Below are 138291 nucleotides of genomic sequence, written 5' to 3' on the forward strand. Positions count from 1 at the left end.
TGGTCTGTGGAAGGCGCTGGAAACTGCTGCCCATTTCTCTCCTCATTCTGGGCCTCAGTTTCCTCTTCTATAAAATGAAACTAAAGGTTTCTCCACCTCTCAGCTTCTCCCCAGGATCAAACACTTGAGTGGGGCAAGGAATCCTCAGCGGACAGCGTGTGCCCAGAAGGCAAACCCGGCTGTGGGGAGTTTCTGTTCTTCTGCTCCTTGGATCTTTTTTTTTTTTTTTTTAAGATGATTTTTTTTTTTTTAAAGATTTTTTATTTATTTATTTGACAGAGAGAGATCACAAGTAGATAGAGAGGCAGGCAGAGAGAGAGAGGGAAGCAGGCTCCCTGCTGAGCAGAGAGCTGATGCGGGACTCGATTCCAGGACCCTAAGATCATGACCTGAGCCGAAGGCAGCGGCTTAACCCACTGAGCCACCCAGGCGCCCCTGCTCCTTGGATCTTAAAGAATGATTAGGACAAAGGTCTTTTTTTTTTCCCCAAAGCAACTAGGAAACCAGTTAAACCACCATGATGATCCTTGATTCAGGCAAGGAGCTTTGGCAGATGAGAAAACCAAGGTGGGAGATGAGGACCTTTGCGCTGAAGTTACCGGATTGTCGGCGGACCCTGCAGCGCACACCAGGCGACCAGTCTGTCCCCTGCCCTCTGGCCCCAAGGAGACTAAGAGATCTGCCGAGTAAACGCCACCCTGAACCTGGGATTAGAGCCTGAGCCAGAAAAAATAATAGCTGGAAAGGACATTATAGGGGCAGCTGGGGCATTTGGACTGTGGACTGGGGGTGAGGTCACAGTGTCGTGTCCGTGTTCAGTTTCCTGAATTGGATCATGTCCCTGTGGTCTGTAAAAGAATGGCGTTGTTCTCAGGAGAAATGCGGTCAAGTGTTCAGAGGTGGAAGGTCACCTATCGGCGACTAACTTTCCAAGGTGCGGCAAAAGAAAACAGCTGGGAAAGAAGGAGGGGGAGAGAGAGGGAGAGGGAGGTCCAGGGATCACAGTTGGTGAATCTGCTAGTTCATCGCACTGTTCTTTTCTTGGTAAAGATTTTTTTTTTTAAGATTTTATTTATTTATTTGATAGATCACAAGTAGGCAGAGAGGCAGGCAGAGAAGGGGGGAAGCAGGCTCCCCACCGAGCAAAAAGCCCGATGCGGGGCTCGATTCCAGGACCCTGAGATCATGACCTGAGCTGAAGGCAGAGGCTTAACCCGCTGAGCCACCCAGGCGCCCCTTTGGTAAAGATTTTATTTATTTGTGTGTGTGAGCATGAGCAGGGCGTGGGACAGAGGGAGAAGGAGAGAGAGAAAACGGCAGCTTTTCCCTGAAGAGCAGAGAGCCTGACTCAGGGCTCGATCTCATGACCCCCACATCAGGACCTGAGCCGAAATCAAGAGCAAGCCACCCAGGCGTTCCCTCGTGGTCCTATTCTTGCAATTTCTCTGAACACTGGGTATTTTTCCAAGTCTGAGGGCCCCCAGAAATAAAATATCAGAAGTAGAAGTGGTTTTGAAGGCACCATGCCCTCCCCAACACCCGCAGCCCAAGGTTTCTCAGAGGAGGACCCTGAAAGGGGAAGGCCTGAGCCTGTTGCACGGTGAATGGCAGTTAAACCTACCCTCTCGGTTTGAATCTCAAGGGCAGGAGGGGGCCACCTAGTCAATGTCAACCCAGCTCTTTTCTGGGTACCCCACATTCTCCCCAACACTATGGTCCCCCTTTAGACCTGCAGAGGTGAGCAGCTCCCACGGAGTCTATCCCTCTCTCTCCAAAGGAACAGAGCCACAGCGCCCTCAACCTGCATTGCCCACCACCCCTGAACACTTCCCAATAAGTGTTGGGAATAAGTATTGGGAACACATTCCCAATAAGAGCCACTTCAATAAGACTGAAATCCCACTTCCCAAGATGCACGCAGGATCAGACAGGAGGGAGACGAGGGGAGCCCAGAGAAAAGGGGACAAGAGTCGTAATGGTGGTCCCCTGGAAAGCAACAGGCACTCGGCCATTGTAAGTAGATCCAAAGGAAGGAACTCTTGGGAGTCGAGGCCCAGATTAATAAGTGGGCAAGACAGATGCACCCGGACCAGTTCTTTTTCAGGGCTGGGGGCAGCTGGAGGATGGGATTGCTGGGCCTGGGGCCCAAGCCAGCTGGACGGTGTGGCTGCAAGGGGTCTTTGGGGATGTCGGAGTCGGCACCATCTAGGGCTCAAGCAAGTGTCTGGACCACATGGGTGTCCCAATAGACAAGATATGCCCCTAGTTTTGACTTCAGCTTCAATTTTTGTCCACTCGTGTACCAGGTCTGGCTTCCCCAAACTCATGTGTAGCCACGGACTGTGGTCTCACCGGCAAGCCGGATCCAACACCCGTGTGAGGCCAGGCCTGGCAGGTGGGTCACTTTCTAGGGACGCTTACAGATGTAACTAGGAGTGAAATCTCTTTTTTGTGCTTTACATACTGACGTGTGTCATTGAGTTGAGGTGTAAACACAGACAGGATTTATTACAGTGAGAGCAAAACGCTTCAACAATTTATGTTGGTTATGAACACTGTTAATTTTATATACAGAAAAAATGAAGAGGTTCCGAGAGATAAATAAAGAGAAGTGGATAGTTAATAAAATCCCACGAGAGGCAGTAATAATGTGACGACTTCAGGAGGAAAGCTATTTCCTTCTTGAGTCTACAAAGGCATCTAATAATTTAAATAATACTATAAGACAGAAAAATGGATTCCGTCTTAATTCTGATTTTGTGGGACTGTTTGCTGGACTAGCATTTATAGCCTTAGTCTAAATGGTACTTAATTTTGTTTGTGTATTGAATGCCATTTAAGGGATGGATCTTTTGAGGAAAAGCCCTGTGTGGGAATTCTTCCTAGCGTGTGAGGATGGACCACCGAAAGGAGAAAGTCAAGGCAGTCAGCTCCAGATTTCACAAGGAGAGCGAACTCCAACATCTCATGTTCACATTCATGATAATCATCGTCATTAAGGAATATGAAGAAAACCAGAAGTGACTGGGGAAAACGAGGAGGTCAGCAGTGATCTGCTCCCGGGCCTCAGTGGACGGTGTCTGTGGACAAGGGAGCTTATCCTAAGAAGGACCTACCAGTGGGAAGTTACTGGCTGCACACGCTGAAGGCAAGCTTTCTGATTTGATTACTTCCTTCGTAATATTAAAATTGTGTTCAGTATGGGGGCACCGGCCTGGCTCAGTCGGGGGAGTATGCAACTTTCGATCTCAGGGTTCTGAGTTTGAGCCCCATGCCGGGCATAGATTACTAAAAAAAAAAAAAGAAGAAGAAGAAGAAGAAAATTGAGATCAATAAGACTGAAATTATACCTAACTGATCTGCTGTGACGTTCACCCTTATATCCTATGGCAGTAGATCGCTTTCTCTGGCCCTCTCTGTCCCTCCATGCTGTCCGGTTGCCTTTCAAAACCAGCCCTTCCCTCCCCTACCTGCCTAAATCCTCCCCACATTTCCCCACATCGCAGTGCCCTCCACCCAGGTTCCCATACTGTTTCATCCCGGCTTTACACAATCTCATTGTGCCCCCAGGTTCAGCTCTGGGCACAGTGAGCCTCTGGTTTTTGCGACCCTGTGTCTGTCCACCTTGCTTCTACCTCCGGGTTCTGTCCAGCTCCTTCTGCCTGCAAGGCTCGGTTCTTCTCTGCCTGGACAGCATCGCACTGCAGGGACACCAGGCCGGCAGCCTGAGCAGTCAGACTACCGGAAGCTCACACCCGACAGAAGCTCCCATCTGAGTCCAAGACCGTTCCAAGAGGCCAAGGCCAGAGAGCCTCCCTGGAGCCAGCAGGGGCTTGCACAGAGGCAGCGCTGTCTGTTCAGCTCACTCTTCCAACAAATATTTACTGAGCAACCACGATAGCCCTGGGGACTCAATTTTGGCTCAGGTCGCGATGGCAGGGTCCTGGGATTGAGCCCCATCAGGCCGTGCGCTCAGCGTGGGGCGGGGCAGGCCAGAGGATTCGGCTTGAGAATTCTCTCCCTCTCCCTTTCTAATAAATAAATCTTAAAAAAAAAAAAAAAAAAGTCTTGCTCTCAGGGAGCCCACAGTCCCCTGGGATGCAGTGGGCCTGGGGACAGGCCACCCCGGAGGGAACACAGGGGGATGACTTCGGCGGCAGGAAGAGCTATTTGGCCTGCAGCCAAACAGTGAGCCGGGGCGGCCCTGAGGCAGCTGGGGACAGTGTCCCGTTGAGAGGGAACAGCGGGTTCAAAGGCCTGGCGGGGGACGCAGCTAAGCAGTGTCAGGACCGGGAAGCCCCGTGAGGCCCAGCGCCACGCTAGGCGCCCCCGTCTGAGTTTAGGCCAGGCGGGACCCGGCCGCTTCCGGATTTTCTGTTCCGGATCCAGTCGAGGAGGGGCGCCACCTTCCCCCTTTCTGGTGATAAAAGGGACCCAGGGAAAGCCGGCGTGCGACCCCAGTCCGCCCCGCGGGCCGGAGCCCTGCCGCGCGCTCGCGTGGAGACCCCAACGCCGCCGCCAGCCGCGGGCCACCTGCGGCGCGCGGGACGCCCCCCGTCGCCCCTTCCCTGCGGCGGCGTGCGGGGCGGGGCCGCCTGGGCCCGCTCGGCCCCGCCCCTCCGCCGAGGTGACGCGACCGGGGGGCGGGGCCTGGGCGCGGCGGCCCGACTGTCTCGGCGGCGGCGGAGGAGCACCGTGCGGCGCCACGATGGGGGCCCAGCTGAGCACGGTAGGCGGGGAAGGGCGCGGGGGCCTGCGGGGACCGGGGCGCGGGGGGCCGCGGGGACCCCACCCGGCCCACCCCGCCCTGCGCGTGTCCCGCGGGAGCCGCGACTCACGCCCCGGCCCTCCGTCCCCGGGATCCAGCTCTCCTGACCGGGGGGCGTGCGGGCGGCGGGCGGCGGGCGGCGGGCGGCGGGCTCCGGGGGCCGGGCACCCGGCTGACGGACACTGGGCGCCCCGCCCGCTCGCCCGCACCCCACCCCCCGCTCCATCCCTCCCGGTCCCGCCCGGTTCCGCCCAGTGGAGGGAGGAGCGGGCTGCGCGTGAGCCCTGCGAGCGCGGGTGGGAGAGGGTGTGGCAGGGAAAGTTGGAGTGTGACCTAGTGTGCTGGTGAGCGAGTGTGAGTGTGAATGGGCATGAGTTTGAGAGCGCACGTGTGTGGCTGAGTGTGAATAAATGACACGACGGGGTGACGTGTGGTTGTGCACGAGAGTGTGTGGGAGTGTGAATGCACACGAGTTTGTGCGTGCAAATATGCGGCTGGTTGAATATAGGAAGTGACTGGGTGTGAAGTGAGTGTGCACGAGAGGGAGCGTGAATGGGCATGCGTTCCAGAGTGCAGATGTGTGGCTGAGCGTGAATCTACGGGCCGGGCGTGGTGGGCAGTGTGCGTGTGGAGGTGTGCGGCCGAGCAGCCTGTGTGGCTGGGTGAGCAGGTGGGAGTGAATGTGTGTGAGAGTGTCTGAGAGCACGTGGGTGTGGGAGTGCAGTACGTGTGCACTCTGGCCTGGTGGCAGGGTCTCTGGCTGGAAGGGGCCCTGTGGGGCTGCCCGGCAGGGCTCGCCTCGGGCTCTCCTGTGAAGGCTAGAAGCTGAGGGACTTGTGAGCATTTCACAGATGAAGAAATGCAGCTCACACTTGGTCACCTGCCTGTGCCTGGCAGGGCCTGGATCTGTGGGCTCCAAAGTCCACCATCCTGCTGTCCCTTTTGGGTTGGCCATGGGTCTCCCCACCCCCCCACGCCTCTGCCCTTGGATTTCTCAAAGCCCCCATGGTGGGGCTGGGGCCGTGTGCTCCTTGAGAGAAGGCTGTAGCCAGAGGGCAGCTGCCCAGATCCCTACACACACTGTGGCCCCGGGTGCTGGCTGGACACGGGAAGCAGGCCACAGGGCTGGCACTAAGGACCAGGCCCAGAGCCGCTTGCTCCACCGCTGTCCCCACCCCAGGCGCCCGGGGCTTGGAGGGCGCCTGCCTCCCCCCTCTGGCTCTGTGAGGCTCCTCTTCACGAGGCCAAAAGGCCTCTTGGCCTGGGTACTTGCTCATGAAGTTGTGGCCCAGCCCAGGACTCTGGGGGACATTCAGACCGAGCAGCAGCCTTGCCCAGGGCGAACCTATGGGCATTACTCAGCTCCAGAGGAACGTCCTCCTCGACCCCTGACCCCCACCCCCGCTGTCCCCCCCCCCCCCCCCTGCACTGCTTCTCACCTTCTGGCTGCTGGTGGTAGGATTTGTCACTGCGTCCCCGGTGTGTGGCTGCTCCATCCATTTTTGCCAAAGAGCCAAGGCTCCCTGGCAACCGCCTTGTGAGGGGCAGAGGCTTGCCTGGGGATCAGGAGACTCACCGAAGGAGCCCACTGAGCACTCACAGCTGTGCTGGGGACAGGAGAGCTACCATCCTGGATGGCAGGCCAGTCCCCCTATGTGCCCCCCCCCCCCCCAGGTGGCTGGGCAGGAATTGCCCCTTCCTTGTGTGCCCTGCTGGGATTCCCGCTTAGCCTGAAATACCCACAGCAGACCCTAGCTAGGCCTCCTGGGCTCAGGCTCTACAGGGTCTGCAGGGGGTTGGCTCCGGCTCTACGCACCAGACTGCTCTGGTGCGCCTTATCTGGGACACGCAGGCTCCGCAGGAGGCCTCCTCCCCCCCCCCCCGCCCCCCCCCCCCCAGCAGCTGAGGGGTTGGCTCCGGAGTCTATCAGCCACCTGGGGGGAACACTGGGGGACCGGCCCGCCATCTGGGACTGTGGCTCCCCTGTCCCCAGCTCAGCTGCGAGTGCTCAAGGGGCCCTGCCAGGCTGCCATCACAGGTAGAGTCCAGGCTTTCACGCCCCCCCCCTCAGCCCTCCCCCAGCTCTCTCTGCCTCGTCTGTGGCCTTCATCCCTGGCCGCAGGAGAGCAGGGCTGTGTCTCCTCTGCCGAGAGCCCCATTGCTGTCCCCCTGCTCCTCCTCCTGAGTTCCCTTCCCCGACAGTTCGGAGCCAGGAGCCCCCCCTGCAGAACTTCCTCCACTCCCTCCCACTTCCTTCCACTTCCTGAGAAGGGGACCAGGAGGGAGGTGGACACTCAGATCCCAGCAGGACAGCTGGTGGGACAAGGCAGGTAAGCCTCAGCAGAGGGAGCTGGCGCCTGGGGAGGGCTCACCCTGCTCCCTCAGACCTAACCTGGGTAGAGCGGATGGCACGCCTGGTCTGGTCCTGGTAGGGCATTCAGGGGCTGAGCAGCAGGGGGGACTGCCCAGCCTCTTAGCAGTGGTGGGTGTGCTGGGCGCTCCCTGGAGACATCCTTGGACTTCGGCTGCTCCTTCCCCTCTCCCTGTCCTGTGTCAGCAGAGGTGAGGAGAGGCAGGTGGAGGGTTCCCTGAGGGGCAGAGCATGGCCTGGAGGGGCATCAGGTCAAGGCCTGGGAGGCAGGCACCTGTCTCCCAGACCACCACCCCCTTCTCCAGTGGCTGCGGTGACCTGGTTGTACTTGTGTGTACATGGGTGTGTCTGTGCACGAGCGGGTCTGCTGAGCAGGAGCCGGGGGTGGGGCCTTGGGCTCAGCCATCTGGCCTCCTGTTTCCTCTGGCCAGTGCGTGCAGGGGTGGGAGTGGTGCCCTGGGCTTGGTGGAGGGGTGCGGTGCAGAGTTCATTCCACTCCCAATTTGCGGGAACAGAGCATCCCTACCCCTCGTGAATCTGGTAGAGCCTTCCATTTTGGGGAGCTGAAGCCTTTACCTTTCCACTCTACCCTTTCCCCTGACTGTGTCTGTCTGCCCACTGGCTTGAGCTCCTCAGGGGCAGGGTCCCCTGGCTTGTGTCCCCCGAATCCGGCACGACCCTGGTGCGAGGTGTGCTTCCTGGGGTTCATGGCCTGAAGGACTGACAGCCCGCAGCGGCCTCCCCGGATAGGAAGGTGTAGGCTTGCGGAAGTCCATCTCTGCTCTCTCAGGGGCCACACGGCGCCCGCGGGCACAGAGAGACTGTTGTACAGTGACTCAGGGCGTGGACTTGAGCCAGACGCCCGGTTCAAATGCTGGCCCTTGGGCCAGGTCTGTCGCCCAGGCCGCTGCTTCCTTGCCTGGGTTGGGAGTGGTAATATCTCCCGTCTCTGGGCTTACAGGGTTATGAGAGATAATTACGTGCTCTGTGTAGCCCAGTCACTGGGAGTGGGGACTAGAAGGAAGGCGGATGACATTTGTCAACTGCCCATGGGAGCAGCTCCTTCCCGGGGCCAGGATACTGATCCTTCCGGACCTCTGGAAGGCGTCTGTGCCCAGCAGGGTGGGAGCGAGGGTCCTAGCCACCTTGGCCTGTGCTCTGTGAAGGGCTGTGGGTTTTTCAAAGGGACAGGGTAAGCGGGTGTCCCGAGCTTGCCTGGGAGGGACCTGGCCTCTTGCCCTGGTTCCTGAAACTTCAGACTATTAAATAAAGGGAGTCAGAGAACGGCCTGGGGCGGGGGTGGGGCCCGGATTTTTTTTCACAAATATTTACCAAGTGTCTCTGGGGGGGTGTGCCTTGGTGAGGAGACACCCTGATGTCTACTTCCTGGGGTTCCTGCTCTGGGGTCTGCTGTGGCACGTCAGCTGTGACCACACACGGGCCGTTTGAGCACAGGCTGGTGTCTGCGGTCCCCGAGGCTGGTACCTGGCCTCTGGAAGGGCTCTGCGACGGCTGCAGCCCGTGTTCAGGACTTGCCTTTGGAGCTGTTGACCTGGGAATCTTTGTCACAGCCAGTGTTTGTGGGCTTGGGGCAGGTGAGGGATAAGTGACAGAAAACTGGGGACCCAAGCCCAGACTCCACCTTGGGCCTCGATGCCTCAGTTTCCTCATTCGTCGAATGAATGCAGTGGGCCTGACTCTCACTGCTGTGGGTCAGTGAGGAAGTGCAAGGGAAGGCCTTTTGCCAGTTGCCCAGCGAGACCCCAGGGGGTCTTATGTTATCAAACTTGGCCAAGGTCTGGGGAAAATAAAACTCCAGGGAGCACCAGACACAACTCCAGCTGGCCCTTACCGTCAGTTCAGTTCATCTGTAGGGCTCCTTCTGATGGTGATTTCCTGCAAATGTAAGTTCACTCCACTCTCTCCCTAAACAGTGCTCCCAACGCACAGGGCTTCTCCGATTGACTGGGAGGGGAGGGGCCTGCGGATTCTCCTCACCCCCCTCGAGTTTGCAGAGGGTAGCAGGGGCTGTGGAGGTCCACTGAGGGCCAGATTAGCTAGGGAAGGGCCAGTCAAGGAAGATTTGATCTTTGAACTGGGCTCTGTAGGATGAATAGGAGTTTCCTGTCTGGATGAGGGAAGAAGAAGGGCGATTGGGGCAGAAAGAAGACTGTGCAAAGGCCTGAGGCAAGAAGGGCTTTTGGCCAGGGCTATAGCCATACAGTAGGAGTGTAGGCAGTGGGGAGCCATCGTGGGTGTTTGAGGAGGGAGTGGGGGACCCATTGGCTTGGCAGTTGGGGCCTCACTGTGGGAGGCAGGATATGGGACGTTGGTGGGTGGGATTCGGGCCTCTGGCCCTGTAGCGGGGGCACAGAGAGGGCGCCTGTCCAGGGAGGTGGCCTGGGAAGAACTGACGGGCCTGGCGCTGGGTCCTGGCTTCTCCCCTGACTTGCTGTAGGACCACAGGCAAGTCACCTGCGGAACAGGGACAGTAATATCCCGTGTGAGTGTGGTTCTGAGAATTGGCTTTGGTGCAGCTGGGGCAAGATACGGCCCTTCTCTGGGTCTGTTTCCTTATCTGTGACCTGGTGATGAACATGGTGCCTGCGGCCTGAGGTCGAAAGGAGGATTACCCCAGGTTGCTCGTGTATCATTCACTGGGCGGTCCCAGCTTGGGATCCTTTGCCCTGCCCGCAGCCATCTCCCGCACCGCCTCCCGCCCCAAACTCTAGATGGGACGTCCTCTTGCACTTGAGGAGGGCGGGGCCTAGAGAGGCTGAGGTTCTCCCCTGAGGTCCTGAGCTGGGGTTTCAGACCTGGGCCTCCTGAGCCCCGAGTCCAGGGCTGCCAGCCAGGCCCCTTAATGAGACCCAGGATGGGTGAAACGCTGTGTGCTGTCTGGGATACGGTGGGAGCTGGGTGAATGGGCAGTGGTCAGAGACCCCTGCCCGGTGGCCCCAGCCCCTGCTGTGACGGGCCGGGTGGGAGAAGGGAGCCCTGGCTGGCTCTAGAGAGCCTTTCCTTCAGACCCATTAGTCACAGACCAGAGGCTCTGTGGGGTGGGGCCTAGGCTGTACCCAGCCTGGAGGCCCTGCCTGGGAGAGAGGGCCCATTGTTCTAAGCCCAACAAAGGGCCTGAAACCATAGCAGCCACAAGGTAACTTGAAGCTGCTGGGCCGGTTCAGGGAGCAGGGGCCATGGGATCTTGGTGCCTCTGCCCTTCCTTCACCTGGGTATTCCATCTCCCCGCTGGCAGAGGCCCACTGAGGGCGGCAGGGAAAAGTTCCTGGGTGTGCACCCACATTCCTCTATGCCCTGGGCACCCCGATCTCAGCTCATATCCCGGCTCCCCCAGAAGGTGGGCAGAGCAGTCAGTCTTACCTTCCTTCTACAGATGAGAACACTGAGGCTCTGAGAGGCCTCAGGTACTCAGCCAGAGCATTCTCCCTGGGTTGATAGAAAGTGGAGAATCCTGGCAAGGCTATAGGAAGCCAGGGAGCAGTAGGGTGGGCCTCGAGAGGCGAGGGTCCTCTCACCCAGCCACTTCCAGGTCTACGCTCTGCAGAATATGCTACGTCAAGAAGCTGTGCAATCGAAGAACTTGGCTCTGAGCTTCCTGGCAGTCAAGGCAAAAAGGGGAACTTGCACAGTGACGATAAGGAGAACACATGGTCATTTGCTGAGAGAACTAAAGTCAGGGAGGTGTGCCTGTGATGGCTAGAGGACAAAGTGCCAGCCGGCTTTCTGGAGAAGCAGTGTGGACTTTTGGATCTCAGCCTCACTGTTCAACCACCAGGGTGGGCTCCTCCCCACCCCACACCCACTTTTTATTTTGAAATAACTTCAGACTTACAGTAAAGTTGCAATAATGTGTGAAGAAACTCCTGTATACTTTTTGCCCAGACGGACCTTGTCACTAATGTTATAGTTAACGTCTACTGTATCTGCGCTATTGTGAGTGTATGTACATTTTATTATTATTTAACTATTTAAGAGCAAGGTACAGGTACGAAGCCCCTTTGCCCCTAAATACTTGAGTGTGTATCTCCCAAGGACAAGGCCATTCTCTTGCCTGATTACAGGACAGTGATCGATTCAGGAAAGTAACATCGATGCTGTGCTCTTTTATCTTTTGTTTTGTTTAAAGATTTTTATTTATTTATTTGACGGAAGAGAGAGAGAGAGCACAAGCCCAAGCAGGGGGAGCGGCAGGCAGAGGGAGAGGGAGAAGCAGGCTCCCCACCTAGCAGAGACCCCATCATGGGGCTGGATCCCTTGACCTGAGCTAAATGCAGACACTTAACCGACTGAACCACGTAGACAATGCCCTTATCTAATCCATGGGCCTTAATTCAGATTTTACCAGTTGTCTCAGTATTGCCCTTTGTAGGGGCGCCTGGGTGATTCAGTGGTCGAGCATCCCGACTCTTGATTTCAGCTCAGGTCATGGTCACGGAATGGGCCATATTGGGCCCTGTGCTCTACAGGGAGCCTGCTTGAGATTCTCTCCCTCCCTCTTGGCCTCTCCCCTGCTTGTGCGCGCTTGCTCTCTCTCTGTCTCTCTTCGCCTCAAGTAATAAATAAATCTTAAAAAAAAATATTGCCCTTTATAGCTATTTTATTTCTGGCCCAAGATTATAATCCAAAGCCATGCATCACATTCCAGTACTCTGTCTCTTTGGCTTCTGTCTTGGCTTCCTAGAACTGTAAGAGTCACTGAAAACTAGCACAAGACGGCAGATGTTATTCTCACACTTCCGGAGGCGAGAAGTCTGAAATCAGTGTGCTGGCAGGGCCCCTCTCTGGAAGTCTAGGGGAAGGTCCTTCTTGTCTCTTCCTACTTCCGGTGGCTGTCAACAACGTTTAGCTTCCTTGGCTGTTGGCCACCTCCCTCCAGTCTTCATCTCTGTCTTCACGTTCGCTCTGAGTCTTCTTTCTCTTACATGGACACTTGTCATGGGGTTGGGGACCCACCAGGATAATCCCAGATACTTACCCCCAAGATCCTTAGCTGGGCTACAGCAACAAAGGTCCCTTATTGGAGTCAGGTCACTTTCCCAGGGTCTGGGTGGGTATGTCTTTGGGGGCCTCTGTTCAACCCACGAGAGCTTCCTTTAATGAGGACCAGTTCTCTGACCTTCCTTTTTTTGTGTGTGCCATTTTTGAGTTATCCTAGGGAATGGCCTTCCCTGGGTCCCTCATGGTTAGAGGCAGATGAAATGACCCCATTTTGCAGATGGAGAAACAGCTCTGAGAGGCCGAGTGATTTGCCCCAGGACAAAAACAGCTAGAAAGGATGGGTGACCGACCAGTTGTCTGGCTTCTGCAAGGCTCTTCTCCCCAAGTAAACCGAAGTGCAGTGAGCTATCTGGCCAGGGAGTTTGGTTTTTGTGTTTTTTAAAAATCTAAACACCGGCGCCGGGTGGCACAGTCAGTTGAGTGTCCGACTCTTGGTTTTTGGCTTGGGTTGTGATCTCGGGGTTGTGGGATCGAGCCCCGTGTCAGGCTCTGTGCTCAGCACAGAGTCTGCTTGGGCCTTTCTCTCCCTCTCCCTCTGCTGCTCCACCCCGTGCTCGAGCGCTCTCCCCACCACAAATAAATAAATCTTAAAAGTAAGTCTATTTAAAAGATAGATAAAAATCTAAGCCATCTCTTAGGCTGTTTGTGAGGTTGAGTTGTGGGGGGCGGGGGGCTGGCAAGGGGGAGCCTCTCAAGGTCACGTAGGAGAGGGAGCATGGACCAGATGTTTAAGAGTGTGATGGACTCCGGTTCACATTGCAGCTCTCCACCCGCCCGCTGTGTGACTCTGGGCAAGTTGGTTCACCCCTCTGAGCTGCTTGATAATCTGTAAAGTGCTGAACGACCATGTGGGGCTCATCACGGGTCTGGGCAGTAGACTCTCCCGAGTTTCAGGGGTCCTTGCAAATCATCTGGTCCAATTCATTTCAGAGAGGGCAAGGGAATTAGCCAGGATCACACAGCCAACAAGGAGCGGAGCTCTCCATGCCCAGTTCAGTGCCTCAGCTGGCCCTCAAACCTGAAGGCAGAACTTCTGGGCTCAGGATGAGGGAGCAGGGAAGTTGACTAAAGGAAGGGAAGGAGGGAGGGAGCACAGTTACTCAGTGCCCAAGATTAAGCATAATTACTTGAGAACTTTACTCTGAGCTTCCTGGCAGCCAAAGTGAAAAGGGACACATGCTCTGTTATGTAGCTTTCTTTGTCCTGGTTCCTCTGGGAAATGGAGCTTTGCCAGTGACTTAGGAAGACAGCGATAGGTTTCATGTGCCTGGGTTTTGTAACTTCTCCCAGCCGGCACCGAAGTGGATGCCGGGGTTCCCTGGATGAGGATGGTGGGGAGAGGGTGCTCCTGGCAGAGGATGAACAGAGGCCTGGAGGTGTGAACCAACTGGTGTGTTTGCGGGAAGGGCAGGTGGCAGGCCTGCTGACCTCATGGCTCTGTCCCTTTCATTTCAGTTGGGCCACGTGGTCCTGTCCCCAGTCTGGTTCCTCTACAACCTGCTCATGAAGCTGTTCCAGCGCTCGGCCCCGGCCATCACCCTCGAGAGCCCAGACATCAAGTACCCGCTGCGGCTCATCGACAAGGAGGTGAGGGCCCGACACCCCGGGCTTGCAGCGTCCAGGCCCACGGAGGCTCCTCACCCTCCCTGCCGGCACCGCAGAGCTTCTCGGTGCCTGCTGTGTGCTCAGGGCACAGGTGCCCCTCCCCCTGAAATAGATCCTGTTGTCTGCCCATCTTTCAGATGGAGATATTGAAGTGATGTCCCCTTCTAGGGCTACCGGTAAGCAGGCGGAGGGGTTCGAACCCGGGTCTCTGACCACAGAGTCTGCTCTGAAGACCACACTATATCCCACAGAAGGCCAGAGCAAGGGGATCCCTCAGGACTTTGGGGTCTAAGCGCCCATTTAACAGATGGGAAAACAGAGGACAAGAGAGCAGCGGGGGGCATTGGAGGTCACACTGTGAGTTAGGGGTAGAATGAGGACTCAGACCTGCCCCTACCTTGGTCCCAGGTGCTTCCCATCCCAGTGCCCCTTTCCTTACAGCAAACGACTCCCCCCCTGCCCCCAGGGTCGCCTTCCTCAGGCCTGGTGGTGTTTGTGGGACCCTGGTACCTTCTGCCTCTGTGCAGATTCGTGATCTTGTGGTCATCCGCCCCTCTGGAAGGCTCACTCTTGCCCTCCTCTTTGACCCTTTCCTTTTTCAAAGGTCTGATCATGATTTAAAACCATCCTCTCCTGCCTTTGCCCTGCCTCCCTGTAACAGCTGCTTTTCTCCCTACTCTCCCTCATCAGAGCCCCTCCCTGGTGCTATTTCTGGCCACCGCAGCTGCCTCGGAAGGGTGTGACAGGGAGAACTGAGTCATGGAGCAGAGAAAGTCACCTGCCAGGCCCTAGGCCTGGCCTGGTCTCCACCCTGAGCTCCACACCAGACTGAGGTCCCTTGAGGCACAGAACCGGGAGGTCACAGACAAGTCAAAAGCCAAAGATAGGAAAAAGGAAAAAAAAAAATCACCACTTCCCAGAAGCTTTTATCAGGCTTTATCTTTTCAATATGTTTTATATATATTTTACCCATTTTAATTCCAGAAGGAACGTGTGGCTCATATGAGCCCACTATAAACATTCTTTGTTAAGTATTAACATCCCCCCCATGCCGCCTCCGTGCAGAGGGTCCCCTCTGCGGGCCGTGCGAGCCTTTCCTGGGCGTCCTGTTCATACACGTGTGATGTGTGCAGTTTTAGGCGTGTGTAGACTTACTGTCACTTTTTTAAGAATCTGATTTTTTTTCACCCGGCCATACAACACGGACACCTTACCACGTCTCACCCAAAGCTGGTTCATTATTTTTGACAACTGTCTAGCATTTCCCCGGAGGGCGGTCACACAGTGGACCCGCCCGTCACTTTGGTTGAGCTGGAGGCCGTCTGAGCAGTTAAATCTGCTCCCTCCCCGACTATAGCCTAGTGGTGGCTTTTGGGGGTCAGCGGCTGGGTCCGCTTTTTGATACGTTCACTAGCTCCCGCAGGGGTGCAGGGAGACCCCCTTTCCCCCACTGCTTGCCCTTCCTGGACCTGCTGACCCTCAAGGTCTCCCTGGAGCTCCTGGGGGGGGGTTGACGGGTTGCTCACCCTGGCCAGCAGCCCCATGCTGAGCCCTGCACAGACGTTAGCCTCTTGACTTCGCTGGGCCCCGCCTCTGTCATCCAGCCCAAGAATTATCAGTGTCTTTTCCCTCGTTTCTCCTTTTCCCAAAGTTGCCTGGCGTGTGGGCTTCTGACCTTGAGCCCAGGACCGGTTGATAATCCTGGACTCTGCTCCCAGGAGGCGTGGGGGCTCAGTTTGCATGGAGCGCAAGGTTCACAGGGGAGGCCGCCTCGGGCTTGGGCTGGGGGGTGGAGAGAGCGCTGGGGGTGTCCTAGGTGGTGGCTGGGCTCTGGCTTTCTGCGACCCAGGCCTCCTGCCTCTGCTCGTCCGCTCCGAGGCCTTTCACATGGTGCTCTGCTCCTTTGGAGGAGTTTGCTGTCCTCCTCCAAGTCATGCCACTGTCCATCCAAGTCATGCCACTGTCCATCGGTGGACCTTGCCACGTCGCCAGCCTCGTGTGTGCGCAAACCCGGGCTGGATAGTGGCCAGGTATTGTGACCCCGCAGTGGCCTCAGGGAGCTGGGACGCTGGGCTTATTCCCAGCTCTGACCACAGCTTACTGTGGGAGACTTGCCTCCCCGGCCTTGGTTTAAGTCTGCTTAACAGGGAATGGGGGGCTTTGGTTCTGGCTCCTTCCTCGGCCCAGCCTGGCCCTTAACCAGCCTCTGCCCCCCTCTAGGGGGGAAATGACCATGGCTTACCCACCCTGTGCAGGGTGGAGGCCTGGCGTAGGGCCCTTAGCTGTGGCCGTGACCTCGTGGGCAGTGGGGCTGGTGCACTTCTGCCCTGTGCAGCCCACTGCCGTCATGGTCATCCCACTTCTCAGGGGGCTTTTAGCGTCATCTGGAGCCCCTCTCTTGTGTCCCTGGCCCTGGCACATGGGTCTTGTCTCAGCCCTGCCCTTAGTTTGCCAGCCCAGGGCCCGAGGTCTTCCTGCCACCCCAGGACACTGCCCAAGCTGATGGCAGGGTTGGATTCTCCCTCTCGCCCTCAGAATTTTCTGGGCCATCTGGCAGCCTCTCGTTGGGATCCTGAGTTCATTCCCTACCCTAATCCCCTTACTGGGGGTTCTTGGGTGGGTCCCTGCCCTCCTCGGGGCCAGTGAGAGCAGAGGCACACGTGGTGTGTGTTTGACTCCGTGCCTGAGCACACATGCGTGCACACGTGTGTCCACATGGGGCACCAGCGTCCCTTCTGGATGGCGTGGGACGCAAGGAATGAGGGCTGGGGGCCCCTCTGCCCCAGGTGCTAACAGCTCGGGCCTCTTCGCAGGTGATCAGCCACGACACCCGGCGGTTCCGCTTCGCCCTGCCGTCACCCCAGCACGTCCTGGGCCTCCCCGTCGGTGAGTGGAGCTGGGGGGTAGGTCCGAGAAGTGGGAGCTTTGCCCTTGAACTAGGGAGAGTGGGGAAGTCTTCAAGGACCAAGTGACAGCCGCACGGGCCCTTCAGCAATGAGTGTCCGAATGAGAGGGGACACCGTGGTGTCCCTGACAGTGTCTCCGGCAGGAGCAGAGGTGTGACAGCAGGAAGCTGGGACATGATGGGAAGCCCTGTGGGGGCCGGAAGGGGGCCCTGGAGCCGAGGCCAGGCCAGCCTCTTGAGGACAGGGCGGGGCACAGGGCGATGGCCCACTAGACCAGCGTGCCGTGCAGAGGTAGTCGGCGGACCCTCCGGGACCGGAGTCCCCCATCCCGTCCTACAGGCCAGCACATCTACCTCTCGGCTCGGATCGACGGAAACCTGGTCATTCGGCCCTACACGCCCGTCTCCAGCGATGATGACAAGGGCTTTGTGGACCTGGTCATCAAGGTGAGGTCTTGGGGCCGTGGGGGGCCGGGGGGACCACATCCCCTATAACCCGGTCTCTGAGGGACCGGTGCTCCCTCACGTCGGGTTCTAAATGAGAGCGGACTGGAGTTTCCCAGCACAGGCCCCATGTGGGGGTGGGGCAGCGGGCAGGGCCTGGGGTCCGGGAGGAGCAGCTTCAGCGAGGGTCACCTGCAGAAGAGAAACCAGGAAGGTGGACCAGCTCGTTCAGAGCTCACTCGCCTGCCCTTAGACCGGCAAGGCCTAGGGCACCGGGTGTCTGGTTGTGGCCGCAGGGGGCCCGCTCCGACACGTTCAGTCACATGGTGTCGGTGACCAGCCGGTCCTTTCCCGAGCACGTTTTCCTAAGAGACAGCCCAAAGCCCCCCCCCCCCCCCCAGGAGTGGTGTGAGGAGCTCGGGTCGTTGTCTGGGGAGCTTGGCTCCCTCACGGGCTGGGGTGGGTGCACGCTGGAGGGGAGAGGTTGGTCAAGCATCCGACTCTGGATTTCAGCTCAGGTCGTGATCTCAGGATTGTGCGATCGAGCCCCGAGTCGGGCCCCACGCGGAACATGGAGTCTGCTTAGGATTCTCCCTCCCGCCGCCCCTTCCCCCCACTTGCACGTATGTGCTCTGTCTCGCACGTGCTCTCTCTAAAAAAAAAAAGAAAATCACATTTGAGTGGAAAGAAAAATGCCAGTCGTAGCGCAGTATACTTTTGTGAAAATTAGAAGCAGAAGCTTTGCGGAGTGATCCAAGTTCTCAGAAGGCACGTCCCACGCATGCGAACCAGCCCAGGCCCGTGGGGGTGGGGCGTTGGAGACCCTCCCCGGAGAGACCCAAGCCCCCCACGGCCACCCTGGCCCCACACTCCCGGGGGCCGGGCTTACTGTCCTAACTGCACTGTGCCGGTCCCCTCGCTGGGCCTGTCGTGGGTGGAAGGACAGAGGCAGAGAGACCCCTCCTGCTGGGCCACCGCTGAGGCCCTGGGTCTGTGAAGGCAGGAGGGTTGCGGGCCTGGGTCCCTCCTTAGCTTGGTGTCATTTAGATTATATTGGGGGCCCAGGCCTGGGCTCGGGAGCCTGTCTTTGCCTGGAGAGTGGACGCCCTTGCTCCTCTCACACATGAGACCGGCCACCGGGAATGGCAGAGCGGGTCAGATGGGTGATGGGAGCGGCTCCCCTGGGCTGAGACGTGGAGGCCAAGGACAGAGAGGAGGGAGAAGGGCCTTCCTGGTCCGAAGGCCCTGAGGTCGGAAGGAGATGAAGATGCTTCATAGGATAAGATGAAGGGCTTCATAGGACAAGAGGAGGGATGGCAGGGCGGTGGGGGGAGGGCAGTAAGGTTTGGGGTTTGTCCAGAAGGAAGGGAAACTGTTGAGGTTCAAGCATCTGTTCTTGTTGGAATCATTCTAGCCGGATGTGGAGAAGGGATTAGGGAGTGGGGGGTGGGATCCAGGTAGAGGATGGGAAACTCCGGAAGACCGGGCCCCCTCTGGCTCAGAGACCTTGCTCCCTGCTCCCCATTGGCCCTGGACAAAAGCCAGAGGCTGGCCCACATGTGGCTCTGCCTGTCCCTCCCTGTCCCTGTGCTTCCCCCATGCTGACACCCCCTCCACCCCGTGCTGTGGCCTTGACCAGCTCTTCTTTCTCCCCCGGGGCCCAGGCCTGTTGGGCTGCCTGTCCCTCCCCAGCCGCCCCCTCCCTGCCCATCACTCCTGCTGGCCCCTCGAGGCCCGGCACCCCAGCCCTGGGCGGGGCAAGCTGTGCACCGTCCCCCCATCTCTTTCTTGTAGAACTTCCTTTCTTTCAAAGGGGAAGTCCCACAGGGCACAGGGAGGGAAGTTGTCCCAGAAACACTGTTTTTAGGACAGCACAGAATGGAACGAACCCAACCCGCAAGGGAGGGGTGTGGCTAAGCCCACATCCCGGAGCCTTGTCTGTGCTGAATTCCCAGCGTGGGACTCTCCCATCGGGACGGGGCACGGAGACCGTTCTTGGCAGGACGTTAATACATCGAGCCCTCGGGTTGGGGGCCTTGTTCCCCAGGCGGACGCTTGGTGTTCCGGGGGGGGGGGGGTTGTTAGGGAAAGGCAGACTCCTGGGAGACGGGCCTACAGATGGCTGAGTTGATATTGGTGGACGGGGCCTTACGTGAGAGAGCCACACACAGGCCACAGAGATCCTCAGAAGCCTCCCTCCCCATGCGGCCCAGAGCACAGCCCGGTGACCCTGAGAACGGGCCGAGGACTGTGGGTGTGTCTTGTAGGTTTACTTCAAAGACACCCATCCCAAGTTCCCTGCTGGAGGGAAGATGTCCCAGTACCTGGAAAACATGAAGATTGGCGACACCATTGAGTTCCGGGGCCCGAACGGGCTGCTGGTCTACCAGGGCAAAGGTGATTTGGGTTGGAGTGCCCAGAGCCCCGGCGGGCATGCCGAATGCCGGGTCTGCTGCTGTCTGGGTGGGGGACCCCTGTTGGGGGACCAGTTTCCTCGGCTGTCTCGGAGGGGAATTGGTCACCCCGGGGGTAGCAGACTGGCAGCCCACAGATCGGCTTTGTTTGCTTGAAACCCAATAAGCGGAACATCCAGCCAGAGCACTTCGGGGTCCCCAGGCTCGCTCCCTACCCCTGCACTGTCTGCGGTAGGAACGAAAGGCTCATCCTCCTGCTCCTCTCAGCTGGCTTTGCCCCCATCCTGTCCGGCCCCAGGCATGGCATGTTTGAGAGCTGGGGTCTCCCCTTCTCCTCCCTTCTCTCCGCAGGGAAGTTTGCCATCCGTCCAGACAAGAAGTCCAACCCCGTCATCAAGACAGTGAAGTCGGTCGGCATGATCGCTGGCGGGACGGGTCTGTGGTCCCAGAGCCCCCTGCTGAGCCCCTGGCAGGCGGTCATGGGTGGGGGTCAGGGTCAGGGTCAGCCCACGGGACGGGGCACAGATTGCTTACAATCTGCGGTTGTGAGCTCCCTGAGGGCAGGCCCCCAGGCCCGGTTGTCCTGGCGCTTCCCCTCCATGCCGCCCCCCTGCCTGTCCAGCGCTGGGCCTGGGGCTACGCATACAGCAGACGCTCACTCAGTGGGGGGTGCTGCTGCTTTGTAGGCATCACCCCGATGCTGCAGGTGATCCGTGCCATCATGAAAGACCCAAGTGACCCCACCGTGTGCCACCTCTTGTTTGCCAACCAGGTCAGTGGGTGACCCCGAGATGCACGAGCCGGGCCCCCGCGGGGAGGGGGCGCCGCTCAGGGGGTCTGGGCGGCTCCGTGGCTGGACTGTGAGGGTGCTCCGAGCACCCGGTGCATGGGCAGCCTTCCTGTGGCCGGTGGGGGCCCGGCTTCTCAGTCTGGGGCCCGGTGTCTGACCCGGGTGGGGCTGCTTCGGGGGCCAAGGGCCCTCCCCACCCTGGGATTTGCTCCCTGGCTGCTCCCTCCGAACCTCAGCACTCGCCCCACAGGCCGAGTTAGGGGCCGGCAGTAGAGTGGAAGAACGCTGGCCGGGATGGGGGCTGGCCTGGAGCCCGAGGGCCCGAGAACACAGCCACAGGCAGGGCCCTGGGCTGGGGGTGTTGGGGCCGGGTTTGGACCTGGTCTCTCTGACTCCCGAGTGCATGTCCTTCCCATGCCTGCCACCTGTCTGCCCTGGCCTGTTGTATGGCCTTGGACAGACCACCTGCCCTCTCTGAGCTCTGCTCCCTCACTGTGGAATTAGCTGATGAAGCAGGGTCACCCCAGGAGTCTTTGTGGATTCAGTGTTTTATGACTGAATATGTGGGTTTTGCAAAGCGGTCCCGGTTGGGGGAATGCCAGGGTGAGACACCTGTCCCCCAGCAGTGTGGGGGCCACACCCAGGCCCGCCGTGCCTCTCAGATATGGTTCAGGTCAGCTTATCCCAGGACCCCTCGGGCCCAGGCTCTGTCCCGTCCATCTGTAAGGTCCTTGGACTCCCACAGCTGCAGTAAACCGCCCTGAGGCCAACCGAGGTGGCTTTGACCGAGGCAGGGGATGCGTGGGAAGAGCCATTAATTCCAAGCTGGTGGGTGTGGGAGGACGGTGGTTCCACTGAGTGCTGCTGGGCTAGTCTCCGGGGACCGTCAGCCCTGTGTTGCCCATACAGGGTACCCTGGGGCACATTGGCCCAGTAGCCAGGGTCGTGGAATTGCTCACTTTTTAGCTCAGATACCCAGAGAGGGACTTGATCGACGCGTCTCCCAGGAGGTAGCGGGACCAAGACTTGAGCCAGAGCATATTGTATGAAAAATCACTATATTTTAGAACATTCTGTCCTGTTTTACATGTTTGCAAACCTTTCTAACGTTTGGCATACTAGAAACCGCAGGACTCCATACCTGTGTTTGCATTGGGTTGGGGCAATATCAGAAGTCACATAGCCTTTGGAAGTTGCAGTGTGTGCCCATGATGGCAGGAGAATGACAAAAAGCAAAGAAGGCATTAGTATTGTGTGAGGACAAAGTGACTGTGCACAGCCGAGAAAATTTTGAGAAGAAAGAAGGAAGAATCCGGCTCACTGGATGGGGCTTAGTAAAGCATCAATACCGAGAACCGTGGTTCCTGACCCCCATGTGACAGCCAGGCTTACTGGACCTAAAGCATTTCTGGTAACATATGGAGAGTCTGGACTGTGCTGGAACATGCTAGAACATGTAGCTATTTACATTTAAGTTAATGAGGATTAACTAAAATTTACAACTCGCTTTCCTGATCTTCATAGCCACGTTTCATGGGTTCTGTGGCTTCTGGTTACTGTGTGGGATAACAGATCTAGAACATTCCCATCCCCGTCACTGCAGGAAATTCCACTGAACAACTGGCCTAGAAACAGGCCTAAGTACATACAAGACTTCACAGGTGGCGCGGGTGGCATTTCAAACCTGAGGGGAGAGATGAAAGGAGTTTGGGGTTAGTTGCTATGAATTTGGGAAATGCGGAGTAGATCCCTGCTTTAACCTTCCAGTGAAATGAGGTTTAGGTTAAAGAATGTACATGTAGAAAAGTGAAGCTTTAGGGGTGCTGGGTGAGCATTTTTATGAGTATTTTTTTTAAAGATTTTACTTATTTATTTGACAGACAGAGATCACAAGTAGGCAGAGAGGCAGGCAGAGAGAGAGGAGGAAGCAGACTCCCTGCGGAGCAGAGAGCCCGATGCGATGCGGGGCTCGATCCCAGGACCCTGGGATCATGACCTGAGCTGAAGGCAGAAGCTTTAACCCACTGAGCCACCCAGGCGCCCCCATTTTTATGAGTATTGAGTGAATGAATGGGGACAGGCCGTCTAAGCGAGACGCGAAGGGAGAGCCCATCTGCTTGCAAGTGAGAAAAAGCCCATTATGAGTAAGACCGGTAAACAGCCTGGGAAAGTCCACACTGCGTCACCAACATGGAGAGAGGCTTTTCAGACTAATAAGATACAACTGAGCCAGTGACAATCGCATCTTTTTATTTTATTTATTTATTTATTTATTTATTTATTTATTTATTTATTTTTAAATTTATTTATTTGACAGAACGAGATCACAAATAGACAGAGAGGCAGGCAGAGAGAGAGGAGGAAGCAGGCTCCCGCCGAGCAAAGAGCCCGACGCGGGACTCGATCCCAGGACCCCGAGATCACGACCCGAGCCGAAGGCAGAGTCTTAACGACTGAGTCACCCAGGCGCCCCTTATCTTTTTTTTAAATAATAGAAAATACAGGGGCGCCTGGGTGGCTCAGTGGATTAAGCCGCTGCCTTTGGCTCAGGTCATGATCTCAGGGTCCTGGGATTGAGCCCCGCATCGGGCTCTCTGCTCCGCAGGGAGCCTGCTTCCTCCTCTCTCTGCCTGCCTCTCTGCCTACTTGTGATCTCTCTGCTTCCTCCTCTCTCTGCCTGCCTCTCTGCCTACTTGTGATCTCTCTCTCTGTCAAATAAATAAAATCTTTAAAAAAAAAAAATAATAGAAAATACAGGTGCCTGGCTGGCTCCTTTGGAGAGCACGGGACTCTTGATGTCGGGGTCATGGGTTCGAGCTCCACATTGGGCGTGCAGATTACTTAAAAATATGAGTGAATGAATAAACTTTAAAATAAATGTGTAGATAAATAAAACGTAAGGGTTACTTCGCATCCATCTGGCTGGCCAGTATTAAGTGGTTATCACCCGGAGCCGGTGAAGGCGTGGGAAGAGGGTCAGGCTTGGGCGCGTTGCTGGTGTGTGCTTTGCTGAAACCTGCGTGTTCGAATGCTTTACCCACGTGGAGTTTTCTGCCCCGAACTCCACTTTCTGAGATGTACCTAAGGAATTGGTAGGGCAGGGAGGATGGGCGAGAGACGTTGTTTATGAAGGAGGGTGTTCCAGACGATTAAATGCCCTTCAGTGGGGAACCGGCAGTCCCTTTGTCCAGCGGGGGCTGGGTCGCCGGGAAGGGAGGCGCGGGCGCTTGGAGGCCAATGCCACGTGGAGGGTCCACAGGGCGTTCTGACCTTAGAAGAGCAGGCGGCAAGGCGGCAAGGTGCTCTGATCCCATTTTTGTTCAAAAGAAAGTATAGGTACTTATTAGAAAGCGAAGTCTAAAAGATGCACCGAAGATCCTACGACTCGTTATCTCTGAAGGCCGTCCTGGGAGTTTTCTTTACTTCCATATATTGGCATGTTTTACGCAGAGCGTGTCCAGCCTGAGCCCTGGCCCTGTCCTCACTCGATCAGGGCAGGAGGGGCCCACTGTCCCCCTGAGAAATGGGAGGAACGAGGGGCGCCTGGGTGGTTCAGTCGATGAAGAGTCTGACTCTTGATTTCAGCTCAGGTCTTGATCTCGGGGTTGTGAGTTCAAGCCCCGCATTGGGCTTCACAGTGGGTATGGAAAAATTAAAATTAAATTAAGTTAAATTAAATATAAATAAATAAAAAGGAAAAAAGAAGAAGAGAAAAGAAATGGAACAAACAGTCAATATCCTCCTCCCTGGGACCCGCAGAGGCTCCTGCGTTCTGCCTACAGCCCATTTTCTGGAGGGGAACGCTGAGAGACCAGCGATTTCCTGGAGGGGAACACTGAGAGACCAGGGTACTCAAGGTACAGGTGTACCTTGAGCTGGATTGGTCCCACCTGTCAGCAAGACCCCCTCCACACAGGCTCAGGCTCAGGAAATACTCATTGCTGTGGCTTCAAATGATCTGTCCTTTCCTGCCCGGTCCCCGCTGTGACTGGCGCCCCCAATAGTCCCTTTCACTGAGCAAGTCGCGGTGCTGTGGTTGTGTGGGGTGGAGAAAATGCTTCCGTGGATCTCCCGTGGTCTGCCTCCCTGGGGAGGGCCCTTCTGCTCCAGCCCAGGGCCTCAGGAGCGATTTGTGAGTGGACAGAGCCCTTTGGCCCCCAGTGTATAACAGTCCCGTGAGGTCAGTCAGGCCGCCCCCTGGCCCCAAGGAGCCCCGTCTACCTGGGAGTGACCTGGAGATGCATGAGGCAGAGAGGCCTGTGGTCAGAGGGGCTGTGTGAGGAGTAGGTTGCTGATGCCCCAGGGGAGTCCAGGAAGGCTTCCTAGAGGAGGTGACACCAGGCTGAAGGACAGGGCCACGTGGCGCCACCTGGACAAAGCCGGTGGGAGCGGAGAGTGGGGTGCTGGAGGCCACGGTGTGGGCGAGGCGTGGAAGGAGCAGGTGTGATTTGGGGAATAGTTGTCTGCATTTCCTGATTTAAGGCTGTGCAACTCGAGACACCAGAATGTAAGGAGACTTATCCGAGGGATGAGGGACCTGTCACCGCTATTTGAAGTGGGACAGTCGCGGTGTAGGTTTTGGCCTGTATCCTCCCGGGCCTTCCCTGTTCTGTACTTGATTGCGCCTGTGTTCAGCTGTTTGCTTCCTCCGCTCCCTGTTATATTGGGGCACATGTCCCCACAGCGGTAGGAAACATCTGGAATAAACCTCATCTGCAACGTCGAGGCAGTCGGGCGAGATGGGGAGAACGGGGCGTGCGTCTCAGGGAGTCTGGGTCGGCTCTGCCGGGCTGCCGTCCTGCAAGCTTTGCCAAGCGTGTGGCCCACGGTGGGCGGGATGGTGAGCCATCCGGGTGATGAGTGTCTCAAAGGCAGTCCCCCCTGACCTCCGGGCCCTGTTCCCCCCATCCCAGACTGAGAAGGACATCCTGCTGCGGCCCGAGCTAGAGGAACTGAGGAACGAACATTCTGCTCGCTTCAAGCTCTGGTACACTGTGGACAAAGCCCCTGAAGGTGAGAGACGGAAGCCCTGGTGGGGCTGGGCTGGGTGGGGGGTGCCGGGCCTTCGATTCGCTTGGTCTCCGGTGGCGCTCAGGGTGGTTTGGTGAGAGGGCGGTGGTGTGACCCTATCTCACAGATGAGGGACAGATCAGAGAGGGCAAGTAAGTGTCCCACGGCGCCCAGCTAGAAAACACCGGCAGTGGGGCTTGAACTCACATCCTCCTCCAGAGCCTGAGGCCTTCTGCCCTTGGTGGGGGGCTTCCTCTGGGGCAGGTCAGCAGGGTCACTGCGGGGCATAGGGGCAACTGCTCCTGCTGTGCTGTTTGTACCCTGTAAAGCATGTCACCATTTTCTCCCCAGGCCCTGGGCGGGGTGGGTGGGGGGGGTGGGTGGGCTGGGCTGGGCTGGTGAAGGTGACCCTCCTTCTGCCCATCTTGTGTGCCAGAGTTGCGTAGGAGGCAGCCAAGGAGGACTGCGTACAAAACCCGAAACAAGGCTGCCCCCTGGGAGTTAAGTTCTGCTTTATTCTCCGGCCGTGGGTAGAGATGTGAGCACGGGAAGTACCTCGATTTCAATTTCGTTGCTGGGAGCAGAGCAGTAGCTCAGGCTACTCGGTCCGTGACGCTGGTGGTGTTTGGCTCCAGGGTTGGGACACTGTGGGGGGTACTGTGACTGCAGCCCTGTAGGTCAGGCCCTTGTACTGTTCAAGAGAAGCAAGGACCTGCATCTTCCCTGGAAAGTTCTAGATGTTGGAAACCGGACATTTTTGTAGCCTCCTCATGGGCCCCAGTGTGTGATCGGCCACTCTGCCCTTGCTTTGCCTCCCCCTTCCCCTGGGGCCCACGGTTCCCCGGGCTCGACCGTGGTGTGGGGAACACCTGACCTCCGCTTCCCCCAGAACCAAGCAGAGGGGCTCTAGGGGCAGGTGGCTGTTGTCTGGGTCCATCTCGGAGAGAGGAGCCTCCTGGGGTGATCAAGCCGGGTCCTGGGCCTCCTGGCCAAGAGCTAGGTGTAGGCGTGGCTGGATTGAGGACCCGGCAGCAGTGGCCCAAGATCGGTTGCTGGCCGGCCAGCCTGGACCTGCCCATCGGAACCAGGGTCCTTGTCTGCTCTGTTCCTGAAGCCCGCTTGGCCCGTGAGCTAATGTTCTAGCGGGGGAGGGGGAGGCGGCCAGGAAACAGATTTATTAGCAAACTTACAGAGCCAAGTAGCAGCTGGTTAGTGAGACCGATAAAGTACAGGTGACCTTGGGCAACACCTGGATTCGGGGCACCGACCCCCGTGTACAGTTGAAACTCTGGTACACGTGGTGTACACGGTACACTGGGCCAGAGAGGAGCAAACGTTAACCAGAAAATCATAAGGAAAATCTACCGATGGTCCTGCACTAATGGGCAAAAGTGCACGTGTGAGTGGACCCGTGCAGGTGTCTGTGTGTGTGTGTCCCCACCCCTGCTGTGCACAGGTCAGATCTAGGGTCAGGCAGGGACGTCTGGCAGGGGCACCCGGTCCTGGAGTTGCTTCTTTTCCTACAGTAAAGAAAGGAACATTTCTCTCGTATCCGTGTCTCTATCAAGGGTGGGAAACCCTTGGTGGAGAGATTTCCTCCCTGCTCATCCTGGGGTAGGCTAGGCTCAGCACCCCTGGCCACAGAGGAGGGGGCCGGTGCTGACCCCTGGTGGTGACACATGGCAGTTCCACCTGTGCGCCCCCACCTCTCCACCAGGGAGTGCTGCCGGCTGGGGACCATTGGAACAGTAACCCATTAGCAGGCGGGCAGTCAGGTATCTCACACTTAGCGTTTATTATTACCTGACTCACTGCTCAAGAGGAGTTGAGGTATCACTACCGCGTTAGGTATCACCCAGTTCTGCGTGCTGAGAGAGGGCACGGTGGCTGGCGGGCTGGGCTGGCGTGGAAGTGAAGGAACAGGGAGTGGGGTGAGCTCACATGGCAAATACAGCTGACCTGTTTCTCCACGAAGCCACCTTCAATATGCGTATAAAGAAAAAATATACTATTTTAAAAAATCGTGGTAAAATTGAGCTAGCTTCTATACCTGCACATTTTATACACTGGCAAATAGAGCTTCATCCCATGCAAGTTCTTAAAGCTAGACTTAAACCTCCTCTCCCTATTTCTTTCTCCCCCTACCCCTGCCTCCGGCAACCAGCAAAATCTGTTCTCTGTATCTGTGAGCTGGGGGTTTCTTGCTTTTGGTATTTCTTCTCTTTGTCTTTGTTTTTATTTTTTTAGATTTTATTTATTTATTTGACAAAGGGAGACACACCAAGAGAGGGAACACAAACAGGGGGAGTGGGAGAGGGGGAAGCAGGCTCCCCGCTGAGCAGGGAGCCCGATCCGGGGCTCGATCCCAGGACCCTGGGATCATGACCTGAGCTGAAGGCAGACACTTAAAGACTGAGTCACCTAGGCTCCCCTTTATTTTTGTTTTTATTATTTTATTTTGTTTTTGTTTTTAAAAGAGTCCTCCTAGAAGCGAGATCGTACAGTATTTTGTCTTTCTGTCGGACTCATTTCTCTTAGCACAATGCCCCCGAGATCATGCGTCACCACAAATGGCAAGTCGTTACTCTTCTCTGTGGCTGAGTAATATTCCATTGTGTGGATGGGGTTCAGGACAACCCCCCCGCCAGCCCCCGAATGTGCCACTTAGGCATGTGGATTATTTTGAGCTGAAGGCACCTGAGACCCTGCTGGGCTCAAGAGAAACTTTTATCCCTTCCCTAACTGTTCAGAAGAATCTAAATCGGGGGTCTTTCCCAGAATAAGGGCTGTTAACGGAGGTAGATTTTATCTGGGTGACCCGTGTGTCTGGTACCACAAACCTCTGATTACCAGACATCTGCTCTTCTTCTTACCCTGTGAAATGCATTCCTTCCCTCCAGAATCCCAGATCCTTACCCCCTTCTCCTTCAAGCTCGATGCGGGGCTCGATCCCAGGGTCCTGGGATCATGACCCAAGCCGAAGGCAGAGGCTTTAACCCATTGAGCCACCGAGGCGCCTCCCCCCCCCTCCCCGACAGTATTTATAACACACTTTCTTTAGCCCTGTCTCCACTGATGGACATTTCAGCCGCCTCCGTATCTTGGGTGTCGTAAACAGTGCTGCAGGGAAGTTGGGGTGCAGATGTCTTTCTGAGTTAGTTTTCATTTTCTTCAGATAAATAACCAGAAGTGGAACTGCTGGATCCTATGGTGATTCTAGTTTTAATTTTTTGAGGGACCCTCCGCACTGCTTTCCGCAGCGGCTGCACGGGTTTGCCTTCCCAAACCCACGGTGCGTGAGGGTTCCTTTTCCTCCACATCCTCGTCGACACTCGTTTCCTGTCTTCTTGCTGACGGCATCTGACTGCTGGGAGGTGTGCGCGTGAGCAGGATGTGTGTGTGCTTTTGGATGGAATGTTCTATAAGTGTCTTAGGTCCATGTGGTCTGACACGTTCTTTGAGGCCAGTGTTTCCTTATTGATTTTCTGTCTGGGTGACCTATACGTTAACAAAAGCAGGGTATTAAAATCCCTTGCTATTGGGGCTCCTGGGTGGCTCAGTCGGTTAAGCATCCGACTCTAGATTTCGGCTCAGGTCATGATCGTGCAGTCGTGGGATGAGCCCCACATCGCGCTCTGTGTTCAGGGCAGAGTCTGCTTCAGATTCTCCCTCCTGCTCACCCTCTCTCTGTCTCTCAAATAAATAAGTAAATAAATAATCTTTTTAAAAAATCCCTTACTAGGGGCGCCTGGGTGGCTCAGTGGATTAAGCCGCTGCCTTCGACTCAGGTCATGATCTCAGGGTCCTGGGATCGAGCCCCGCATCGGGCTCTCTGCTCCGCGGGGAGCCTGCCTCCTCCTCTCTCTCTGCCTGCCTCTCTGCCTACTTGTGATCTCTCTCTCTGTCAAATAAATAAATAAAATCTTTAAAAAAAAAAAATCCCTTACTATTGGGGTGCCTGGGTGGCTCAGTGGTTTAAGCCTCTTCTTTCGGCTCGGGTCATGATCTCGGGGTCCTGGGATCGAGTCCCGCATCGGGCTCTCTGCTTGGCGGGGAGCCTGCTTCCTCCTCTCTCTCTCTCTCTGCCTGCCTCTCTGCCTACTTGTGATCCCTCTCTGTCAAATAAATAAATAAAATATATTTTAAACAATCCCGTACTATTACTGTGTCGCTGTTTCTCCGTTTAGATCTGTTAGTGTTCGCTTCATGTAATCACGTACTTCCCTGTGTGCACAGATGCTGACCGGTGTCATACCCTCGTCGGCATGTGCCATCTTTGTCTCTTTACTCCAGCATTCTTCTCGTTTCCGTGTGCATGGAATGTGCTTTTTCGGCCCTTCACTCTCCACCTGTGTGCGTCCTTACACATACCTGAAGTGAGTGTCTTGTAAGCGTGTGTGGATAGGTCTTGTTTTCTTCTAATTCCAGTGTGGTTAACTTACCGTGTTACGTTTCAGGTGTGCAGGGAAGTGACTTAGCAATTCTGTACTTTACTTAGCTCTCATCCAGATGGTCCTCTTCTCGCTGTCACCTGCTGTTCACCCATCCCCCCACCCACTCCCTTCTGATAACCATCTCTTCATTCTCCACAGTCTGTTTTCTGGTTTGTCTGTTTTGTGTTTTTTTTTTTGTTTGTTTTGTTTCTTAAGTTCCATGTATGAGTGACATCATCTGGCATTTGTCTGTCTCTGACTGACTTCCCTTAGCAGATGCTCTAGATCTTTCCACGTTGCAAGATCTCATTCGTTTTATGGCTAATATTGCATTGTATGTACATATCACATCTTCTTTACTCGTTCAACGGATGGACACTTGGGCTGCTTCCAGAATTTGGCTTTGTAAATAATGTGGCTCTAAACACTGGGGTGCATGTCTCCCTTTGAATGAGTGTTTTTGTATTCTCTGGGTAAATACCCCGTTGCGTGATTCTTGGGTCATTTTTTAATTTTTTGAGGCACCTCCATACTGTTTTCCACAGTGGCCACCCCAGTGTGCCTTCCCACCCACAGTGCACAAGGGTTCCTTTTTCTCCGCATCCTCGCCCATCCTCGCCGATGCCTCATTTCCTGTTTTTGATTTTGGCCTTTGTGACAGGTGTGAGGTCATATCTCATTGTAGTTTTGATTCGCATGTCCCCAGTGATGAGTGATGTGGGACATCTTTTCACGTGTCTGTTGGCCATCTGGATGTCTCTGGAAAGATGTCTGTTCATGTCTCCTGCCCGTTTTTTAATTGGATTGTTTGTTTTTGGATGTTGAGTTGTATCAGTTCTTTTTTTTTTTTTTTTAAGATTTTATTTATTTATTTGACAGACAGAAATTACAAGTAGGCAGAGAGGCAGGCAGAGAGAGAGAGAAGGAAGCAGGCTCCCTGCTGAGCAGAGAGCCCAATGTGGGGCTCGATCCCAGAACTCTGGGATCATGACCTGAGCTGAAGGCAGAGGCTTTAACCCACTGAGCCACCCAGGCGCCCCGAGTTGTATCAGTTCTTTATATATTTTGGATACTAACCCTCTATCGGATAGGTCATCCGCAAATATCTTCTCCCATTCTGTAGGTTGTCTTCTCGTTTTGTTGGTTGTTTCCTTTGCTGTACAGGAGCCTTCCATTTTGATGTAGTCCCAATAGTTTATTTTTGCTTTAATTTCCTATGCCTCGGGTCCCCTATCTAGAAAAATGTTGCTGTGGTTGATGTCAGAGAAATTACTGCCTATGTTCTCTTTTAGGGTTTTTATGGCTTCAGGTCTCACATTTAAGTCCTTAACCCACTTTAAGGGTGTGTGTGTGTGTGTGTGTGTGTGTGTGTGTGTGTGTTGAACAGAAATGGTCTGGTTTTCCCAACACCGTTGGTTGAAGAGACTGTCCTTTTCTCCATTGGATATTCTTGCCTCCTTTGTTGAAGATTCATTGACCATATAACCTTGTGTCTATTTTTGGGCTTTCTGTTGTGTTCCATTGATTTATGTGTCTGTTTTTGTGTCTGTATAGACACAAAACTTCTTCTGCACTCAGCCACTTTTGATTGGAGAATTTAGCCCATTTACAGTTAAAGTAAATAGTGATGGACATGCACTTATTGCCATTTTGTTCATTGCTCACTGGCTGTTTTGTTCTGGGGGAGCCAGGCTGGGGTGGGGGGGCCCAGAACGAGCATTTGCTCTGGATCAGCCTCTTCATTCTTCAGGGTTTGTTGAAAGAAGGGAGAAATTCACAGCACACGAGAGTGACAGTCAGGGGGAGGGGGCTTGGGGCAGGTGGGCAGTCTTGGGTCTGTCACACGGCCACACTGGGATTCACCTGGTCTTCTGCCCGCAGCCTGGGACTACAGCCAGGGCTTCGTAAACGAAGAGATGATCCGGGACCACCTTCCGCCCCCGGAGGCAGAGCCGCTGATACTGATGTGTGGCCCCCCGCCCATGATCCAGTACGCCTGCCTGCCCAACCTGGACCGCGTGGGCCACCCCAAGGAGCGCTGCTTCGCCTTCTGAGGGCCAGGCCCTGGCTGCTTGCACGCCCGCCCTGCGTACTCACCATGCCCTGTTCACACTCACTCCTCCTGCCACTGTTCTGTAACATCACTTCCTTCCCCCACATCTCCCGCTGTGGCCCCGGGCTCAGCCTGGTGGCCCTGCGCTGGGTTGGGTATCCCGCTGAGCTGGCCCCCCAGGGACCCCCTTGGGAGCAGGGTTCTCCTACACGTGGGCTGCCGCTGGCCACCTTCTGGGGCAGGTTCCTGTCTGGCCCTCATCGGTTCTCACCAGGGATGCTGAGCCGGGCCCCGGCCCTCTCCTCCCTCCACTTCACTCTCCGACACACTACTAGGCCAAGGCCGCGAGCGCCATGCTCCGCCAACCCCTCCCAGGGCAGACCACAGTCTGGAGATAAACATGAACGTACAGGCAGCCCAGAGCGGCAGGTGCCAGGGATGCCCCAGCCACTGCCTCGGGACCCTCACCAGCCACCCCTCACTACCTGCTCAGGGCCATGGCCAGGCCTCAGCACCTGACACTACATGACAGGTAACACCCAAAAGTCCTCTGGGCACGGGCCGTGGGGTTGGGAGTCTGCACCTTCTACCCCAGGACCCAGGCAGGCCCCGGCCAGCAGGGAGCTGGTCGTCTCCCAGCCCCCCTAGGCCGGAGTGGGAGGCGGAGCCTGGCCGAGGGCTCCTCCGCATCTTCCCCAGACACACCGGAGCGGAGCGTTCAGGCGGCTCTGGGGTTTCCCAGCTGTCAGGCGGGCAGTCTGGTGGCCCGCCTCGGGCCCTGGGCGGCCAGCGCTGATGGCGGAGCTGAGACATTGTATTTATTCCTGGGTCCCAGACCCACGCCTCCTGCCGCCTGCACCCCCGCAGAGGGGAGGTTTCGTCTGAGCAGCATTCTCAGTGACCTCGATGTTGCCTCTAGACAAGGGTGGGTTCGCCTCTTGCATATGGGCTTTTTCAGAATCATTTATGAGCAGAAAAAAATGTTAAAATAAAACTTTGCTACTACTAACCCTTCTGCGGTTCCCTGAGGCTCTGTGATTTGTGTCATTGTTGGGGGGGGCAGTGGGAGAGGAGACAGGAAGGGGCCCGGCGCTTATTTCTAATGTGTGTTGGTGTTTGTCATGTAAGGTTTGGACTGTACAGAAAACTACACACAAGAAAATTCTAGACATCCAGAGGCAGACGCCGGTCGCTCTGATGAAACCACATGGCCCATCGCGGGCTGCTGCTTCCCCCTCATCAAAAAAAGCCCATCAGGGGCGCCTGGGTGGCTCAGTGGATTAAGCCGCTGCCTTCGGCTCAGGTCATGATCTCAGGGTCCTGGGATCGAGTCCCGCATCGGGCTCTCTGCTGGGCAGGGAGCCTGCTTCCCTCTCACTCTCTCTCTCTGCCTGCTTCTCTGCCTACTTGTGATCTCTCTCTGTCAAATAAATAAATAAAATCTTTAAAAAAAAAAAAAAAGCCCATCAGATGGGCTTTTCCCTGGGTTCACACATTCTCCATAAGCCCACGTGGATCATGATTTATTTTTAGCAAATCCCTTATCCTTGAACAGTTAGGCTGTTTCCAGTGTGTGGGCTTTGTAAATAACAGTAGCCCTCTGCACTCTCCTTTCAGACGATTTTTAAAATTTTTTGAAGATTTTATTTACGTATTTGACAGAGACACAGTGAGAGAGGGAACACACGCAGGGGGAGTGGGAGAGGGGGAAGCAGGCTTCCTGCCGAGCAGGGAGCCCGATGCGGGGCTCGATCTCAGGACCCCGGGATCATGACCCAAGCAGAAGACAGACAGTTAACATCGGAAAAACCCGGGTGCCCTGATTTAAAAAAAATTTTTTTTACAAGAGGCTGTACACCCGGTGTTGGGCTTGAACTCACAAACTTGAGATCGAGAGTAGCGTGCTCCGTCAACCGAGCCAGCCAGGTGCCCCTCAGATGACTTTTTTGAGGCGAGATTCCTGGAGACAGAAAGCCAGGTCAGGGCGTGTGGACACTGGGAGTCCAACCTTGAGCCCTCCCTTTGCGCCCAGCCCCTCAGGCCCAACCTCATTCACGTCATCTAGCAGTGTGAAAAGCTCTCTCCAGCCCCGGGTGGTACAACTCTGTATGTCCTCATTGTTCTCCCCTCTGGCCAGCCCTGAAAAGCAGGGAGAAACCACGAGCCTCCGTTTCTGCTGAAGAGAATTGGCCTTCAGGTTGGAGGTGGGTCCCGAGGTAAGGCAGGCGTCAGTCTCTCTGGGGGAGGCTGCAAGGGGGATGCTAGCTTCTTTGTTCCTTCATGCACTGTTCCAAAGGCCAGAGACTCGGCTGCAGCTGCCCCAGCACGCCCTCTCCTACTCCTGCGGTGCCTTGTGAGAAAGGTTTAAGACAGATGCTGGACGGTGTTGTGAGACGGTAAATGCCAAGACAGAAATCGGGCCACAGGGCAGCGTGGGAGTGAGGACTGCTCTCTCTCTCTTTTTTTTTTTTTAAAGATTTTATTTATTTATTTGACAGAGAGAGAGATCACAAGTAGGCAGAGAGGCAGGCAGAGAGAGAGGAGGAAGCAGGCTCCCCGCGGAGCAGAGAGCCCGATGTGGGGCTCGATCCCAGGACCCCGAGATCATGACCCGAGCCGAAGGCAGCGGCTTAATCCACTGAGCCACCCAGGCGCCCCGAGGGCTGCTCTCTTAAAGAGACAATGAAGCTGGCCCTGCTGGGGTAGGTGTTCAAGGTGGGGGGAACAGCAAGTGCAGACGCCTTGCGTTTGGAACAAGCTTGTGGAATTACCTTCCCCCGGGCATTTGCACTTGCTGGTCACTCCCCAGAAACAGATGGAAGAAAGCAGGTCGCTGAGGGGACAGTGGAAATGAGGCTGGAATTGAAGCACACGAGATGTGCTCTAGAGGGAAAGACCAGCAAGTGCAAAGGCCCTGTGGCAGAGACCTGCTGGACATCTCCAGGAACATCGTGAAGGCCAGTGTGGCTGGAGTGGGGAAGAGAAGAGGATGGGGAAGTGTGCAAGAAGCTGAGCCTCAGACCCTCAGGGAGTCCCTTTCTCCTCTCCTCTTACTTTCCATTCTGGCCCGGGCCCACATCCTGGAGCAGGGCTGGGACTCCTCAGTGGGCAGGAAAGGACTTGGCCTGGGAATCCCTTCACACCTACTGTGTCCTGGGGACTGCAGAGCACTCGGCTCACATTAGGTCTCCTCATCTGGGTCCCCTCCTAGAGGATGAGAAAACAGGCTTCTGTGTCCGGCTTTGAATGCACACCTCTCCGAACTCACAAGGGGCTGTCTCTGAGCTTAGAAGGGCAGGGATTGGACCTGGTCCCTACCCTCTCTCTTAGTCTCATGACTTTCCACCCTTTCAGACCTGACATCCTTTTAAAATAATATTTATAACCGCCTCTTTAGTATCCTGAAGTGGATTCACAGGTAACATCGCCAGCCTACACAGAGAATTTTTAAAAATCAGGGCGCCTGAGTGGCACAGTTGGTTAAGCCCCTGATTCTTGGTTTTGGTTCAGGTCTGATCTCAGGGTTGTGAGATCGAGCCCCGAGTCTGGCTCCATGCTCAGGGCAGTCTGCTTGGGTTCCTCTCCCTCGGCCCTTCCCCCTGCTGTCTCTCTCTCAAATAAATAAATCTTAAACAAAAAATCAACACAAAGCTCCAACTACATTATAAAAGAGCAAGAAAGGAAAGGAACTTATAAAATGATGCCCATTACAGGGTATAAATGCTGGCCCAAGTCCCCCAGAAGGGGGGTGGCTAGGGGTTTTCCCAGATGCCTAGTCCCTGGACCCTCACAGCCCCAAATGCCCACAGACACCCAATCTCTGCCAAGAGGCAGGTGGTTTTCCCAAGTGGGGCACGATTCTTGGTCTATTTCCAAAGAAAGCAGGACCAGATCCCTTCAGCTATGGCGCAGCTGTGTTCCTGGCCATTCCATGTATGTTCACACCTGGCAAAATGGCCCACGTGCCCAAACAAGAAACAAAGCCCCACCTGGGAGAACTGTAATGGGTCTTTTCCCTCCCGGATCTTCCCAGGCCTGGAATGTCCCAGGCACAGGCATTGGGAGGGCCCCTGCCTGGGGACTGCCCGACCACCAGCCTCCACCTGACCAGATTCCGGATCCCTGTCCTTCAGATAATCAGACACCACCCTGCAAAACTTTACATCCGCCAGAATGCCTCCAGGGCTGGCAGCTGATGTCAGTTAACGACCTTATTGAACCAGCTTTAAAAATAACCTTTAAGTCACTTTATTACAGTTCACGTAAAAGGTGACAGGGACTTAAATCCTGCGGTCCTCCGCCCACTCCCTTGTTCCTCTGCACCTGCGCTCCTCGGTCCAGCAGGGGGAGGGTTGCTGAGGACGAGCCCCGGCGCCCTCCCTTCCCGGTACCTTGTCCCAGTGTCCCTCCCCGCACTTCCTGGGAGGAAGGGAGGACGGAGGGAGGGGTTAGCGGTCCCCTTAGTTCAGCTGGGAAGAGGAGAGCCAGCCAGCACCGGATCGCGGGCGGCGCAGGTGGGACCTGGCTTTCCTTTCTCCATCTGATGCCCAACCCCGACCCACTGGCTTGACCAGCTCTTGCCCATAGAGCTCCCGATGCGAGTTTTATGTGTGTTCTGTCAACAGTACATGAACACCCTTGGCATCGGTGCACTTGGAAATTAAGAATAACAACTCGACAGTACAGTATATGCTCAGAATACAGTATATACAGTTGTTCTAAAGACGTTGCGTGTATTTTTTTTTTTAACCGATTGATGCAACAAACACGTATTGAACACCTACCTCGTGCCAAGCTTGGCGCTGGGGTCCTGGGGCTGCATCGTGGAAAAGGTTTCTGCGTATGGAAGGTTTTAACGATCGGCCCTTTAACCCTCGCAGCGACCTGTCATTTGCCCCACTGTGTAGATCGGAAAGATCCAAGCGCAAAGAGAACGGCCAACCTAAGGTTCATGGAACCCTGCGTGAAAATGGATTTTGTCTGAACAAAAAAGCGCCATAAATTTATAATATCAGAAAAACGCCCAGTGTGGAGCAAGGTACAAGCGGGCCCCACAAGGAAATGGTAAACGTCTTGCGCTGCTAAAAAAAAAAAAACAACCCACAAACCACCAGTTGTTTATAATTAACAAAGCTTTACAGAACTTGCCAGCAGCCTCCAAACTATCTGCTTTTTTAATATTAAAAGGGGGTCGGGCAGATCGCAGCACCCAGGCATCCCGCAAAGTAGGCGGGTCACCTTAGGGGCGACCTTTACCCGCTCAAAAATTCGTCTCACATTAGCAGTGAGGATTCGGGCGTCACCCCGAATCGTTATTTTCCTTACTCATAAGTTTAAGGCATAAAGTACCGCACGTGTTACTCGCTGGGTAAGGAGTTCCATTCTCATTAGCCCTACGGTGAGCCTCAGAGTGGACCGTTGAACGAAGAGCCCAGTTCCTTTCCAGTTTATCTTATTCATTTAGTTCATTGTTTATGTCCCTTTCCATTTTATTTGTTCTCCGGGGAGAACCAGCTGCGGTAGGTACTCCGACTACGGTATGCAGATAATCAGCTGGCGTCGCAAAGGCTCACGGAAGTTCCCCGCCCCTTCCGGGTTTTGCCCGGTGTGAGCTGTCGCGAGAGTTCCTCGGCCGCACGCCGGAAGCAGCTAGTTGCTCCGTAGCGGCCGAAGGGGCGGGCTCGAGGGCCGAGGGAGTCTAAGCAGCTCGCGGGTAGCTCGGCGGTGCAAGATGGCGGACATCTCCCTGGACGAGCTCATCCGGAAGCGCGGGGCTGCGACGAAGGGGCGGTGAGTGGCCTTTTCTCCCTCCGGTGCTCAGGGCCAGTAGCCTAGCGGGGCTCGGGGCGGGGAGGGAGCGGCCCGGGAGCGACGCGGAGCGCCGTCTGCGCCCGCCCCCTGCCGCAGCCGCGCTCCTCATTGGCCCTGCCCGGCCGCCGCCGCGGGCCCGGCCGCTCGGCAGTCCACACTGGTTGGAAGCGCCGTCGCTCGGGGGAGAACGGCGAGGCCGCTGGCGGCGGCGGCGGCGGCGGCGGCGGCGAGACCCGGGCTCCCCATTCGTGGGAGCGGCCCGGGCGGGGGGAGGGGCTGCCCCCTGGGGGGAGGGGTCCGGAAGGTCTCCCCAGCGCAGCCCTCTCCCCTGCGAAGACTGGGGCGCTCGGGTCCCGCAGCTCCCGGATCTCCGCCGGCCTTACAGTTAGGACGAGTGAAGTTTAGCGGGGAAGTGACTTGCTCAGACTCTGTTACCGCCGAAACTGAGACCCGGACCTTAACTTCAGCTCCTGCGTGCGCTTCCCCGCCCCGCCGCCGCCTCTCAGCCCTCGCCTCCGTTGCGCGGCGTTTCGAGTTCTCCAAGCGCTTTCACGTAGCTCCTGTTCCATCTGCTCTTTTCGTAACCGTACCGGCCAGATACTGGTATTTCCCCCATTTTGCAGACGGAGAGCTTGAGGCCGGGAGAAGCAGAATGAGTGACTTGCCCGAGGCCACCAAGTGCTGAGAGTCGGGGCTGAGTGCCCTTTAGGAGCTGGCTGAGTTGGCCTCCGGCTGGGGTAGAACCAAACCAAACCAAAACAAAACCGCGGGGAGTGGAGGTTAGAGGTTATTGATGGTTGTAGCTCCCAGTGGTCGCAGAAGACTCTTCCGGATCTGCGTGCGGAGATGATTTGCGGTGATGTGCCCCAGATTTCCTCTGGACCTTTAAATATTATTTGTCATTTGCAGCCTTTATGAGCTCTGGTTCACGTGTGTGCAGAAGTGGGCAGGCGGCCAGTAGTTCTCCAGCGCAGGTTGCACTAGTTCAGGTGTCTTTGTAAGCGGGCTGTTGAGATGTTAGTGTTTTCTCAGACCTCATTCACTTAGCAGATGTTGACTAATACCTCCCCAGTGCGGGGGGGGGGGGGGGCGGCTAGAAAATTGATACTTCCTGTAGCTAACCGAAATGTATCCCCCCCCAGCCCCCAACCCCACATATCCACTGCACTTGCCCGCTGCTGCGACTTCTCCAGCCCCCACTTCACCTGGTTTCTGGTTCCTAGCAGGCACACGGGAAGCATTAATTTGCTCAGCCAGTCTCCGTGAGTAGTTCTTTCCTAGGTCTTCCCTCTGAGAACTGGTGTGCAGTTGGGGCTGCGTCTTCTGGCCACTTCCGAGTCTGTCTGGGTTTCATAGGTTTGCTGCTCGGTGGCTGAATGAACAGCTTCCCAGGACGTGCTCTTTCTGTAGTCACTCCCCTCCGTTCCTAACTGCTGGCGGTCTGTACTGTCTGTTGGGTCTGTAGTTTCTTGGCTCCCGTGTGTCCAGAGTCTGATGCTGGGCATTGGGTGGGGATCGTGGGCTGAATGGGGACTCTGCAACCAGGCAGGTGTGGTGCCCTGATGGCAGTTGTTGGGTTCTGTGCCTCCCTGGCAATATGCCTTCTGAGCTGGGCCATTTCCTCATTTGTAGTAGTGGTTCTTGGCAGGTAGTTGAGATGAAGTATGAGAATATAAAAATGTGTAGTTTATTTATTTACTTATTTATTTTTAATCTTTTTAAAAGATTTTATTTATTTGACAGAGCACAGGTAGGCAGAGGGGCAGGGAGAGGGAGAAGCAGGCTCCCCACTGAGCAGGGACCTCCCCTCCCCCACCTCTCAATGCGACCTCTCAATGCGGGGCTCCATCCCAGGACCCTGGGGTCATGACTGAGCCAAAGGCAGCTGCTTAACCAACTGAGCCACCCAGGCGCCCCAAAAATATATATTTTAAAGTTTGTACCAGGTAGTAAGTGTTAAGGAAATTATGGCAGTTATGTGGATCTTTAAAGGGGTAGAAGCTGAAGCCCCTCCCCTGATGGGGACCAGTAGGTACGCATTGGAGCCCTAGAGTGAAACTATGAAGTTTTGATTCCCTTCTCTCGCTTTCCACATGATTTTTTTTTTTTTTTAAGATTTATTTGAGAGACAGTGAGATTTATTTGAGAGACACACAAGAGCGGGGAGGGTCAGAGGGCGACAGGCAGACGCCATGCTAAACTGGGAGCCCAATGCGCAGGGCTTGATCCCAGGACCCTGAGATCATGACCTGAGCGAAAGGCAAATGCTTAACCCACTGAGCCTCCCAGGCGCTCCTCCACATGATCTTATCCAAGTTATTTAACTATTCCCTAGCTCTCTCATTTATAAAATGTAGATAATGTTTATTTTGGTAGGTGATTGTTAGGACTAAGTGAGTTAATACATCTGAAGAATTTCAGAAGTATCTGATGGTTCTAAGTGTCCAATAGTTGTTAGCTCTCATCATCATCATTGCAGGATTGTAAGTAAGTGACGTTCGAATTGTCTGTGAGAATATTGCCTCGCTGTTACCTGGAGACCGGATTGGAGGAATGTGCAGAGACTCTGCGTGCTAGTTTGGCCTGCGCGCTGTGTTTGGATTAAACCTGGTGGAAACTTCGTTTTTATTTTACTTGCACAGCCAGTGAAAACTAGATCCAGGGCATCCCTGTCAAGAACTGAAAGGCTGGGGCGCCTGGGTGGCTCAGTTGTGAAGCGTCTGCCTCCGGCTCAGGTCATGATCCAGAGTCCTTGGGATCAAGACCAGCATTGGGCTCCCTGCTCAGCAGGAAGCCTGCTTCTCCTCCCCCCACTCCCGCCTGCTTGCATTCCTTCTCTTGCTGTCTCTGTCTCTCTTTGTCAAATGAATAACTTTTTTTTTTAAGATTTTATTTATTTGACAGAGAGAAATCTCAAGTAGGCAGAGAGGCAGGAAGAGAGAGAGAGAAAGGAGGAAGCAGGCTCCCCACTGAGCAGAGGGCCCGATGCACGGCTCGATTCCAGGACTCTGGGATCATGACCTGAGCAGAGGCAGAGGCTTTAACCCACTGAGCCACCCAGGCACCCCATAAATAAATAATCTTAAAAAACAAAACAAAACAAACAACTGAAAGGTCTAAGCTGATTTCAGTGAACAGCTTTCCTTTCCTACAGTAAGCCTGTTCCATCTTACATGCTTCCTGGAAGAACTTTGCCTTTCCTGGGAGCTGTGGAATGGCATTACGTGGAGGTCCCAGGAAGAACGTTGTGCTTGGTCATTTAAGTAGAACCAGTGATGATCTCCAGAAACTTTATTCCTGTTCGGGAAAATAGCAGAAGAACCTGTGGCAGTGTGAATAACGTGTTTCCCCGCCGGTCACGGAATTGCTTGTTCTCTAGGCAGCCATTCTGTGTTCATCACACCTTGTAAGTCAAGAAAGGGTCGTTGTCATTATGATTACCTGGGGCGCCAGTTAATCGTCGAAAGATTTCTGTGATTAATGTGAAGATAGAGCAGCGGAGAGTTTTGAGTGATACATCACTCAGCAGCTGAGGTGCTGTCCTTCCCAGGGCACAGGACGGCTCTGGTGACTTAGTTGCTGCCCAAGATCCATGGATGAGTCTCCCCAGGACAGCACAGGGTACCAGCTGCGGTGAGGGCCTGTTGTTTTGTTTTGTTTTAAGATTTTTATTTGTTCATTTATTTGAGAGAGAGAGAGAGAGCATGAGAAGGGAGAAGGTCAGAGGGAGAAGCAGACTCTCCATGGAGCTGGGAGCCCGATGTGGGACTCGGTCCTGGGACTCCAGGATCGTGACCTGAGCGGAAGGCAGTTGCTTAACCAACTGAGCCACCGAGGCGCCCTGCGGGCCTGTTCTTGTCGGATTTTTTTCCTGAAGCTGCAAGTGTATTGTTGGTCAGGTTTGCAGAGTCGCCCAGTCTGGTTTGATCTGTTGAGCTCTCAGGAGATTGCTGTCTGTCCGTCCACCGGCACCTCCTAGTTAGAGAGGCTCATCTGAGGCGGCAGGCAGCCTTGATGGGAAGGTTGGACGTTGACTGTGGTGGGGTTGAGCACCTCTGGCCCCGCCGCCCTGCCTGGGGAGTCCTCGGAGAGTCCACGGAGCCGTGTGGAAGGGGGTTGGTCCGCTTTTCAGTTCAGGCCAGAGCTCTGGTCCTGGTACTCATTGCTTGTTTCCTTGTTGAAATAAGATAAAGGAAATGTCGACCTAAAATAAAAAGAAGGAAAATTAGTTGTTATGTAACTTGGAGGGGAAGAAATAGAAATAGGATTTAAAACAAAACACCTGCACCAGGTCTCTCTTGGAGGCTAAGGGGGTGGTGTCTTGTTTCTCTGTGTCTGTGAAGCACCTAATCCAGGATCAACTCTCCGTAATAGAATTAAACTGTTTTCTCCTTGTAAAGGTGACCTCAGCACACGGAACTAACCCAGAGACCCCATGGATTAAAATCCACTTTATAATAATAATCCGGGGTCCCCCCCTCAAGGCCCTGAATCCTCTGGAGTAGACACCTGTCAAGAGCCAGCTCTGGGTGGAGTCTGGAGGAGACTAGATTCTGGCTAGGTTCTGGTGGGGGCCCTGGCCCTCTCACCCACAGCGCTCTTCCCAGAACCCCAGGAACCCCTAGTGGGGCTCCTGGAAGCCTGGCGGGGATGCATTGTGTCCGTGTGGCCAGGTGGGGCAGTGCAGAGCCTCGCTCCAAACCTCCCCCACCCCTCTCCCCGACATTGACTGAGGCCCCGAGGCAGAATGTGCTTCGGGAACATCAGATAGCCTGTGCATTGGGGGGTGAGGCTGCAGGCAGAAGCTGGGGCCAGACCAGAGGCTCCGCTGAGGGGCTGGGCTTTGTTAGGGAGCCCTCAGCAGTTCTTGGAGCAGGAGGGGACACCACGAACCCTGTGTTTTGGAGACCCACTCCTAGCGGGAGTGTTTATTTGAAACATTCCTGATGACTAATGCCTGCCTTGTACCCAGCGCTGCTGCCTGCTGGGAAGAATAGGCGTCTTTTCATGCAAGAGGAGGAGCAGTGATGATTAAAAGCCCGAACACTGGAGCCCCTGAAGCTGTTCATGAAAGGAGCTGAAAGGGTTGGTGGAACCCGTGAACTGAATGGCTCAGATTGCCGGGAAGTAGCTTCCTCACGCTCCTGCGGCCCCAGCCACGTCCCCTCCCTTACCCCAGATGGCCCTCTTGTGCCGCTCAGATAGAGAAAAAAGACCAGCACAAGGCATCTGGGCCACGTTCTGGGTCCTGAATGGGCATGCTGGGCCATCCTGGGTGTGTGTGCGCTCCCCCTCTGGTCCCTAGAGCTTGTCCCGTGGCCCAGGAGTCCCAAGCTGTTCTTAGCCTGGGGACAGCACACTCCTTCTTTAACTCTTTTAAGTTCTGGTCGTCACTTTTGCCCCGTACAGCATTTATTGGTGCTCTAACTGGATGCGGGCAAGTCCGGTTGGACCTTTCGTCTGTCGAATGTGTGTAACAGCCTCATTCTCACAGCTGCGAGGATGCAAGGGGGATGGCGGGGCAGGGACAGGGGGCTGTAGCATCCCTACACGAAGCAGGTGCTCAGGACCGGAAAGCTCTTTGAGCCTTTTTTTCATCTGCCTGGTGCGGGGTTGCCCCGGGCGAGGAGATGCAGGGTGTCCTCCCCCCCACCCCAGGCTCCTCGTCCTGCAGGAGATGTGGCCTCGGAGACACATCCTTGGATTCCGCACAGTAAGAGCCTCCGAGGCAGTTGTGTCCCCGGTTCAACCGCCCAGGGAGGTCATGGACTGTGGAAGTGCCAAGGGAGAAGGTGGGGAACGCTCTTGAGGGCAGGGGGTGCAGGGCGGGGCGCCCACCAGGGCTGTGAGAGCCTGGAGACCACACGCTGTGGCCTGGAGCGGGGCATCGTTGGCGCGATCTGTGGCGCGCTCGGCTCTTCCCATATGCCCTCTCACAGCCGGCCGCGTCTGGTTGCGTGCCGTGTTCCCGCAGACTTCGTCCTTCCTCTCCTGGAGCAGGTGTGCTCCCGCCATGCTCTTTTTGGGGACTTCATTTCCCAGCCCAAGGCCTCTGGCTTCAGAGTGGGAAGTGAACAGTTTTATCTGGAGTACTTTCCGCTAACCCTGATTTTGTCGGGATCTGGACAGTAAATGTTGATTAAAATCCTTTTCCCCATTTTATGAGTAGGCCTTCGGTGGTAGCTCCTGGTGTGAACTGAGAGCCTGTTGCATTTCTTCGATGGGCATCATCAACGGTTGTAGGGAGCTGAAAGCATTTAAAAAAACCTGTGGGTTTAATTTTTTATTTTATTTTATTAGGAAGTTCGTGTGCCCTCCACAAATTCCAGCGGCCCCTCAAGTAGCTGTAGGTTTCAGCGACGCTACGAAGCGTAGCCCCACGATTGTCAAGGCCTTGCAGACCATCAAACCGCGGCTGGGCCGCTCCAGGGGCGGGTGGGCCGCTCCAGGGGCGGGTGGGTGCTGTCTGCACACGCACCGATTTCCCTCCCTCTTTGTGCTTAGTGAGCGCCCTAAACGCCCCATTCCTTTTGGCCTTTCTTTTTAACCCACTCCTTTGCAGGAGAAAACAGGACAGGGACCAGCAAGTAGGGTGGCCCCCAGCCCCACCTTAAACCTAATCTGACCAATTCTGTAAATGACCCTTTCCCTTTCTCTTCCATCCAGTTCTTGTGTTGACCCCGGAAAGTATTTAAATCCTAAAGTAATGTTCCATTTCTCAAAGAGAAATGGAACGTGCACCACTGCCTTAGGCGATCTGGCGTACTGGAGGCAGCAGGTGTTTCCACTGGTCAAAGGATAACAAGGTGAAGGTCCATATTGCCTTTCCGGTACTTTGGGTGTGCTCCTGTGGTTGGCACAGGAGCTGGAGGACAGTGTCCCTCCAGTCGGGGGGGACAGTGAGGTGCTCAGAGCATCCTCTGAGCTGCCCGGTGTGCAGGAGGCCCGGGGGGTGGGGTGGACAGATGTGGGAAACTGTATAGGAACTTGTTTGTTCAGTCGAGTTTTGCCTTCTGACACCAGGTCAGAGATTCTGAGCACTTCTGTCATCCACGATCACCTGTGGAGTCAAAATGCACATGCCCACGCCTCAGCCCAGACTTGAGATCCAGCTGCAGGTGGGGTGTGGACAACCGTGTTTTTAAGCCGTTCCACGGGAGTTTCTAATGCCCAGCCAGCGCTCAGCACCACTTACAAAGCACTGTGCCCGTTCTCCCCCCTTCCCAGTCCAGTGGGGAGGAGAAAACAAGCAGATGTAGTTATAGGCACAAAGGAGACTTGTCCTCGAAGGATCAGGGAGAGTTTCCCTAAGAGGAGGTGTTGCCTTGGGAGCAGGAGTGCCCCAGGCCCGCCCGCGCCCCCCCCCCCCCCCCCCCCCCCCGCTGTGCGAGCTGGGGTGGGCAGGTGGGCAGGTGGGGGGAGGGAGCAGCCTGCGGACCCCAGGAAAGGGCTCTAAGGGTTTACCTGGAATGGTCTTTGCTTTCCTCGCAAGCCACTAAAGGACCAGCAGAGGAGCCCCACAGCAAATGGGGCCTATTTAATGGAGGTTTTTTTTTTTTTAAGACTTTATTTATTTGACAGAGATCGCAAGTAGGCAGAGAGGCAAGCAGAGAGAGAGGAGGAAGCAGGCTCCCTGCCGAGCAGAGAGCACGATGTGGGTCTTGATCCCAGGACTCTGAGATCATGGCCTGAGTCGAAGGCAGAGGCTTTAACCCACTGAGCCACCCAGGCACCCCTTTTTAATGGAGTTTAGTTCATTTCCAGTCTTAACAGTTTCTGAATTTGACATTCTTGTTGGTACTGTGCTAAATACAAAGGTGGTTTTAGCCCTGATTCCTGGCACGCTGTTCCGACAACTTGTGGGAGTTTCCCGAGTTCCTGCATAGTGGGAGCATCTTTTGTTCTAATGAGGTTACGCCTGATGGGCCCCGGGGCTAGCCTCAGGATGGGGACTGGTTGCCAGAAAGACCTTGGCATCATTAGTTGGAACTTGGAGCCCTACCCCACCCTCCAACCACCAGGGAGGGGAGAGGGGCTGGAAATTGAGTCAGTCATCAATGGCCAGTGATTCAGTCAACCTTGCCTACATGAAAACCCCGCACCATGGAACTGGGGGGAGCTTCTGGGTTGGTGAGCACAGCTATGTGCTGGGAGGGTAGTGCACCCAGAAAGGATGTGGAAACTCAACATCCTCCCCCCTCCCCCTGTACCTTACGCCTCTCTTCCTTTTGACTGTGAATTGTAGCCTTTATAATAAATTGATACTATATTATAATAAATTGATAATAGTAAATAAACTGGGCTGTGTTCTGTGAGCCATTCTAGCAAATTCTGGAACTTGAGGGGGTGTGTGTCTCCTTGATTTTAGCTAGCCTGTCAAAAGTGTGGAAAGCCCAGGACTTGGAACTGGCGTCTGAAGTGCGGGGAGCCCCATGGGATACCCTGTGGGCTGTGCGCGGACTCTGGGGAGGTAGTGTCAGAATTGAATGGTAGGACACCCGGTTGGTGTCCAGAGAGTTCGAGAACAGTTGATGTGGGGGAAACACCTATACGTTTGGTGTTTGGAAACGATTGAGACAGTGACTGGTTTTCCTTTTCTACCAAGTCCTTGTGTCTTCAGTCTGTCCGTGGGCTGGCTTCTGCTCCCAACCCCAGGGCCGGGGGCGTCTGCTGGCCCCGGAGGCCTGGGCTGCGGGGGGAGGCCGGGAACCCTTCATTAATCATTTTTTCTCCAAGCTTGTTCGTCCCACCTCACAGGGCGCTGACTGAGAGCACGGCTGGGGAATAGCTTTGGAAACTGACGTTGCTCTTCAGGGGTATGGGGTTAGGATATTTGGGGGATGTGCTTTTTTTTTCTTTTTCTTTTTTCTTTCTTTTTTTTTTTGACTAGCATGATTTGTAGGTTATTGTCCCTAATGGTGTCTCAGAACACTTGGTCTGGAGAGCAAAACCGTCTTACCTAAGTGATAGAAACCACCAGGCCTTTCTTCCTAGTTTCCTTTGCAAGGCAAAGTCAAAGGCCATAAGCCAGGAAAGAAGTTTCAGTGCAGGTTTAACTGTTTCCTGAGACAGCGAGCAGATGCCTGGGTTCTCCAGGAGCTGCCCCTGCTCCCGGGATGACGACAGCCCTGCTTCCAGGTCCGCTTCATACCCCTCTGTTGCTTGCAGTCTGCGTGCCAGGCCGGGAGTCGGAGGTGTCCGATCGCGTGTGGGGGTCCAGCAGAGCCTCCTCAGCCCGCCGGCCCGCGCCGCCACCTTCCAGCAGAGGTTTGACGCCCGGCAGAAGATTGGCCTCTCGGACGCCAGGCTCAAGCTGGGAGTCAAGGATGCCCGGGAAAAGCTTCTGCAGAAAGACGCTCGGTTCCGGATCAAAGGGAAAGTGCAGGATGCCAGAGAGATGCTAAACTCGCGCAAGCAGCAGAGCACGGCGCCCCCAAAGCCCCGCCAGGTGGCTGATGCCCGCGAGAAGATCAGCTTGAAGCGCAGTTCCCCGGCCACCTTCCTGAGCCCACCCATCGGGACGGTGACCCCCGCCCTGAAGCTCACCAAAACCATCCAGGTGGGTGTGGCTCTGGCCATACGTTCCTGGGGAGCGGGGAACAACTGTGGGTCCAGGCAGGGGGCGGGGGCCGAGTACTGGGGCCGAATGACAGTTCTCCTAGGTGTTTGTATAGTAACAAACATGTATGAGGGAGGCAAGGATTTAATCTCGTTTTATGGGGAAGAAAAGGGGCTCCCGATGAAGTCACTGACGTTATACACTGAGCTGGTGATGCAGGCAAGGCGGGGGAAAGGACGAGCCGCTCGTGGGGCGTGTGCTGTGTGGCAGGCGCTTCACACACAGGACCGAATTTCTCTCTCGCCACGACTCTGGGACCGTTCCACAGTTTCATAAACGGCTCTCCCTCTCGGGATGCGGGTCTTTGTGCCCAGAGTTGACACAGCCGTCGGGGGGGGGGGGGGGGCACCACGGAAGGAGCCTAGTCAGACCCAGCCCCTCGCCCCGCGCGCTGGCTGCTTGCACAGCTGCGGACGGAATGGAAACAGTATTTAACGTCCACAGTGACTTCGGGGACACGAACAGCAGCAGCTGCGAACATTCACTGAGCCAGGTTCCTGGAGCAAGCGGCTCGCTGGAGGTTCCCCCAGGCCACAGCTGAGTGGCACCGCATTCCAAGTGCGGTGATTCCTTTCTCATGGAGATCTTGTGTGGCCCTCCGGGGATGAATCACGGTCTCTGTGTGTTTCTAGGTTCCCCAGCAGAAGGCCACGGCACCGCTCCACGCCCATCCTGCTGGAATGAGGATCAATGTTGTCAATAACCACCCGGCCAAACAGGTGGGAGAGCGAGAGCGTGTGTGCGTGGCCGTGAGCGTGTGCCCGTAGTGCGTGCGTGGGTGCTTTCTGAGGAGCTCCGCTGGGTGGGTTCGCTGTGGCCTGGCCCGAGGTTCCCAGTGTGAAGAGCTGGAGGGATTACATTTGGCTTTTGGCAGTTTGAGTTTTACTTACTCTTATTTTTATTTTTTTCAAAGATTTATTTATTAGAGAGAATGTGTGCAAGGGACAGGGAGGGGCAGCAGGAGAGGGAGGGAGAGAACCCAAGCAGAGTCCCTGCCAGGCACGGAGCTGGTGATCCTGAGATCACAACCTGAGCCGAAACCGCAGCACCCAGGAGTCCCTACAGTTCATGAGTGGTTGTTGCAGTTGTTTTTAAACTTCTTATAGTGGCGGGGGGGGCATATAAGGGGCAGAGAGGCAAATTGAAAGGCTTCTTTTTTTCGTTGTTAAAGTAGCACGTGCAAAAACATTAGTATGTATTTAATGTAGAACATTTGCAAAGTAGAGGAAGATGACGCAGGAAGAAAGACTCTGGTGCTCCGCTCTCCGCAGCCAACAGCTGTTGAAATTCTGCCCTGGCTCCTTCCTGTTTCTTTGGTTTTTTATTTGTAGGTGTCATTGCTCTCCTCTTACTGCCTAGCTGTAGTTGTGTGTTTGCTGTTGCATTATTACCCAGTTTTGTGTCCTGTTTTCACTTTACAACGCAAGCACGTCTGTGATTCACATTAACTCTGAACATTTTTAATAATTGCATCATCCATTGAGTTGGTATTCCGGTTTACTTAAGCCGTCTTTGTCTCATTCTCACCGCTAGAAATCGTTCTGTGAGCATCTTTGTGGCTAAAGCTCTTTCGGGTTTGGCTTTCTAGCTGTCGGCCAGACTGCCAAGGATGGACTTTCTAAACTAAGATAATAAACACTGTTCCGGGTGGTTCTAGGTGTTGCCTGCTGTGGAAACGTAATTCTCACGTACCTGGAGGTTGCAGCACTGTGCTGGGCCCATGTGGGCGGGGAGCGGGCCTGGGAGGATTGGACGCCCGGGCCAGTCTTCTGTGTCTGCTTCTCCCTGCAGCCGGCTCCACGTCCATTCCTGTTCGTGCTCCAAATGTCCTTTCAGGACCTGCAGGCCCCATTAGCTTTTCTTTCTTTCTTCTCAGAATTTATATGATTTGGAGGAAGACGATGACTCCGTAGCTCCCATTCCTAGTAAACAGATGAAATTTGCAGCCTCCGGCAGCTTGCTCCACCACGTGGTAAGGCATCTACGTTTTTCCTGCACTCTCCGGGTGTATGATCAGCGGACGGGAGTGGTGGTGGAGAGTGTAGCCTTTCAATTCAGAAGTGTTTCTTCCTGCGGGTCTTACGGTTTTCAGAACTGCTGATACGGTCCCTGGTTTAGAGATGCAGAGAGCAGGGTGTCCAGCGCTGTTTTGGAGGCCCCACGGCTGGTGGGGTGCAGAGCTGCCGCTTCCGCTTGCTGTGTCCCTGCAGGGGAAATGGGAGACCCTGAGGACGGCATCGTGTTTTCCTTTGTGGCAAGACGTTCTGCGTGTTCCTCTTCCCTCTGTGGTCAGCACCTCTGGCCACGTTTTTTTTTTGTTTGTTTGTTCTACAATTTTATTTGTTTGACAGAGCCACAGAGCATAAGTGGAGGGAATGGCAGAGGGAGAAGCAGGCTCTGCACCGAGCAGGGAGCCGACACGGGGCTCTATCCCAGGACGCTGGGGTCATGGCCTGAGCTGAAGGCAGATGCTTAACCATCTGGGCCACCCAGGCGTCCCTTAGCTGAATTCTTTTTTTTTTTTTTAGGATTTTATTTATTTATTTGACAGAGAGAGATCACAAGTAGGCAGAGAGACAGACAGGGGTGGGGGAAGCAGGCTCCCTGCTGAGCAGAGAGTCCCATGCAGGACTCAATCCCAGGACCCTGAGATCATGACCCGAGCTGAAGGCAGAGGCTTACCACGAGCCACCCCGGCGCCTGTTCAGCCGCATTCTTGACAGCAGGGTCCCGCATTGGTGTGTTATAGCAGGAATAAGCTGTACTTGGCCTGTGCACTCCACCAGGTGCAGCCTGCACGCGGGCCCGCTTGCTAGACTAGGCTGCTGGGCGGATCCCACGTAGAGAAGGAACGAGAGCAGTATCTGGGACCATTAGGGTGGCCAGCCGTGGGTATAGCCCATGTCAGGGATGGCAGCCTGGGGGCACCTGAGCCAAGCTTGGCCTTTGGCCTTCAGAGACCCGAAAACTCCATTTTTTTTTTTTTTTAAGATTTTATTTATTTATTTGACCGAGATCACAAGTAGACAGAGAGGCAGGCAGAGAGAGAGAGAGGGAAGCAGGCCCCTGCTGAGCAGAGAGCCCGATGCAGGACTCAATCCCAGGACCCTGAGATCATGACCTGAGCTGAAGGCAGCAGCTTAACCCACTGAGCCACCCAGGCGCCCCTGGAAGACTCCATTTTTTTTTTTAAAGATTTTATTTTTTTATTTATGACAGAGAGAGATCACAAGTAGGCAGAGAGGCAGGCAGAGAGAGTGAGAGGGAAGCAGGCTCCCTGCCGAGCAGAGAGCCCGATGCGGGACTCGATCCCAGGACCCTGAGATCATGACCTGAGCCGAAGGCAGCGGCTTAAACCACTGAGCCACCCAGGCGCCCCTGGAAGACTCCATTTTTGCCGCTGCATTGAGTGTGTGGACCGGTTTCGTGGTTGCCGCTGAAGTTCTTAGAGTGCTGTGTGAAGCTGAATCGTAGGGCTGGGCCTTTGCACTGGTTGAACTGCTAAGGTCCACTGCCCAGAGAGTGGTCAGTTTCCTAGTTTATGTTTTCAAGGGACCACATCCCCAGTTAGGGGGAGCAGGGGAGGGAGGAAACGGTATCTGCTGGTCTGCACGACTGACTGCCAGCGTGTCCCTCACGGTCTGGGAGCCGATCGGGCCGGGGCTGCGCATGGTGCCTCTGCGTATAGAAACAGGGACCGAGCAGTTGGGAGTCTGGACCTTCTGGAGAGTGGGTTCCTCTGCCAGGCCAGCCCAGAGCTGAGAGTCGGCCAGTTTTGATAGGAACATATCTGGGAGCAAACTTGACTCTAAGCTTTTGGCCTTCTCATTAGCTCCAAATTGCAGAATTTCATAAAATCTCCATGGTCTGGGTAGGCCTGTGGCTGCAGGTCAGGCCTGCTGGAAGTGTCTCACCAGGGGCTTCTTGCACTGGAGTGAGGCTTCTGTAAGCACGTGGGCAGACTGTTTCTCCCTTCCCACCCCTTCCCTGGGGGAAGTCACTGGCAACCTTTCTTGGCTCCAGATCTCTGATGGGGTTGGGGCGCTGGGAGCCCCTGAGGGTGTGAGGGCTGTCAGCTCCGGATTGCTTCCCTCTTGTCTTCTTCTCTAGCTTCTCAGATTCCTGTCTGCCCGTTTGTTTAGGCCGGACTGAGCAGTTCCAAGTTCTCCGTGTCCAAGGCCCTCCCTCTCACCAAAGTGGTCCAGAATGACGCGTACACAGCTCCGGCCCTCCCCTCCTCTGTTCGAACAAAAGCCTTGACCAGCATGTCCCGGACACTCGTGAACAAGGAGGAGCCCCCGAAGGAGCTGCCGCCCACCGAGGTGAGGGGAAGGCGAGGAGAGGGAGCGAGCGCGCCCATCAGGAGGCGGCCTGTGCTGGGGGGGCGCGTGGCGTGCGGACCGTCGAGCCCTCACAGCACCTCCTGAGGTGGGCGTCGCCACCTCCATTTTACAAAAGAGCAAAGCAAACCTCAGTGAGCCCTGCCCTCCGCGTGCTTGCGGGCAGCTGGGGGAAACGGAGCTGCAGACGGGGCAGCCTTGGTGCTAGAACGGAGGCCTGCCCGGAGGAGAGCTGCTGGGAGCACTGGGGAGAGAGCATCAGACTGTGCTGGGCTGGTCAGAAAGGCTCTGAGGAGAAAGGGTCACCTGAGCTGGGCGGGTCATGACACATGACTAGCGCATCCTGAGTGTCATGGTGGGGGCGTGACAGGCTCTCTGGGGGGCTCTCCTCTGGGTCTTCCTGGTCACTTGCCCGGTGGATGTGCCGCTGCTGAGCGCACAGCCGTTGTCTGATTCTGGTCACTGTCTTGTCTGGCAGCCTGTCCTCAGCCCCTTGGAAGGCACCAAGATGACCGTCAACAATCTGCACCCTCGAGTCACCGAGGAAGACATTGTGGTGAGTACCGCGTCCCCCGGGGCTCTAGCTCTCCAACTGCGTCTGTGTCCAGGGCCCCCGAGACCACCGCCAGTTCGCTAATTCGCCGAGACTCACGGGACTCCTCAGAGAATGCTGTCAGGGCTAAGGTTTATTCCGGGATACAGAGCAAGTTCCACAAAGGGGAAGGCTCGCAGTTCAGAGGCCAGGGGAATCCGGGTGCAAATTTCTGGATTGCTCCCAAGTGGAGTCACACAGAACACACTTTATTCCCCCAGCAACGAACTGTGATGCGCGAAACCAGGGAACTCAGTACAGACTCAGTGCCCAGGGTCTTTACCCGGAGCTAGTCGTGTAGGCTCGCTCTGCCCCTGCGCGCCAGCATTCTGGACTCCCAGCACGAAAGCAGGTGTTCAGCGTAAACCACATTGTTTGCTTAGATTAGACTCGGTGAGTCACTCTTATCAGTTAGGGTGGTGGGAACCCTCCCCAGTTCCAGATCCAGCCTTGGAAGCAGGTCTTTCAAAAGCGAGCAGTCGGGCTGGCCGTGGGAATTCTGCGCTTCACAGCGTCAGCACCAGGGCCGGCACAGGGTGCTGGATGGGGCCTGAATGGGATCCTCTAATCCTGTAGTTCACAGCCTTCTGGTTATTTTCCTGTGAGTCTTTGGAACTTGTGCCTTCTCTAGGGGTTTTCATGATGATTCCAGAGTAAAAGGTATGAGATAGATTGGGGTTATGTGGTGGTTGGCCCCCCTGGTTGGTTGCCCTGGTCTGTCCTGTCCTGTCCCGTCCCGCCCTTAGTCATGGGTAGAACCTAAACCTGGCAAGGAGAGGGCCTGATGCAGCCAGGACTTCTCTTCCTTCTTATTTTCATTTAGGCACCCCAAAAACCCACTATTAATTCCAAAATCCAGTTGCCCTTTGAACTCTGAATTGTCAGATCCCAGGAGGAAGCACCTGGACTCCGGGCTGTCTGCGGCGGAGTTTCAAGGGCTGTAACAGCCTGTAATGGCCACCACGTTTGACGGGTTTTGAACATGAAACACGAGTGCCGTGCGATAGCTTTGAGAAGTAAGCGGGCTCACCAGCGAATGAAAAGTTAATAGAGAGTTGAAACAGATCTTCTTCCTGGTTATAAAAGTAGTGATAGCTGCTGTTCGTTGAGCATATATTACGTGGCAGGTACTTTGTGGGCAGGATCTGTGAAAATACGGAGTAGTGGGACCTGCCGGCCTGCGGTGGTCGCCACCCCCGCGTGAATGGCAGCAACAGCCGCGCTCTCTTCTTTGCTCACGCGGGTGATGTTTGGAGAACAACTTAGTATTCGGTTTCCCTCTCTTAGTTTTGGTATTTAACATTTTCCACTATATCGTGAAAAATCATTCCAGTGACCCCTTCAGAAAGCTTTTCTGTCCTCATGACAGCATTGAGAAGGGAGTCGCAGATGAAGCGGTGGCCTGGGTGCCGGCTGGCCTCAGCGGTCTGTCTCCACGTTGTTTTCCATCTCTGCCCCCCCCCCACACACCCCCTGTGAGAGGAGGCGGGGCGTCAGGGGACAGGACCGCGGTAGTGACACACACTTACAGAGCACTGCCTTAAAGGTGTCTGCATTTGAGCTTTCAGCAGCCCTCGGTAGAGGGCGAGCCCATTCCTTTTCTTTTTTTCAGAAGACTCATTGTCGGGCCGCCTGGGTGGCTCAGTGGGTTAAAGCCTCTGCCTTCGGCTCAGGTCATGATCCCAGGGTCCTGGGATCGAGCCCCACATCGGGCTCTCTGCTCAGTGGAGAGCCTGTTTCCCCCTCTCTCTCTGCCTGCCTCTCTGCCTACTTGTGATCTCTGTCAAATAAACAAATAAAATATTAAAAAAAAAAAAGAAGACTCATTGTCAGAGAAGTTAGATAACTTGCAGGTTCCATAGTGACCTGTTTACCACGGCCTCTGATAAGCCTACACATTCCTTTTCATGACGGGGCCCTCAGAGAAATTCTGTAACTCCTGTCCCTGTTGAGAATGTAGGTGCCACAGCAGGAAGAAATCGGGGTGCCTTCCTGAAGGACGCAGGGACCCTAGGGCTGATAAGCCTGGACCTGTTTCTGGCTGCCAGCTTGGCTCGTCCTCTCCTCTGGTCCCATGTCGGGAGGCCTGCAGCTGTCCCAGGGACACCACTTGAGAGGGTGCCTCCCGAAATCCTGGGCACTGGGCGGATTCAGGTGGAGTGCGGCCGCCAGTCTCCCCCAGAGCGCTGGAGTGTGTGACTGGCAGGCAGGAGGACGGCCCCGGATTCTCTGCAACCCTAACCCTCCTGTTGTTTGCAGGAGCTTTTCTGTGTATGTGGAGCCCTCAAAAGGGCTCGCCTGGTCCATCCTGGGGTAGCGGAGGTGGTCTTTGTGAAGAAGGATGATGCCATTACTGCATACAAGAAGTATAACAACAGGTGTTTGGACGGTAAGTCGGGGAGGAAGCAGCCCCTCACCTTCCTGCCGCGCACTGCTCCCTCTCGGGCAGCAGGCCTTCGGAGCGAGCCTTCCTCTGGGATGGCTGGGAGGACTCCGGGCACGCTCCGCCCTCTGGACAGAAGGTTTCCTGGGCACCAAGAACAGACAGGGCCCTGGGTTTTCACGCAACCCTAGGACTTCAGTCTAGTGAGCGTAGAAACACCATTTCTCCATGGATGGTTCTTTTACGAGGTCTTGCTGGGGAAGCCAAAAGTCCTAGCCTCCTCTTGCAGATGTTGGTCTGATGACTGCTAGTCAACGGTTAACTCCTGGGTGGGCGCTGCTCCTAGGGGCAAGCTGCCGGTTTTCCTGAGCCCACAGTCCCGTTGTTTATCTCAGGACGGCCTGTGGAGGGAAACTGCCTGCCATGGCCCTGTTGTCCGCTGACTAGTTCTTTCTGTGTTTACCAAGTACCCTTGTGGACCAGGGACAGGTGCTAGAGAGGCAGACGCTGGTGGGGCACGGCGGTTGTATTTCCCTGTTGGTGAATGACGTTGGGTGTCTCTGCTTGTGCGCAGTCGCCATTTGTATCTCTTGGAGAAATGTCTTTTCGGACTCTTTGAGTTTAGATGAATTCTTTAAAAAAAAAAAAAAAAAGGGCGCCTGGGTGGCTCAGTTGGTTGAGCAACTGCCTTCGGCTCAGGTCATGATCCCGGACTTCCAGGATCGAGTCCCGCATCGGGCTCCCAGCTCCTTAGGGAGTCTGCTTCTCCCTCTGACCTTCTCCTCTCTCATGCTCTCTCTCACTCATTCTCTCTCAAATAAATAAATAAAACCTTAAAAAAAAAATCCTTTCTATATGACTACTTCTACCAGATAACTGATTTGCCAGTATTTTCTCCCATCCCGTAGGTTATCTCTCCCTCTTCTCCTTGCTCTGTGCATTTACTGCTGTGTGCTGTCGTCTAAGCAGTGCCTTAGCTGCGTCCCATAAATTTCTGTGTACTGTGTCTCATTTTCATTCATCTCCAAGTATGGTCTGAATTCCCTGGTGATTCTTCTTTGACCCATTCGTTACTTAGAATTGTTTTAATTTCCATGTATTTGTGACTTTGCTGGATTTCTTTCTGTCCCATGAGTGTTGAAGGAGAATCTGCATGTATTTTGCTGCTGGTAGATGTCTGGTAGGTCTAGTCAGTTTGTCATGTTACTGGAATCTTCTCTCTCCTTGTTGGTCTTCTTCCTGGTTCTGGCCATTCCTGAAAGTGAAGGGTCACCAGCTGTGACCGTCTCCTTCTTCCAGTTCTGTCTTGCTTTGTGTACCTGAGGGTCTGATGTTAGCGTGTACATGTTTGTGTATGTTAGTTGTAGATACGTTTATCGTCGCTTTCGTTCCTGGTGCATTGACCCTTTGATCATTTCAAAATGACCTTTTTTGTCTCGGGGCACCGGGGTAGCTCAGTCAGTTAAGCCTCCAACTTTCGGTTTTGGCTCCGGTCATGATCTCAGGTCCTGGGATCAAGCTCGTTCATCTCCAGGCTGTGTGTGGAGTCTGCTTATGATTCTTACTCCCTCTCCCTCCTGCCCCTTTCTACTCACTTGTGTGAATCTTCCTAATGTGACCATTTAGGTCCTTTAAAGACTTTTTCACCATATATATGTATGTGTGTGTGTATATATATTAAGATTTTATGTACTTGAAAGAGAGAGAGAGTATGAGAGACAGAGCACGAGGCAGGGGAGGGTCAGAGGGAGACGCAGGCCCCCCACTGAGCAGGGAGCCTGATGAGGGGCTCGATCCCAGGACTCTGGCATCATGACCTGAGCCAGAAGCAGACACTTAACTGATTGAGCCACCCAGACGCCCCATTTTTCACTATACTTTTTAGTTGCTTCCTTAACGGTTGCTCAAGAGTTCACAGTATATGCTGTAGCTTACCAGAATCTATTTCAGATAAATACTAAATTAATTCCAGTGAGGGGTTAGAAACATTACCCTGTATGGCTCTGCTCCCTCTCCCCGCTTTGTGGCGCTGGGATGGCTGCGCTTCTCCCGTAGCGTGTAGAGTAGCCGCGCCGGCGGAGCCTGGAGCGGTCAGTCCTTACAGACCAAGTGGAAGCCTGCGTGTTCACTTTCCAGTTCTTTTTTCACTTCGTTTCATTGCATAAACCTTTTCCTTCACTATCTCACGAACGAGCTTAGACAGTCACACTGCGTTCAGGCTGTCCCGTCCCGCAGCTCTCCTCTGCTGCTCGAGGGGAGGAGGGAGGTCTCTTTCCACTTTGTTGTTTGGTGCCGTCCTTGCTGCGGTTTCGTGGACCTCACACCCGGGGTTCCCCGTCGCCCGTCGTGGAGCCAGAGCTTCCAGCCGCGGGGCCCCGGTGAGGGAGGTGGAGCCCTTGTCCTTTTGTCCAGAGCCGAAGTCTCACCGCAGAGCCGTTTCTTTTCTGGTTTTTCAGGGCAGCCCATGAAGTGCAACCTTCACATGAACGGGAACGTCATCACCTCAGACCAGCCCATCCTGCTGTAAGTCCCACAGGCCGCGGTGCTGGGCGCGGGTGGAGCTTTTCTCCTGGTTTACTCAGTGCGAGTCTCTTCCTGCTGCGGAGTCACTTTTCCTCTCGTCCGCGTCCTCCGCGCTGATGGCAGCTGGGCCATCGGGGTGCTGGATGTAAGAGTGACCGTACCGTAGGGTTGCTGCAGGGGCCTGCCTCTCGGGGGCTGGTGTTCTCAGCTTTTAGAAAGGCCTGAGAAGAGAGGGGAGAGCAGGCCAGTTGCGTCTTTGTTCCACTGTGAGTTCCATCCAAGTGAATGGAAAATGCCGCCTCCTCGCCCCGGACGCGGATGGAGACAGTACCCACTGGTGCCCTTGTTTTATGCTTTTTCTGGAGCGTGCCGTGCGTGAAATGTAGATTGGCAGGACCTCCTTTTATAGACGAGAAGACAAAACCTCAGGAAGATACCAGACTTGCCAAGGTTGGTGATGCAGACAGACTTAGAAATTTAGAAAGACCAGAATTTGAACCTCAGATACTGAATTGTGTGACTTGGACAAGTGTTTTAAGCTGCACTCCAGGAACAAGTTGTATTCTGGAAAATGTGGGTTTTATGACCTAATCAGTTTGGGAACCGTTAGGCTAATAAGAGTGAAGCCGATTTCTTGACTTCCAGACTTCTTCAAATACGTAATAAGCTGGTGTGGGTGTCACCGTCTCTGGAGGGCGTGCAGCATTTCCTGAGGTTAAAACCCCAGATCACGAGGGGCTGCATTTCAGTTTTGTCATCTGTAAACTAAAAAATGATAGATTTGCTATAAAATGTCATGAGATCGGGGGTACAGAAAGCATTGTGTTCAGCACCTAGCTTTCCTAACAGGCTTAGTAAATGGTGGGTCCCCTCCCCGGCTGAGGGAAAACTGACAAGGACTTTGACTCTGCTCTCCGCAGACGGCTGAGCGATAGCCCCTCGGTGAAGAAGGAGAGCGAGCTGCCTCGCAGGGTGAATTCTACCACCTCCTCTAACCCTCCAGCCGAAGTGGACCCCGACACCATCCTCAAAGCGCTCTTCAAGTCTTCGGGGGCCTCTGTGACGACACAGCCCACAGAATTCAAAATCAAACTTTGAGCGGGGGCGTGGGGGCGGGGGGGGGGCCAGAAGCAGGGGCAGAGGAGGGCGGCTGTTCCCTAAAGCAAAGCCTGTGACCAATGGGCCGTCGGACTGGAGGCCCCTGAGCGTGGGAAGGGTCGCGGGGGTAGAGCGCTTCCTCACGGGACGGGACCCACCTCTCTGTGTTGTTTCTCCCCTGCGCCCTCCTGTACGTTAACGTTTGCCGTAGTCCGTTTCCTCTCCCGCCGCCGCCTCTCCGAGGTGGGCGCGTGTTGCCCGGTGTCTCTCTCCCTCGTCTCAGCCCCGCACTGACTTATCTGAAAATGGTACCCTGAGTTGTCTGGAAGGCTTCCTGGTGGCCCCGTGCAGTGCGGGGCCGGGGCCTCTCTGAAGGACACATTTTTCTCCAGGAGGTGACAAGTTGCCTCCCCTGCCTCTTTTTTAAGCGTTCAAAGTGGAGAGCGGGAACCCCTGCCCCCCACAGGGCAGCCGGGTCCGCTTGAGAGCTGTGAGCTGTGCCACTCGCCTGCCTGGTCGTTGTGTGTGGCCTGGGCGGGGATCAGGCCATAGCCCTCTTGTTCTGTCACCCCAATTGGTCTGGAGAGGGCCGTGTGTCAGGGGCGGGTGAGCCTGCCGCCCCGCCGGGGAGAGCGTGCCCGGCCCTTGCTGTGCTGTCTCTGCTGCCTCCCGTGGCTCAGGGTCCCCCTCCTTGCCTCCTGCCTTGTGCCTCGCCCCCGCTCTCCTGGGGTCTCATGGCCAGGGGGAGAGGGCATCGTCGGCCCTCCCAGTTCTCAGCTGACACGGCTCTTGTCACACCAGGTTTGGATACAAATGTCCGCTCTCTGCTAGTTGGTTTTTCCTTTTTTTTTTTTTTTTAAGATCTGCCTCTTGTTCTTTGACACTGAGGGTCTGAGGGATTGTTTGAATGGGAGATGTTGGCTTGTTCCTGGCCTCGCCTCTGGCCTCAGATCCCCACAGGACGGTAGGGATGCTGAGAGAGGCACACATCCGGCTGCCACCTGCGGCACCGTTCCCAGTGTTGTGACCGACCCATCCTTCCATGACCAGAGGCGTCCTTCCCTGCCTTGGCTGTGAAGGGCATGGGGAATGCTGGGTGGTCGGGAGGGTGTAGGGAAACCAGAGCAGCCCTTCCAGGTGTGGGGAGGGGGGCAGGCCTTGAACCCTAGGACAGCGGGGCTCCACGGGCCGCCTCCATCTCCTGCTGCTTTGTGGGGACTGCAGAGGCAATGGGCGGCAGAGCCGGAGCGAGTTGGGCAGCAGCTGCAGAATCAGTAGCGAGCAAGCGCCGTGAAAGGCACGCGCCTAGGAAGCAGAGGGGACCTGAGACACTAAAAGCTCTCCGTGGCCTGCTTGGGAACAGCCCAGTGAAGAAAAATCTGGAAACTCCTGTTTCCAGAGTTCTGTCTGTAAGCGGGAAGGAGGACCCAGGCTTTGAACGGCACTTGGTCCTCCCGCTCTAAGGCTGCTCAGGCCTTGGAAGTCCATGGAAAGTACCTGATGGTGCCGCACCCTCTGGTCCAGAGAGAATGCTGCTTTTCTTCCCGTGTTCCCTTCGCCCCTTTTGAACGGGTGCAGACTCCGTTCTCAGCAGCTGGGAGACATTCCTCCTCCACTTTCCCCTTCCTGATCATGAGAGCGCCTGCGAGGCAGTGGGACCAGGTTTCTCAGGTCCTGGGGACAGTTGGATCACTGCTTGGACTCGGCTTCAAGTAGGGATGGTAAATATCCTGCCTGCGTGGCATTACCCCCTCCCCTTCCCCCCCACGCCCCAGTCCCGTGCCAGGCTGCCCTGGCTGTCAGAGTTCATGGCGTCCAGCTGCAGCGTCGTGGCCATCTGGACCCTGTCCTGGGTAGCTGTGTGGTACACGGCCGGGTGGAGCTCACTTGCCTCCCCTGCTCTACAGGGTGTCGTCATGGGAAATGGACGAGAAGGTGGTGGGCCGGTCCTCGTGTCCCTCTCCACCTGCCACCCCTCCACATTCCTTGTGTGTATCTTGTTCAAAAGGAGAGGAAGAGACATTAAGGGATGGAGGAGACTATATGTTACTTACCCATTTCTGAATAAATATTTGTTATTCCTACCTTTGAGCTCTTCTTTCTTTAAGGATTCTAAGTGGCCTTGTGGGACTTGGCACTAGAAAATGGGAGTTTGCCTCTGCTTTCCTACTCACCAGCTACAATCCTGGGGCAGTTCTCCCAGGACTTGCTGAACCCGTCTCCATCATGGAGGGTGAGAGTATTAGCGACCATAAAGCATGGTCAGCTCTGACACAGAATTAGGTCTGTTCATAGGGAACAGGAGAGCCTGACTTTTGCCTTGGTTTGAAGACCTCAAATGCATGGGTGAAATTTCTCTTAAATCAATTACGCATTAGAAAAAAATTAATTTGTTGATGGGTTTTGTGTGTGTGGTAAAACACACATGAAATTTACCATTTTTGTACATTACAGTGGCATTACATACAGTCCTGTTGTGCAGGCCACCCCCAGCCATCCGTAGAACCCTTCATCTTGTAGAACTGAAACACTATTTCCGTTCTTCAGTAACTGCCCATTTTCCCCTCCTCCAGACCCTGGCAACCATCATTATGTGTTCTAAGATTTTGATTACTCATATAAGCAGATTTGTACAGGATCTGTCTTTCTTTGGCTTACTTCATTCAGCATCATGTCCTCAAGCTTCTTCCATGTAGCATATATGAGAATTTTTATTTTATTTTTATTTATTTATTTGATGGGGAGAGCACAAGCAGGAAGAGTGGCAGGCAGAGGGAGAGGGAGAAGCAGATTCCCTGCCGAGCAAGGAGCCCGATGCAGGACTCGATCCTGGGACCCTGGGATCATGACCTGAGCCAAAGTCTTCGCGACTAAGCCACCCAGGCATCCCAAGAGAATTTTTGAAGTTGAACACTATGTTGTATGTCTCTGTATACCACATTTTGGTCATTTGTCTGTGGACAGTGGGATCGTTCCCATGTTTGTGAATAATGCTGATGTGAACACAGGTGTACAGATCTCTCTCTAAGACCCTGCTTTCCGGGGCGCCTGGGGGGCTCAGTGGGTTAAAGCCTCTGCCTTCGGCTCAGGTCATGGTCCCAGGGTCCTGGGATCAAGCCCCACATCGGGCTCTGCTCAGCGAGGAGCCAGCTTCCTCCTCTCTCTCTCTCTGCCTGCCTCTCCCCCTACTTGAGATCTCTGTCAAATAAATAAAATCTTTTAAAAAAAATAATAAATAGGGGCACCTGGGTGGCTCAGTTGGTTAGGCAGCTGCCTTCGGCTCAGGTCATGATCCCAGTGTCCTGGGATCGAGTCCCACATCGGGCTCCTTGCTCGGCGGGGAGCCTGCTTCTCCCTCTGCCTCTGCCTGCCTCTCTGCTTGTGCTCACTCTCGCTCCTCTCTCTCTGACAAATATAATATTTAAAAAATAATAAATAAAGACCCTGCTTTCAGGGGCACAGAGGTGGCTCTGTCAGTTAAGCGTCCAACTCTTGATTTCAGCTGAGGTTGTGCTCTTGGAGTTGTGAGATCAAGCCTGACGTCAAGTTCCACGCGGCATGGAGCCTGTTTAAGATCCTCACCCCCTCCCCCACCTCTACCTCTACCTCTCTCCCTGAAAAAGAAGGACGTTGCTTTCAATTTTGGGGGATCCATACCCAGAAGTGGAACTGCTAAAACTTACAGTAATTTGATTAGTAATTTGAGGAGTTGCGATCCAGTCTGCACAGCGGCTGTATCATTTTATATCTCCATGTTGGTTTATTGTGGTGTAAGTGGAACAGCCCCTCTTCTGGGAAGGAAGAATGGAAGTACTTCATCCCTGTCCTTCCCACTAAATTGAACACTGGAGATTTTATAGAAAACAAACATAACCCTGAAAGGTGGAGAGAAAGACTAACTGAGGACCTTGGGACTCTGGGACCCCAGGAATTACTGGCACTGAGTTTTTTCCTTCACATCTGAAAACAGTTCTGAAAAAGCAGACAACCCCCCCCCCCAAAAAAGGGTCAGAAAAGGAAGAGCTTCACAAGACTACAGCCTCACCCCGGAAGAAACCACCCTGACGCTACCAACATAAGCCCAAGTTGGGAGCTTAGGCTTCCAGCCTCGCTAGGCGCCTCAGAATTCCTGTTGTGGTGGTATAGAGAAGGCCACAGGGAGCTGGAACTTGAAATTGGTGTCAGTGGAGGCCATATGAGGAGAAATGAGACCCCTTGACCCCTCCCAACCAGGGTGTTCTAAGTAGAAGTGGAACGGGATGATGGAACTGACCCCCGCAAGGCAGTAACTAGGAGGCCCTCCCACCCTGGGTATCAGACATCAATCGAGGAACCTGAGCTCCAGCCACACCTGGCAGTAAATAAGTGGTGTCTTTCCATCCGCATCAGAGGCGGGGTGCGTGATGTAACAGAAAATCTAAATGAGATACAGTGTTTGGAACAACCCCAGATGTCCATGTTTCAGTCAAAAATAGACTGCAGAGGCCAGGAAAACAGAAATTGGGGTAGGGAGACAATCACCGAGATAAGAAATGTTAGAATTACCTGCCAAGGATTTAAAAGCACTCATCATGAAAGTAACAAAAAATTAATGAACACACTTAAAACAAGTGAAAAAAATACAAAGTCTCAGCAAAGAATATAAAGAATCATTTAGAGCTGAAAAATACGATTACCAAAAAAACAATGAAGAATCCTTGAACTTGAAGGTAAAGCAATAGAAATTAACAAATCTGAACAGAAAGGAAATACTTGGGCAGGGGTGGGGGGTGGGGGGTAAGGACTTCAGGGACCTGTGACCAAAAACCTAAAATCTAAGAAATCATCAGAGTACCAGAAGGAGAGAAGAAAAATTGAGGCTGAAATAGTTGAAGTAATAGCCATATACTTCCCAGATATGGTGAAAGACGGGAAAGACCTAAACCTGCAGATTCAAGAGGCTCTAAGAATCCCAAAGAAATGAACACCAAGACACTTCATAGTCAAACTTAAGAAAATTAGACAAATACTTTAACAAAAGAAAAGAATGACACCTTTTAAGGGAAAAACAATACGACAGGTCCCTCATCAGAAACCACGAGGCCAAAAGAAAGTGGCACACTTTTCACATAAAGTTGGGTGAGAATTTAGGGATCGAGGTTATTTCAGACATTCTCAGATAAAAGAAAACTAGAAATCTGTTGCCTGCCTGCCAACCTACCCTAAAATAATGGCTAAAAAAGTTCTCTAATGAAAAAATAAAAGAAGGAAACTGTGTATCAGAAAGGAAGGTAAAACAGTACAAATAGGGGTGCCTGGGTGGCTCAGTGGGTTAAAGCCTCTGCCTTTGGCTCAGGTCATGATCCTGGGGTCTGGGATCGAGCCCAGCTCTCTGCTCGGCGGCAGCCTGCTTCCCCCTCCCTCTCTGCCTGCCTCTGCCTACTTGTGCTCTCTGTCAAATAAATAAAATCTTGAAAAAAAAAATGTAAAACTATATGTAAATAAAATACTTCTCTTGAATTTTCTAAGTTGTTAATGGTTGAAACCAAAATTGTAACACTGGTGTGGTTCTCAGTGCACATAGAAGAAACAATTACTTTATAAATAGGGGAGGACAAAGGGAAATAGAGGGAAGTTTTCTACATTTCACCCAAACTGGTAGGTGTTAGCAAGAATATATGGTAGTAACAAGTATATATGAGGAGACTCTTAGGGCAATCACTAATAAAGATTATACAACCCGAAACACTACAGATAAATAAAAATGAATCTCTAAAAAAAAAATGTTCGGGGCGCCTGGGTGGCTCAGTGGGTTAAAAAGCCTCTGCCTTCGGCTCAGGTCATGATCCCAGCGTCGTGGGATCAAGCCCTTTATCGGGCTCTCTGCTCAGTGGAGAGCCTGATTCCCTTCCTCTCTCTCTCTGCCTGCCTCTCTGCCTACTTGTGGTCTCTGTCTGTCAAATAAATAAAATCTTTTTTAAAAAATGTTCAGGTAATGCACAGGACGGGAGAAAAAAAAAATTTTTAAGGATTTTATTTATTTATTTTTATTTTTATTTTTTTTTAGATTTTTTATTTATTTATTTGATAGAGAGAAGATCACAAGTAGGCAGAGAGGCAGGCAGAGAGAGAGGAGGAAGCAGGCTCCCTGCGGAGCAGAGAGCCCGATGCGGGGCTCGATCCCAGGATCCTGAGATCATGACCTGAGCCGAAGTCAGCGGCTTAATCCACTGAGCCACCCAGGCGCTCCAGGATTTTATTTATTTATATGACAGAGATCACAAGTAGGCAGAGAGAGAGAGAGAGAGAGAGGGAAGCAGACTCCCTGCTGAACAGAGAGCCCGACGCGGGGCTCAATCCCAGGACCCCGGGACCATGACCCAAGCCAAAGGTAGAGGCTTTACCCACTGAGCCACCCAGGCACCCCGGAAAAAAACAAAATTAATAGAATGTGAGATTAAACTATATCACTAAGATCACTGTATCAAATAATGGTCTGAATAAACATCCACTGAAAGAGATTGGCAAAGTGAGTGAAAAAACATGCCCTTACTTACACGCTCTCTGCAAGAGACACATCAATATGACAATATAAGGCTGAAAGCAAAAGGATTGAAAAAAATATATATCATGCCAACACTCCCCCAAAAGTAGCTATGTTAGTATTGGATATATTAGACTTCAGAGCAAAGAAAGTTACCAGAGATAGAGGAACATTGTATAATGGGGGGGGAAGGTTGACCCACCAAGAAGATAGAATCCTAAATATGTATTACTGAGTAACAGAGCTGTAGATCATGTGATGCAAAACCTGGTAGAATTGGAATAGCAAATTCACACAACACTCGAAGACTTCAACATCCCTTGCAACAACGGGTAGAACTAGACAGAACATCAAGGATGTAGTAACTTACCACCACCACCCAACAGGATCCAATCAACAAAAAATTCCAGCCAACAACAGAAGACACATTCAAATACCATGGGACATATACCCATAGCCTGCCCAAAAAAACAAATCTCAACAAGTGTAAAAGAATTAAGTTCATACCGTGGGTTCTTGGTCACAGTGAAATCAGTAATCCCTGGGTTAAATATTGAAAGCTTTCCCTCTAAGATCCGAGACAAGACAAGGATGTCTGCTTTTACAGCATGCAAATTGGAAAAAAAGTAAAATTATCTCTATTTGAGATAGAGTCTCATGGTCTTTATACAGAAAATGCTAAGGAATCTACTGAAAGACTACCAGAACTAACGTACACAGAACTAACGTACACAGCACGATTGCAGAATGCAAGGTCAATCGATACAATGAGTACTCTAAAAGTCGTATTAGAAAGCAATTCCGAGGGGCACCTGGGTGGCTCAGTAGGTTAAAGCCTCTGCCTTCAGCTCAGGTCATGGTCTCGGGGTCCTGGGATTGAGTCCTGCATCAGGCTCTCTACTCAGCGGGGAGCCTGCTTCCTCCTCTCTCTCTCTGCCTGCCTCTCTGCCTACTTGTGATCTCTGTCTGCCAAATAAATAAATAAAATCTTTAAAAAAAAATAAAACAATTCCGAAACTCAGCATAGAGTCAAACAATAAAATAGGATAAATTTAATACTTAAAAAGTGTACTTAAAATAAGTGTAAAACATATCCTGAAAACTACAAAACATTGTTGAAAGAATTTAAAGGGGTCCCGTGTAGTCAAAACCATCTTGAAAAAGAAGAGAGTTGAAGAACTCACACTTCCAGATTTCAAAACTTAAGTAAAACGCTACAGTAATCAAGACAGTGTGATACTGGCATAAGGATAGACATACAGAACAGTGGAATAGAATGGAGTGTCCAAAATTAAAGCCTCATGTATCTGGTCCATTAATTTTCAGCAAATGTGCCAAGACAATTAATTCAGTGGGGGAAAGAATAGTCTTTAACACATGGTGCAGACAACTAGATAACCTCAAAAAGTAAATTTAACTTCATCAAAAATTTTAAAACTTCTGTACCTTTAAGAAAGTGAAAGAACAACCCACAGAATAGGAGAGAATATTTGCAAATCACGTATTTGATGAGGGAATGGCACCCAGGAAAGATGAACTCTTACAGCGCAACAATAAAAGTAAAAATAACCCAACAAAAAAGGAGCAGACTCTGAGTAAATATTTCTCAAAAAACAAAACCCCACACAAATGGCCAATGAACACATGAAAAGATGCTCAACATCACTCATGATCAGGGAAATGCAAATCAAAACCCAATGAGCTATCACTATATGATCATTAGGATGGCTATAAACAAATATTAGATATAAATAATGGCGAGGATGTGGAAAATTTTAAACCCTCTGCGAGACATTAAAATGATGCAGCCACTTTGGAAAACAGGCAGTTTTCAAAAAGTGAAACACAGTTACTATAATGATCAAGAAAATCTCCTAGAGGGGCACCTGGGTGGCTCAGTGGGTTAAAGCCTCTGCCTTTAGCTAAGGTCTCAGGGTCCTGGGATCGAGCCCGGCATGGGGCTCTCTGCTGAGCCGGGAGTCTGCTTCCCCCTCTCTCTCTGCCTGCCTCTCTGCCTACTTGTGATCTCTGTCTGTCAAATAAATACATAAAATCTAAAAAAAAAAAAAAGGAAGAAAAGAAAAGAAAGAAATTCTCCTACATATGTATCCAAGACAGATCAAAATATGTCTGCCCCAAAGTTGTAGGGAATATTTATAGCAACATTATTCACAATAGCCAAATGTAGAAACAACCCAAATGCCCACAGACTTTTGGATAAGCAAAATCTGATCTATACCTAAATGAAATATTATTCAGCTTTAAAAAGGAAGGAAATTCGGAGGCCTGCTACTACGTGGATTAACCATGAAAACACGCCAAGTGGAATAAGCCAGACACAAAAGGACACATCCTGTAGGATTGCATTATATGCGGTGTCTAGAGGAGCCAGATTCACAGGAACAAAGTAAAACGGTGGTTCCCCGGGGCTGGGGGAAGGGGGAAACAAGTACAGAGTTTCAGCTTGGGAGGATGAAACATTCCGGAGATGGGCAAGGATGTTGGTTGCACAACACTGAGAACATACTTAATGCCATTGAATTGTACACTTAGAAATGGTTAAAATGGTCAGCTTCAATGAGGTCTTCACTGCTACTTGCGCAATGGAAGACTGGAAGGTTGAGTTCCCTCCACGCCGACATTTACCCACACATCTACGTGCTGACTATTCAGAGCAAACGAAGGTTGTGCCGGGAAGGTACCCGGGCCAGGAGACGGGCCTGGAACCGAGAAGGCGGGTCCCACGCGGCGGCGCCGTCGTCATGGAAACGCGCACGCTCCCAGCGCCGGACTGCAACTCCCAGCGGCCCCCGCGGCTTCCGGTTGGCAAGATGGTGGCGCGCAGGAGGAAACGTGGGTCGCGGGACCCGGAGCAGGGGATTCCGAGCCCGCCGGGTTACTCAGGTGAGGGGCCGCGGGGTCGCGGCGGTCAGGCTTCTCCGGGAGGCGGCTTGGGCTGCGGCGCTGGCTCGGGGACCCCCGCGCGATTGGGTATGAGGCCTGGTGGCCCCGAAGCCCCCAAGACGCTCTGCTCGCGTCTGGCGGCACTTTTCCGGGACGAGCCCGTTTGGGCCACCGCTTCCCTTGGGTAAACCCGTCTCTGTCCACACTCTAACCCCGGACGAGGGAGCCCACCCGCTTCTTATCACCTCTGGCACTCCTGGTCTGGCCCCTATCGCCCCTAACCCGGCTGTGCCCTCCTAACTGGTTCTCCTGCCCCTGCTTTCTGTTCGCCCAGGTGCCGGAATGTGCTTTCCAAAGTCAGATTTAAATCAGATTTTGCCTCACAGCCTGCCCGTATACCCCAAACCCACTGAACTCCCTCCCTGGCTTTACAAGTTGGCACCTAAAACGAAAGCCAAACTTACTGACTTGTGTGGCCCCACGTGTTCTGCCTCAGCCGCCCTGGAGCTCTCTCTGTTCCTCTGGAGCAACAAGCTCTTTACACCCTCAGAGTTTTTGTACTTGAGGTGCCCTTTTCACGCAGCTGTGCCTTGTGACTTTGATACTAGTTCCTCAAAGAGGCCTTCAGATACCAATCTAAAGACCTCGACCATGCGACCACCCCGCAGTTTCCCCCTTTCTTTCATATTTGCTGGGATCTTGTTATGTGCTGCCTTCTTCATTGTCTTGTCCTACTCTCGTGGCAGCTTCCTGAGCACAGGTGCTGCGGCTGTATCCCCACGGTGCTCTGAAGAAGGCCGAGAAAAGCAGAAAACAGCCCCTAGCATTATGGGAATGTCAGCCAGTATCCCCAAATGGCTACGCAGGTAGAGACTTAGAGACATGGAGGACATTGATTGCCAAGGCACAGAGCAGGTGGCTCTGTGACTCTCAGAGGAAGTAAAGTTAAACCTGAAGAATGGGTGGAAGGAAGAAGGCTGGTGATTCAGGTAAAGGAAACGGGGTGTGAGCCTGAGTGAGGCCTGGACTTACTGGAGGGATAGAGAGAGGGCAGAGTGGCAGGCCCGCATAGTGGCGGGGCGCGGACTCTGCAAAAAGATGTGAAAGGTAGTCAGGGTCTGGCAAGACCTCCAGCCGATGTCAGGATTTTGGTGTTGACCCCAAGAGCAGTGGGGTTTGGGCTCCCGTCTCATTGTGCTCCCCACCTGTCATAATTGCCCGTTTACATTCTCTGCCCCACCTGCTGGGGCATCCCTCCTAGGCAGGTTCTCTGTTCCTTCGCTCTCGCAGCCGGCACAGTACTCTGCACTGGCCTTGCCTAGGGGAAGGGCTCAGTGATGGAACGGACAGACAGATGGGCCAGGAAGGGACAGCCTGAGCTTGATTTTCACGCTGTCCCTCCCTGCTCCCATTTCCTGTCCAGCCATCCCGATCAAGTTTTCGGAAAAGCAGCAGGCTTCTCACTACCTCTATGTGAGAGAGCACAGAGTTCGAGAAGGCACCAAGTCTTCCTGGCCTCAGAAGCGGACCCTTTTTGTCCTCAATGTGCCCCCATACTGCACAGAGGTGAGCCGGTGTCTGGGAGGGAACCTCTAGGGCGGGCCAGGAGCTCTGGGTAGGGTTGGGTTTGCGTTGGCCTCCACCGTGTCCTTACTGGTTAGGTGGAAGCATCTAACCGAAGCCCCAAGGGAGGGCATCTAGAAGGCTGCTGCGTCTCTCTCGTGAGAGGAAATAACTTACTATTATTATTTTTTTTTAAGTAATCTCTACATCCTTTATCGACTGAACTAGCTAGGGGCCCTGGAAATGTCTTTTTTTTTTCTTTTCCTTTTTTAAGATTTTATTTATTTATTTGACAGAGATCACAAGTAGGCAGAGCAGCAGACAGAGAGAGAAGGAAGGGAAGCAGGCTCCCTGCTGAGCAGAGAGCCTGATGCAGGGGCTCAATCCCAGGAGCCTGGGATCATGACCTGAGCTGAAGGCAAAGGCTTTAACCCACTGAGCCACCCAGGCACCCCTGGAAATGTCTTTTTAAAGATAGATTTATTTTTTTATTTGAGAGACAGAGAAAGAGCATGAGCACACACAAGGTGGGGGACAGAAGGAGAGGGAGAATCTCAAGCAGCCTCCACGCCCAGCACAGAGCCAGACGCAGGGTTTGATCCCAGACCCGGAGATCACGACCTGAGCTGAAAGCAAACATCAGACACTTAACCGATTAAGTCACCCAGGCACCTTGGAAATGTTTGTTTTGTTTGTTTGTTTTTTGGAAATTTTTTTAAAAGCTGTGCTTTGAAAAGTAAAGTTCTGGGGCCCCTGGGTGGCTCAGTCGGTTAAGCATCTGCCTTTGGCCCAGGTCACAATCCCAGGGTCCTGGGACTGGGTCCCACATCAGGCTCCCTGCTCAGTAAGGAGCCCTCTTCTCCCTCTCCCTCTGCCTGCCACTCCCTCTGCTTATATAAAATCTTTAAAAAATAAGTATAAAGTATAGTTCTACGAAGCTCAAAGCTTTTTATTATTTCCCAGGATTCTTTGAATTACATGTTTTTCCCTGATTATAAAAGTGATATATCTCCATAGGTAAAAATAGAGGATAAGGGGCGCCTGCGTGGCTCAGTTGTTAAGCGTCTACCTTCGGCTCAGGTCATGATCCCAGGGTTCTGGGATCGAGCCCCACATCAAGCTCCCTGCTTGGCGGGAAGCCCATTTCTCCCTCTCCCCCTGCTTGTGTTTCCTCTCTCGCTGTCTCTCTCTCTGTCGAATAAATAAATATTTTTTTTTAAAAATAGAAGATAAGATTATCCTCTAAATCTGTCCAGGCATTAATGTATTTTCACTTAAACGGTTGTTTTGCATTACATAAAGTCACAGAACAGAAACTAAAGGGTGTTGCTGGGTTTTAGATGAGTTGCTTTTCAAAAAAGAAACATTAATTTCTAAAGATATATTTATTTTAGGGAGAGTGAGTGGGGGCAGGACAGAGGCAGAGGGAGAGAGCCCTCAAGATAGGAACTAATTTCAAAAACACTTTTCTGCAGTCAGAGAAAAGCAGAAGAGAGGCTGTCATGTTTTATGTTTCCTGAAGCGTGGTGTGTGTGTAGAGAAGGGCCTGGCCACAGGGTACAGCTCGCTGCGTTTCATAGACCGAACATGCCCCCAGAACCAGAACGTGACCCGCGCCCAAGAAATCCCTTCACGGCCCTCCCGTCCCGAGGATCACCGCCAGCCTGAGTCCCAACAACACAGAGTTGACTCCAGGTTTAAATGGCTGCTGCAGGGAGGAAGACTTAGTAGTTTGTCCCATAAAATCCAGAATCCTCCGCATGTCCCCGGAAACCTAATCCTCCTCCCAGGGATCCTTCACCCAGAGAAAGGGGCAGCGACAGACGACTGACCTTTCAAAGTGCGAAATCCCTTTCAGGCACCAACCAAATATCCTGGGCACGTGTTTCTAGCGGTTTCCTGTCATAAAGCCAAAAAGTTTATACCTGAATTCTGTCTCGTGCTGTGTCTGCTCCCTCCCATGTCGTGTGGCCAGTGGAGGTGTGGTTTTTTTTTTACTCAACAGTTTTGAACTTGGAAATTCGCAGGGTCGTGGGCTCGGGCTGTGGGAGGGCAGGATGGTGACGGTACAGAGGAGGATATGGCTGGCTCACGGCCTGTGTGTGTGCCCTGCAGGTGGGCAGACATGGGCTCCGAGACCTTTGGGGGCCCTGGTCCCTGGCGTGCCACCCTAGGCAGAGGGAGGCTCCCCGAGGCCCCGCAGCCCCTCACGCTGTGCTTTCTGCGGCAGGAGTGCCTGTCCCGCCTCTTCTCCCCCTGCGGCCCCGTCCAGTCCGTGCAGTTACAGGAGAAGCCAGACCTCAGTGACAGCGCAGAGGAGCCAAAGTCAAAGTTTTTCCACCCCACGCCCGTTCTGGTAAGCGTCCAAGTGCTGCCCTCTGCTCACCTGGGGGCACGGGGGACGGCCAGGGTGGTCCGTGCCACGTGTGGCCGAGGACGCTGGCCGGTAAGCGGCGCCTCCGCTCGCGTCTCTGGATTTGCCACGTCCTTCAGCTCCTTGTCTGGCTCTCTCCGTCGTCCTGGGTGGGAGCTCGGAGACCATCCTGCTCGCTGCCCTGAAGGGCCTCCCGGAGCTCCCCTCCTGCTCCCCAGCCAAAGTCCCTTCTTCCTGAGGCCCCACGGCCTGGCCTCCTCTCTCCGTCCTGAGCCCACACCTCCCCCTGGTGTCCCGTGGTCTGACCTAGTGCATGCCCTGTCCGCTGCCAGGACGCGGCGAGCTGGCCTGTCACCGCGTCCCTCCCATGAGCGGACGGGAGGTCCCGAGTGTCTCACCTCCCCTGGGTCGCTTCTAGCAGGAGTTGGGAAACCAGGAGCGTGGCTGTCCCTCCCCAGGATTACAGAGGACTTTCTGGTTATCTTCCTGGTTCGGGAACGTACCAGCACGTGTCCCCTAGCCCAGCGACGAGTCGGGCTGAGGGCAGCTGGGAGTCCTGGCGCCAGGAGCTGGGAGGAAGGGACGGGTGCGGGCCTTCTGACACCTCCTTCCCCCAGGGCTTCCAGGTGGCCTACGTGGTGTTCCAGAAGCCAGGTGGGGTGTCTGCTGCCTTAGTCCTCAAGGGCCCTTTACTGGCCTCGACAGAGAGTCACCCTGTGAAGAGCGGCATCCACAGTCAGTACCACGGCAGCGTCGCGCCCCCTCCTTCCTGGGCCCTGGGTTGGCGGGGGGAGCCCTGTGGGCAGTGCCTGCTGTGTCCGCGCACCCCGACAGCGGCCGTCAGGGCGGGCCGAGGGGAGGGCCCTGCTTGCAGCCACTAGAACCTTCCCTGGGCCACACGTCTCCATCCTCGCGGCCTGCGTGAGAAGATCCTGCCTGGCTGCGCACTCAGGGCCCTGAGTATTGGGCCTGAGGAGGCCCCGTTTCCCTCCCCCGTTTCTCCGCAGAGTGGATCAGCAGCTACGCAGACTCGGTGCCGGACCCTGAGGCCTTGAGGGCCGAAGTGGACGCGTTCATGGAGGCGTATGACAAGAGGATAGCTGAGGTGGGGCTTCTGTGGGGACGGTGGTATCATGGGTGTCGTGGTGTCGCTCTGGAGGGGGGTGAGGGCTGGCACGCTGTCCCGGTCGCTGCGCAGCGTTCAGGCTCCCTTTTTGCCTGCTGAGGCCTGTGTCAGGTAGCTGGGGGACGCCTGGTCTCGGAGTGGTCTGTGGGGAACAGCCGGAGGGACGAGGCAGTGTCTGTACCTCTGTGCCCACCCCGCCCCCCAGTACGTAGCTCCTGGGAGGGAGAGGGCACCCCAGGCTGCAGGGTGGGTCCCGGGGCCTGCCCGGCACAGCGTCCTCTCCTTGCAGGAGGAGGCCAAGGCCAAGGAGGAGGAAGGGGTTCCGGACGAGGAGGGCTGGGTGAAGGTGACCCGTCGGGGCCGGCGGCCCGTGCTGCCGCGGACGGAGGCGGCCAGCCTGCGGGTGCTGGAGAGGGAGAGGCGGAAGCGCGCCCGCAAGGAGCTGCTCAACTTTTACGCCTGGCAGCACCGGGAGACCAAGATGGAGCGTAAGGGAGCAGCCCAGAGCGTCGTGCTTCAGCCCCGGCCGGAGCGCAGGGCTCCCACGGGCGGCACTGGGTCGTGGGTGTGGAGTTGGGGGATTCCCTGGGCACAGACGTCCCCACAGGCTCTGGAATCGGGGTCCCGGCCTGCAGCGTCCCCTGCGGTTGCTCCCTGCGACAGCTGTGGGGGTCCCGGGTTGTCGCGCTTGAGACACACCCGGGACGTGGGACCAGCCGAGCGTTGGCGCTGGAACCTGTCCGGCTGCAGCGGGGGCCGCGGAGGGCGGGTCTCAGGCGCGCGCGGTGGGCACAGGGAGAGCGCCGCTGCTGTGTGACAGTGTGCGCGTGCGACAGTGTGCGTGAGTGACTGCCGAGGGGAGGGGTGCGGGCGCCCGCACACGGAGCGTGTCGGCATGAGGGCCCGCTCGCCGGTGGCTCACTCCTGCTCGTGGTGACATGGAGCTTGTGCCGCAGGCCGTTCCGTGTTTGCGGGGCGGCTTCCCCGTGGGCCTGGGGTAGAGGGTGCTGGCCCTGGCCTTGGCAGGGGGTCAGGCTCAGCCGTGGACGGTGACCTGCCGCCCAGGCACGTCACCCTCTTGCCTGTCTTGCTGCTGCTCCCCACTCTGGCATCCCTCTTTGGGCACCGTAGCTCCTGCTCGTCTCTCTAGAACTGCCGACAGCAGGCCTCCATCGGCTCTCCCTCTGGCCCCCGCCCCTCCGTATTGCTCTGACCCGGTCACCTGGTGACCAGAGCCGCCATCCGAATTCTGCGGCACTCTGTGGCCCGAGTGCCTTTACTCCCTGCCGTTCTTCCCAGTCTGGCTGCTGCAGTGGGGAGGGAGAGGACAGGGGTCCCTGGGGGGGGGGCTCTCCATACCCCAGAGCGCCTGGCTTCACCCCGGGTGTGTGGGGTGCGGGGTCGTGCTTTCTCTGCGCTCGCTCTCCTGCTGAGTCTTCCTGGAAAGCTCAGGCGTGTGGCCGCCCTGGCGCGCGCGCCCTGCCCTCTGGGCCTGCAGGCTCGTCTCTCCCTGCAGCGTCCAGACAGTGTCAGAGAGGAGGGCGGAGCGGGGGCACAGTCCCCACAGGGTACACTGACTCACACGGCCATGTCCCTTTTCCCCCTCCCAGATCTAGCCCAGCTGCGTAAGAAGTTCGAGGAAGACAAGCAGAGGATCGAGCTGATGCGGGCACAGCGCAAGTTCCGACCCTACTGAGCGCAGCTGGTCCCGGGACCCTGTGGAGAGGGGCAGCGAGCGGTGGCCAGGGAGGACCTGAAGACCTGGAACGCTTGTCCGAGGCCCGGGGGCTGCCATATCAAACCACCCCCTCCCCAGATCTGAGCGCATTCGGTGTGGGGAAGGATAGGACCCTCCCCCTGGTTCTGGGGCCGCAGCAGTGTGGGGGGCGCAGCGCTGGTGAGGCCTGCCCGGCTGGGGTGGGGGGCCCACAGGCCGCAGGGAGCCACCAGCCCAGGCCGTGGTTGCTTCCTTCTCCGGGTTTGTCTGTTCCCAGTCTGCCCCGGGCCTTCGGTCTCCATCTGAGTGTCTGCTGTATTCTCCCTTCCTTCCCCTCCGTGGAAGAGCCCCCGTGGAGACGGGACAGCCTCAGAAGCATACAAGGACGTTTTATTTTTCATCTAGCCGGCAGCCACCTGGCTGCTCCTTCCTCCCCCTGCTCCCCGCTCCCTGCAGATTGCCAGCCACAGAACAGCGCCCCCAGATCCAAACAGAGTCTCCCCCTTGAAGTCACAAATGTTGAAAGAATCTTGGTCCCCGCAAACTGCCCAGGATTCTCCGCCTCATTCAAGACCAGTAAGGCCAGTCTCCACCACACCTGCCCTGGCTGGAGGGCCCGGAACTAGGAACCCAGGTGGTGAGTGGTGGGCACCAGGTCTCCAAAGGCCCGGGCGCAGGCTACAGATGGTGTGGTATCATGTCCTTGCTCCGCAGAAAGGCACTGATGATACCAGCCACGTTCTCAGGTTGGTTCAAGTGGACATAGTGGCCGCCTGGGACTTCTGTGTACTGGAACCGCTGGAGAGGGGAGGGAAAGGTTGGTGGGTGTGGCCCCTCTGCTGTGCTGGGGCCTTCCCAGGGCCTACTGCCTCCCAGGGGTTCCAGAGGGTCCCCCATGGTGAACCACGGGGCAGGGACTGACCCACAGCTCCCTGGTCACATGCTCGTTAAGTCAGAGCCAGGCTCAGAGTCAGAAAGGCCTGATTTGGGGACCGGGGTGGGGGTGGGGGGGAATGTCCAGATTTCTGGGTCATTCTGGGCTGTGAGGTAGGGCTCCGTCAGGGAGGGCCCAATAGTCAAGGGTGAGCCTCCCTGGGAGACGGAAGGGCACTGCGGGCTGGCCACACAGGCTCGCCTTCGGTGGTGGTGCTGCGGTCTGCAGAGGCCCAGGGGCAGGTGTTAACAGCGGTTGATGGTCAGGGTGCCACGTGTTCCCAGGGCCAAAACCAGGGTCCCTGCCCCTGCTGGAGACTGATCACCTGCTCAGTCTGTTGGTCTCTGGCCAAGTTGGACCCGGGCTGGGGAGTACACGTGGCCGACAGCACTGGGCACTCGCCAGTACAGTGTGTGGGCCACGTGGAGTGTGAGCTCCAGGGCGCCGGCCAGCGTGCGGAGTGAGGCCTGGGAGGTCCCGCCAGTCCCCCGAGCTGAGCCTCATGCCCCTACCTCCTTTAGGACCGAGTTCAGCATGTCTTTCACAAAAGCCATGATGTTCCTGTCCGTGTCATCCTTCCTTTTCACGTTATAATATCCTTGCATTGCTCTGGAAAGTGAGAGGAAAATCAGGGTTCACCCTGGGGATACCTTGCGGTGCCTCCCCCCAGCCCAGCTCCCAGGCTGAGCAGAGACCAGGCCTGGGCTTGCCTCTGATTGTCCCGCAGTTCGAGGCTCACCGCGGCTGAAGTGCTACGCGGTTTACCTCGGCAGGGTCGTGGCACCCGTCCGTGGCCGTGGCCTCTGCGTGGCGCAGCCGGGATGGGACAGGCCCAAGTCCACGCTCGCTCTCCACATCGTTCCTGAGATTTCGCTCATCTCGTGTGTATCCTTAGAGTTCTGCACCCGTGACTACAGTCGATCTGAGGACACTGTCATCGTCTCAGAAAACCCCAAACCCGAGCCTCTGGTTCTCACCCAGCTCCCGGGTTTACGCCAACACTGACTGCGGAGACTCCGTGCTCACACTGGCATGTGGGTCGAACCACAGACTGCGTGGACGCAGGACTGCTTTCACTTTCCATCCCGTTCTCCAGGGTCACCCGTGTCGCCTGCCCTAGTCTGTTCCCTCCTGGCTGAAATGTAGCCCCCTGCGTGGGCTCGCCACATTTGGCCCGTCTGCTGGCGGACACCTGGGTGGCCTCCACCTCTGGGCTCTTGTGACAAGTGCCGTTCTGGATAGTCCTGCGCAAGCTGCCGTGTGGACCTACATCGGGCCTGTATATCCCTGGGAGGGCGCCTGCGGGGCTCTGCGGTGACTCGGTGGCTCCAGAAACTGCCAGACTGTTCCAAGCGACTGTGCCACTTTACAGCCCCACAGCGGGAGGGCTCTGGTTTCTCCACATCCTTGCCAGTGCCTGTCATCTGCCATTCAGGGTTCAGCTGTCCCCAGGTTGGGAGGGTTACAGTGTATCTCACTGTGGTTGGGATCCGCAACCCAAGCCTGTGCTTCCTAGACCCCTGTGCTCAGCACCAGAGACACACACGTCCCTAGAAGTCACAGCCGCAGTCCATAGGCGGAGGCAGCGGACTGCAGCTGGCAGGTGGGGGCGGGAGGAAGGCAGGGGAGCAGCAAAGGGCCGGGGGACCCGGCAGGGTATGGGGTCCGCCTGGCCCAGGGGTGCCCTCTGCAGATGTGTGCGGGGAGGGGCAGCTGGGTTGGCTCCTGCCCTGCCACCTGCGCCCTCCCCAACCCTGCCCTCCACACCCCGGTGCCTGGGGCAGCCCAGCCTCACACAGAACCGGGAACCTCACATGCGGGAGACCTGGGGATTCCTGGCAGCCAAGGGTCTTTGGGGGTGTGAGGCTCGCACTTACTTGATGAGCAGGACGCGGGCCTGCAGCCGCTTGGTGAAGCACATGAACTGCTCCCCGCTGAGGAAATCCAGGCTGTGCTCCGGCTGTGGGGGGACAGACCGCAGTGACTTTGCTGCAAAAGGCAGCCCGTGTTGCTGCGGGTGTGAGGCCTCTGTCCTGGGGTGGGGCGGCTTGTGGGGCCACAGTGGCCATTGACCCCAGGACCAGGTCCAGCTCCCAACCACATCACCCCCAGAGGCCTCTAACCCCTGCGGGCCAGAGGATTCCTTCCCTTAATCCGTTTTCCCTCTTCCTGGGCTCATGGCTCTCCCGCCAGACACTGTGCAGGTCCCCTCACATCCTGGTGTGGTTGTACAGCTAAATGCGGGAAAGTGACCTGGATGGCTTCTGGGTCTAGATTCCAGGACGAGATGTGGCCCTTCGTCCCGAACTTCCTTCCCCCACCTGCACGCTGCCCTGCAGCACCGCCCAGGCAGCCCAGGCTCCGGACTCCACCAGGTACAGCCTTCCAACCCGCACCGACCATGTCCGCATCTGCTTAAGCCACTGTGCAGAGTGAGGACGCCTTGACGCCCCCACAGCCCCGCTGGCCTCCATCACGGCCGGGGCAACCCTGTCTTAGGACCACGTAGCTACCAAGTGCTTGAGATGGGGCTAGTCCGAGTGGTGCTGTGGGGGGAACCACACAGTGGATGTTGAAGACTTAATGGAAGAATGTCAGATGCCTCGCATTTTTATACTGGTTACATCTTGGATATACGGAGTTAAAAATATTAAATTTGGGGTGCCTGGGTGGCTCAAACATTAAACGTCTGCCTTTGGCTTGGGGCCCTAGAGTCGAGCCAGGCATTGGGCTCCCTGCTCCGTGGGGAGCCTGCTGCCCCCGCCCCCGCTTGTGTTCCTTCTCTTGCTCTCTGTCAAATAAATGAAATCTTTAAAAAAAAAAAAAAAAAGGTTAAAAAATACTAAGTTTGGGGCACCTGGGTGGCTCAGCGGGTTAAGCCTCTGCCTTCAGCTCAGGTCATGATCCCAGGGTCCTGGAATCAAGCCCCGCATCGGGCTCTCTGCTCAGCAGGGAGCCTGCTTCCCCTCTCTCTCTGCCTCTCTGCCTACTTATGATCTGTTGTCAAATAAATAAAATCTTTTAAAAAAAAATGCTCTCATCTTTTAAAAAAAAATAGTTTGATTTCCTCTATTTCTCTTTACTCTCATAACATGGCTACTACAAGATATGGGACTGCACAAGACTCACGTTCTACCAGACGGTGCTGCTCGAGCCCCGGAACTCCAGGTGGGACGGGAGAAGCTTGACAAACGTGCGCAGGGTGGATTAATTCAGGGAAGCTCCATGCGGACTGACTGTTGTGCCCAACACTCCTCCATCATTGCGATAAATATAAAATTCTTAGGAAACACACACGTGTACACACACACACACACACACACACACCTGGTCACAGCCTCCAGAGCACACTGCCCTTGATCTGCCCTGACCTCCTCCCGGCCATTTCCTGCTCCTTGGGCAAAAATGCCCTTGGGTGCTTTTCCAGAAACAGACCTTTCCAGATCACCCACGAGGCCCGATGAACGAAGATCTACCGAGGACCCCGACACACTTGCACGTTAGCTCCTGCTGGCAGAGTGCCCAGCTTCAGGAAGAGCGGGGACGTGGTTCGCACCTGCAGAGGGGCTCCCCTGACCAGCGTCAACGCACAGACTGACCTGCCCCCTCTCCCAGCCTGTGCTGCTCTGCCCAGGGTGAGAGGGGGTTGTCTCAGGCTTGGGGCCCCGGTCAGGGCCTCAACTCGATTATATATTGGTCCCCAAGGCAGAGACTGAGCGACGTGACCTCCACTCATGTCTCCAGATATGAAAACGTTAAGTCTGGGGTCTTGCAGCACTTTCCTCTCCGGCCACACAGTCTGAGGACATCTCTCCAAGAAAGCCTTTAAGAACAAAGGCTGCCGGGTATGCCCTGTCTCCTTCTTCTTTGCTTCTACCCTCCACTCCTCTAACCTTCTTTCCCTAGTCCACTTTCATTCCCTGGTCTATGTTCTTCTTCTGTATGTCTAGTGTGACTTACAGCAAAGTCCCTAGATCTACGTGGCAGCTCGCGATGGCCTTTCACCAAGGCCATGCTCCGTGCGACCCAGCTCAAAGCCTCGACCACCACCAGCAGCCACAGGCTCCCTCCCGGGGTAATCTCCGAGGACACCACTATTCAGACCGCTAGCCCCATAGATCAATTTCCCTCTAGCCCCATAGATCAATTTCCCTCTTTTTGAACTTCGGGTAAATGGAATCATGCAGAGTGCTCTCTGTTTCCGGTTTCTTTTGGTCTGTAAGTATGTTTTTTTCCCCTGTGTGGTGCTCCAGTGAATGAATACGTAACGATGTACGAATTTTATTGTTGGAACACATGCGGGGGATTTTCCAGTTTGGGACTATTATGAACAAAGCTGCTATGAATGTCCTGGTACACGTCCTCTGTGCACACGGCACACATATTTGCTAGGTACACAACTAGGAGGAGAATGACTGGCTCACGGATTTGACTGTGTTTTGCTTTAGCAGTTCTTGCCAAACCATTTTCAAAGTGTTTGCATCAATTATGCTTCCTCCTGCAGGGCATCAGAGTTCTGGTCTATGCCCCCATTGAGACTTGGTGTTGTCAGGCCTTTCAATTCTGACACCAATTTTTACCCGTCTGATGGAGGTGGGAGGTGTATTTCATTGACCGCCCTAATTACTAATGATAACAATCACGTTTCATGGGCTGACTGGCCACTTGGCTAGCCTCTTTCATGAAGTGCCTGTTAAAATCTTTTGCCTGTTTGGGCGCCTGGGTGCCTCAGTGGGTTAAAGCCTCTGCCTTCGGCTCGGGTCATGATCCCGGGGTCCTGGGATCAAGCCCCGCATCGGGTTCTCTGCTCCGCGGGGAGCCTGCTTCCTCCTCTCTCTCTGCCTGCCTCTCTGCCTAGTTGTGATTTCTCTCTGTCAAATAAATAAATAAAATATTAAAAAAAATAAATATTTTGCCTGTTTTTAGAAATGAGGTTGTTAGACTTTATCTTATTGATTTGTAGGTGCTCTTTATATATGGCAGATAGGACTCCTTAAGCAGGCCTATGCCTTTAAGTATCTTCTTTTACTCTGTGGCTGGACTCTTCTCTCTCTTAATTTGTCTTTTGATGAACAGAAATTCTAAATTTTAATAAAGCCCTATTTATCAATATTTTCATTGATTCACATGTGTGTTCTATTTAAAGTATATTGTCTTAAAAAAATAAAATATATTGTCTTAAAAAAATAAAATATATTGTCTACTTCAAGGTCATAAAGTTATTCCCTGTTTTCATTAGAAACTTTCCTGTTTTACCTTTCATATTTTGATATATGATCCATCTTGAATTAATTTTTGTGTATTGGGTGAGGCAAGGGTCTAGATCATACTTTTCCATAAACCCATTGCCTGGCTTGCCTTTATTGTAAAGCAAGTGATACCTTTTTATAATGTTAACAGTTACTAAATTCCCAAAGTATTCCACAAATTCAATGTCCTCTCAATATATATTTTTTAAGTAAGCTCTATGCTCCATGTGGGGTTTGAACTCAACGACCCCAAGGTCAAGAGTTGCATGTTCTACCAAGGAAGCCAGGCTCCCCAACCCAATGTAATTTTTTTTTTTTTTAAGATTTATTTATTTGAGAGAGAGAGATCACAAGGCAGAGACACAGGCAGAGAGAGAGATCAGGGAAGCAGGCTCCCCACCGAGCAGAGAGCCCGATGCCGGGCTCGATCCCAGGACCCTGGGATCATGACCTGAGCCGAAGGCAGAGGCTTTAACCCACTGAGCCACCCAGGCGCCCCGCAATGTAATTTTTTAAAAAAGATTTATTTATTTGAGAGAATGAGAGAGTATGAGCAGGGAGAAGGTCAGAAGGAGAAGCAGACTCCCCATGGACCTGGGAGCCCAATGCGGGACTCGATCCCAGGACTCCGGGACCATGACCTGAGTCGAAGGCAGAGGTTTAACCAACTGAGCCACCAGGTGCCCCCAGTGTAATTTTTAACATAAGTTGATCATTCCAAACTTCATTTGGAAGTGAAAATATGCAAGAAAAGGCAAGGAAAACGTGTAAAAGAAGAACAAGGAGCGAGCACTGGTTCTACCAACCATCAGAACTGATTAGAAAGAAGTAGGGAGTAAACCAGAGCGGTATATCTCGGATGGTGACAAGATCACTGGAACAGCAAAGCGCAGAGACAGACCCCTTTGAGAACGTGTATCTTCTGTCACTCAGTTTACGGCCTAAACATCGACTTCAAATCAGGGCAGCCTACTGCAGGAGAGCTGTGTGCTGCTCCGGGCATGGTCCTCGGAAAGGGAAGGGGCATTTTCAAATGCCCCCCAAAGTAACTAACCCAACCTGCACTCGGGGGCAGTGGAGACTGGGGGTCCTGCTTGCCACCTGGAGGGTGACCTGGCTCAGGCCAGGGGTCCGGCCGGGATCACTCTCTGGAGGGAAGCTTTCCAACAAGGGGCTCCACTGGTTAGGATCTGGCAATAAGCTCCCAGCCTGAGGACCGGCACACAGAAGACAGACCACGGTGAGTGAGTCTTGGTGGCTAGGAGCCTCCCCCTCCCCCAAATAACTGTCAGTGGACCAAACTGACTATTCATCTGGGGAAAGAGTGAAAATGGATCCCTACCTCACACCATCCTTGAGAACAGATCCCAGCTGGATCAAAATCAAAACTCAAACATTCCCATCCCCTTGGCTGATGCCCCGGTCTGGGCCTCATGTCCACACCTGGGCCTGGGCAACAGCTCTTGGTGGCGTCCCTGAGGCCAGAGCTTCCTACTTCTAACTACAGCATCTCACATGTGCGAAGCATTTTACCCTCTTGAACCATCTCATTAAGACCACCACCTGAGAGCCCCTAACATGAGAGCACCGCGCTAGGGCACTCGACCCATGGACCTTCGCTAGTCTTCGCAGCAACCCCACAAAGACCGGCATGGGGGCTGGTACCTCCTGGCTGCTCGGATGAATAAATAAAGGAATGTACTTCCTTTCTGCACGAAAGACAACCTGAGGCACAGAGCAGGTAAGCGGCTTGCCTGAGGTCACACAGCCTCTTGGGCTGAGTTTCTGCAAGAGCTCACACAGCTCCAGACTGGCCACTGGCCTCCTGTTAAGCAGCCTCTCTATCCCCTTCTGGTCTTCAGACCCTTCATCGGGAACCCCAACTCAGCACATGCACTGAGCCGATGCCAAAGCCTCTGTGCAGCAGCACAGACCTGGAAAGTCTTTCCCTTCTTCACCCACATGGACCACACCACCCTGAGCCTGGCACACATCCCACCTCCTCCAGGCACACCTGCTGTCCCCATCCACCCCTCCCCCTGCCACTGGCAGGCCTTCCCTGCACTCCCATGCAGGTAACCCATGTAAGGGAAACAATCACAGTCATTTCCGTGAGAACCTAAACAAATGCCAAAACCCAAGAGCCCTAAAATACGATGGTGTCTTCCTACCCCGTTGTGCAAACACACAGATGGGGCTGCAAGTCTGCCCCCGGCAGTGGGCCTCGGCGCTCACCGTTCGCTCGGTGGGCAGCTGTGTGTCGGTAATGGTTTGTGTGCTCGGTTGTTTGTGGGTGGGAAGCCCCCACCGATGGTGCTGCTTGACTGTGGGCAGGTCGTTTGGCTGACCTAGTTTCCCCGCCTGGGAAGTGTGGGGAGGCAACAGTTCCCTCCTCCTGGCCTGCAGTGACAAGGACCCCCCACACACACACAGGTGAGACACGTGGAAGAATGAGAAGCAGAATGAGCGCCCCTGCTGGCAATAACCTCCCCCAACCGGGTGCAGGGCAGACCCTAGCGCACCCTTCACGCCTGCCAGCCCTGCTGGGGAGACATCTTCCCCTCCGGACTCTGCGGGGCGGGGGATCCTCTCCCTTGCCCCCAGCCTTTGCCCTGAGGAGACCCATGACTGGAAAGCGGCCGCCCACCACCTCACACCCACGAGGGTGGCTGAAATTTCAAAAACTAGAAAAGCACAAGCTCAACCCTTGTGCATTCCCGGGAGTGACAACGATGCTGCGGCCGTGCGGAAAGAGTCTGGCGGTTTTTGAAAGGTTCAGCGTAGGATCCTCCCGCGATCCAGCAATTCCGCTCCTAGGTATGTGTCCAGAAAAACTGAAAGCCAGGACTCGAACTGATATTCGTCACTATGTTCACAGCAGGATTCACAATAACCAAAAGGCGGAAACAACCCAAGGGTCTCTCTATGGACGAATGGACAGATCCACGCAAACGGAGTATTACTCAGTCATAAAAGGAGGGAAGTTTGGGCACCCCGCTGAGACACGCATGAGCCTTGAAAACCGTCTCTAAGTGACATGAAGTCCCCGGAGCAGCCAAGCTCACAGACAAGAAGACAGAACGGCGGCCACCAGGGGCTGTGGGAGGATGGGGACCTGGCGTTCAGTGGGTACAGGGTTTTTATGGAGGGTGACGAAAAATGTGGGGGCAACGACAGTTGTACAATGTTGCGAATGGATTGAGTGTCACTGAATTGGACACTTAACGAATGTTTTTGAATTGTAACTATTATGCGATGTATCATGTCCCGCAACAACAAAAGAAAAAGCAGCACTCACCAAAGCTATCCTCCGGTCTCTGTTCAGGATTAGGCCTGGAACAGAAGCACAAAGACGGGTCCTCAGAGCTGCCTGTCAGGGCGAGGGACCCCACAGGGCTTCCCCGGGGACCCGGGGCCCTTCCGGCCAGGGTGCCCTTCTTCAGTCTGGACTGGTCTCTTCTTGGGGCCAAGCTGGAGCAGCAGACCTTGGCCGCTGCCGCCCGGCCACAGACTGGTGTGGCCTACACAGGTGCCTCCCGCACCCGAGAGGCAGGAGGACGGTGGTTTCCCTATCTGGCAGAGCAGCTGCCCGGTCTGAGAACCTTAAGGTGGTCACGTGATCTTTAGATTACCCCCCCACCCCCAGGAAGCGCCCCATGGCTAAACTGTGGAAAACACCCGCCCTGCAGGAGGGCAGAGAAACACCTTCTGCCTTATAGGCACCAAGGTGTTTCCCATGCCCAGAGCCCCTGCTTTTGTTTCCAGCTCCTGACTCCAGCCCCACCTGGCCTCCTGTCCCCCTTCCAGAACCTTCACAACCTTTGCCTTCACCACCTGCTGCTCAGCGTGCCCATGGGGTCTTTCCCCCCAGGCCCCCTCACAGCTCCCACTCAGGCTGCCCCACCCTGTCACCCTCCCATCTTCTCAGAGCCCAGAATGACCTTCTCCACCCTGTAACCGCCCCACCCCACCCTCCATCTTCCCGCACTGCCCCAGGCTGGGCGTTCACCAACCCTGTGCTTGCGATGAGGGAGAACGACCACCCGGGAGACAATTATCTTCGAACCTCTGTTTTCTAGAAATTAGCTCTCCCTCTTTTTACAATGGGTATATTTGCCCCTCAGGCTAAGAACCCTCAGGAAGAAGATGACGCTGCCCCTCGGACTTAAGGAGCCACCAGACGGTCCCCTCTCTGCTCCCAGTGGGGGAAAAACCAAATGCCGAACCCTGTTGGGATTTTCCCAAAGGAATGTGCACTTTTCGGGCATCCCCGGCTGCCGTCCTGTCCTACCAAGTCCTGGCGGTTCCTTCAAAACCTTCGACCAAGAGCAGCGAGAGAGCAAAAAGCCAAACAGCATGTGCCCGCGGCCCCCTGACCCTGGCCTGTGCCACTTTAGAAAGGCAAATTCCAAGAAGCTGGGACCCACCTCCTTACTCTCCAATTAACACCCTGCAAGAGTTTCCCTTTGGCTGAAAAGAAAACAGTGATGAAGGAACTTCTCAACTTTGAAGGTCCGTGCCCGCCCTGCCCCCGGGGAAGCTCTACGTCCTTCCACCAAGGTCAAAACGACTTCACCAAGCTTCAAAGCCTAGGCTCTCTTTCTGCCCTGAGCACTCACCGTACATCCATCTGCCTTCTTAGCAAATAACCTCAAAGACAAAGTCTAGGTTTGCTCATTTTGTGTCAACATTTCTTGGCGGTGTAGGTGGGATCTCCGAGCCCCTGGCAGAGAACACCTGGGGGTCGTCTGGAACGCGGTGGTTGTATCAGCTCGGGCCCTCCAAGCCCCACCGCCCTCACCTATACGGTGCCCAGAAGCACCCCAGGCTGTGGGGCAAACCGCATATGAGGGTCACGCGGAAGCACGTCTCACGCCAGTGTGCAGGGGCCCACGGGCTCCCCGGACTTAAACCGCCCGCTTCAGATGTGCCCCTGGGAGCCCCACAGAAAGCTGACAGCCGGGGACAAACTGACTAGCTTTCAGTGGACTCAGGTGCAAAATACAGTAAAGCTAATTCAAGGCCGGTGGTTTAATTCGAAGAAGCACTTCTTTGGAGATACGACATTAAATAGAAATCGTTTACTCTTCCTACACCGGGGGTCAAAGGAGGCTTGCTATCTCTGTCGCAGTTTCTTGGCAAAGAGGACTTGATGGGTGAGTCTGTCCGCCTCCTGAAGTATTCATGGGTACTTATTCTTTTTCCAAAGATTGATTGGTTGATTGTAGAGACTGACAGAGAGTGCACCCGCGATTGATTGATTGATTGGTTTTAGAGACAGAGAGAGAGCGAATGGGAGAGATGCAGACTCCCTGCCAAGCCCGGGGTCGGATAACCCAAGGTTTGGCTCAGTCTCATGACCCTGAGATCATGACTTGAGCAGAACTCAAGAGCTGGATGCTCAATGGACTGAGCCATTCAGGTGCTCCCTCATGGGTAATTATTAAGAACAAGCTGGTTAAGGGGCGCCTGGGTGGCTCAGTGGGTTAAGCCTCTGCCTTTGGCTCAGGTTATGATCCTGGGGTCCTGGGATCGAGCCCCGCATCGGGCTCCCTGCTCAGCGGGGAGCCTGCTTCTCCCTCTCCCTCTGCCTGCCGCTCCCCCTGCTCGGTCTCTGTCGAATAAATACATATATAAAATCTTTTTAAAAAACTCTTCTCACTGGCAGCACCAGGGACTCAAAATTTGCCCTGACCACTGACCTGTGTTTTCTTTTGTTTCTGTAGAGATGTCTCTTACTGATTTCCTGACAGCTTGCTAACTGAGGCAGAGTCTATGATGGCCGAGGTCACTTACGACACCCGTATTCATCCTGCTGGGAAACAGGACTCCGTATCGATAGAATCAGGCAGAAAGCCACTGGGCTCCAAGAAGCCCTTGACCTCCACATCCTCTTTTCCAAAGGGGCTGGGACTGGCTGACTGACCTATTCTCTCAGATTCCCATCGATGTCAGATCCGCTTTGGAGGGAATGATGGGTTTGACTATATACTGTTACTTTCCCCAAGTATACTGGGGAGAAGATTCATGATGGCATGTGGTCCCAACCTATGTCGGAAAATATCCAAGTTCTCAGAGAAGGAACCATGTGACGGCTCCCCTCCATCACCACAAGGGACCGAAAGTTGTGTCTTGGACCAAGTCAAATCCTTCCATTCCAAAGCTCCCCCACTGCCCCCCCCCCCCGATTCAGCCTGAAGCATTTACAGAAGAGACGCCTCCCACCATGTCCCACAGAAATGAAATGGAAAGATTGACAACGGGAAATTAAGGCAGGAAAAATCTCAGCACGTCTGACTCCACATTACTTCTATCTCCCTTGCTGCCGTGACCTGTAAAGTGAAACCTTCTGCTTAGCCTCGCAGGTAGACATAACACAGCTGTGATTTGCAAAAACTGCTCTTTACCCGAAACCTACCTCGCCCAAGGAGATAAAGAAGTAGCCAGAGTGGTCATCGTTTCAATTCCTCGAGACTGAAGAATGAGTGTGACTCCAGGGGTGGGGTGGGGGTGGGGGCCTGAAACCGGGCCCTAAAACTAGCAAAAAACTTAAAATCTGTTTTTCAGGCAACGGTTACCTCCAGTCGGCGATTGCGTCTTTTCTGACCCCATGAACAAACGTACTAGGAGTCTCTGCAGAAGCCTGGACTCCGGGTCCGCCGATCGGGCTCAGGCCTTCCCGACTGGAGACCAGGAGCCCAAGACCCCACGTTGGAGCACGCCCACAGTCCCTTCCCTTGTCCTCCCATAACCTCCTGATGTCAGGGACTGAATTTCGCCTCCTTCCCAGGTGACGTCTCCACCCCACACCCCCACGGGACACACGTTATGTATATGTTTGCTCAATGTGCAGGTTCCCCCTCTTTCCTCGTAAATCATCATCAATTTCCCTACCCTTTTATCAAGACCTTTTTATCCCTAACCTTTTATCAAGTGAAGGATTCGTTGGATTTTTTTTTTTTTCTTGGGAGTCTAGGCCAACATCACATTGGTTCCTCAGAACTGTACTTCCTGGAATTCTCTCACTGTCCTTGTGTCTCTAGGATAAATGTGGCATCGAAGGAAACCAGACAATCTAAGCCAAGCATATGGTCCATGTTTGCTCATCAGCTGAACTTAATAGAGAATATATATCACTTTTAAGTTTCCCACCATTTGCACTACAGCAAGTTCCCCCAATGAGGAACTCTAGGTGTACACACACACACACACACACACACACACAGAGGACTTGGACCCAGAGCAGGCAAGCCACTTACCCTAGCACTGAGGGACATAAAATAAGGGTTGAACATCAAGGCTGAGGGAAGACTGGTGATCCAAAGGCAGAAACAATAAAGAAACTTTCCAGCTTTGAATGTTCGTGGGCCCTGCTCCTGGGCTCCCAGGGAAGCTCTAACTTTAATTTTTACCAAGCTCAGAATGACCTTACCAAACTCCAAAGCTCTATTTCTGTCCTGAGCACGCACAGTCCATCAGCTTCGTTAGCAAACAGCTCAAGAGAAACATTTTGAGTAAAAATAAGAGTAAAAATCTAGGTTCTGTCCCCATATCTTCGAAGCCTGCAACCTTATGCTCTCCCCCCCCCTCCTTTTTTTAAAGAAATCCTAAAGAGTTTGTTTGTTTTATGTTGACAGTGACAAGCCCAAGACGGAGTCACTTACGTTAAGGCCCCACGTCAGCCAACCAAGACTTAACACCCGACAGGTCAGTTTCAGCCTGGTGGGGGACGTAGCCTCTGACTAGGAAACATGGGACTTCCTGGTCATCACCAGCAAGTTTACTGACAGATCCTTTCTGCTCCCCTCAGGAGGGCGACCTCGTCTGACAGAATGCATTCTTTGCAAGTAATTTCCTTCCTCCACTCTCCCTCTGCCTTTAAAAACCTTTTCTACAGCTTAAGGAGTGCATTAAGCTTTCTCTTTGGGCTGCTGCCCAATCCATGAGTCATTTTTTAAATTTTATTTTATTTTAAAGATTTTATTTATTTATTCGACACAGAGAGAGCGATCACAAGTAGGCAGAGAGGCAGAGAGAGAGAGGGGGAAGCAGGCTCCCCGCGGAGCAGAGAGCCCGATGTGGGGCTCCATCCCAGGACCCTGGGATCATGACCTGAGCCGAAGGCAGAGGCTTTAACCCACTGAGCCCCCCAGGCGCCCCTCCATGAGTGGTTTAATAAAGTTAATTAGATCTTCAGATTTCCTCAACTTAATTTTTGTGATTTAACACCCTGGAATGTTCACTGCCTCATCCTTTTCGCCTTTCTGGGCACTACCCTCAGTCTTCATGACCCTCCAGTCTCCCGGGCCGGGGTCCTATAGGCGCAGCTCCCCTCCCCCGCACGGGTAACTAACCTCCGTGGGGAGTGACATTTGTCCCCTGACCCCAAGCTCTCTACTCTAGGACTACAGGGCAGGGCAGGACCTGCTTCTGCTTGCACCCCCAGCTAAGTACACAGCTAGCCTGGGACAGGAGTCAGGGATTGATTTATTAAAGCGCTGAATGATCTGAATGGGCAGATGGCATCCTATGCCCTGGGATGGGCATAGGAAATGGGGCAGAATGCCCTGGGTCCCCCCTCTCTGGCCTTAGTTTCCTCATCTGCAAACAAAGGGGCGCTGAACGCTGCGAGTTCTAAGTGCAACCCTTGGGACAACAGAGCCATGTGGAGGGGGTGCCGGGGGAGGGTGCAGGGGGAGGGTGCTCGGGACTGTCAGGCCTGAGCATGGGGCTTTCCAAGGACCACAGAGGAAGCTGATGCCCAGCACCCAATATACAAAGGTTAAGAGTCAGCTCAGAAACACTTTCCACCCACTCCCTCCCCCTTCCTGTGCTGGGAGCTGCCAGCAGAGGCCAGGCAGAGAGTGTGCCCACGGCCACGGCAGCGGAACCTGTCCTGACAGGTCATCGCTTGTGGGGAACACAGAGCGGGCTTCCAGCTCTTCCTGCTTTCCTTTTCCTTCTTTTTTAAAGATTCTGTTTAGCTGAGAGGGAGTGTGTAAGAGCCTGCCAGCTCCAGAGCAGGGGGAGAGGCAGAGAGGGAGAATCTGAAGCAGACTCTGGGCCAAGCCATGACCTGAGCCACTCAGGCTCCCTTTCTCTCACTTTTCCAAAAGAAACGGGAAATCTTCGGGGCCCCTGGGTGTCTTAGCGGTTAAGCGTCTGCCTTTGGCTCAGGTCATGATCCCACGGCTCTGGGATCAAGTCCGGCATCGGGTTCCCTGCTCAGTGGGGGGGTGGGGGGGGTCTGTTTCTCTCTCTGCCTGCAGCTCCCCCTGCTTGTGCTCTCTCTCTCTGACAAATAAATACATAAAATCTTAAAAAAAAAAAAAAGGAACTGGATATCTTCATTTTTACATAAAATCTTTCTATCTGAAATATGAGCACCTACTCAAAATCCCCCTCATAAGATATTTCTAGGATCGAACTGTACAAGTCAAAAAAATCGGGCCAAGCGGCCCTGACAGTGGGCCGGATGTGGGGGCCAGATAGTGACATGGGACTGTGCTTTGTCATTAGGGAACACCAACCAGTGCCGGGCTCTCCCTCCCTCACGCCAACACCTCGAGCTTGTCTCACGACCGAAGCCGGTATTATGACGGGAACATAGCTAAGATGGTAGATGAGGACCGGCCCTCTCTCCCAGCCCTGGCTTACTGCTTCCTGGTTTCTCCCATGAGCCAGGCTGAGCTCGTACCTCAGTGAGGGAGGAAAACATGACACCCCAAAATGTATCTCTGGCATATTTTAGGCTGATTTTTAAGATTTACTTATTTGACAGAGAGAGAGAGATCACAAGTAGGCAGAGAGGCAGGCAGAGAGAGGAGGAAGCAGGCTCCCCGCTGAGCAGAGAGCCCGATGCAGGACTCGATCCCAGGACCCTGAGATCATGACCTGAGCCAAAGGCAGAGGCTTAACCCACTGAGCCACCCAGGTGCCCCTGAGCTGATTATTTTTATTTATTTATTTATTTATTTTTTAAAGATTTTATTCATTTACTTGACAGACAGAGATCACAAGCAGGCAGAGAGAGAGGAAGGGAAGCAGGCTCCACGTTGAGCAGAGAGCCCGATGCGGGGCTCGATCCCAGGACCCTGAGATCATGACCTGAGCCAAAGGCAGAGGCCTTAACCCACCGAGCCACCCAGGTGCCCCTGATTATTTTTAAGAACCAAAAGACTCAAGTTTTTCTTTTTGACCTTCCCTGTAACTGCCTAAAAGGATTCAGATACTGGACCTGCTCCAGGAAGAAGCCCTCACCATAGATCACTAGTCACACTCCAAACTGGGTGCAGTAGATAGGGAGGAACTTAGCAAAGTCTTTTAAAATTCCTCTTTATGGGGCGCCTGGGTGGCTCAGTGGGCCAAAAAAATAAATAAAATCTTTTTTTTTTGAAGTTTTTTTTTTTTTTTAATTTATTTGACAGACAGAGATCACAAGCAGACAGAGAGGCAGGCAGAGAGAGAGAGGAAGCAGGATCCCTGCCAAGCAGAGAGCCCGATGTGGGGCTCGATCCCAGGACCCTGAGATCATGACCTGAGCCGAAGGCAGAGGCTCAACCCACTGAGCCACCCAGGTGCCCCTTAATCTGAAATTATATGAAAAGTTCCAGCAAAGCACATTTTTAAAGAAACCTATAGAGACATCACTATTCTCTCTGCACTTGTGTATACAGTCAGGCCAAGCTAGTTCAAACGACTTCTTTTACAAATGAGTTAGTCTCAACTTGGCTATCTTTGAGGCAAATAAGGGTGATTTTTGTGAGAAAGATTATGTTTCAATAACACACCTCTGTGGGTGTTAGATTCTAGTTCTTATGAATTATCTCTGAGTATCTGCTGCTCGCCTATAAAACTGGGCTGGACCCTGAATTTTTCGGGTTTCCTCAAATACCTGGTTCTGACTCTCAGAACGAAAGTTTCCCCTTTCCTCCCATACGTCAACTTGAAACCACTGAGAATTAAAACCCTCTTTTTAATTTTTTAATTTAATTTCATTTTTTTCATGAAGCCTTGAAGACCGAAGCTAGACAGCTTGAGGTAAACCTCCAAGAAATTGCCTCAACAGCTCACGTTGAAACAACCTTCACGTCTGTCTGTGGCTGTGGGGGCTGCTCAGGAAGGAAGGTAACAGAGACATGCACACTGCAGGCCAGGGCGCTGTCAGTCCTCACTCCCTCCCAACACGCTTCAAGCCCAACAGCTAGAAATCCCGCCAATGGCACTCAAGACCCAAGACACTGGGTTGACGACTTGCGCTAACCATTAACCTGTTTTTCTTTTGTTTCTACAGAAATTCCTCTCATTGAAGACTTGATGGCTTGCACGGTATAGATCTAACTTTGAGAGCCCGCCTGCAGTACCTCCTGAAATGAGACGACTGTTGAACCAAAGTAACCTATTTCCAAGACTAAAACTGGTTCACGGAATCTGGAGCAAACTTCTTAGAACAAAACAACAGAGGAGTTAAACTTCAGCTAGGAGGAAACAATGTTGGTCTGTGATGTTCTTCTAAGGGGGAAAAAAAAAAGAAGACAAACCCAAAGGGGGAAAATATTAATTCATCACCACACGTCGGGACTTTCACTATGGTGTGGTGACCCATTAACAAATCTCCCCAGGCGCCTGGGTGGCTCCGTGGGTTAAAGCCTCTGCCTTCAGCTCAGGGCATGATCCCAGGGTCCTGGGATTGAGCCCCGCATCGGGCTCTCTGCTCAGCAGGGAGACTGCTCCCCACCCCCCCCGCCCCACCGCCTGCCTCTCTGCACACTTGTGATCTCCATCTGTCAAATAAATAAATAAAATCTTTAAAACAAACAAACAAACAAAACCCCAAATCTCCCCAGTACTTGCTGATGGGGCTGCTTGGAAGGAAAGGAGGCTCTGACCTTGGAGAAAGGAAGATCAAAACAAAACAAAACAAACAAAACAAAACAAAACTAAAATACCATCACCACCACCACCAACAAAAAACACACAGAAAACACACAAGAGCCAGGATCCCCCAAAGCTTGGAAGATGGCACACCCCCCGAGCACAGGCTTCACCCCACTGCTTTTGGAGAAGGGATCTGCTAACTGTTCCTGTGAGCCCGTGACAGACCTCAAGGTGTTACTCAGGAGACAGACACACTAGGAGTAGGACGGACTCCTTGGGGTTGCTGGTTTTGCTCCATAATCCCCACCTCTTTTTCTTGGAAAGATAATTCCATGGTCAGAATTTCATAAACTTTAGCTTCTTCAGGTGACTTGTCTGACTGCTGAATATGGTACCTGAAGCCCTTCCCCAGACATGACCACGCCAACCCCACAGCTATGCCCATAACTTTTCTCCAATGAGCCCAACTTCATGGTAACTTATGGAAAAGCAACCTACAATCGCAACATACCAGATCAAAATTACTTATCAGAAAGTATTTTACTCACTGGAGGACGCTATGTACCCTGCTTCTTTTTAACACCCTCGACAGTGTCCCCTGTAATGACCTCTGGAAACTCATAGAAGGACGCCAGAACATATGGTCATAAAAACCAAACACTCTCTAACAGACAGACCGTGACTACTTGTCTGTTTCACGTAACCCATGTTCTGGGCCACCATCTCCTCGTTTTAGTTCAGCAAAGCTGCATTAATCAGTCTTCAGGTTACACGACCTCGTGCTACGTACAAACTGGAGGTCACGAAATAGTGCGTACCTTAAGGGAATCTCTTCCCCTTTCACGCATGTAATATGAATTTCAGTGGAGGGACGCCTGGGTGGCTCAGTGGGTTAAGCCTCTGCCTTCGGCTCAGGTCATGACCTCAGGGTCCTGGGATCAAGCCCCGCATCAGGCTCTCTGCTCAGTGGGGAGCCTGCTTCCCACCCCCCCCACTTGTGATTTCAGTCTGTCAAATAAATAGATAAAATCTTTATTTTTTTTAAAGATTTTATTTATTTGACACAGAGAGAGAGAGACAGCAAGAGAGGGAACGCAAGCAGTGGGAGAGGGAGAAACACTAAAGCTAAACTAAGCCCTGATCTGGGTTATATCACAGTGGAACAAGGAGGCGTCTGTACGGTATATTCTGCGCACGTACTCATACTTCCCCAGAACGGACCTTCCTCGCGGCGCACAGGTTAACGCTCCCTCTGAAACGGATGTTCCCCTTGACAAAATAAAGACGATAAGCTACTTGGTTGCAACAAATCTCTAAAGTCCCAGACTCCGATTTGGATGGTTTCCTGGATTATTTTCTTGGATTTCCCAAGGATTTAGGTCCATTTGACTCAGAACATTTCCTCAAATGTGGAATTTTCCGGATTCCTAATTCTCCTGTGCTCCTTAGTCACAACACGTGGTACGAAACGTTGTACAAAATCTATGAACCGAAGTACAAAAATTCTATTCATGCAGAGTGTAGGGTTTTAAGACGGAACTGAGGACTGCTTATGATTAAGCGCAAATAGGGTCCCTTCCTCTTACCTGGATCTCCACCCCACTGCAGCAGGAAATAGCCAGAGCGGTCATCAGCCCCTTGCACTCAAGAATGAGGGATGATCAAAGGCCCTGGGGACTGAAGCCAGTAACCAGCGAGTAACAGGGCCACTGAGGCTGCTGTAGGGTCCTTACCCAAACCTGCTTGGTCTGGGAACACCGTCTGCAGCCACGTTTCTGCGAGATGATACTCAAGCCTGACGCCAGGATAACCAAGTGTTAATTCGTTTTGCAGAGACGCAAGGAGTCAGCCAGAACTGCTCAGACCACTGACCTCCCCGTAGACCCTCCGCTACTTTACTAACTTCCTTTATCTGGTTTTGAGTCACATAGCTCTTCTCCCCTTTACCCAGACCCCTTCCCATTTGCCTTTAAAAAAAAAAAAAACCAAAAAACCAAAAACCAAAACCCCTTGCGTTCCGCCGCAGGGAGGTCTCCCCCCTCTCCTCGCCCCCTCTCCTCGCCTCCTGAGTGTTTGGTTCTGCTCTGCGTCGGGCAGATGAACTTGGGTTCAGTTATAGGATCGGGCTGGGCTCACGGAGCGGTCCCTGCTCTCTGCTGCCCCAAAGTGGAATGGGGACTGTCAGGGGTTCGGCCACCTGAGGACAAGGACTCACGAGCAGCCTGGAACACCGGCTCTCCCTCCCCGTGTCACAACCCCCGATGGGGGCTAGGAGCCTGCTCCGTCTTGTTTTGGGTTAAGCTCGGGTCCCAAAGGGCCGGGCTGCTGCACGGGGCTGGGCCTGACAAAGCCACCCAGCTGCCTCACCCAGCCCCTCCCTTCTCTCCTCACCCTCCCTGACAACTGGTTGGGTGTCCACGCTCACCCCTTCATGGGACCCCGGCTTGGCCTAATCAGCTTCCCCTGCCTGGCTGGGAACACGTCTTATTCCGGATTAGCCTACTTCTGCGCTGGGCCATCTGTGTGGCCCCGCTGGGAAGCCCGGGCCCACCGGCCTCTGCCTTGACCTCCCCTCTCCATGGCAGATTTGCCGAGGTTCCGAGATGATAACAGACATTCCTTCGCAACAAGTCACTGACCGGAAACCCAAGGCCACCACGTCCCTTAAGCATATTCTGCCTGACCTCACGGTGTGTTGGCAACTTCTGGAAAGACACCACCACACGGTAGATCTCTGGCTTCTTGGGAGCAACTGGAAATTCCAGCCACACAAGGCCCAGGGCTCCCAGTGATAACGACTGGCTGGGCCGTCCTGCTTCCAGGACCACAGTCCCCAGCACTCCCTGCTGACCTCCAGGGGCCCAGGTAATGCCACCACTTGGTCACACCTGGCAAGCCCTTGGGGTCTGGACCCCCGTCTCCTTTGCTACTTTATAAGCTGAAGCGGCATCGCCTCCTTGCTTGATCCTCTCAGACCATGAGCACGAAGATCCCAAGACATCATTCATCGCCTGAGAATAATAGGGGGAAGGTGTCTAAATGGGGTGAGGGGACTTGCCCAAGATCTCTGCGCTTACAGGGCCAGGAATCAGCCCAGGGCTTTGGGCCCAGTTTAGGGCCTGGTCCATTTTACCACACGGTCTCCCCTGGGCTTCACCTCTGGGCGCCGCCTCCAGGACCCCCCTCTGTGGGGTTTCTTCCAGAACACCCAGTCCGTTTCTTTTACTACACTTTTAAGAAAATGTCTCTTGCTTGTCTGTTCACGTGGTTATCGTCTGCTTCCCCTCCTAGAATGGACATCCCTGACCTGACCTCATCCTGGCTCAACCCTTGGAGGGTCAGTTCCAGGGAGGGCCCTTGGGAAGGGCACCATCAGGGAGTCGTGCCAGCTAGTGGAACCGGCCCACCCGGAGCGGGGCAGTGTCTGCTCCTGCTCACTGCAGCTCTGTGGCCACACGTGGGGCTGGCACTGACCGGGACCGTGGCAAAGTTTTCCCGAATGGACATAGCAGGAAACAAAGTGCAGAAAACACGGGCCCGAGGCTGCCCTGAAACCCAGGTGCCGCCTGTCCTCTGTCTCCATTTTGAAAAACTCCCTTCAAGGGGCGCCTGCGTGGCTCAGTTGGTTGAGCAACTGCCTTCGGCTCAGGTCATGGTCCTGGAGTCCTGGGATTAAGTCCAGCATCCGGCTCCCTGCTCGGCAGAGAGTCTGCTTCTCCCGCTGATCTCTCTCCTCTCATGCTCTGTATCTGTCTGTCTGTCTGTCTCTCAAATAAATAAATAAAATCAAAAAAAAAAAGAAAAGAAAAGAAAAACCCCCTTCAAGTCACCCTGCCCCATCGGACAACCTCAAACCCTAGCCTGGGACACCAGCACCCACCGCACAGGGTCAGCAGATCGCAGCTGAGACGCTCCCCAACATTCACCCCCGACACACCTGACGGGGCTCCCCACAGGCCTTTCTGGGAGGCGCAGCAGCTGTCTGAGCTGGCACGTGTCCCTTGGCCTAGCGGAGCCTCAGTTTCCCCTGCTGTGCACAGCGTGAGAATAGGGCAGCGGGAGGAGGATGACACGAGACACTGTTTGCTAAGTACTCGGTGCTATGTCCGATCCGGAGAGCAAGCAGCCGGGAGACTTCGTGGTTATCGCTCCTCAGTAAGAGCAGGGCCGATCAGCCACCGCCAGAGCCGGCGAGTCCCTACCTGTGGCCACCTCGGTAGTTCCTCTCTGCAGCAGGAGTCGCGCACTCTCCTCAGTCACGTGACTGTTGCTCTTCAGGAACCTGGGGAGGACAGAGGGCGCTGGATGTCTGGGAGCAGGGGAGGCCCGAGGGAAAGAAGAGGCGGCCCCCCACAAGGGACACAGGCATGGGGCAGTGTGTGTGTGTGTGCACACACGTGCATGTGTGCCCAGTTATAGGGAGAGGAAGAGCGGTAGAGAGTAGGTGGAGAGGGGTCTTGGGAAATGAATGGCGTGGCCACAGAGCAGGGAGGACCCGAGGCAGGTAAGTCCCAGCTGGGGTGTCTGGAGAGAGCCAAGAAGCCTGACACCTGCGGTAAGCGCAGAGAGAAACAGGCTCCGTGTGATTTGTGTGGAGAAGCCTGAGGCTTCCTCTGTGCCCCCCAGACGTCCTCCCTTGGTATCCCATTGCTTGCCCAGGTCTTGAACCAGCCGGCCCCTCCTGCCACCCCCCCCGCCCCCCAAACCAGCACTCACTTCTGCAGCATCTCCTCTGGGCTGGCCACCTGCCGGGGCTTCTGGAAGGCCTCCACCTGCAGCACGTGCTCCATGGCTCCCCGCCGGTAGGTCGGCACGCATTCTATTCCCTGCGACCAGAGGGCTCTGCTGGGTGGGCGGGAGTCTGGGCTGCGGACAGAAGGGCTCAGCCCCCGCCTCCACCCTCGGGCCGACAGCCCCTCAGCCTGGATCCCTTCTGACCCAGCGAAGGGCAGCACCAGATCAGGCCCTGAAGGTTAGCCCTGTGATCTGTCAGCTCAGCCAGCCCTGCCTGGGGTCCGGACGGCTGGAGGGGTGAGGATGAATGATGGAGGGGAAAGGAAATCTCTGCCAACCGCCAGAGCTTTGCAAGGGTTCAGTATTCGGTCCTTAAGACCCGGGCCACCCAGGCTTGGGAGTTTCAGCTGGCTTACTGAAGGCCGGCACTCCAGCTGGTGGAGAGGAGACGGCAGAGGGCATACAGTTCAGGGACTCCCGGTCCCCCTTCTTGTATACCCGTTTCCACGCCTGGCTCACTCCAACAGCCGAGCCCTGGCCACAGGCCCCCGCCTGGAGCAGCAGCAGCTGGAAGGGACACGCCCATCCAGCCCCCCGCCGGAGTAGGCGGGACGGGGACGACCAAATCCTGAGATTCTCTGTGGGGAGATGCTGGGGCACTGCGCTGGGTAACTCCGTGGCTGAGACAGATAAAGGGAGAGTAGCCCAGAGTCTCACCAGGTCCTCACAGTCACCCACAGAGCTCTCCATTCATGAGACCAGCACTTACTGGGCGCTTACTGTGTGCTGGGGATTGGGCAGGCGGCGAGAAAAAGACAGCCTGCTTTGTGCCCTTTTGGCATCTGTGGCCGTTTCGCGGATAAGAAGCCCACACTGGTGAGGAAGCAGGGTCGTAACCGAGAGGCTGAGCTCCTGGGAACAAAGTGCCAGAATGCGACAGCGGGCAGGCAACTCCAAGGTCACCTAGTCCGACCTCCTGGTTTTACAGGTGAGGAAACTGAGGCCCAGATAGGCCAAGTGGCTGGCCCAGGGTCACCCAGCAGATCAGTGGCACAAGCCAGGACTCCTGCAGGGACAGCACGGTCTGTTGTCACCGGTGGCGGGGGCGGGGGCGGGGGCGGGCGAGATCCGCGCGTCCTCTCTGTCCGCCCGCAGGGCTGCTGTGTGCTGTTGTACAATGTGCACACAGCGCCAACGCGTGCAACTGAACGTGAGTCGGGGTGGGGGTGGGGGTGGGGGGCTCATCACGCTGTGTGCTCCCAGAGCTTCCTCGATCCACGGTCCTGACCCTCTCCGACCCCTGCCACTTCGTGATAGACTTGGCATTCTGTAAATCCCAGGCCTCATACAGTGTTTCCAAGGATGACAAAGGCTTCTGCACCCCTTTTCTCTGCTCACTCCTAGGGGTACAGGCTGCATACCCTGTCCTTTCTGGGGGCCCCCTGATCCCCCTTGTCCACCTTCTACCACCTCCTCCCACCTCCCTGCCAAAAGAGGCAGGGCTGAGGACACCACCCAGGGCCGGGATCTCCCCCACGAGAGCATGCATGCATGAAAGGCCCCATTCTTACTTTAGGGTCCAGGGCAAACGGCCACGTGTCCAGCAAGATAAGTTTATTCACCATCTCGGGGAAGATACTGGAAAACTACGATGTGATCCAAAAAGGGAAGAATGAGTGCGAGAGGAAGAAGGCAAAGGGACTCAAACTTTTCCCTGGGGATGCTGACGTTTCCAAGGGGCTGGGACAAGAGTCTTTATTCCCTTCAGGGCAGCCTCTCCTCTCCCTTACCCAGAGATCCACACCCAGGCCAAGATTCACACCCCGGTGGATGGCTGGATTCCAGGGTTCTCTGAGGATGGGGAATGTGGAAACTCTGAACTCTGCCAGGAATCTCCAGTTTCACCGACCTCCAGGCAGTAAGGATTATTACTGCCATCCATAAAGCAGACTGGCACTAGGCCATCAAATACTGGGTTCAAATTTGTGATATGAGGAGGCACTTCCTTTCCCAGAAACTTCTCCCACCGCCCTCCCCAGACCTCCTGCCCCGTCTTCACGAATGCCCAGAGGTAGTCACTACAAAGCCATCTACTCACCGTTCCGCCCACCGCGCCACCTGGGGAAAAGAGTCATGGGCTGGTATTCCCCACCTCTCACCAATCGTACTAAACCTTCCTCCCAGGGGCTGCCCCACCCCAGGCTAAGGGGCCTCACCCTCTCCCATCAGGGACCAGGGCTCTTTATTCCCTATCAAACTTGGGGTTCCCTCCCCGGGGGCCATATGACCCCTTCATCAGACCTAGCCCCTCGAAAAGTCCCATTTCCCTTATCACACTGGAAGACAGCCACCTCTGGGGCCCTATGTCCCTTGCGGGAGGTGCCTCAGGTCAAAGGTGCCCAGTGCCCACAGACTCCCTCATCTCTCTCACCTCCCTTCGCAGTGCCCAGAAGTGCGGGGTCCCTGGGGACCTCCTCTCCCTCCCTCGCAGCCCCTCCCTCAGTCCAGTCAGCCCCCTGCCCACCCACGTGTAAACTGTACTCACCAAAACTATGGCCCAAGATGGAGAAACGCTTCCACTTCAAGGCTGAAACCCAGAGGGCTACGTTTTAGTGGGCTCAGCCTCCCCCCAACCCTCTGTCCTGCAGTTCCCGTGCTCAGGACATCTTTCCCCAGCATCTGGGGTGCCCCATTCAGGAAACTAGCTTAGAGGGATTGCAGCTTCTTTACAGGGGTGGAACCCTGGAAGGAAGAGCTCTTCTTGACAGCCCTCTCCAACTTTCCCAAAGTCACCCATGAACTTTTGGGTGACTCCTAGTCCAACATTGTTTCCTGGCTACCACAACCCACTCAACGAAGAGAAGGGATGTCCCAGTGCACCCTTAAACACACACACACACACACACACACACACACACACACTTACTTTCTCTCTCTCTCGTTCTGCCTCTTACCTGCTACAAGTCTGCGGATCTCACTCACAAAGCTTTCCTGGTAATACGGGAGACCAGGGCTGTAGTGGGACGAGAGCCCATGTCCCCCGAAATCCATGGCAACATAACAGAAGTCTGAGACAAGAGATGGGGGAGGAGAAGGCATCTAGGTCAGCGGTCTCTCCCACACCTCATTCTCCCGCAGTCTACGTCACCTTGCCCCTTGGCTGCCCTTCAGTCCCACCTTTTGGAAGAAGAGGGATGAGTCTGTCAAAAGAGTTGGCATTGTCCAGCCAGCCGTGCAGGCAAAGAACTGGGGAGGCCTGCTCGGAGCCCCAGATTTTGGCAGCGATGTGGCCCCAGGGCACAGTCACCTTCAGCTCTGAGAGCATACCTAGAACAGTCACACACTCATTCATGAAAGCACTTTCTGAGTCCCTCATCCGTACCCCGGTGTGTTCAGGGCCACAGCCCAGGGGGCTCAGGTTCCCACACTGCCCCCCAGAGATTCCAGGGAGAGAGCCTGACGTGGGTTTGGGGATACCCAGAGGAAGGAAATTTAAACTGGGTCCGCAGAGTGAGGAAAACCAGGAAAACCAGGGGAGGGTTTCACCGCAGAACTTTGTGGAACTGGCTAGACCTGGGCTCTGACACTTGCTGGGTGTGCGACCTTGAGCCGCTTAGTAAAACCTCCTGAGCTCCAGGTTCCTCTTCTGTAAAACGGGGAGAAAACAGTCCCGGCAATAACCAACAGTCTAAACTTTCAGAGGGCAGATGGGGTGGTCCCTCTCACTTCCTCACAGCAAGTCGGATCGTTATCACTCTCCCTTCGCAGACCAGGACACCGAGGCATGAGGAGGTGCAGTCTGAGCCCAGAGATCCCCAGGGAGAGTGAAGTGGAGCGAGGATTTGGTGCCGGACCCCAGTCCGGACCATCCAGCACCACGCTGTCTCCGGACTAATCGGATCAGGGCTGCCTTCTCCCGGGTCCGGCACTGACCTGTTGTGCTGGCCCACCCGGCCCGGCTGGAAACCTTTGCGGACCCAGGGCCCCGCGCTTGCTCCTCTAACCTGGAGCTCCCGGAACCCTTACAAGCCACGTGCAGCCCTCTCCCGGGGTCCCCCCCCCCCCCCGCGGGTCCAATCAACCCGCTCCCACTTCCGCCCCGGGGGTGGGGGTGGGGGGCGGCAAGGAGGCGGGTGGGCGGCGGGAAGGGCGTGGCGTCCCCCATCCCACTCCGGTCTAAGGGTCCTGCGGCGCAGCGTCTTCACCCTTCGCAGCCATTCCGCCGTCGCGCAGCGGTCCTGACGCCGACGTGAGGTCGCGGCGGGTGAGTAAATGTTCGAGCCTCAGGCCCCGCCCCTCCGGCCCGGCCCCGCCCCTCTGCCCAGGCCCCGGCTCTCCGGCCCCTCCCGTCCGCCCGCCCCCGAGTCGGCGCGCGACTTCCCGCGGGCAAGGGCACTTGACTTGGCTCTCAACTCTGTCCCAGAAGTCCCTGAGCGCCCAGAAACGCCCACCCGGCGCGTAGAGAGCACCGGGCGGTGGCCAAACCACCTCCAAAATTTGGGGCCACACGTGGGATGGTATTCGGGTGCGTGAAGTCCTTGCTTGACACGTGGGTGACGGGACCCAGGCCCTGGGCAGTCCCCATGGCTGGCCTCGTTCCCGCGCTGGACCAGGAGCTGGGGAAGGCCCGGGGAGCAGCCACAGCCACCGGGCCACCACCTGGGTTCTCAGTGGCTTGCACCATTGGAATGAAGTAGGGGTGACTCCGTAAGGTTAAATGTTCGCCTGGAAGGCCAGGCTGTGTCCGCCTTGTTCTGGTTGTGTCCTGGGTCATCAGTAGGGCCTGCCTCGAACCAGCCTTAGTATTTGTTGCACAAGTAAATGAATGTGTCAGTTGGGGACATGGAGGAACCCCCCACCCCCAGGTTATTGTCCATTATAACCTGTTATTGTCCATAAACATTGAGCCTGGAAAGGATCCAGAACCCCGAGTCCTGAAGGAAATGTTTGGGGTACTCCATCTTATAATAAAGGCATTACAGCGCATCCTCGAGTCAGTGGCAAGTCTAGGACAAGTAAGGCAAAGGGCTTCTCGTTCATTCACCACCATTTGCTAATTAGAAGGCCTAGGAGTGACTCCTCAGAGGTCCCAGTCCAACAGAGCCCCTAATAGTGAAGCAGAATCCAGCAGGCGGGGGACTGGAGAGAGAGCGGCACCGTGAATTCTCCCTGGAGGGTGACAGGAGACCCAGGCCCTGAAGGAGGGCAGGCAGGCATGTGCCACAATGCAGGGCAAGTTGGTGGTGGTTGGAAAATGTGGGGAAGGGGGAGCCTGGGGTCTGAGCATGGGGATAAGGAATCTGGACCTCAGGTAGGGATTTAGGGGGGCTTGGAGCTAGGAGTGATAAGACCATTTCTGTGATCGTACATGCACAGTGGTCCTTTAGTTCCAGAAATGCTTTGGCTTCCTTGACAAGTTGGGCAGGGGTGATGGATCGTGGGGTGACAGATGCAATGGGACATGACCCCTTCGAAGGGGCTCCCTCCTCCTCTGCCTTGGGGACCCACCACCACCTCTTCATGGCCGATGGCCGCCTTTATACCTGGCACCAGGCTGCAGTCTGACCTCTAGGTGCGGGCCTCTAGCACATCGGACCTCAGTTTCCCTCGGCCCAATCGGCCAGCCTCTCCTCCCTCCTCCCTGTCCTCAGGCTCACCTCAGTCACCCCCACCCCCTTTCTCATTCCCCTGAGGCTTTCCCTGCTGTCCCGGCGACCTTCTGTTCCGGTGACCCTCGGGCTGGACCTTCATCAGCCCCGGAAAACAAGAGAAATCGCTTGTCCTGCCCCACAACCCCTCCTACCGCCACCCACTCCCCCTACAGCCACTGGCAGCTCTGACCTTACTTCCCTGCAGGAATCAGAGAGGTCACTACTCTACACAAATGCACACCTGGTCACAGGGGCCCTGACAGAGTGTGACCTGCACTGGCCCCACCTCAGGGCGGTCCCCCTCGCATCCCCAGACCAGACTGGGCTCAGAGCAATGTCCTGCATGGTGGGCGTGAGTGAGCGGGCGTGCCCTCCTGAGGCCACCAGATGTCACAGACTGTCTTTTGTTTGGACACAGATTCGGGAATGCTGCAGGTGAGTTGGGGGACAGTGACCAGTGCAGCCTGGGATGCACAGAAATGCTGGGTCCCTGGGGCGCCTGGGTGGCTCAGTGGGTTAAAGCCTCTGCCTTCGGCTCAGGTCATGATCCCAGGGTCCTGGGATCGAGACCCGCATTGCATCGGCTCTCTGCTCAGCAGGAAGCCTGCTTCCCTTCCTCTCTCTCTGCCTGCTTCTCTGTCTACTTGTGATCTCTGTCTGTCAAATAAATAAATAAAATCTTTTTAAAAAATTAAAAGAAAAGAAATGCGGGGTCATGATGGTGTGCCAGGTCCTGGCGCTGGTAATTTTGGAGCAAGCCACGTACTCCAGACGTCTTGGCAAACTCTGCAGCTATTAAAAATTCTCTGCTACCACGTGGTCCCTGGGGCTGGTAACCCAGTCTTGGGCAGTCCACCACAGTCATAAGAGCTCTCATGCTGAACTGACTGCCATCTGGCCACCCTGCCCTGTCCCACTGCCCTACGGCATAGTGGCCTAAGTACTCTTTGCCAGGTTGGTGTGTCTCCCCGCTCCCCTCTCCTTTGTGCCCCCCAGACACCGCCTGATCTGTCCCCTGAGAGCCTGAAGGTGACTGATAACAGCGGAGGGAGATGACTCTCTTATTTCTTTTAAACAAAAGCCAAACCAGCAACAACACCACCCAAATAGGAAGCCCTTCCTAAGAATACCCACAGCATCTCTATTTCACTCGTTTGTCCAGAGACAATGGGTTGTCTTCTGATTTCACGTAGAGCTTAAAAGTCACAAAATAGGGTGCCTGGGTAGCTCAGTGGGTTAAGCTTCTGCCTTCGGCTCAGGTCATGGTCTCAGGGTCCTAGGATCAAGGCCCGCATGGGGCTTTCTGCTCAGCAGGGATCCTGCTTCCCTGTCTCAGTCTCTCTCTGCCTGCCTCTTTGCCTATTGTGATCTCTGTCTGCCAAATAAATAAAGAAAATCTTAAAAAAAAAAAAAGTCACAAAATAGAGTTCGCCCCAGCCAACAGATCTCCTCCCAAACACACCTTTCTGGGGTGATGTTGCAAAATGTGCAACCATTGGGGCGCCTGGGTGGCTCAGTCAATTAAGCGTCTGCCTTTGGCTCGGGTCATGATTCCAGGGTCCTGGGATTGAGTCTGGCATCAGGCTCCCTGTTTAGCAGGAGTCTGCTTCTCCTTTTCTCTCTATCTCTCTGTCAAATAAATAAATAAAACCTTTGGGGGGGGGAGTGCAACCACCTGCCAGGCTTGGGTGTGCCGTAGCCCCTGGTCACCAGGAAGGTCCCCAGGGAGTCTATGGGAGGAGCAAATGCGGAGTTCCCGTGGGCCTCCCACAAGAAACAAGGCTGCTCGTGCTAACCCAGTGGGGGTGTGTGTGTGTGTGACAGCACCATGGGTACCCCGAGCTTTATCTCTTGGCCTTTGCTGGAACTGGGACAGGTGCAAGAGGCGTGGGTTGGAGCAGGAGGAGTTGGGGTCCCTTTCGAGCCAAGGTGGGGATGGAGGTCCAGAACAGGCGACGCAGGGAGACCTGTGGTCACCAAAGCTACTTCAGATATCTTCATTCATGACAACATTTGGGTTCTTTGGGTTCTGTTTCCATTGGTTTCTTTTTAAAAATTTTTTGTTATGTATTTTTTTTTTAAAGATTTTATTTTTTTATTTGACAGAGATCAGAAGCAGGCAGGGGGGGGGGGAAGCAGACTCCCTGCTGAGCAGAGAGCCTGATGCAGGGCTCGAACCCAGGACCCTGGGATTATGACCTGAGCTGAAGGCAGAGGCTTTAACTCACTGAGCCACCCAAGCGCCCCTCCATTGATTCTTTTTTTTTCCCTCTTGTGCATATTTTCCTGTTTCCTTTGTATGCTGAGTATTTTGAGTTGTGTTCTGGTTTATTGTCAGCGATCCAGATGTGTATAAGGAGTCTAGATTCTGTTTATGTTCCAGAGAGTATTAATTTGTTTTGGCAGACGGTTAACTTCGCTGCACTCCTGCGAGGTTGGTCTTTGCAATGAGAAAGCAGCTCAAATTTCAGTTCAGTTCTTTGAGCCTTCGCTGGGCTGCTTGGAGTCTGCCCTATGCTTATGTAGTTCAGTGGTCAGAGCTTTGGACAAAATATGTACACAGATTCGGGGGCTCCTCCTGTCTGATCTCTCCTTTGGAATTCTCCTCCTTAATTCCCACCTGCTGTACTTGCCAAAACCTCTCTTTATTTTCTTTTTTTTTTTTAGAGAGAGCGCATGAGGTTGTGTGTGTTGGAGGGTGAGGGATAGAGGGAGAGGAAGAGAGAATTTTTTTTTTTAAAGATTTTCTTTATTTAGGGATGTCTGGATGGCTCCGTAGGTTAAGCATCTGCCTTCAGCTTAGGTTATGATCTTGGAGTCCCAGAATCAAGCCCCACATCAGGCTCCCTGCTTGGTGGGGAGTCTGCTTCTCCCTCTGCCCCTCACCCTGCTCTCATGCTCTCTATCACTCTCTCTCTCTCTCAAATAAATAAATAATTTTAAAAACCCAAAATAAAGGGGCGCCTGGGTGGCTCAGTGGATTAAGCCGCTGCCTTCGGCTCAGGTCATGATCTCAGGGTCCTGAGATCGAGCCCCGCGTCGGGCTCTCTGCTCCACAGGGAGCCTGCTTCCTCCTCTCTCTCTGCCTGCCTCTCTGCCTACTTGTGATCTCTCTCTGTCAAATAAATAAAATTTTAAAAAATCTAAAAAAAAAAACAAAACAAACAAAAAAAACCCAAAATAAAATGTCATAGATATTTTCTGTACTTTTCTATGTATGACATGTAATAAAAAGACAACGTTTAGGGCACCTGGGTGGCTTAGTGGGTTACAGTGGGTTAAAGTCTCTGCCTTGGGCTCAGGTCATGATCCCAGGGTCCTGGGATGGAGATTTGCATTGGGCTCTCTGCTCAGCAGGAAGCCTGCTTCCCTTCCTCTCTGTCTGCCTCTCTGCCTACTTGAGATCTCTGTCTATCAAATAAATAAATAAAATCTTCAAAAAAAAAAAAAAAGGCAACGTTTAGTGCTCTCAAGGATGGAGACGTAGCATTATAACCACGGGCATCCAGGTGGTAAGTGATGCCATTGAGACGGGTGAAGTCCGTGGCGGGGGGCAGGGGGGCGTGTCATGTGAGAAGGTCCAAGAGGTCCTGAGGAGCCCTAGTGTCTCCTGGAGAGTCAAGGGGAGGGGACCCCACATAGGGAGCCTTAGGCAACATGGTAAGACCCAGGGGAGGAGAAGCAGCAATGCTTGGTCTCTGGGAAACCAAAAAGAGGAGAAAGCATCAAGAAGGGAGTGGCCAGCAGGCTCCAGAGCTCCAGAGAGGACAGCAGAAACTGAAGACGGAACCACGCCAGGGCTCCACGGGAGGGTGGGGTGAGGAGGTCGTTCATTTCAGTGGCAGGATGGGTCAGAATCCTGATGTGGGGAATCCAACAGGGAGTAGAAGGTGAGATGGAGAGATGGGGAGGTCGGCTGTGGTTTCCAGGGGCTTAGTCTCAAGGATGCGGCTGGGTGTATGGGCACCGGAGAGCATTTGGAAGAGAAGCACTAGAAAACTGCAATCAGAAAAAAGTAGAAGAGGGGATACCTGCCTGGCTCAGTCAGGAAAGAGTCCCACTCTCGATTTCGGGTCTGGGGATCGGGCCCCACATTGGGCTCTCTGCTTAGTGGGGAACCTGCTTCTCTCTCTCCACCTGCTGCTCCCCCTGCTTGTGCTCTCTCACACTCTCTCTGTCAAATAAATACATAAAACAAAATTTAAAAAGTAGGAGAAGAGGGGTGCCTGGGTGGCTCAGTTGTTAGGCGTCTGCCTTCTGCTCAGGTCATGATCTGAGGGTCCTGGCATCGAGCCCCACATCAGGCTTCCTGCTCGGCCGGCGGGAAGCCTGCTTCTCCCTCTCCCACACCCCCTGCTTGTGTTTCCTCTCTCGCTGTGTCTCTCTCTGTCAAATAAATAAATAAAATATTTTTTTTAAAAAGCAGGAGAGGAAAGATAAGGGTCAGGAAAAAAATTGAAATTAGACTACATCCCCGCTCACTGTATTCTGTTGACTTGCTCCCAATTTAAACTGATTAGGGCTTATTTCAAGATTGGAATAGAGGAGAAAGAGGGAGCCACTTTGGTTTAATTTGTGTGCTCGTGCTGTGATTGTGTCTAATCATGGATCTGGCCGCTGTCTGGAGAGAATGTGGAGGCTCGGGAAGTTAGAAGACTCAGCCTGGCCCCCGACGTGGAGAGGACCACGCTCCATGAAGGAAAGGCTTGTCCAAACCGAACTCCCCATCATTAAGACAACTGAACACTCAGCTTCTTCTGCCTGATCCTCCCAGGGGCCCCTGGGACCCACTGTGGCAACCATCCTCACCCCAACAGAGGCCCTGGCCTGGGATGGTCTCCTATTTGGCATGTCTCCTCCTCCTTACTTTTCCTTTTATAATCATCTGAGAAGTGGGTATGGGGGCAGATGAAATTTGGCAATGGGTTGTATTAGCTTGTCTGGCACAAAGTACCACAAAGAGGGAGGGAATGAAACAACAGAAATTTCTCGCTGGTTGGTTCTGGATGGTGGAAGGGTTGGTTCTTTCCGACATCTGCGAGGGAGAATCTGTCCATGCCTCTATCTTGGCTCCTGGTGGCTTGGTGGCGATCTTTGACATTCATTGGCTTGTAGACCGCTCACTCCAATCTCTGCCTTCATCTGTTTTCTGGGGGTTCACCTTGTCTGTTCTCTATGTATGTCTACCTCTGTGTCCGAATTTCCCCCCTTTATAAGGACACCTGTCTTATCGGATTAAGGACCTCATTTTAACGTCAGTGTCTTTACACAGACCCTCTTTCCAAATAAGGTCATGTCCACAGGCACTGAGCACTAGGACTCCCAGATCTTTTTTTTTTTTTGGGCGGGGGATACATTTCAACCCATAACATGGATATATGAGGACTTGTTATATTAATCTCGATGGCTGAGTATGCTTGAAATTTTCCACAATAAAATATAAAAACAAAGCAAAAATAAAATATATAATATACGTGATCAAGATGTTTTACATTCTTTTTTTTTTTCCTCCATGTTAAGTCTTCGAAATCTAGCGAGTCTTTTAAACTTACTGCACTTGGGGCGCCTGGTGGCTCAGTGGGTTGGGCCGCTGCCTTCGGCTCAGGTCATGGTCTCAGGGTCCTGGGATCGAGCCCCGCATCGGGCTCTCTGCTCAGTGGGGAGCCTGTTTCTCCCTCTCTCTCTGCCTGCCTCTCTGCCTACTTGTGATCTCTTTCTGTCTGTCAAATAAATTTTAAAAATCTTAAAAAAAAAACAACACAGCACATGTATCACTTTAACCATTTGTAAATGTACAACTGAGTGGTATTAAACACATTTAGAATGCATCCATCATCATCATCGACACACAAAACTTTTCATCATCCCCAACAAAAACTCTACCCCTTAATTAATAACTCCCCAATCCTTTCCCCCCCTCCCAGACCCTCAAATCTACTTTCTGTCTCTATGAATTTGCCTATTCTAGGGACCTCCTCTAAGTGGAATCGTATAATGGTTGACCTTCTGAAGCTGACTTTTCACTAAGCATGTTTTCAAGGTCCCTTCACACTGTAGCGTATATGAAAATGTCATTCCTTTTTATGCTGAATCACATACACACATACATATATGCATTTTGTTTACGTGTTCATTTGTTGATAGACACTTGGGCTGTTTTCACCGTGTGATTGTTGTGAATAATGCTTCTGTGGACACGGGTGTACAAGTCCGTCTGTTTAAGTTCTCCTTTTGGATATACACCTACGAGTGGAAATGCTGGGTCACATGGTAGCTATTGTTTACTCTTCTGAGAAAGGGCCAAACTGTTTCCCATGGTGACTACCACCATTTTACATTTCACCAGCAAGGCACAAGGGTTCCAATTTCTCTACATACTTGACCATCTTTTCTGTATTTTCGGTTATAATCATCCTAGTACATGTGAAATGGAATCTCATTGTGGTTTTGGTTTGTATTTTTCTAAAGACTAATGTTGCTGAGGACCTTTTCATGGGCTTATTGGCCATTTGTATATATTCTTTGGAGAAACGTCCAAGTCCTTTGTCCATATTTGAATCGGGTTGTTTGGTGTTTTGTTGTTAAGTTTTAGGCGTTCTTTATGTATTCTGGACACTAACCCCAGGTTAATGCAATAGGTAGTCAGCAGGTTGTCTTTTCTTGTTCTTGATACTTATCCTTCGATGCCCAAAAGTTCGCAGTTGTAAGGTAGTTCGATTTTACTTTTTCTCTTGTTGCCTGTGCATTGGGCGTCATGTCCATGCAATCATCAAATCCAATGTCATGAAGATTTTTTTCCCCAGTGTTTTCTTCTGAGACTTTTTACGTTTTAGTCCTTAAGTTTTTGTCTTTGACCCCTCCAAACCCACTTTTCCAACTGCCTCCTGGACAAATACTCTTGTATGATTTATTTTATTTTATTTTTTTAAAGATTTTATTTATTTATTTGACAGAGATCACAAGTAGGCAGAGAGGCAGGCAGAGAGAAGGGCGGGGGGAGCAGGCTCCCCGCTGAGCAGAGAGCCCGATGCGGGGCTCGATCCCAGGACCCTGAGATCATGACCTGAGCGGAAGGCAGCGGCTTTAACCCGCTGAGCCACCCAGGCGCCCCTAAAAAAGTGGTTTTATTAAAGTACTGGGACAGGACCCGTGGGCAGGAAAAGTGGCACTGCGGTCATGAGGAGTGGCCCGGTATATACTTCCAAGTTGGCAGGGGGTTAGGGAGAGCGCAAGTCTCTCAGGAACTTTGGAAGCAAGGTTTCTAGGACCTTGAGGGACCTAGCTATTGTTAGGAAAAGGTCATTTATTATTGTCTAAAAAAACCTTAGTTAGGAGACCCTTCAGATGTATATTGGTGAGCCATATGATTTCCAACATATATTTTGGGGGTTTTAGAGATACGTTTCTAAAGGAATTTTTATATTTTCATTTTTTTAAAGATTTTATTTATTTATTTGACAGAGAGCAAGAGAGCACAAGCAGGGGGAGCAGCAGAGGGAGAGGGAGAAGCAGGCTTCCCGCTGAGCAGGGAGCCGGATGTGGGGTTCCATCCCAGGACCCGGGAACTAGCTAATTGTACTTTTTTTTTTTTTTAGATTTTATTTATTTATTTGACACAGAGAGAGAGAGCACAAGTAGAGAGAGGCAGGCAGGCAGAGGGGGAGGGGGAAGCAGTCTCCCTGCTGAGCAGGGAGCCCGATGTAGGGCTCCATCCCAGGACTCTGAGATCATGATCTGAGCCGAAGGCAGAGGCTTAACCCACTGAGCCACCCAGGCGCCCCTACAATACATAGGTATTTTCTAAATAAAGCTAAATACCAGGGCTGGTTGACTCGGTCAGTAGAGCATGTGACTTTTTAAATTTTTATTTTTTAAGATTTATTTATTTAACAGAGAGACACAGTGAGAGAGGGAACCCAAGCAGGGGGAGCTGGAGTGGGAGAAGCAGGCTTCCCGCTGAACAGGAAGCCCAATGCGGGGCTCGATCCCAGGACCCCAGGATCATGACTTGACCCAAAGGCTGGTGCTTAAGGACTGAGCCACCCAGGCACCCCAGCATGTGATTCTCGATCTCAGGGTTGGGCGTTCAAGCCCCATGTTGGGTGTGGAGTCAACTCTAAAAAGATAATAATATACTACCTACCTAAAACCTGTTGTGGGATTAAATATAGTACTTATTTAATTTGTATTGATTTACTTTAATACGCAGTAATTTTCATATGTATGTCTATATTTATACACACAATATTTAGCACAGTTTTGCTGTTGTATGTGCTCACTATGTGGCAGCTGTTATTAATTATCAATTATTAGCTTGACTTCTGAACTAAACAGTCGAAATAAAAATACCCATGAGAGAGACAGCTTACTCAGAAGTAGTCTTGAGTTACACAGAGCCGGTAAGTATGTGGTGAAACATGAACTGTGGAGGCCAAGAAAAACACGGCTGTCCCCACCTCGAGTCTAGCCCTGACATAAGTACAGCCATCTTGGCAAAGCGGAGGCTGGCATCTTGCGCCCCCTCTCCACCCGCTCCCCTCGGTAGTACGGGTGACTTTCCTCAGCCACCCCTGGCTGCCCTGGGGGGAAAGCAAATAGTGAACTTGCAGAGATCACAATCCTGCAAGACAGGGGTCTCCCTCGGTTTATTTTAACAATAGCACAATTTCCAGAGGCCAATAACTCAGTTCCTCAAGCCCTAAATAAAGTCAAATTTCTCCTAACTGAAATCTCACTAGGAGAAATGTGAAGCTTTATCTCTAAACTCCAAGATAGTGTCAGCGATCATTCCCAAGCATATGGCCCGCTGATACACATCTAAAGGCTTTCACAAGAAGATTTTTTTTTTTAAGATTTTACTTATTTATTTGACAGAGAGATCACAAGTAGGCAGAGAGGCAGGCAGAGAGAGAGAGGAAGCAAGGTAGAAGCAGGCTCCCCGCTGAGCAGAGAGCCCGATGCGGGACTCGATCCCAGGACCCTGAGATCATGACCCGAGCCGAAGGCACCAGCTTAACCCACTGAGCCAGCCAGGTGCCCTCACAAGAAGATTTTTATTATTGGTGATGAATAACCTTTTCCCCAGACAACAGCTAGCTCCTCAAGGTCCTGCAGACCTCGCTTCCAAAATTCCTTAGAGACTTACATCATCCATAACCCCCTTTGTCCTCATCCACCGCCGAGTCCACCCCTAGTCTGCCTTTAAAAACTCTTGACTGTAGGGATGCTTGGGTGGCTCAGTTGGTTAAGCGGCTGCTTTGGGCTCAGGTCATGATCCCAGCATCCTGGGATCGAGTCCCACATCAGGCTTTGTGCTCAGCAGGGAGCCTGCTTCTCTCTGTCTGTGCCTGCCACTCTGTCTGCTTGTGCTAGCTCTCGCTCTCGCTCTCTCTCTCTCTCTCTCTCTGACAAATAAATAAATAAAATTTAAAAAAAAACAACAAACCCAAGTTTCTTTCTTAAAAAAAAAAAAACAACAACAAACTCTCACTATAATCTGGTTCGAGGTCCAAGTCCCTACTCTGCTCTGTCAGGTATACTTGGGCCCAAGCTTAAGCTTGTCGAATAAACCCTCGTGGGATTGCATCGGTGCTTGGCTCCTTGGTGGTCTCTCGGATGCGAAAACTCGGGCGTTAACAGAACTAGGAGTCCCTGACTTGCTGGGCATTCAGGCTAAGACTATTCTGAGAGAGGGGCTCCTGGGTGGCTCAGTGGGTTAAAGCCTCTGCCTTCGGCTCCGGCATGATCTCAGGGTCCTGGGATAGAGCATCACATTGGGCTCTCTGCTCAGCAGGGAGCCTGCTTCCCCTCTCTCTCTGCCTGCCTCTCTGCCTACTTGTGATCTCTGTCTGTCAAATAAGTAAGTAAAATCTTAAAAAAAAAAAAAAAAGACTATTCTGAGAGCAGTGCATCTAACTACTTTATAAAGGCGATAGGGTCCACCTGTGCACGTGGGCAGAGAACCTCTGATTCTCCGAGGCCCCTTGGGAAGGGTTTGCGTGTTTCATCTTGGTCCTGCCCAGGTTCTATGAAATAAAGTTTACTTTATTTTGGAGGCTGGAGGAGTTGGGTTTATGGCTGTTTTACTTCCGTTAGTTAATATGTTTCATCCATAAAGATAAACCCACTTAGGGCAAAGGAAGCATGGCTCCTTAAAGGCCAAATGTATCCAGTTTCCATGAATCTGGGTTTTTGTTTCACTTTTTTTTTTTTTAAGATTTTATTTATTTATTTGACAGAGAGAGATCACAAGTAGGCAGAGAGGCAGGCAGAGAGAGAGGAAGGGAAGTAGGGGCTCCATTCCTGAACCCTGGGATCATGACCTGAGCCGAAGGCAGAGGCTTTAACTCACTGAGCCACCCAGGTGCCCCTGTTTCACTTTCTTTTGGTAGAACAAGAAATTGAAATCTTCCAGCAGGAAGCGGTGAGGGAGAAACCTTTGTGTGGTTTGGCTGTCTGCCTCCTCCCACTTCTTTATCTTTTTGTTTCATTCTCTTTGTTTGAAATGTTTCTACAGAAGCTTAAGCAATGGATGTTTTTACATTTGGTTTAAAATTACTATGCACTTGGGTGCCTGGATGGCTCAGTTGTTAAATACCTGCCTTTGGCTCCCCTGCTTGCGTCTCTCTCTCTGTGTCCAAAAAAAACAAACCAAACCAAACCAAAACAAAAACCTTAAAAAAATAAAAATACCATAAAATTACTACGCACTCCCTACTTTTATTTTTTCAAACATGACGAATTTGTTACCAAGTGGCTGTAGATGCTTATTCCTGTCCTTAGAACAGACTTGCTCTGCTAGAGACAACTTGGGGTCTGGTTCAGCCACTCACTAGCTCTGTGAATTAGGGATAGAGCATGCCCGTGCTTGCAGAAGCTGGGGGAGGGACAGAGTAGGAGCCAGACTCTGGCCCTGGGGCTTAATCCCAGGACCCGGAGACCATGACCTGAGCTGAAACCAAGAGTTGGAGGCTCAATTTACTCTGCCACCCAGTTGGTGACAGAAAGTCTTAGAGTGGCTTAGAGTCTTATCTGTAAAATGGGTTTGATAAAAGTAGCACTTTATGGGAGCCATGAAGATGGGATGAATTAATCTGGTTGTGTCTAACATTCAGTAAATATTACCTAAATTATTGTAGTGTTTGTGCCTTCACTTTGAAAACCATGGCTAAGCATGATGCTTGAAAACTGACAAGGAAGAAGGGGCACTTGGGGAGGTGTGGCCTTGCCCACACTGTCCCTGGTCACCATCCCACACCTTGCGCTTTCCAGTCAACAGCATCTCTTGGTGATTCCTTATAGAGCCAGACTGCCAGGGAGGGAAGAGCCAAACTGCATTCCAACTTGTGCAAGGCTAATGGGGTGTTTTAAAGGGAGAATGAGGGGGGCGCCTAGATGGCTCAGTCAGTTAAGCGTCTGCCTTCGGCTCGGGTCATGGTGCATTGGGCCCCCTACTTGGTGGGGAGTCTGCTTCTCCCTCTGACTGATGCTCTGCTTACTTGTGTTCTCTCTCTCTATCAAAATAAAGATTTTTTTAAAAAATTGAGGATGAGAGAGTAGAGAGTGGGAGAGAGTCAGACACATGGAAAATTACACAGTGAGTACGAGGGTCGGCTGGTGTCAATACCACCGGGCCCACTGACCAGTGATTGTCCAAGTTAGGCTCCTGCCCTCCCACAGAAACCAGGAGACAGGGGGCCTGTCCCTCTGATGGTAATCCTCTCAAAGGGAATGGCCTTTGAGCATACGGGCCTTTGAGAATGACACTCCGGGGTGTGGGGGTACATGTCGATCTGAGAGGGACAGAGGAAGGACTTAAATCGTAAACTTTCTCAAGTAACCGCTCTCGGGGCGCGGTTCGGAGGCCTAGCTTCAGGGACTGGCTGGAATGGGCAGCCAGAGCTTGGTCAGGCAGGCATTTGGAAGGGGGCTGAGCTCCCCATTCCTAGGGACAGCCGTGGGCAGCTGGAAGCCACGCCTGTGTTTGTTCAAGTCTCTTGTGGGGTGGGTGAAAGGGGCGGCCCTGCAAAGGGCAGGATTTGTAGGCTGCGGTGGAGGGCCACGGTTCGGTGAAGGGCAGGGTCTTCGTCGCATGCAGCAGCAACCAGCAGGGCCACCTTGGTCCTTTTCATGGCTGGTGGCCCCCCATTGATGGACATTTTGGGATGGTGTGTTGAAGCTTTCATAAACCCAGGCTATTTTCAAGAAAACAGATATTTAAATGGAAATTGATTGTTCAAAAAATGATGAATGCAGCATGTCAAGAAATAGTATGGGGGCGCCTGGGTGGCTCAGTTGTTAAGCATCTGCCTTGGTCTCAGGTCATGATCCCAGGGTCTTGGGATCGAGCCCCGCATCAGGCTCCCTGCTCAGTGGAGAGCCTGCTTCTCCTTCTCCCACTCCCCCTGCTTGTGTTCCCTCTCTCACTGTGTCTCTCTCTGTCAAATATATAAATAAGATCTTTAAGGAAAAAAAAAGTCGTATGATAATCAATTTGAGGTGGAGTTCTGTCGAAGGCTCCCGACCTGTGTTCCCTGCCCCAGGACTAACCTCGAAGGTGTGGTGAGTCAGTTTTTACATCAGCCTCCGCACTCCGCTGTTCTGGGCTTAAATCCACGTTCTGCCACTGACAGCCTGTGAGTTGGTGACATGTCACTCTTACCCTTGTTACCTGTGCCTGGGCTCTCCTCTTCTGGCCGTCAGCCAAAAACGACATACCCCTGGAGAGCACCTGGGTGCCTTAGCTGGTGAAGTGTCTGTCTCTTGGTTTCAGCTCAGGTCAGGATCTCTCATGGGTTGTGAGATCGAGTCCCGGGTCTGGTGCCCGGCTCTGCCCCTACCCACACTAACACGAAGGTGTGCCTGCTCTCTCAAAGAAATAAATAACATCTTTAAAATAAGTGATCTTAGGGGCACCAAGGTGGCTCAGTGGGTTAAAGCCTTTGCCTTCGGCTCACGTGGTCTCAGGGTCCTGGGATCCAGCGAGCCTCGCATCGGACTCTCTGCTCAGCAGGGAGCCTGCTTCTCCCCCTCTCTCTGCCTGCCTCTCTGCCTACTTGTGATCTCTGTCTGTCAAATAAATAAATAAAATCTTAAAAACAAACAAACAAGGAAGGAGAACACTGGGGATAGTTCCCTAAGCAGTGTCTCCCCGAACAACAAAACTGGGGATGTTTGAAGCTAAGGGTGCACACAAATCATGAACGGGCTTGTGCGGTGGGGAACAGCATTGAATTGAGGCAAAAGTCATCTAAAGTGACTGGGGCACCTTGGTGGGTCAGTGGGTTAAGCCTCTGCCTTCGGCTTAGGTCATGATCCCAGGGTCCTGGGATCAAGCCCCACATCCGACTCTCTGCTCAGCAGGGAGCCTGCTTCTCCCTCTCTCTGCCTACTTGTGATCTCTCTCTGTCAAATACATAAATAAAATCTTAAAAAAAAAAAAAAGGGAAAGAAAGTCATCTAAGGTGACGGAGAGTGGATCAGAGCGCCGAGGGCGGGCAAGAGTTGGCATCATTAATTCTCTGGCTTTGGTCAGTCTGGTATCTGGGCGCTCAGAGGGTTTAGATCCTGCAAAGATTGCTCAGAGATTGCTTGAGTGGCACGTCAGTCTTCACTTTAAAAAAAATTTTTTTAAGGATTTTACTTATTTGAGGGAGAATGGGGGGGTGTTGCGGGTCTGCCCGCGGGAGGGGCGAAGGGAAACGCAGACGCCCCATGGAGATCTCACATTCTTTCCCAAGATGGCCAGGGACCTACAGTGACTTCTCTTATGTTCAGAAAGGTATGCTTTGGCTTTCTTTTTCTGGGGATCCCTAGCTCTTTCTGCCTACACCGTCTCCGTGTCCACAACTGTAAAAGGGGGAACGATGTCCTAGGGTTGCTGGGAAACTTAAGTTAGTCATCTATGTCCAACCCTTAATAATTGTTAACCAGCTTAATCTGATTTTTTTCTCACCTCCCACACCCCGGCCTGGAAGAGGGTCTGGAGTACCTTCCCGTTCCTCGTGTTCCTGCACCTTGAAGGCCTCCCCAGCATTCACTGGTGATTATTTCAAGGGCACCTGTTCCTGAAACGGCCTGAGAATCCCACGGACTTGTCGTTAGCACGCAGGTGCATCGTCATTACCAAGTTTAGTTCTCCGCGGACTCCGGATCTGGTGTTCTTGTCTGCTCTTGGCTCCTCCTCTTTTCGGTAAACCGTACAGCATTCGCTGAGGGTCTAGGCCTGTGTGGGACACACCGACGGGGTGCGACGGAGTTCTGCAAAGTACACACTTGCGTTGTGGCTGCCAGAGTGAGGAACTCTGTCTGGTGCCAAAACGTAGAGCACGTGCAATGGCTTTGGTTCTAATACATGGACTGGAGATCGAGGGGAGTCCGAATCTTCATGGAAGGAGGAGTGTTTGTTGGTTGGTTTTACGATTTATCTATTTATTTTAGAGAGAGGGGGCACGTGCACGCGCTCGTGAGAATGGGGGGGAGGTTGAGGGAGAGAAACTCAAGCGGACTCCCTGCTGAGCCACCCAGGTGGGCGGGGCCCCGAGGAGGCGGGGTTTGGAGGTAGGTTTTCAAGGACACCTGGAGCTGGATAGTGACAAGGGGAACCAAGGCAGAAGGAAATGTAGATAAACTTAAACATCTTTATAAGGTGCGGCGCATTGATGCTGGAGATCGGCTCATTATAACCTTCCTCTGGATCCTGAGGCTTTAACGCAGGAAGTCCTCCTGGAACTTCCCTTATCTTCACTTTTCCTAGCCCCAACGTATATAATCACTTGCTCCTCACAATCCCAGGGCCACAGGGATCCCACAGCCACAGTAGCTCCTTCTGCCCCCCATGCCCTGTCCCCGTGCCCTGCCCCTGCGCCCCGTCCCCACACTTTCATAAAACCACCGTTTTGCACCAAAGACGTCTCAAGAGTTCTTTCTCGGCCATCAGCTCCGGACCGCACCAACTTTCCAAAACTGCATGCATAGTCGACCTTGGCAGGAGACAGGTTCCCTGGGAGAGTGAGAAGCCATGCTTGACTGTGGGGGAGAATTCCTGTTTGGGGTCGGAGGGGTAGGGTAGAAGCAAGTTATGGGGGACTTTGGCAACTGAACACCTCTTTATGGGTGCCTGGGTGGCTCTGTGGGTTAAACCTCTGCCTTTGGCTCAGGTCATGATCTCAGGGTCCTGGGATGGAGCCCCGCATAGGACTCTCTGCTCAGCAGGGAGCCTGCTTGCTCCTCTCACTCTGCCAGAGATCTTGTGATCTCCCACAAATAAATAAATAAAATCTTTTTTAAAAAACCACCTCTTTAGATATGGCAAAGAGAGGAAAGAGCCCCTGTGTCTCTTAAACCCCGGCTAGCCTAATGACAGCGCCCTACCACAAGAACCTGTGTGAGAATAATAAGATCCACGGAACTGGGGGTCTGGGGGTTTCTCACCAGAGGCAATCTATCTTTTAAGTGTCAACTTCGGTCTCCATTTTTGTCCTCAGTTGGGAGGAATCGTGAGCGGAACTGAGGCTGTAACATGTTTTACTCTTCTCCTGGGGAGAAGAAAATGCTGACCTCCCGACCCCGGGGATGTCTGACATTGGCCTTTCTTTTATGGCCGCATTTCCTCCACAAATCAGGAAGCCGCCGCATTTTCCCTTTCAAGAACACATTCCTGGGGCGCCTGGGTGGCTCAGTGGGTTAAACCTCTGCCTTCAGCTTGGGTCATGATCCCAGGGTCCTGGGATCGAGCCCCACATCGGGTTCTCTGCTCCGCAGGGAGTCTGCTTCCCCCCTCCCTCTGCCTGCCTCTCTGCCTGCTTGTGATCTCTCTCTCTCTATGTCAAATAGATAAGTAATATCTTTAAAAAAAAACAACACATCACCATGTCGCCATGACCGAACAGCTAGGCATCTGTTCCGTACATGCTGAGATCCCCGTCATGCGGGCTCCAGTAATAAGCCACAACAGATCAACGGGGAAGTGTGATCTGGTCTTGTGGACCTGAAAATCAACCTGTAAATATATAAGGAGAGTGGGCGAGGGGTCCGCAAACTTTGTAAAACACCAAACCGTAAATACTTTAGGCTCTGGGGTCATCCATCTCTGTCTTCGGAGGATGAAAAGCAGCCATATATATATATATATTTTTATATACGTTGAGTGTGGCCTTCCTTACCAGTATCACTTTCACATAATTCAGTATACGTTTCTTTTTAAGATTTTATTTATTTATTTATTTGAGAGTGCACATAAGCGAGGGGAGCTACAGAGGGAGAGGGAGAAGCAGGCTCCCCGCTGAGCAGGGAGTCCAACACGGGGCTCGATCCCAGGACTCCGGGATCATGACCTGAGCGAAAGGCAGATGCTCAATGGACTGAGCCGCCTAGGCGCCCCTTGATACACATTTCATACAATGGTCAAGTGTCACGAAACACCCTCCTTTTGATTTTTGTTCAAGCATTTAGTGATGTATAAACCATACTTAGCTCCCAGGTCCCGTGGACACTGGTGACAGAGCAGACGGCGGGGTGGGGGGGCACGGGCTGTAGTGGTTGTGTTGAGTCCTAAAAGGACTGTTAATAGACGGAGGCGCAGGATGCAGGGAAACTAATAGACGGAGGCGCAGGATGCAGGGAAACAGGGTGGGCAGAGGTCAGCCATTCCTGCAGGACCCAGCCGGGTTCAGAGGATGATACTTCCGGAACAAGGGGAATTGCACACGGGTTTTGAAGGTTAAGTACTTGTTTGCCAGAGAGTCTCTTGAAGGCGGTGGGAAGCTGAGCTGCGTTCCAGGCTGCTTGAGCAAAGGCACAAAGGCAAGCCAACCTGGATGGAGGGTGTGGTGTGTTTGGAACCCGGATGGTTTGGCGTGGCTCCAGCACGGGGAGCAGGGGAGCCGTGGAATGGTTGGAAGCGGGCAGGGAACTTGAGCCAAGTTTTGCAAAAGCCCTTTATTGCGGTGCCAGAGTGGATTTTATTCTCAGGCATTGGAAGCCCTAGAAGTTTCTCAGTAGGGAAGCGATTCAAAGCTGCAGATACGGAGGCCAGGTTTGAGAAGGGGGGCCTGGGAATACTTAGTGGGAGGCTGGGCTGGCAGGGTGAGAGCTGGCCTGAGGGTTTGTTCCCACAGGGGGTTGTGGGCTCTGCCAGCAATAGGAAGAGAGGCTTCTTCAGGTGGAGTCCAGGGAGGGAAGCCAAAAGCCTGGAGCCCCAGACAGTCTGCAGCGCACAGCGTGTGGCAGGACCTGGCATAGCACCCCGAGGACTGAGAGCAGGCGATGGGGCTTGAGGGGGGGGGGTTGCATGTGGAGGGGAGATGGGAGGGTGCCGGCAGAGGGGACAGCTTCTTCCCCAGCACCTGTAAGGGCCAGGTGGGGTCTTGGGAAAAGATGACATTTTTTATTATAAAAATGACACTGAATCATTGTAAAAAACCTAAGACAGAGATAGAGATACAGCCCCATACCTGGGGGGACTTACCATTCAGGATTTGGTGTGTGTCCTTCTGACTCTCTGTTCTCTGCCGGTGCAAATATACATATCACGTCTTTTCAAATAAAAAATGGAAAGCATACATATTTTCATGCAATTTGCTCTTTTAAAGATGTTTTTTAAAAGATTTTTTTTATTTATTTGACAGAGATCACAAGTAGGCAGAGAGGCAGGCAGAGAGAGGAGGAAGCAGGCTCCCTGCTGAGCAGAGAGCCTGATGCGATGGGGGCTCAATCTCAGGACCCTGGGATCATGACCTGAGCCGAAGGCAGAGGCTTTAACCCACTGAGCCACCCAGGCGCCCCTCCCTTTTAAAGTTATTTTTTTAATTATTTATTTGACAGAGAGTACGAGTGGGGGGAGGGGCACGGGGGACAAGCAGACTCCCCGCTGAGCAGGGAGCCTGACTGGGGCTCAATCCCAGGACCCCAAGATCACAACCTGAGCTGAAGGCAGACATGTGTCCGACTGAGGCCCCTGCAATTCACTCCTACTGAAAATATGTAAGTATTTTGTAAGTAAGTATATGCAGTATTAGTAAGTAATATGCAGTAAGTAAGTATATACTGTAAGTATATGCAGACCTCTTTCCTATCAGTACATAAAGATCTACATCACCCTTTGTAACAGTTCTATAGTTCCTTGGAGCATAGGTGTACCATGGCTTATGGACTCCTTCCCCTACTGCTGAGAATTTGAGCCGGCAACTTCAATACGTCTTTTATTTATTTATTTTTTTAAGATTTTATTTTTTATTTATTTGACAGAGAGAGAGCACAAGCAGGGGGAGCGGCAGGCAGAGGGAGAAGCAGTCTCCCCACTAAGCAGGGAGCCCTATGTGGGACTTGATCTGAGGACCTCGGGATCATGACCTGAGCCAAAGGCAGCCGTTTAACCAACTGAGCCAGGGAGGCGCCCCTCAGTTCATCTTTTAAACAATGCTGCAGTAAACACAGGGTGAGCACACAGTGGCCCCTAGCAGGCTGGGAGGCTCAGAACTTGGCTCACAGGAGTGCTTCCTGATGAGGGACAGAAAGGGAAGCCAGCAACGGGGAGTGGGGGAGGGGAGTGCCCTGACCACTCACAGGAGGGGCAGGACAGTGGGATTTGACTTGAGTCCTGAAGAATCTTTAGGACCCGGTAGGGCAGATAAGGCAGGGGCAGGAATCAAACAGGGCATAAGCGGGTTCTAGTCCCATGAGCAGATCCCACTGGCCTGATCTTCCAAATCGATCCCAGAGTCAGTCCATTCTAACCCCCCATCACTACCCCAGCCTGGCCCCTGGACCAGGGAAGTGGCCTCTCACTGGTCTCTGTACTTCTAGCCTGTTCTCCCCAGAGCAGATGGAATGATCCTTATAAAAGATAAGACCAGGGGCGCTGGGTGGCTCAGTGGGTTAAGCCTCTGCCTTCAGCTCAGCATGATCTCAGGGTCCTGGGATCGAGCCCCCATGCCGGGCTTCCGCTCAGCAGGGAGTCTGCTTCTCCCTCTGCCCCTGCCCCTAGTCATGCACGTACTCTCTCTTAAATAAATAAATAAAATTTTAAAACTTAAATTCATAAAAGGTAAGACGAGGCTACACTTCACCTCAGGCTCCCTCCCTGGCTCCCCAGCTACTCAGAATTGAGTCCAGGCCTCCGGGGCTCTGCTGGAGCTTGCCGCTTTGGTCCTGGAAGGGCCCATCTCAGGGGGTACCCCTGCATCCCCATCTCCCTTCCCAGCCCTTGCCCCATGCGAGGGCCCTTCTTCCTGCTTCCTGGATTGAAGGTCGGTCTCCCTGCTGGTGGGAAGCTTCCTGAGCCTGAGGGACAAAGTCCCCTTCACTACTACGTCCTCAGCACCTATAACCGCGCCTGGCACAGCCAGGAGCTCAGTAAATACTTGTTTTCTGCAGTTATCCCCAGGGCGCTGAGCTGATTAGACTGAGCTGGGTGAAGACATCCAGCAGACAGGGTGTATCACTGCGCCCACGACAGTCAGGAATGCCCACGGTGTATTTCATTTTGCTGATCCATGGGCTTACTTAAAAGCGCGCTATTTAAATAAACTTAAACAAAAGGTGGGATGGGGGGCGGTGCCTGGCTGGCTCATTTGGAGGAGTGTGGAGCTCTCCATCTCTTGATATCGCGAGGCTGTGAGTGCAAAGCCCTCCTTGAGTATAGCCACTAGTTGAAAAATCAGTCAACCCCCCCCTTCCGCTCTATTGTGTTTATTAACACATTCATTCCCATAGTGAACAGCTACTGCGTTCGGGTAGGTGGGGGGGAGGGGGAGGCTGATTTTAGCCAGAAATTCTAGGCTGTATCCCGCAACCGCTGCTACCAGGGGTGTGACCTCAGACAGATCCTTCACCACTCTGTCCCTCAGTCCCCTCATCAGTAAAGTGGGCCCAAGAGTCTCCTTTACATCCCATTTCGTTGTAAGGACTGAGTAAGGTAATGTATGTGGAGCGCTGGGAACCGTGCCCAGCGCGGAATTCGCCAGCATCACTGTCTGCTGCATATGACTTTCCCCGGTAGTGCAGGGACAGGGGTGACAATGTAGGTCTCGCTGTCCCCCACTGCCTGCCCCAGTAGGGGAGCTGGGTAGCAGATACAACTCTGGGGTAATCCTCTGCCCCGTTGGTGGTGCGCTTAGGAAACCCTGGGCAGCAGCGCTCCCTGGAGGACGGAGCTCCCAGGTGAGGAAAGATCTGAGGGGCTGGCGGGTGGCCCCTGTGCTCACTCATTCCATCCCAGCTCAGGCCCCATCTACAATCTGCGCTTCCGGCTCAGTGTCCTGGCTACACGGCTCCTTCTAGAATATTCTCCACTCAGCAGCCGTGACGTTGTCCGTCAGTTCCAGACCCCGGTCTGCATGATCCCCTCTGCGTGCTGTTCTTCTCTGGCTTACCATGGGACTGGCGTTTTGGGGTGTTTTGTTTTTTTGTTAATTGGGCCTAAGGAAATACCAGCCTCTCTCCTGCAACCGTGCTTGGACTCTAGGCTGTGCAGTCCAGGCTCCTTCCTACCCTCAGGGCTCTGCTTCTTGGTGAGACCTTCCCTTTCTGTCCACATACATGCCCGTGGCACTGGGCAGTTTCCTGATTTCTTCTTTACCCATTTGCCTGTCTGTCTCTCCCACTGAGCCAGTGTTCCCAAGCATTTGGGTATCAGGACCCTTATATGCTTATAAATATCAAGGACCCTTTATGTAGATTACATCTGTTGATATTAAAGCCGAGAAATTTTAAAGATACTCATTAGTGCATTTGAAAATTACAATAAGCCCATTAAAGAGGAACATAAACGAAATATTTTTATGAAGAACAACTATTTTTCCCCCAAACAAAAAACACGTAGAGTGGAATTTTACATTTTGTAAAATCCCTGGCTGGCTCTGGAAACACGAAGTTGTTAAGACATATTACTTACCCCTCAGTGCCTTTGCTCATGGTGTTTTTTTCTTTTTCTTTTTTAATAGTTTTTTTCTTTTTTTAATAATATCCATAACATAAAATGTACCATTTTAACCATTTTCAAGCATACACTTAAGTGGCACCAGTGCATTCCCATTGCTGTATGACCGCCACCTCCGTCCCTCTCCAGGACATTTCATCCTCCCAAACTGAATCTCTGTCCCCAATTACACACCAGCTTCCATCTTCCCACCCCTCCTTTGCTTGTAGCTTTGGCCAAATAATAGGGATGGCTGTCCACTTTCTGGAGTAGCATTCTCTTTCCCCTAGTATTTCAGAGTACTTACTGTTGGCATCCCCAACGGCAAACATTTTGAACGCCTTTCATGTGAGGCCTAGTGTAGGTACGCCAGACACAGAGGACACACTCTGCCCTCAGGTAGCTGATTTCAGCTAGACAGCAACATAGTCAAAAAGAATCATACGAAAGAGAGAACTGGGCCCAGAGCCAGGGAGCCTGGCTGGAGCCTCTGGAGGCTGCTGGTGCAGGTCCATGAATCCTCCGGCTTTGCATGCCGCGCCCAGGAAAGTGGGTCAGGCATTCAGCAAATAGTGCTTCCCTATTTGCCTCGTGGAGGTTTTCATCCTCACATCGGATCCTGGGTATAAACCATGAAATGCTATAAGAATGTAAGTTCTGAAATAGGATGTCTAGTGACCTTCAGAACCCAATTTTTATCTTTTTTTTTTTTGTTAAGACAAAAACCATTTTTTAAAGGTTTTATTTATTTGACAGAGATCACAAGCAGACAGAGAGGCAGGCAAAGAGAGAGAGACGAGGAAGCAGGCTCCCCGCTGAGCAGAGAGCCCGATGCAGGGCTCGATCCCAGGACCCTGAGATCAGGACCTGAGCAGAAGGCAGAGGCTTTAACCCACTGAGCCACCCAGGCGCCCCAAGGCAAAGACTATTTTTAAGAAAAAGTGTGTTTTCTCATTTTCTATTCTTGGCATAATTTAATTCTTCCCAGTAGAACCCAAACCTCCTGAACCCCTTTCCGTGTCATCTAAAACCTGAACTTCCTCCATTTCTGGATAAAAAAATCCGTTCACAAATGAGTTGTGCGATCTGATCACCCTTTTTGACTTCAAACTTTTCTTTGCCAAAATTAAGTAGGATGATGCCCACATTTCCTCTATAATCTTCATCTAGGATGCCCGCTCCTGCATCGATGAAGTATTTTGCAGCCAAACCAAATGCTACTCTTCCATAGCACGCAGAAGGAAAAGTTACCTGAATGTCCTTTTTTTTTTTTCAAGATTTTATTTATTTATTTGTCAGAGAGAGAGAGAGAACGCGCACAGGCAGACGGAGTGGCAGGCAGAGGCAGAGGGAGAACCAGGCTCCCCGCTGAGCAAGGAGCTGGATGTGGGACTCCATCCCAGGACGCTGGGATCATGACCTGAGCCGAGGGAAGCCGCTTAACGAACTGAGCCACCCAGGCGTCCCATGAATGTCCATTTTTACAAGGGCCTCCCCCACAGGTGGTAGTGTCTAATCATAGGCAATGTACAAGCTGTGGCCCGCATGGACCCCTTGGTCAGGGCAGTGGCTGCTCTGAGAGCCGACAAAGCGAAGCCGCGTACTGTCCTCCCCAGGGCTGCGCGTCTTGCTGGGGGAGATGGCGGGTGTCACTTCAGAGCCGGGCATGGCAGAGCAGAACGAGAGAAAAGACAGCAGCAGAGCGAACAAATGGACACCCCCAACTTTTACCTTAAAATGAACGATATTCGTCCTCCCTGATTCGATGTCAGAAATGTACAGTCTTTTTGGTCCCTTGGAGAGGCCGGCGTCATGGTAAACGGCATAGGGTGGACAGATAATCCCAGCACAGGACAATCTAAGTGATGCATAAGGTTTTATACTTTTTTTCTAAAGGTTTTATTTTATTTATTTGTCAGAGAGAGGGAGCAGAAGCAGGGGGAAACCACAGAGAGAGAAGCAGACTCCCGATGAGCAAGGAGCCCCATGTGGGACTCAGTTCCAGGACCCTGGGATCAGGACCCGCACGGAAAGCAGACGCTTAACTGACTGAGCCACCCAGGTATCCCCTAGGTTTTACACTTTTTAAACACTGATAAGAATAGGATCAAGGGGAGAGGCGCTTGGGTGGCTCAGTCCGTTGAGCCCCGGACTCCTGGTTTACGCTCAGGTCATGTCGTCAGGGTGGTGGGATCGAACCCCGCCTCAGGGTCCACACTCAGCATGGCGACTGCTTGTCCCTCTCCCTCCGCGCCTCCCCCCGCCCTTTGTTCTCGAGCTCTCTTGAATTAAAACATTTTTAAAATCTTAAAAAAAAAAAAAAAGGATCAAAGGAAAGAGGCCCAACAAAGAGCTCAAAGAATCATCCACTCCATGACAGCTTGTACCAAATCTGTGCGTGATAGCTGGATTTCCCCCCAAGCCCTGATGAACGTCTTTGGGGCCTTCTCTTTCTTGGGGTGAAATTAACATTTCTGCATGAGCCAGAAACTAATTTTTTCTTTCACTTTTTTCCCTCCAGCACTTTCTCAGGCCTTTGCCCCCGATGCCCCATGCCCACCCCCCCTTTTCTGTCTCTGCTGGAACCTCTCCCTGAGCGCCCTGCTGCGCTCAGGCGCCTTCCCAGCTCCCTGCTTGTTGCGCATACGCACGTCCAGCTGCCCCACTCCCCTTGCCTCCTCTCACACACGGGAGGCTCACCTCTCAGACTGACTGACCCCGCGCAGCTGGCCGCAGCTCTCCTCGCGTCCCAACCCCACAGCCGTCCATTCCTCCTTCTCCTTCACCCCAGAGCGGAGCTGCCACGAGCTGCCATGGGCTCTGCGTCCAAATAGATGCAGAGTCTGTCCGTCCGTGGGCGTGTGGGCGCGGCTGGGCCTTTGGAGCCACCCTCCGGCTCCCCTCTGGACCGGGGCCGTAGCCCCCCAGCAGTCAGCCTGTTCCTCCTTCGTCTGCTGGAGTCTGTTCTCAGCAGCTGCTCCGAACCTCGCCGCGGCACCCCCTCGTCCCTCCAGGAAGCCCGCGCTCTTTCGGTGACCTCTCGAGTCCCGCTGGAGGGGCCCCAGGCCCCAGGACCTGTCTGAGCTTATCCGCTGCCCTTGATCTTGTTTGTTGTTCTCCAGCCACGTCGGCCTCGGGGACCGTGCGCGGCCTGTTCCCTCCTTACCCGGGTCGACCCCGTGAGCAGGAGGGTGTCCTTGCAAGGTATCCACGGGACCGCCTCAGCCATCTCCTTCAAGGCTCTGCCTGAAGGTCACCTCCTTGGCCAGGTCCGCTCGGACCACCTGACTCAGAATGGCTCGGACATCTGGGTCCCCTGCATCCCTGTCGAACTTCTCCTTTTTCTTCGCGGTACCACGTTGTCATCTACTAGACAGCGAATGGACTTGCTTTTCGTGTCTAGTATTGTTTGTCTCCCTCTGCTGGACCCGGGCTCTGCAAGGGGAGGGCGCGCGGCTTGTATCCCTTCCAGGGCATCCCGAGCACCCGGCACCCAGGAGCCTTACTGAGCCGAGTGAACAAATGAGTGCGGCTTGGGGCCAGGCACCCCGGGCTCTGCCTACCTGCTTGCAGTACTAGCTCCCGACTGGGGTCGAACTTGAGGTTTCAGACAGATTTATTCTGGAATTTCAGCGTGGTTTTGTATTGGGGTGGGGGTGGGGAATAGAAGGAGGCAAGGATGTCCAGGACATTTGATCTTGAGGAAAACAGTGACTTTTAAAATTCCAAATCCATCTCAAATTCTAAAAACTTTGGGGTGCCTGGGTGGTTCAGCTGCTTAAGGGTCTGACTCTTGCTTTCAGCTCCGGTCATGATCTCAAGGGCATGGATTGAACCCGGCCTCCGTCTCTGGGCTCAGCATGGAGTCTGCTTGTCCCTCTCCTTCTGCTCCTCCCTCCATGATCTCTCTCTGTCTTTCAAATAAATAAATAAAATTTTAAAAGAGTTTTTAAAAAATAGGGGCACCTGGGTGGCTCAGTGGGTTAAAGCCTCTGCCTTCGGCTCAGGTCACGATCTCAGGGTCCTGGGATCAAGCCCTGCATCAGGCTCTCTGCTCGGCAGGGAGCCTGCTTGCTCCTCTCTCTCTGCCTGCCTCTCTGCCTACTTGTGATCTCTTATCTGTCAAATAAATAAACAAAATCTTAAAAAAAAATTTAAAAAATTTTTTAAAAAAATTAAAATAAAAGCTTTGGATGAGGAGAAGGGAGGAGGGGAGCAGGGTCTACCCCTAATGGGAATGATCTTGTGGACTGTGTGAAGTTTCATGCGCATGTTTGTGGGGAATGTTCCAGAGCCCTCCCTAGAGTCTCAGAGGACCTGTCACCCACAGAGCATTAGGAGCCCCAAGTCAGGACAGACCCAGATGTGTCTACTGAGGGCCTCAGACCCCCAGCCACCGTGACGCCGGGGAATGTCACTGTTGCGGCTCTTTCGCCCCTGGGGCCCCACTTTGAGAGAGTTTAGTAACTTTATTGAAAGCTGTTTCGTGCTCGTGCAGCAAGGGTACACACCCAGGATCTGAAGCTGGACTGCCTGGGTTGGGATCCTAGCCCAGCGGCCGGCGGTGGGGCCCTGAATGAATGCATTATCTCCCCTCTCGAAACCTCGCTTTTTTCGTCGCAGACTGGGGATGAGTCATGCTGAGAAAGTGAATCCACGGAGAGATTTAGGCTGTCCCGTGGCACGTGGTCAGTGTGAATATACACATCCGGACTTTCTTTACTAACAGTGGGATCCTGGGCAAAAACTCCTATAAAAGTTTTTGTGTTTTGGGGCTCTGGGTGGCTCAGTAGGTTAAACCTCTGCCTTCGGCTCAGGTCATGGTCTCAGGGTCCTAGATGGAGTCCCTCATCAGGCTCTCTGCTCAACAGGGAGCCTGCTTCCTCCTCTCTCTCTGCCTGCCTCTCTGCCTACTCGTGATCTCTCTCTGCCTGTCTCAATAAATAAATAAAATATTAAAAAAAAAGTTTTTGTGTTTCAACTGGAAAGGTGATTGGCTATTTCATGATAGCTCTGAGTGTGAGGGCTATCTCGGAACGCATGGGCCTCAGTTCTGGAAACTTTACACCTAATCTTCTCTGTCCCAGAGAACGGGACTGTGCCAAGCGTCTAATTTACACTTCATAAAGCAGCTGATTTGGAAGGTTCCTGGAAGTCTGTTAAAAATTAGACAGAAGAATGTGTAAAATATAAACCTTGATAAACCTTTTCCAGCCGATTTGAAAATACTTACACTGGTCATATCATTGATGAGAAAATACTTTTGGAACTTCTCTTAAAAAGAAACCTCAGAGGGAGTCCAGACTACAAATTACTTTGCTTGTGGCCATATATGTGGTTTTTTTTTGTTTTTGTTTTTGATCTTAAATGACGGGCGTTGTTTTGGTCAGTGTGCTTATCCATCAGGCTAGGTCGCAATGACTTTCGCATGTTTCCATCCTCTTCTCCCTTCCAAAGGGGCTTCCTGTTGTCTGACCACCTGCCTGGGGAGACTTCTGGAAAGGGTTATGGAGGCCACTCAAAACAGCTGTCTCGACAGAGCTGGGGGCACAGATGGGCACCATGCGTGCGGGGGGGAGGGGTGGTGAAGGCGGGGACCAGAGCCTGGGTCGCGGGAGGAGGACCAGATGTTAGACCAAGCTGCCGCCTTCCATCTGTGTGGGGGAAGGGACCCACTGACCCAAGACCGGGCTCCCAGGCAGAGAGCACACCTGAGACAAGCTTCTTTGTCTTAACCATCAATCGCTCGGTGGCTTAGGGCCCCTTGTTTTTTTACTATTACTATATTTCTAAATGGTGGCGGTGCATAGACGATTTTAGAAGGAGGGCTGAAGCCATCTGTTTGATCCTAATAGACCATCCTGGGCCCTTCCTGCCATCCCCATTGAGGGTTTATGACTCCACTTTCAGCGTAATTAATTCCTTTTCTCCTTTATAGCTTTTGAAAGGCCGAGAGGGGGATTTTGTGAGCGCTGGTGTAGTTTTCTAATACATACCTGCAGAATTAGACAGAGACCAGAAACGATGGGGAAGCAACTTTCATGTAAGACTTGGTCAGTGGTTGGTGCACCCCATTTTCCGATTAAAGACAGCTCCTCGTGTGCGTTTCTCAGACAGACCGGGCAGGTGTGCACCTCCTAATCCTTGCGGCAAGCTGCGAGCGGGCTGCGGAGTCCGTCTCCGAGTAAACCTCTGGCGTCAGTAGAAGCACACGCATGGCTCCACGGGTTTCTCACCTCCCACCCTCCCTCTGTGCTTTGCTTTTAGGAAAACTCGGCAAGTCAGCCCCAAGTAGGATATTGCAAAATATCTTAACGGGTGGATAAAAGATAGGAAAGGGGAAATGCTTTACAAGTGTGGCAAGCGTTCTCTTTAATGGCAGTGCCCGAAAGCAGATGCCTGTTCCTCCTTCCTCATGATACCACACGGCCTCATCATAGTAATGTGTGTGTGTTTTCTCGGGTTATTGATTCATTTAGCAAACATGCCTGGAGGCCCACGTGGAGGAACCTGGGTCTGGTGGAGGAGCTCCATAGCATGAGACTGACCCTAAAGAAAAAAGGGAAAGCGATTTTGAATGGGCTTTCTCAAGGAAGGCTTGGGGTTTGGACAGTAAGGCTTAGTGAAAGGTAAAGTCCTAGTGTGAGGTGTGAGCTGAACCCAGGACCTTGGGGAGCAGGCAGTTAAAGCCTGGAGAAGTGAAATGATCTACCCAGGGTCTCCTGACTTCAGCCTGAAGGCTTTTCTCTTAGACTATGCCCACTGTATTTTTTTTTCCATTTCATTTTCTTTTCAGTGTTCCAGCATTCACTGTTTATGCACCACACCCAGGGCTCCATGCAGTCCGTGCCCTCCTGAATACCCACCACCAGGCTCACCCAAACCCCCACCCCCCCTCCAAGCCCCTCAGCTTGTTTCTCAGAGTCCACAGTCTCTCATGGTTCGTCTCCCCTCCAATTTCCAACTCCCTTCTCCTCTCCATCTCCCCATGTCCTCTGTGCTATTCCTTATGCTCCACAAGTAAGTGAAACCGTATGATCATTGACTCTCTGTGCTTGACTTATTTCACTCAGCACAATCTCCTCCAGTCCCCTCCATGTTGATACAAAAGTTGGGTATTTGCTGCCTCGGGCTGTTTTTGTTTTTCGTTTTTTAAGATTTTATTCATTTCTTTGAGAGAGAGAGCATGAGCAGGGGGAGGAGAAGAGGGAGAGGGACAGACAGATTCTGGGCTGAGTGTGGAGCCCCATGCAGAGCTGGATCCCACCACCCTGAGATCATGACTTGAGCCGAAAAATCCAGAGTCGGTCGCTTCATCGACTGAGCCCCCCAGGCACCCCGCCCACTCTATTCTTGATTTTTTTTTTTTAAATTTGGAGGAAGAGGAAAAATTTTCATACTCTCTCTCTCTCTCTTTTTTTTTTTAAGGTTTTATTTATTTATTTGACAGAGAGAGAGAGAGAGAGAGAGAGCACAGCAGGGGGAGCAGCAGGCAGAGGGAAAGGGAGAAGCAGACTCACAGAGCAGAGAGCCCGATGCGGGGCTCGATCCCAGGACCCTGGGATCATGACCTGAGCCAAAGTCAGAGGCTTTAACCCACTGAGCCACCCAGGCGCCCCAAACTTTATTTAATTTTTAAAAAGATTTTATTTTATTTATTTGACAGAGAGACAGAGATAGCGGGAGAGGGAACACAAGCTGCGGGAGCAGCAGAGCAGGGAGCCTGAAGCAGAGCTCAACCCCAGGACCCTGAGATGGTGACCTGAGCCGAAGGCATATGCTTAACGACTGAGCCACCCAGGTGCCCCTAAACTTTATTTAATTTTTTAAGATTTCTTCATTTATTTTGGGGAGGGGTAAGATCAGGGGGAGAGGGAGGGAGAATCTCTAGCAGGCTCCCTGTTGAGCACAGAGCCCGACACGGGGCTCTATCTCACTACCCTCAAACCACAACCTGAACTGAAACCAAGTCTCCAACACTTAACTGACTGCACCACCCCAGCGCCCCAGAATAAATAAATTTTAAAAACCACAAACATATCCATTTGGTTGTCTGTAATGCATGTTCGTGGACTTAATGATTTTCCCTTAAGGCTGTTTGTTTTTCTTTTTTCCTTTTAAAAAAAATTTTATTTATTCATTTGAGAGAGAGAGAGCACAAGCAGGGGGAGAGGCAGAGGGAGACTGAGAAGCAGACCCCCCACTGAGCAAGGAGCCCAACATGGGGCTCAATCCCAGGACCCTGAGATCATGACTTGAGATGAAGGCAGATGCTCAATGGACCGAGCCACCCAGGTGCCCTACCCTTGAAGGTGTTTGATAAATATTTTGCAACTCATAGGGGGACCTCACTCTTGGTAAGAGTCTCGGTGTTAATTCGGGATTGATTTTTGCCTTAGTGAGCTTTTCCACAGACTTCCGAATGGCACAAATTAGGTGCAGAGGAAAACATTCTCAGGAAGTCCTATCTGCAAAGAACATTTAGATGGTCAAAGATCACGGTTAAAATGATTTCTCTGGTGTTAGGAACCTTATATTCTGGGTATCAAAGGATACTTTGGTTCCTAAATAGCCAAATACTGATTGGGAAAAAAAAAATACTGATCATTTGGTCACGTTCTCCCAGATCTTTTGTTATACTGTTTTATCAGTTAACGAAAGAAAAACTTTCTTACTTGAGTGTCTTATTTGGCAACAAATACTGCACTTTCATTCCTCCTGGGCGATAGAAACCGTATGAAGTTGAAATGATTTACTTCGGTGCTCGACTGTATTTATAGCATGAGTCAAAACATCATTTCCTTCACTTCTGAGACTTAGGTACCGGTCTTATCAATTTACTTTCACAAACCCTTTCTTTATGGTATGCACAAATAGTCTAAAATCAAGTTGGAAAGGAATCACTTACAATGGTTACGGTTTGGGGCACCTGGCCGGTGCAGTGTGTTAAGCATCAGACTCTCCTTTGGTCATGATCCCAGGTGGTGAGTTGGAGCCCAGCAACCACCCCCCACTCCCTGCTCAAGGCGAGTCTGCTTGGGATTCTCTCTCCCCCTCTATCCCCCCCCACCCCCCCCACCCCGTCCTGCTTGTACATGCGCCATGCGCGGGTGCTCGCGCTCTCTCCAATAAATAGGTAAATCTTTAGGGAAAAAATGGTTACATTTTTATACACACTTTGTTTGATTCAGACGTTTCACCCATTCAGCCTGGCCCTTTCCCCAAGTGGGCCAAATTGCCACATCATCAGACACTGTCATCAGCGTTTAGTACCAGTGTTAATTCCTGACGCAGCTGGTTCGCAGATCAGTGATTGGAATGGCCTTGCTGGTTTAGCAGTACATTTAAAGCAAATCATTTGAAGCTTTCCGTTTCTAAAGTTCCTGCTGACGGAATCTTTGCTGACTTTCCCCCTCCCCACCAAGAGGAATTTATAAAGCATGAGAAACGGACGTTCCCTTGGGAACTGCACGCTGGAGACAGCCTAGGGATCCCTCGTCAAGCATTAGTGGGGGGTCCCTGCTGCGTCAGGTCCTCTGCTGTGCGCCAAAGGGGCACAGAGCCTTCGGGGCCTGTCCAGTGGGGAAGAAAGGGGAGTGAAATACAGCGTTCTGGGGATTCTGTCACCGTGTCCGTCTTCCGTGGAACGCAGGTTCAGTGGGCATAAGCAGAGGTGCCCTGGAAGCAGAAAGGGACAGGAGCCACTGCAGAGGACAACGGGGTTTTGTGGGCGCCCAACCACGCAACCGCTGGGAGCCCGCGTTCCGCCAGCCTCCGGGACCTCGGGCGCTGGGGACGTCGGACCTCGGACCTTGGACCCGGAACCCAGGGGTGGGAGCGCGCACAGCACCCAAGGCGGGGCAGGAGCCACGGGGCCTCGTTTTCCTCCCTGGTAAAGTGAAGTCCTCAAAGGGTTCCGATGCTTTCGCTCGCTCGGTAGGTAGAGCACAGAGCTGGGGAAAGACAATTCAAACGTATTCCGTTGTCTTTCCTGGTGACAGGGCGGCCTCCCGAAGCACGTTTCCAAGTGTCTCTTTGTAACCAGGGGAGAGCGTTAACTCCCTTCTCCTCTGAAAACGTGGTAATAATGAGTAGGAAGAAAAAGTGCTTGTTGAGAAGCATGGGTTGTTACGGGTTCTCCGTTTGCTGCGGAAACGTGGCTTTGCCTATGGGGGGACTTAGGGCCACGTAGCTCGTGCACCGGTTAGGGAGACTTGACGGCTAGGAAGTGGACGACACTGACCTCCCAAGTGGAGTTAACGGTGTTTAGAGGCGTGCAACGTGATTGATGGATTGATTGGTTGATTTAAAGATTTTATCTATTTGAGAGAGCAAGAGAGAGCATGATTGAAGGAGGGGACAGAGGCAGATGGAGAAGCGGACTCCCTGCTGAGCAGGGAACCCCATGTGGGACTTCATCCAAGTCCCTGGGGTCCTGACCAGAATCTGAGTCAGGCTTCACCGACTGAGCCACCCAGGTGCCCATGGGCAGTGTGATTGAAACGTCTGGCAGGTTCTTTTCCTCACTGTTCTCACACCTCCCCCACCCGCCCCCTGGCCCTGGGGGTAATGATATCCCCATCCTCTGGGCCATGGATTGGCACATTTTGTAGGACCTGAGCTAGCTGGACTTGGGACTCTTGCTTGTTAGAAGCTCAGTGTAGACCAGCTGGTGGGAAGTCTTTCCAAAACTCAGATGCACATGGCCTAGCTCAGGCAGGGTGGGAGATTAGAAAGAAAGACAACTAGAGGCATGATTCCAGAGTCTTCCTTTTATCACATACTTGTTATGGCCTTGAGGAAGACCTATAAACTTGGGGCAGCTGGTGGACTCAGTTGGTATGAGCATGAGACTCTTGATCTTGGGGTTGGAGGTTCAAGCCCTATGTTGGGGGTAGAGATTACTTAAAAATAAAAATTTTAAAAAATTTTATTTATTTATTTGACAGAGATCACAAGTAGGCAGAGAGGCAGGCAGAGAGAGAAGGGGAAGCAGGCTCCCCACTGAGCAGAGAGTCCGATGTGGGGCTCGATCCCAGGACCCTGAGATCATGACCTGAGACGAAGGCAGAGGCTTAACCCACTGAGCCACCCAGGCGCCCCCCTAAAAATAAAATCTTCAAAAAAAATTTTTCCCCAAGGCCCTAACTACCTCCTTTTCCAAATGGAGGATTGCCAGTGGCCCTGTCTTTCCTAGGGCCAGTGTCCCTGGCAGAGAATACTACATAGCATTCAGCATCTTCCTCCTTCCTGGAGACGCCCTTGTACTTTGGTCTGAAGTCAGCCAGCAGCTTGGGGCCCCGAGAACCATTCCGCTGAGCGAGCCTGAATGCGTACTAATTAGTTGGTACAAGGATCAAACTCAGACTCCCCCTTTTCCACGAGAAGCACTTTACAGAGAGAGGGGCCCTGAAAGGAGACAGCTGTGTGCAGCCTGCCGGGAGCTGCATTGTGGAAAGACTCATTGATAAAAAGTGTTATGACTGCCGTCGAAGTCTGGGGGGAGGGGGACGATGATGAAGAGGAGGGACAGCTTGTCTGGGGACACACACTCAAGAAAGGTCAGTCCGAGAAGGTGGCTCCAGGCAAGGGCAGCTCCGGGAGAGTGGGGTGGGGTGGCCTGGAGAGGAAGGAGGCCCCCAATAGGCATGTCGACCCTGAACCTGCGAACCTTATTTAGCAGTAGGATTTTTGCAAGTTAATAATGGGGTCCCCCTGGAATTGGGGCATTTCCAACCCAATGACTGGTGTCTTTAGAAGAAGAGGGAGCTTTGGACCCAAAGACAGGGCCACAGGGGGAAGAAGTCTGAGCGAAGATGGAGGCAGAGATGGGACTGATGCTTCCACAAGCCAAGGAGTGCCGGGGTGGCCGGCGTCCCGCCAGCTTGGGCAGCCGTAATGGAACACCAAAGACCTGGTCCTTCTGCAGACATTTATTTCTTACCACGCTAGAGGCTGGGAAGTTCAAGATCAAGGTGCCGGCAGATTTGGCGTGAGGGAAGGGCTCTTTCCCTGGTTTTCAGATGGCTGCGTTCTTGCTGCATTCAACAGACCTCACGTCTTTTCTTATAAGGGCCCAAATCCCATCATGGGCCTCCAGCCCCTTTCCTGTCTCCTTCTAAACCTATACTCTTCCCAGAGGCCCCCCCTCCTAATACCATCACATTGGGGGTTAAGCTTTCAACCACATGGACTGGGGGCCAGGAACCACCAGAAGCTAGAAGAGGCGAGGAAGGACCCTCCCCCAGAGACTTCAGAGGGAGCGTGGCCATCGTGCTCCCTTGATTTTGAACTCTGGCCTCCGAAAGTGTGAGAGAAGGAACGTCTCTCGTTTTCGGCCCCCCGGTTTGTGGTCATCAGCCCAGCGGCTGCTGGAGGAAGCTGACACGGTGAGAGGAGTCTTCAGAGCGAGCTGGGGGAGCCCACATCTGTGTCTCACTGATGCCCCGCCTCTGGGCACTGCAGGGACCCCCGTCCTCTTTCCTCATCCACCAGGGTCTGTGGCGCCGCCCAAGGGCAGCCTCCCCAGATGGAAGGGGGACCCCTTCCCAGGACCTCACCTGCTTTCTGGCCACAAGTTCCTAGACCCCAGTTACCCACAGGGAAAGACAGCAGCACCTAGTAGATGGGGCGTGTCTGAAAGTCGACGCCCGATGGGGGCACCCGGGCGGCTCAGTCGGTTAAGTGTCGGACTCTTGGTTTCGGCTCAGGTCGTGATCCCCGTGGGGCGGTCTCTCGGTAGGGAGGCTGCTTGAGAATCTCTCTGCCCCTGCTCTCTCTCTCTCTCCAGAAAATAATCAAAATAAATAAAGTTGATGCCTGATAGAAACCTCCTCATGGCGAGTGAGTGAGCATTACAGGCCATGGGAACAGGGTTGTGGCCATTTTTTCCAGAGCCTCCTGCTGCCCTGTGCTTCGGTGTGATCCAGTAAAAGTCCCCAACATCAACCCTGATCGGTTGGCTTCCCTGCATCGCAATAGTCTGAAAAAAACCCACCCTTTCTCTTGGAAGAGCACATCTGTCCATTAGCCAGTGTAAAAGGTGGCCTCATCAATGAATAGCAGTTACCTGCTTTACGCAGTCAGATCACAAACAACTTCGTACAAACCCGCAAGAATCCCACATTATGAAATGCAGCTGCTGGAGTCCCAAGACTCCAGTCCGGGAGTCGTGCATGACCTAGATGGGGAGAGAGAGCCAAGCGTCTGCACCATCCAGTTCCTGCCTTTCTCCCCAACCTCACCCAGGTGTGTTGTCCCCTTTAGTCAAAATAATGTCACCAGCCTTGGTGACCTTCTGCCTCTTGATACGCCAAGTTCTCCCTGCCCCTGGGTCTTTGCACATGCTACTCCCTCTGTCCGAAAAGTTCTTCTGGCTCTTCACATGGGTGGCTCCTTCTCATCCTTCATACCTTGCCTTTGAGGCCAGTTCTTCAGAGAAGCCCTTCCTGACCACTGTATCCAAAGTAGCTTCCCCACTGTGGTTGGCAGAGTAATGCCCCTTTCCAGAGATGTCCAGATCCTAATCCTTGGAACCTGGGACTATATTACGTTCCACACAAGGGGGAATTCAGGTTGCAGGAGGAAAAAAGTTTGCTAATTGATGGACTTTCAAATAATGAGATTTCCCTGGGTTTTCTCAGTGGGGCCCAGCATCATCACAAGGGTCCTCACGTGGGGATGAGAAGAGCAGAAGATTCAGAACCAGAGAGACCGTGTCTTGTGGGAGATTTGCAGGCTTTGACCAGGGAGGCAGGGGCTGTGAGCCAAGGAATGGGGACGGCCTCTCGAAGCTCGAGAAGGCGGGGATACCTGTTTCCCTCCTTGAGAGCCTCCGGAAAGGAATGCAGCTCTTCCAACACCGTCGTTTTAGCTCAGTGAGGCCCAGTTTGGACTTCTGACCCACAGAACTCTCAGGTAATAAATTCATATTGTTCTAAGCCATTGTGCTTGTAGTACCTCGTTACACCAGCCAAGGGAAAATCATACAGATTGTAATTTCACTGCCGACCCTTCAGAGAAACCGTCCCTGACCATCTTACCCAAAGCAGCACCCACTCTCAGCCGGTTCCTCTCTCAGGCCCCCCGCCGCGGGCTAAGCGGTGTTTTAGGGGCTGGGGATCCAGCGCCAGACCTGGAGGACGTCCGCCCTCACAGAACCTGCGTGCTGGGGAGTGGGGGGCCCATGGTCCACATGGGGGAGAAATGAACAGTAGGGCGGCTGGTGAGACGTGCTGGGCCAGGGGGGCTGTGCCACAGGAACGGCACGGTCACAGACGTGTCTCTGAAGGTGACGTGTGGGCAGAGACCCCAGGCAGGGGAGGGAAGGCAGCGGCTATCTGAGGAGAGAGCAGGCCAGGCAGAAGAGAGAAAACGGCAACGGCAGAGGCCAGCACGGCCATCGAATTCCTTGTCCCAACCGGGGCCCCCGAGAGGGAAAGTGGCGCCATCAATAATGGTGCCAGCCGAGGGGCCACATTCCTGGACACAGGTCACCTCGCAACGGCAGGGTCCCTGGGCTGGGAGGCATGGGCAGGCTGGACC

The 138291-nt window shown here is 53.3% G+C and overlaps 4 protein-coding genes, 1 long non-coding RNA gene, 1 other non-coding gene and 1 pseudogene across 10 annotated transcripts; 3 read left to right on the forward strand and 4 right to left on the reverse strand.

Annotated features, from left to right (window-relative positions):
- Nucleotides 1-4571: 4571 nt before the first annotated feature.
- Nucleotides 4572-32827, forward strand: LOC123946246 (NADH-cytochrome b5 reductase 3). The gene is made up of 9 exons (XM_046011649.1): nucleotides 4572-4729; nucleotides 13614-13745; nucleotides 16577-16649; nucleotides 17009-17115; nucleotides 19380-19509; nucleotides 19878-19961; nucleotides 20213-20298; nucleotides 25230-25329; nucleotides 31641-32827. Exons 1-9 carry the CDS (start codon nucleotides 4709-4711, stop codon nucleotides 31811-31813), a joined length of 906 nt encoding a protein of 301 aa, XP_045867605.1. The 5' UTR covers nucleotides 4572-4708; the 3' UTR covers nucleotides 31814-32827.
- Nucleotides 20309-33833, reverse strand: LOC123946247. Its single transcript, XR_006819614.1, has 3 exons — nucleotides 33821-33833; nucleotides 28336-28343; nucleotides 20309-20505 (listed from the first exon to the last, which is right to left on the reverse strand). It is a non-coding gene; the product is annotated as an uncharacterized LOC123946247 (long non-coding RNA).
- Nucleotides 33834-37004: 3171 nt separating this feature from the next.
- LOC123947695 lies at nucleotides 37005-37154 on the reverse strand. Its single transcript, XR_006819780.1, has one exon. It is a non-coding gene; the product is annotated as a U12 minor spliceosomal RNA (small nuclear RNA).
- A 291-nt stretch (nucleotides 37155-37445) lies between these two features.
- Nucleotides 37446-60253, forward strand: POLDIP3 (DNA polymerase delta interacting protein 3). The gene is made up of 9 exons (XM_046012062.1): nucleotides 37446-37602; nucleotides 46792-47182; nucleotides 47875-47961; nucleotides 49119-49214; nucleotides 51385-51564; nucleotides 52061-52138; nucleotides 54434-54563; nucleotides 57014-57080; nucleotides 58001-60253. Exons 1-9 carry the CDS (start codon nucleotides 37544-37546, stop codon nucleotides 58176-58178), a joined length of 1266 nt encoding a protein of 421 aa, XP_045868018.1. The 5' UTR covers nucleotides 37446-37543; the 3' UTR covers nucleotides 58179-60253.
- A 7271-nt stretch (nucleotides 60254-67524) lies between these two features.
- Nucleotides 67525-74417, forward strand: RRP7A (ribosomal RNA processing 7 homolog A). Its single transcript, XM_046011756.1, has 7 exons — nucleotides 67525-67605; nucleotides 69029-69171; nucleotides 71399-71524; nucleotides 72160-72277; nucleotides 72550-72647; nucleotides 72958-73156; nucleotides 74279-74417. Exons 1-7 carry the CDS (start codon nucleotides 67533-67535, stop codon nucleotides 74362-74364), a joined length of 843 nt encoding a protein of 280 aa, XP_045867712.1. The 5' UTR covers nucleotides 67525-67532; the 3' UTR covers nucleotides 74365-74417.
- Nucleotides 74418-75046: 629 nt separating this feature from the next.
- Nucleotides 75047-101452, reverse strand: SERHL2 (serine hydrolase like 2). Of its 5 annotated transcripts, XM_046011752.1 has the most exons (12): nucleotides 101113-101377; nucleotides 100357-100506; nucleotides 100134-100247; nucleotides 99725-99766; nucleotides 99278-99297; nucleotides 98751-98825; nucleotides 97162-97271; nucleotides 96648-96727; nucleotides 83867-83901; nucleotides 77197-77279; nucleotides 75832-75928; nucleotides 75047-75183 (listed from the first exon to the last, which is right to left on the reverse strand). In XM_046011752.1, the coding sequence occupies exons 1-12, from the start codon at nucleotides 101342-101344 to the stop codon at nucleotides 75064-75066; spliced, it is 1158 nt and encodes a 385-aa protein (XP_045867708.1). In that variant the 5' UTR covers nucleotides 101345-101377; the 3' UTR covers nucleotides 75047-75063. The 5 variants fall into 5 exon arrangements, 4 of the variants coding, with proteins under 4 accessions (XP_045867708.1, XP_045867710.1, XP_045867707.1 ...); XR_006819620.1 differs by lacking the exon at nucleotides 83867-83901; XM_046011754.1 differs by lacking the exons at nucleotides 75047-75183; nucleotides 83867-83901 and having other exon boundaries at nucleotides 75393-75928.
- Nucleotides 101453-124698: 23246 nt separating this feature from the next.
- On the reverse strand, nucleotides 124699-125447 carry LOC123947643 (annotated as a pseudogene).
- Nucleotides 125448-138291: the final 12844 nt, after the last annotated feature.

The sequence above is a fragment of the Meles meles genome, chromosome 7 (assembly GCF_922984935.1).
Source record: "Meles meles chromosome 7, mMelMel3.1 paternal haplotype, whole genome shotgun sequence".
NCBI classification, from domain to species: Eukaryota; Metazoa; Chordata; class Mammalia; order Carnivora; family Mustelidae; genus Meles; species Meles meles.

What these genes read in the sequence shown, in the direction of transcription:
- LOC123946246 (XM_046011649.1), top strand. Translation starts at nt 4,709, where the DNA reads ATGGGGGCCCAGCTGAGCACG. An exon ending in TGGGGGCCCAGCTGAGCACG is followed by an intron (nt 4,730 to 13,613) that starts GTAGGCGGGGAA and finishes CTTTCATTTCAG; the next exon opens with TTGGGCCACGTGGTCCTGTC. An exon ending in CGTCCTGGGCCTCCCCGTCG is followed by an intron (nt 16,650 to 17,008) that starts GTGAGTGGAGCT and finishes CCCGTCCTACAG; the next exon opens with GCCAGCACATCTACCTCTCG.
- POLDIP3 (XM_046012062.1), top strand. Translation starts at nt 37,544, where the DNA reads ATGGCGGACATCTCCCTGGACGAGCTCATCCGGAAGCGCGGGGCTGCG. An exon ending in GCAGCTTGCTCCACCACGTG is followed by an intron (nt 49,215 to 51,384) that starts GTAAGGCATCTA and finishes CCGTTTGTTTAG; the next exon opens with GCCGGACTGAGCAGTTCCAA. An exon ending in TAACAACAGGTGTTTGGACG is followed by an intron (nt 54,564 to 57,013) that starts GTAAGTCGGGGA and finishes CTGGTTTTTCAG; the next exon opens with GGCAGCCCATGAAGTGCAAC.
- RRP7A (XM_046011756.1), top strand. Translation starts at nt 67,533, where the DNA reads ATGGTGGCGCGCAGGAGGAAACGTGGGTCGCGGGACCCGGAGCAGGGG. An exon ending in TGCCCCCATACTGCACAGAG is followed by an intron (nt 69,172 to 71,398) that starts GTGAGCCGGTGT and finishes TTTCTGCGGCAG; the next exon opens with GAGTGCCTGTCCCGCCTCTT. An exon ending in ATGACAAGAGGATAGCTGAG is followed by an intron (nt 72,648 to 72,957) that starts GTGGGGCTTCTG and finishes CTCTCCTTGCAG; the next exon opens with GAGGAGGCCAAGGCCAAGGA.
- SERHL2 (XM_046011751.1), bottom strand. Translation starts at nt 101,344, where the DNA reads ATGGGGGACGCCACGCCCTTCCCGCCGCCCACCCGCCTCCTTGCCGCC. An exon ending in CGGGTGGGCCAGCACAACAG is followed by an intron (nt 100,507 to 101,112) that starts GTCAGTGCCGGA and finishes TGACTGTTCTAG; the next exon opens with GTATGCTCTCAGAGCTGAAG. An exon ending in CCAGAGGAGATGCTGCAGAA is followed by an intron (nt 96,728 to 97,161) that starts GTGAGTGCTGGT and finishes TGTCCTCCCCAG; the next exon opens with GTTCCTGAAGAGCAACAGTC.